Source organism: Phoca vitulina, unplaced genomic scaffold (genome assembly GCF_004348235.1).
Source record: "Phoca vitulina isolate PV1807 unplaced genomic scaffold, GSC_HSeal_1.0 scaffold3, whole genome shotgun sequence".
Classification (NCBI taxonomy): Eukaryota; Metazoa; Chordata; class Mammalia; order Carnivora; family Phocidae; genus Phoca; species Phoca vitulina.
Window position 1 is genome coordinate 49,900,007 of NW_022589706.1, and position 144,179 is coordinate 50,044,185.

Genomic DNA, 144,179 nt, shown 5'->3' on the forward strand with positions numbered 1-144,179 from the left:
AACTCGTTTAACAAGTGTTGATGACATCTGCGGATCTGTGGTTAAAAGGAAGAAATGAAAATTCCCTTTGAGCTGAGTACTTAGAAAAAGAATAGACATAACTTGGATTCGTTGCCTGAGAGGTCCACCCAGGAAATACCACCACAGATTGGTGAATCAGTGTTCTGACTCAGATCCCATCCAGCCCATTCATGTAGTAGAACTCCTCCTTGCTGAAACCATCTGTATCCACCATAGCAGTCTCTGACAAATGACTTAAATATACATTATTTTTTTATATATGAAAATTCTACTACAGCATTACTCATTTGAATTGTGCTTAGTCTAAAAATTCTTACTGGAACTGTATACATACTTTTGTAAAAATGGATTTACGCTATATGTAATTAATTGAATTTAAATAAAATATTGAAGTGCTAAAAATGAATAAAAATAAAAAATATGAAATAAATAAAATAAATTTAAAAATGAACAAAATAAATAAAAAATAAATAAAAATGAAGTGTTAAACCATGTTAATATATTACCTACTTAAAAATACATTTGCATTTAAAAAAATAGATATGCTATCATGCCTGGAAAAAAAAAAAGAAATGGATTTACAGGTGGAGATAAGTTTTAGTGTAAGAAATATCAGTTCTCTTTTGGCAATTGTTTATAGGAAATGGAACTAATTAATTTAGTCAAGAGTTGTTTTACTAAATGAATATGGATTAAGTTTTTGGGTGACATCAAATTCTTATAAAAACAAAAAATCAGGAGGTTACTAAGATATTTTGGATACAAATATCTAGATTCTTGGCACCATCTTTCTTATCTTTAACCATCTATTCACTCCATTCATTCCTTTAATATATATTTGTTGTAAACTTCCTAAGATTTACGTATTGTGCCTAGTAGTGAAAATACAACAAGGAATAAAATAAAATCCTTGCCATCACAGAGCTTACACTTTAATGAGAAAAACAGGCAAACACTCAAGAAAATAGTAAATGCATAATTTGATATGAAATATGTCATAAAAAAATGAAGCAGAGTAATTGGGTAGAGAGTGGTGTGTGTGTTGGGAGGGCAGATGGTGGCTATCTTTAGGGTGGTCAGGAAAGGCCTCTCAGAGGAGGAGGCTGTTGAACAGAGAACTGGATTATAATATTAATTAGCATGAGTCATCTTCCTAAAACACATATTCATGACATTTCTCTATTTAAAAATCTTCAAAAGTTTCAACTGCTTTCAGAATAAAATATAAACTTCTCTGGTTGATATTCAAGGCTCTTTAGAATGTCATCTCTTTTTATTTATGTTGTTCCATGGTAGTTGGTTAAACAAAGGGCATGATATAATCTGAGCTTCGGCTTTCTTATAGGTAAAAATGCAATCTAATGGTGTCATACTTGTAAGGTGTTATATCAGCTGAGGTCATGTATACCAAGTGCTTGGCACAATATTCAGGACATTGTATTATCTTAACGATGTCTTTGTCTAAAGTATGACTTTAGTTGAGCCATTTCTCACAGTTCCATTCCTTGAACGGCAAATGTTTTCCTACATCCATGCTTTTATTCATGCTGTTTGATACTCTCAGGATTGTCATTTCTACCCATTCAATGTTTATTCATGCTTCATGGTCCAACTTAATTGCCACTTCCTTCATGAAGCTTTTCCTATAAAGCATTATTCTCTTTGATCTCTTTTTTCTGGTTTTTAATATTTACTGTCATTAGTACTTTTATAAATTATAAAATTAGTAATTTTAGATTTAATTATCTGCTATGTTGTATTGATTTCTATTTAAATATGTCCTGTGGATGGTAAGATTTGGTAAGCAGGTGGGGAAATGGGCTCCCTTATGTTGATGATAGGAGTTAGAATTGAGGCAGAAACTTTAAAGGGAGCATTTATTTAATTTTACACCTATATCTCCTGTAATCAACAGTTTCACTCCTAGGTATCCACCTAGATTTCTATCCTGGCATAGGTAATCCAACAAGAATATATGAGGATGTTTATTACAAAGTTTGCAATAGCAAAAAGAATGGAAACAAATTATTAATTGGTAGAGGAATGGTTAAATAAACTATGGCATATCAATATTCTGGGATGGTATTTAGGTGTTAAATGAGGTTATAGTAAATATGGTGGATTGACTTACTCATACTTCATTCTAAGGTCCCTTTTTCTGCTGAAGAGATTGGAAAATTGGAAAACTAAAAATACATCTCCCACACTCCTTTGCAGTTAGAATTCTGGCTGCAGTTTAGGTTCTGCCAGCTAGATGCACTCTGGAAAACAGTGTGGAGGTTCCTCAAGAAGTTAAAAATAGGGCTACCCTACGACCCAGCAATTGCACTACTGGGTATTTACTCCAAAGATACAGGTGTAGTGAAACGAAGGGGCACCTGCACCCTAATGTTCATAGCAGCAATGTCCACAATAGCCAAACTGTGGAACGAGCCGAAATGTCCTTCAGCAGATGAATGGATAAAGAAGATGTCGTTTATATATACAATGGAACATTACTCAGCCATCAGAAACGATGAATATCTACCATTTACATTGACATGGATGGAACTGGAGGGTATTATGCTAGGTGAAATAAGTCAATCAGAGAAAGATAATTATATGGTTTCACTCAAGTATGGAACATAAGGAATAGTGCAAAGGACAACAGGGGAAGGGAGGGAAAATGGAAGGGGAAGAAATCAGTGAGGGAGACAAACCATATGAGACTCTTGACTCTGGAAAACAAACTGAGGGTTGCTGGAGGGGAGGTGGGGAGGGGATGGGGTAACTGGGTGATGGGCATTAAGGAGGGCATGAGATGTAATGAGCACTGGGTGTTATATACAACTAATGAATCATTGAACATTATATCAAAAATTAATGATGTAAAAGAAAAAAAAGAAACAGAAGAGAAAAGCATGTCAGAAGCCTTCTAAAGCATCTTGTGGACTTATGGTGGTAAAAGTTCAATTGTGGATTTATGCTGGTAAAAGTTCATGGATATATGATGTTTCCTGTAGCAGCATTTCACTGTCCATTCTTCAGCTTTCTGGAAGCCAAGAAACAATTTTAGGGTAGGCAGAGACCAGACCAGCTTGTGGGTGTCAGGAGGCTGCAGCAATGTCATCAGTACTTGTGCTTTCTCTTCTTTTCCTTCCTTCCTTCCTTCCTTCCTTTCTTCCTTCCTTCCTTCCTTCCTTCCTTCCTTCCTTCCCTCCTTCCTTTTATTTGTATATTACTTAATGAGTTTAATGAGTTGGTATAAGGTAAGCACACATGTATCTGCCATCTCTGTTAAGAAACGGAATTTTGTCTGCCACACCAAAAGCTCCCCCAGTACCCTATCACAGCCTTAACCTCCCACCCTCCCCCAAAAGTAACATCTATCCTGATATTTTCTTTCTTTTTTTTAATTGAAATATAATTAACATACAGTGTTATATTAGTTTCAGGTGTATAATATAGTGATTAAACAATTCTACACATTACTCAGTGCTCACCAAGATAAGTGTACTCTTGATCCCCTTTATCTATTTCACCCTTTCCCCACCTACCTCCCCTCTTGCAACTGCCAGGTTGTTCTCTGAACTTAAGAGTCTTTTTTTGTTTGTTTGCTTTGTTTCTTAAATTCCACATACGAGTGAAATTGTATGGTATTTGTCTTTCTCTGACTGACTTATTTCACTTAGTATAATATTCTCTAGCTCCATCTATGTTGTTGCAAATGGCAAGATCTCATTCTTTTTTGTGGCTAATATTCCATTATATCTTTTTTATCTTATCTTCTTTATCTATTCATCTATGGATGGACACTTGGGTTGCTTCCATATCTTGGCTATTGTAAATAATGCTGCAATAAACACAGGGGTTCATATACCTTTTTGAATTAGTGTTTTTGTATTCTTTAGGTAAATACCCAGTAATGGTCTTACTGGATCATATGATAATTCTATTTTCAAATTTTATATGAACTTCCATACTGGTTTCCACAATCGATGCACCAAATTGCATTCCCACCAGCAGTGCATGAGAGTGCCTTTTTCTCCACATCCTCACCAACACTTGTTATTTCTTTTTTTTTTAAGATTTTATTTATTTATTTGACAGAGAAAAAGATAGTGAGAGCAAGAACACAAGCAGGGGGTAGTGGGAGAAGGAGAAGCAGGCTTCCCTCCGAGCAGGGAGCCCGATGCGGGGCTCGATCCCAGGACCCTGGGATCATGGCCTGAGCCGAAGAAAGACTTTTAACCATCTGAGCCACCCAGGCACCCCAGCACTTATTATTTCTTATGTTTTTGAGTCTAGCCATTCTGACAGGTGTAAGGTAATATTCCATTGTGGTTTTGATTTACATTTCTCTGACGATTAATAAGTTGAACATCTTTTCATGTGTCTGTTGGCCATCTGTCTGTCCTCTCTGGAAAAATATCTATTCAGGTTCTCTGCCCATTTTTAAATTGGATCTTTTGTTTTTTGGTGTTGAGTTGTAGAAGTTCTTTATATATTTTGGATATTAACCCCTTACCAGATATATCATTTACAAATTTCTTCTCCCATTCAGTAGGTTGCCTTTTTGTTTTGTTGATGGTTTCCTTTGCTGGGCAGAAGACCCTCAATAGCCAAAGCAATCTTGAGAAAAAAGAATGGGGCTGGAGGTATCACAATCCCAGATTTCAAGATATACTATAAGCTGTGGCAATCAAGACTGTATGGTGCTGGCACAAAAGTAGACACATAGTTCAATGGAACAGAACAGAGAGCCCAGAAATAAAACCATGATTATATGGTCAATTAATCTACAACAAAGGAGGCAAAAATATACAATGGGGAAAAGACAGTCTCTTCAACAAATGGTGCTGGGAAAATTAGATGGCTACAATGCAAAAGAAAGAATGAAACTGGACCACTTTCTTACACCATAAACAAAAATAAACTCAAAATGGATATAGACTTAAATGTTAGACCTGAGACCTTAAAACTCCTGGAAGAAAACAGGCAGTATTTTTTTTTTTTTACATGAGCCATAGAAATATTTTTCTAGGTATGTCCCTTCAGGCAAGGAACACAAAAGCAAAATTAAACTGAAACCACAATAAAATAAAAAGCTTTTTCACATGAAGGATACCATCAACAAAACAAAACGTTGCTGGTGCTTTCTGATCTCTGGATCTTACTTATTAAATTCAGAAATGCCTGTTACAGTCCCCTCCCCTGGCTTCAGTTCTCTAGTATTATGTGAATTATCCTTGAGGCTTAGCCTGGAACCCTTATCCCCAGCTGTTCTGAAAATTTTTGAAGTTTGCAGTTTTCTGCTTCAAACTCGTTACTGCTTAATAAGACTTTCCTGCTCTGAACCCTGACGGATCCAATTGTAGATCAATACAGAAAGGCTTCAAGAAATATTGAGTGAAGGGGTGCCTTGGGTGGCTCAGATGGTTAAGCATCTGCCTTCAGCTCAGGTCATGATCTGCAGGTCCAGATCCAGCCCCTCATAGGCTCCCAGCTCAGCAGGAAGTCTGCTTCTCCCTCTCCCTCTGCCTCTCCCTGCTGCTTCTGCTCTCTCTCTTTGTATCTTTCTGTATCTAATGAATAAATAAAATCTTCAAATAAAAAAGAAATATTGAGTGAAAATACGAAATGCAGAATAATTCAATATGATATCATTAATACTTAAAAGAAACAGTAAACAATACTTCACATTTTAAGTGGGTGTTAATAGATGTACTTAAATCCATGTGTTTATTTATGAAATGTTAAATAAATATATGAAAAGATCTGGAAGAATTCACAAATAAATGATTACTCCTGAGGAAAAGGATAGAGACCAGAATTGAAAATAGCAAAGTAATTTTAGCTTGATCTATAATGGGTCTATTTTTTTCATAAGGATAATGTGTTAATACATTACTTATGTAATTAAAATTTTTTTCAAATGTACTTGCTGAAGTGAAATAAAAGTTTGTCCTCGATATGATCTGAGTAGAGGAAAAAGGTGGACTTGGCAATAAAAAACAACTTCTCAGGGAGTCAGGGCCAAGTTAATATTGGCTAAAAATAAATTGTATTTGTTGGCTTTGTAGGACTTTCCAGGATGAGATGATAGCTTGATAGCAATAAGCCCCAGATCCATGAGAACACAGGGGATAAAAATCTCACAAAGGTGTAAGCTAATTTTTAAAGAATGGAAGGAGTTTACCAGAAAAAAAAAAAGAGAGAGAGAGAGAGAGACATGCTAGGCAAGGAGTACATCATTTGGAAAGGTCCAGGATTTGTTTCAGAAATCTCTGGTAATGGTGTGATTGGAGAACAAATGAAATTCAAGGGCACAATGGGAAATAAAACAGAGATGTCTCTGGCAGCCAGATCCCAATAGTGCATTTTAGCATCATTCCTTTGGACACAATGATTACCTCCACAGAACCAACCATACCTCTAGGAACACAGAGATGGAAAAGAGCCTTTGAGAAGCTCATAATATAGTAGGATATTCAGATGCATAAATAGAAGTTTTACAACTTGTGGAAAGTGTAACGACCAGGTGTATGCCTGGGAAAATCTGGAGCATCAGTGTGGGGATGCCAGGAAAAGCTTCCTGGTGGGAGGTAACACCTGAGCTGTGTCTTGACTAAGAAAGAAGAGTGAATCAAGCTTTTTATGGATTTGCAAGTCATAATAAAGAGTTTAGGTTTTATTTTCTGAGGGTGTTGAGACCAGGGTGGAGTAGGATGTTAAGCAAGAAAGGGGTGCTCCCAGACTAATTCTCCCTGATTACTAAGACTTTGTCCCTGCTCTGATTGTGGCTTGGTTTGATTCTTCCTAATTCTCTTTCATCAAATGACTTGGGAGGAAAATGTGGGGACAATCTCTCATTACCCTGGCTAGTAATTCCTGCCTTGCTGATTCACTTTTTTGGAGATAAATGTGACTTGAAAAGCATAAACATAGGCTTATAAAACCCGAGAGGGCTATTTAATTGAATTCTCACATAATATGTACTCCTATGTTTAGTGAAAATAAAGTTTTTTTTTACACAACCATGAGTGTCAACTATGACAAATTTTAAACGAAGACAATTAAATTTTTTGAAGGAACAACATAAGAAAACATGATAGGATTATTTTCTTTTCATAATTAAATATAATAATTGTAGAAGACACAGCATATTATAAAAATGTATAATTGTCTTTTCTGGAATCTTTTAGTCACTATAAACTGCAAATCTGAAATGTCCTTTACACATCACTATGAAATGTTTCAAAAATAGCTCCTTCTGGAGCTTTCTCTTACATTAAAATTATGAAAAATGAAAACCAGTATCAAACCTTATTCACCTCAGTCATGAGCAGGCAGTACTTAGCACTCAACAAAACATCTGGCTCAATGGCCAAAAAACTAAGTTGTAATGTCAAGTAAGAGAAATTGCACTTCAGTTGCAGTATCTGGTGATGATTTCTTTTAAGCATAAATGAAGAATAGTTACATTCAGTGGTGTGCTAGTAAGTATTTAACAACTAGGTCTCAGGGCCAGTGGTTCGGAGCTGATTTGTAATATTGGCCAGTTTCTATGGTGTAAATACCAACACCATGGCCAATTTAGAACTACCCACATTACAACACCAAACATTAATTTGGGAAGGGGTGAGAAGTAGCACTCTATTATATTTATTTTTACCACACAGATAAAATAGATGTAAATAACCTCAAGAGCCAAAGTACTGGTAAAATGTAAAATAACCCACAATGAGTTTTGGGTATTTAGTACTCTTAATTTTCAATTGCAGCGTGTTTCACCAATGGCTAACATAGTTCCTGAAATTTTAACATTAAACTTGTACATCAGTGCAGGCTAGTTTCAGCATGCTACTGCTGCACTCTTAAATATTAAAATTTCACAAGTTTGGATGTTTGATTCCATGGAGAATACCTACATAAGGTTCACATAATATACTCCATAGGGAATACTTACATAAAATAAGCAAAGGATACTGATAGAGCTCAGGCAAGCACTGGGAGACCAAGAAATATACAGGTGCAAGCTCTCACTTTCCTTATTCACATACATACATATTTTGTCTCCATATTGAACCACCAAAATCTGTTAGCTTCAAGATCCAGCAGGATCTTGGATCAGGAAATAAACTGATACAGAGTTTGCAAGGAAAGTTTCTGATTTTAAACCTCATATAAACGTCACATGAATCCTTTGGCCTTATGTTAGCCAAGAGTCAAAGCCACATATCCAGGCATTTCCAAAGATGAAGATAGACCTTTCCCAGTCCAGTTGTAAATTCTACACAAAATCCAATAATTAAAATTACAAAGGATATTATTTCAAATATCTCTTACTCTGGATGACTTCAGAACTTTTTTTTTTTTTTAGATGTAGAAGACTGAGGAAATATGAAGAATTCGGTTTGGAAATGCTAATATAAATTGCCTATTAGAACTTCAAGTAGAAATTTCAGAGACATGAAATTGGAGGTCCAAGGAGAAGTCAGAGCTAAAGTTAATACATTTAAGAGTTGTCAGCAAGTAGTTAGTATTAAAAGTACTGGACCGGATAGGATGATCTTGAGTATGAGTGTAAGTAGAGAAGAGGAGAGATCAGAGGACTGAGCCCTGGGGCACACCAATATTCAGAGTTGGGGAAGAGTAGAAGATCTAGCGGCAGAGACTGAGAAGGAATAGCTGATGGCATAGAAAGATTACAAGAGTATTCTTTTTTTTCTGGAATCCAAGCAAAGAAAGTGTTTCATAAATCAGACAAAGGCAAATGCCATATGATTTCACTTATGTGGAATCTAAGAAACAAAACAAAACAAACAGACAAAACAGAAACAGACTCATAAATACAGAAAACAAGCTGGTGTTTGCCAGAGGGGAGAAGAGTGGGGAGACAAGTAAAATAGTTGAAGAGGATTAAGCGGTACAAGCTTCCATTTATAGAATAAATGTCACAGAGATGAAAGGTACAACATAGGGAATATAGTCAATAATATTGTAATAACTTTTTATATGGTGACAGGTAGTAACTTATTGTGGTAAGCATTTCGTAATATATTTATTATGTAAGTGTTTTATATTTATAATATATTTATTATATAAGTGTATATATATATACATACACATATCTCATATATAACTGTCAAATCAATATGTTATACACCTGAAACTAATATAAAATTATATGTCAACTATACCTCAATTAAAAAATAAGAGAAAAAGAAAGTGGGCGTGATCAATAGTACTAAATGCTATTAATAGGTTAAACAAGAGGAGGTATGAGAATTGAGCCTTGGACCTGGCAACCTGGAATGTACTGATGACCTTGAGAAATGTGGTTTTAAAGCAGTGTCTGAGTCAACATCTTGATTGGAGTGAGTTTGAGAAAATGGAAGGAAAAGAGGTGAAACAACACTTTCAACCATATTTGCAGAGAAATATGGCAGGAAGGAGATATAGGGTTTAAAAAAAAAAAACCTTTGTTTTTATCTGGGAAATATTATAGAATTACTGTGTCTATGGAAATAATCCAGTAGAGAGGGTAAGATTGATGATATAAGGGAAGTAGGTGACAGTTATAGAAACAAAGTCCTTGAGAAGATGAATGCAGAGAGGCTATCACAGGTGTAGAGTTTGGCCTTAGATTGGTGTTGATCCAACAGTTGATCCACTGTAACAAAAGGACAGACAGATGACAATAATGGCTAACCCTATCTTGCCTTTACCGTGTGTTTTAAGTGCATTACATTTGTTAACTTCTTCAAAACTCCTCAACACCATGAAATAGATACTATTCTTATCCCCATGTCACATCAAGGAAAACACGGCACAGTGATGTCAAATCATTTGCCTGAGGTCACACATCTAGTAAATGGCAAAGCTAAGATTTGATTACAGGCAGTTTAGCTGCAGAGTTCACTTGCCTCTATTGCCTTTCAAGAGACAAGGGGATTAATGGATTTTTATGGGAATTGCTAGTAGAAACTCTCATCTGAGTCCTTCTTTTTTCTTGGTGAAATAATTAGTGCAATTATCAGATGCGTGTAAGGAGGTGGAACTGTTGGAGTTAAAGAGAGGAGAGAAAGAGTGAAGGAGTTCTTTAGGAGAATGTGAGGGGGTTTTGACTACAGAAGTGCAGAAGCATTTTCAGGGAGTGTTAAGGACCAATTTGAGATTTGGGATCATGATTTTAAAGTGAGACTAGTCAGTGTGCTGTGCCTTTTTCTCCGGCTGCTGTTAGCAAACAGGATCATATACCAAAAAGGTGGAGAGTAGGGTATAACCAACCTGTGGTTTTGCCAGGCTGGCTGGTGAATAGAGAAAGGGGCAAGGGCAGTGGGGGCATATGTCATGGTTGACCATAGTATTTAAACTCAGTAAGGAGAACATAAAGATATTTGTGAGTTTGCAAGAAAAATTCCAGTCAATGGAATAGAGTTTCCAGGAGGCTTTGGACATTAGGCCTATATTTAAGACTAAATAAAAAACATAAATTTAATATAATTCTCTATACTTTACATCAATTTATCTTCTCTTTTCTGGCTCTTTTCAGTGAAAGCATTCCTTAAATGCATTAATATGAACTGTTTTACTAAACAAAATACTGGCTTATGAGTTAAAAGATCTAGTTTTCATCTGCTGATAGGTTAGAGATATTTCTATTATAAATACAATCCTCGGGGCACCTGTGTGGCTTGGTCAGTTTGGAAGCTTAACCAACTCTTGGTTTCAGCTCAGATCATGATTTCATGGTTTGTGGATCAAGCCCCAAGTCCAGGCTCCACACTCAATGGGGAGTCTGCTTGAGATTCTTTCCCTCTCTCTCTGCCCCTCCCCCCACTCAGGCAAACACACGGGCTCTTTCTCTCTCAAATAAAGAAATAAATCTTAAATAAATAAACAAATAGCAAATAAATAAATAAATACAATCCTCGATCAAGGAAGTCATTATTAATAGTTCCTTATTAAAGCCAAAGCTAGTTGGTTAATTTGAAGCTGGATAAAAGATAAAAACTCTAACACTACCCCATCAGTGCTAAGGTAAGCATTCATTCAGTTTCAACTGATCTTCCCCCCAGACAGACTGAGATCTATGGTCTATGGACTGATTTGTGCCTTCTCAAAATTCATATGTTGAAACTCTAATCCCTGATATTACGGTATTTAGAGATGGAGCCCTTACCAGACACCAGATCTGTTGGCACCTTAATCTTGGACTTCCTAACCCCAGAACTGTAAGAAATAAATGTATGTTGTTTAAGCCACTGAGGGTATGATAATTTTTTAACATCCTAAGCTAACTAAGACACCATGCTCATAAGACTGGGGAGGAAAGAAATAAGTTCACAGATATCTGGCTTCTGAATTAAGTATCTATAAGACAAAGAGACAACCAGTAATACCTCTTGTATCTCTTAGTAGTGGTATTATACTAAATAAGCCTATGCCTTTTTTTTTTCTCTACCTTGAGTTGCCTTATAAAAGGATTCCTTCTGTTATCCCAGATAAGTTCCTAACCCAAGGAAAAGGGTAAATATGCATTCATTTCTTTCCAGGACAAGTGCAACAGCTTTCTAATTTGTCTTCATGCTTTTCATTATATACCTCCACTCCCAGCTCCAGCCCATTCTCTTCATCAAAGTTAAAGCAATCTTCTCAAAGTGTGATATTAGATCATCTCACTCACACCTCTGCTTAGAAAACTCAAGGGCCCCCCACTACAGTTAAAATAAAATCCAAGGTCTTTACAAAGTCCTAGTTGACTTGATCCCCAACCACCTCTTCATATACTCCTTTCTACTATCTCTCACTTACCTGCCAGGCTCCAGTCATGTTTGCCTTGTTTCCACCCACACATCCACCTCACTTATTTCTATCTCAAGGACTTTACACTTGCTCCTTTTGGATTTCTCTTTCTCCCGGTGTTTTGTATGTTTTGCCTCTTCATTATTTAGGTACAGTTCAAATGCTACTCTCTTGGAAAAGTTATTTAGACTGTCCAGTCTCAAGTACCCTTCATCTGCCCCACTATTTTCTATCATACTACTTTTTGTTTTCTTCGTTACATTTATCATAACCCAGAATTCTCTTATTTATATGTTTATTACCCATCTTTGTCCACTAAATTCAGCATCTTTGAAAGAAGATAGTATGCTTATACCTGATAGTTCCTGAAACACTCTAGGTGCTCAATAAATATGTGTGACCTGCCTGAGAAAGGAGTGGGGAGAGAAAACACCATCTTGTCACACCTAGCTATGGATTGGCTTGACATCATGCATATCACTTGAGTTATGCTTTATAATAAAGAAAGAATGAAAGAGTAACATCACAAATGATTAAAGGAAGGAGTATTTTTTCTAGTTTATTTTAGCTACTTTTGAAAATTTTAGCTATTTTTTTATTTTAGGAAATTACAAAAGGTAAATAATTTGCAGAGACTACAAAGTCAGTCCTCCCTACATTTATCTGTACATACACTGTAAGGAGACTTATTACAAGAGCTGCCACACAGTTCCCTGCCCTTGAAGACCTCACATTGTTTTTGCTACAAAGGCAAACAAATGACAAAAAGATGACATGAATAAAATGTTATATAAATAATTACAACCTAAAGATTATTTTTAAACTTCTGACTAATTTTGGATCTAAATTCTACCAGGGGAAGTTCATGTGAGGGTCACAACTGAAGAGTGACTTTAAGCAAATAATTTTTCCTCTCTAGTCTTTAATTTCCTTTATTATAAATTGAGAAATGTTCTAGCTCATATCCCTTCTCCACTCCAAGATCATATGATTATACAAGGTACACAAACTATCTCACATATAAATAAAAAATGAATGTATATTATTTCTTTATCTGACATATTCCAGTTTAACAAAGTGTAATTATAATTTATAGAATTAAAAATAATTTATTTGGTAGACCCAGCATATATGTTCTCATACTAACAAAATGTGTATTTTTTTTTAAATTCTGAAAAATAAGTTAAGGTAAATTCTGAATATAATGGTAAGATAAATCAGAACTAGCCTATAACTTGGCTAATTGAATTTAAATTTAAAAAATTCCAAAAAAAAAGAACTAGGCTATTAATAAAAATATTTTGGCCATCTTTTCTTTTTTTCCTTCCTGTTTCTTATATTATTTGAATAGATAAATAAATTAATGGATAGTGTTTTAGATATAATAAAATATTGATAAAGAACTTTATGTATTTGAATGTAAGAAAAAGATTTTTATCAACAATCAAAAGAGAAAGACTTGAAGCAACAGATAAGAATACCCTGCAGTTGTCTTTATGTTCCATTCCAAAGTTACTTTTCTTTCAGAATCCAGTCTTAGAAGTAATCCAATCACCATAAGCAGTCACTCGTGTATAAACACCTGGCTTATTCTTTTTAGCGCATCCATTACCCCAGCTTACTATTCCAACGAGGTGCCAGATATTTCTAGAGTCCAGGTAAGCTAGTGGTCCACCAGAATCATTCTAGAAGAAGATAGGAAAACATGTTTCTCGTGCTGTCAAAGAATTTCATTTTATTGCTTCTCTGGACTTATCGAAAGCCCCTGGGCACCGAAAATAGTCCACCCTCTTTTGGGCTCAGAACTGTGGAACTTGGGTTTATTCAAAACCCAGAGCAACTACAAACCAGAATATATTGCCTACAGCTGCCATATGTTGAATTGGGCAGAGTAGACTCTATGAGTTCAGCCTTGACTATGGAGAAAATGATGTGGCTGTTGCATAATGAAGCCTGAGGAATGGGGGACGTGTGCACATGCTAGACCTCCTGCTGCATCTCTGGATAAGGAAGAAGCACCATTCTACTGTGCTGATTGCCCAAAAAACAGGGCCAAATTTATTTTATTACCAGGTAAGTGTTGTCCTTGGTATGTATTCCTAGACTGAAAACTCCATGAGAATAGGGATTTTGTTCACCAGTGCATTCCCAGCCTCTAGCCTGGTGTCTGATACATAACCAGGATCAATAAATATCCATTATGTGGATCAAAATAAGCTACTCTATGGAAATCATTAACACACACACAAAAATTTGTGTTGATAAAAATTTCCATTTAATTGGTACTTTGGGATAAAATGATTTGTTAATGTGTCTACACATACCTGACAAGCATCAGCTTTTCCTGACATAAATCCAGCACATAGCATTTTATCAGTCACCGTGCCAGATAATGCATGTGGAGCATTGCAAACTTTGTTGTCGATAATCTTCAGAGAGGCTTGCTGAAGTATCACTGGAAGGGGACCTAAAGGCAATAAATTCTGTGTATTATGGGAATCTTAACCTTGATTGCTGAGACAAAGAACATCTATAGAATAAAGTAGATTTTTTTGGTCAGCAAGAGCCAGGCCAGTCCCAGCATAGATTGGTCCCTTTCTGGTGTTTACTGTAGCTGGCTGTCTCACACATAATTTCAACTTTTCCAATTCTTATTCCCAGAGGTATTTTAGAAATTGAAGACAATTTGGCCCCTCCACTTGGTTTTCTTTTTGGTATATTTACTGGCTAATTCCATGAGAGAGTGATTGATTGATTATTTGATTGATTGTTTAAATAATTATTCCCATGAAGCTATTACCTTTTTACAGAAAAACTTACCATTCATATAAAGTGTTCCCCATCCTGTAACTACAACACTGGCATTTTCTGAGAACTTCATTTTGGCTTCAGGAAGACAAATCCTACGAACATACTTTGTAAAAGAGACTTCTTCAGCAAGCTGCACAAGGGCAATATCATTATAAACTCCAGCCCTGCTATAATTTTCATGAAAAATAATGTTTTGGACTTTCTGTGTCATATATGGTTTATTTACTACAGTTCCAAAGTTGACAATCCAATCGTCTGAATTATTTTTCCTGAAAGACACAATTTAATTAAAATACATGCAGTTTTTGAGCAACAACAGTGCTCATAATGGTCATTACCTCATAACTGTAAGGCGTGAGGCTCCCAACCAACACTAGAAAACACCAAATTTTTATTTTTAAAGGTGTCTTTGGCACTGAGATGTTGCAAATAAAATAGTGTTAAGAACTATTATAGCTGTCATATTTCTGCAAAATCCTCCTAGCTAGAGCCACTGATGTCTTCTGCTATTAAAACCCCACCCAGTTTCTGAGCATTTGACTTGGGTAGGAGTCATATGAGCATCCTCAGTGGAGGGGACCCAGAATCACTCTCATTGCCAAACACCCCGGATTCCAAGCACCTGCGGAAGGCTCTGGACATCTTTTTTTTGTTTTTTCTGGACATCTTTATATATAAAAAAATCGTCACTTGTTCTTACCCAATCACCTTGTTATGTTTACCAAGTCAGTGCATTTTGGCTTCTAATATAAATTTTCTGATCATTTCTCCAGTTCTCCACTGAAACTCTTTCTCAATTTAGGACCTAACAACCTGTTTAACTTTTCTCACCTTCCCTCAAAATGTTAGGTGCTGTTTTTGTTTTTGTTTTGTTTTGTTTTTAATTTTCAAAACTTCATGTAGTGGTAACACTCTTCAATCCTTCTCCCATTCTAAAACCTTCAGTGACTCCCCACACTCAATGTGTTTCTTAAACTCTACTCCCTTAGAATCAATTCAGGCTCCATCTCCTGAGATTTATATTTAAAAGGTCTGGTGTGAGGCTTAAGGATCCACACTTTTAACAAGTCCCCTGGGTAGTCCCCTATCTATGGACTACTTTTTGAAAATTGCTTCAAAGACAAATCCTGCAACCAGGCTTTGTAAAAGAGATTTTCTCAGAAAGTAAGCATCTTGTCAATTAGAAATGTGCCCATCAAATTTTCCCGAGTATATTTTCTAATGTTTCTTTTAACAAACCTTCTTCAAATTGCTCTTTTTGTTTGCTGTCTACAGAATACAATGTGTGTTTTTCCACCTAAACACATCTGAAGAAAGTGGTTTTCCAAATTCAAAATACATGTTGTTCTTTCCCATCTACCCACCTCATCAATCAAATCTTTTATCTTTAGGGTCCAGTTGAATCTTACATCTTCATCCCTCAGCTGGATATGTTCTCCTTCTTCATCAAATTTTCACAGAACTTACTGTCTTGTATATGTGGCATCTACTACACTATGCTAACACCTTTAATATATCACATTTAAATTTTTTCAGTTAGGTAGTAAACACCTGGAGGACAAGTTAAATAAGCACATAGTAACTGGAATCAGGCATACCTGGTGTCACATTCAACTTCTGTTAATTTAGGAGCTGTATGAACTTTGCTAAGTTATGTCACTTCTGAACCCTAATTTCCTCATCTTTAAATAGATTAAATTATACCTTCCATACGGAATTATTGTTATGATTAAATAAAATGATATAAATAAAACCCTTAATGTCAGGCCAAAGTAGCTATTTGGAAAATGTGAATTACTTCTATTCACCTTTTCCTCTTTGACAAATTTATTTTTTTTTAAGATTTATTTATTAATTTTAGAGAGAAGGAGAGAGTGAATGTGCACAAACATGGTGGGGGGGGCAGAGGGAGAGGGAGAGAGAAATTTAAGCAGACTCCGTGCTGAGCTCCATCCCACCCTGAGACCACAACCTGAGCAGAAACCAAGAGTAGGATGCTCAACCAGCTGTGCCAGCCAGGTGCTGTTCCTCTTTGACAAATTTAAATGCTTCTGCTGCCCTTCAGTTATGCAGGTAATTATAAATTTCATTTGACCTTGGTGAATGTTCACACATTTAGGTCAATCCCCACAGATGACCCAAAATATGCCTGCACCCAGAATCCTACAGTAAGTCAGACCTTCACACTTACTCAGCAAAGCAGTGAGTTGCAGATAATAGCCATCGGCTGCTGATCAGAGATGCCCCACAATAGTGTTGACCTTTCCATTGCATGCTGGCTTGCCATGGCCATGCCCCCACCAGGGCATTCTTCCCATTCACAATTCGGTTGCCTGGTGTGATACTGTTGGCCAATCTTCCACAACCTGAAGGATTTTTTTTATATAAGAGCAGCTATCTTTGATTATGCTTTATAAGAAATACATCTTAAAACATTACTTGAAACCCTTCAGTGATTGTCCAGCAGCTACTAAGCAATGCTGTGTCTTTCCTGGAATGTACTGTGATCATGGTACCCGACTCCATCTTGGTTTGGGTGACTTACTTATCTTCTTTTTCACTCTCGATCATCTTTCAACTTTTATTTTATCTATTTGTTATAATTCTCATCTCCCCAAGTAGATTGCAAATTCCTTGAAGGTGGAGACTTTACTTCATTATGTCTGTATCTTGCACAGAATATGAAATGTTATCTCTAAAGCCCCATGTGGATAATATATACACCATAAGTGTCCATTGAGTGAATGAATGCATGGATGTATCTTGTGTGCAACATGATACTCTAAAGAAAATTCATTTAAAAGATACAGAGCTATTTTTTATCTTATAATAAATGTATTTGATATAGCCTACTTTTATATTTTCTTATTATCTTAAGTTGTCTTTTTTCCCCTTCAATCTTTTTATTTTAACTTACTCAGTATGATATTTTTCACTCATGATTCCATTCTTTGAGATCAGTTTTCATTTTATCCTTTGGAAAACTCCTTACAAATGTTAAAATTCACAGGCCAGTGTTTTTCAAAAAGAAATTCCAGATATATATCTGGTATATCTAATAATTTTGAAAGACTACTTAATGGATTTCCAAATGATATATTTCAAGACACTTTTTAGACTAATGATAGGGAAATATTTGTGAATGTGTTAAATTTATCATAGTTTCTAAACTTACAGTTGTTGGTAAGCATTTCAACATTAGCCTTGCTGATTTCTGAAATTAAAAAAAAACCATAAAATTAATAAAATATCATCAAGCAATTATCTTCAATCCAGGAACGTACATGCTAACTTTCCTAGCCCAATTACACCCAAGATTTAATTATTCAGACTGGTTCACATATCAGTTATCAGCCCCTCTCCCTCCTACTTATTATATTTTGACCATCTCTCCACATCTCTACCAGGTAGTATAGGAAAGGGGAAAAAGAAATAAAAAACAAAGCTCTCAATTTTGTGATAGTTGCAGTAAAATATTTACTGAGATGAGAAGCTGACATTCTCACTAAAAGAGGGACTGGGCATTAATTATCTTTGGATTTCTTTCCTTATGATAATTCTCATCTCTCTGAAATACTCAGAGTTATCTATAAAGAAAAAAAATTCTAATTAAAATTTTATTTCATTGGGCCTATCTCTTTAGAGTCATCTCATTACTGTGACTGAATTATGAAATTTTGTGAATTTAACTTAAATTCAAGTCTCTTTTCTATTGGGAAAAGACTTTATTCTTTATTTTTATTTTTATTATTATTACTATTTTTTAAAGATTCACCCATTTATTAGAGAGAGAGAGAAACCATGCAAGCAGGGGGAAGGGCAGAGGGAGAGGGGGAGGATCTCAAGCAAACTCCCCGCTGAGCATGAAGCCCCATGCAGAGCTTGATCTCATGACCCTGAGACCATGACCTAAGTGAAACCAAGAGTCAGATGCTTAACCTACTGAGCCACACAGGTGTCCCTGGGAAGAGACTTTAGAGAGAAAGAGAAAGAGTAGGGAACTACAAGAAGACCCACCAACAAGTGCTGACTAAACCCCTAAGACATAGAGGGGCAGCCTTCTTTCCCTACAGCTACCCACAGAGCAATTGTATTGTTCTTTTGAGGAGCTCTACCTCAAACTCACTTCTCATGAGGGGTCCATTGGTGACAGGTATTCTGAGGCAAAGGAGCTATAACTGACAGCTGTCAGCCTTGATAGCCTTCAAGGACACTAGGATCAACTCTCAGTCTGGAAGAACCACAAAACTGGGCTCTGAACTACATGCTTATCACCTAACAGGTCTTTTAACAATCCAAATGAGAGTTTCAAGACCTTTGCAGGATCTTCAAGATCTTTACAGACTTCACTTTCTGTACTGGGTCAAAATCCTGTCATTTTCTTCCCTTGTTTTCTAGGAAATGATTCCAGACAATTTTCTTCTTTGTTAGTATCACTTCCATTCTTCCACAAGAAGCAGTGAGAACTCCGTATCCCCAACTTCCTTCTTACCCAGCAGTCTCCACACTGAATGATCAACTAAGCCCTAAACCTGTTTTCTATAATGAGATCCTCACAAGAGTAGAGGGAAGGGAGGAATAATGCTTCAGTTAGGGTCCTTCACCCCCCTTTTCATACATAAACATGAAGCCTTCCAAGCTCAAGTGCATGCCCACACTTTAGCCCTCCTTCCTATCACTCTTCAAAGATTTTATGGCACTGCCCCTTTCATGCTAACTCATTGGTAGGAGTACCAGATGTTGAGAAGTATATTATTCTCCCAAAGCAAATTCCTGAAACTCCTGGCTAACTTTTTTTCTAGTACTTTTTTTTCCAAGTAGTCCAGAAACCTAAGTAATAGAAAATAATGGAAATAAGTGAAATACCTATGAGTCTCATGGAAGTAGGGACTGCATTCCAGAATGCCATGTTGTCTTTCAGTATCTGATGTAAGATAACTTCAATTTCAGTCTTCATGTTATCCCTCTTTGCTGGAGGAAATTTGAATGTCAGCTGTAACTGTACGCTTGAGCCATTGGGATCAGGACTAGAAACAACAGAAATGTTCTAGTGCTGTTTCTTGACTTTTGTAGAAATTTTGTGAACACATTGAATTTCCTATATTTTATTGTATTTCCTTTACATATATTAAAGAACAATACAGAGATATTGTCTCAGTACATATGAAGTGCAAGAGTCTCTGGATTTTTTGTTTTGTTTTGGAAGTTCAGAATTCCCCAAAATGGATATTGGCAATTACCAAAATACAAGTATCTTCTCCCTTTATCACTCATCCCCTGTGCTCCATGATACCCTCCTCCCTGCATCCCTCCTGACCACCACCATACTCAAGCATACTTCAAAGACCTATTTAGACAAATGTTATCTTAAATGACACTAAAATTCACTTTGCTTCACAGTCATTATAGTGATAGTGATTACTAAAGACACCAAAAGATTATTTTAGGAAAGCTATGGACAGATGGGTATGGATGGGAGAAGAGAAGGCTAGTAAGTTAGAAGCAAAACAATCAGATGGGACTCTGTTTTTCACAAGTTACAATTATCTTTCATCATAGTAGTCAGTTAGGACTGGCTGCTACCAACAACCTTATAATTCCCCTTCAAGTGTGGTGATTACAGATTTGTACAGAACAGTTCCTACTCTGAACAGAAATTTGTTAATTGTAATGACAATTTATGGATCTTTCTTTCTTTCTTTCCTTCTTTTTTTCCCTTCTTTCCTTCTGTCTCTCTTTCTATTTTTTCTATTGTTGTTATTTAAAACCATGGCTGATGTGACATATCATCTACCTCCCTTTCCATAAGATTCTGATTGAATTTGTACTTACAGAATTTTGGTGACCTGAGAGTTGATATATTCTTTATATATACTAGAATTTTGAAAAGCATCGGACATCTGTCAAGAGAAAAAAACAAAGTAGCTATCATATCTGTTTCAATCAAATTCATTATGAAATTATTAAATCTTTGACTTACTTTAGTCTCTATATTTTTGCTCAGATCTGTGCTGGCTTGTGAAGCTCCATTTTCACAACTATCATTGTATGTAATTCCAGAAATATGAAAATCACCTTGGTAATAGAAAATCTTTCCTGTGAAACAAAGAAATACTCAAAGAATTTTAAAATAACAAGTAGCCTCAAGTCCCTCCATATCTTTCTCTCAAAATGAACATTTGACCCAGATTTTTAAGTAATCAGAGGGAGGGAGAAAGGAAGACGAAAGCAATGAAAGGTAGTGAATATCCACTCATTCTGGAAATGGCAACTACCCAGCATTCATGAAGTGATCCTCTTCCTTTCTTCATATAACAGATGTCACTGCCCCATTGAAGCCAGGTATATCCTCAGCATCCATCTCAAAACATTAATCCAGGCAGCTGCTAAAATCCACCTTAGTGTGCACTAGAGATGAAACCTCTTTTTCATATGTAATCTAAATTCTTAGCCTAGTGATTACCTAATTACTCTTTCTAAGCACTTCTGATACAGGAAACATTACAAACATTCCCCTTCACTTTCTGGATGATCTACATCCTCTTATAATTTTTCTTCTGCCTCATTGCCTATCAGCCTGCTTTGTACTTCTTGTAGTAATTCCTTGAGGAATGTCCACTGCCTTTTCACTTCCCTCCAGCACGTGGTGTCTGGTGTTTGGTGAGCATCACAAGGTCTCACATTCCCCATTTCTTCCTGTCCCCAAATATAAACTGCTTCGTCTAATATACTAGGCCACTGTAATTTAAAACAGGACAAGCTTAGAGGTAGTTCTTCCACATCATGCATGTACTTTTAAAAATAGGAATTAGCCATTTGCAATGACGTGGATGGAACTAGAGGGTATTATGCTAAATGAAATAAGTCAATCAGAGAAAGACAATTATATGATCTCACTCTTACGTGGAATTTAAGAAACAAAACAGAGGATCTTAGGGGAAGAGAGTAAAAAATAAAACAAGATGAAACCAGAGAGGGAGACAAACCATAAGAGACTCTTAATCTCAGGAAACAAACTGAGGGTTGCTGGAGGGGAGGGGGGGTGGAAGAATGGGGTAACTGGGTGATGGCCATTAAGGAGGGCAGGTGATGTAATGAGCACTGAGTATTATATAAGATTGATTAATTACAGACCTGTACCTCTGAAACCAATAACACATTACATGTTAATTAAATGAATTAAAATAAAAATTTTTTAAAAATAAAATAAATAAAAATAGGAACTAATATGAAATAGTACCCTGTTTTGGTTAAGCAATTAGCCATTCATATATTTTGAGAACAATTGTGCTTTTGATTCACCTTAAAAAGTACCACAGAGTCTCTAAGGAATGCTAATAATAGACTGAAAAATGTGATCTCTGAGCTAAAATAATTCATTATCCTGGAAGTCAGGAATATCATTTCAATCTAAAATAAAAATTAGTTTCCTATCTTCCATTGGTCTCCTATATTTTTCCTTATGGCAACTGGTATATATGAAAAGCAAATGCTAGGTTCTATCTAATAAGTTACCTAAGGTCATTCTGAAAGAATAATGCATATGAGGTTAGAAGAACTAGTTTAAACGCTGCCACCAATTGGCTATGCCATGTTGGTATATCACTTTAGCTTTCTGCAATTTTTTTCACTAATCACAAAGACTAAATTGCAAAAATAAACTCCAAGATCTTCTTTCTTATCATTTCATGTTTTTGATCTGTGAAGTCTATCATCAAATAGAAGAGCAAACAACTAGAATCTGCTAATTTTGTGTTACATCTAGTATGCTGAACTTGGGTATATATAGGTAGGCAGATTTTTTTTTTTTAGGAAACTATCTTATTTTATTTTTTATGCAGATTTTATTTATTTATTTGAGAGATAGGGAGAGTGTGAGAGAGAGAACACAAGCAAGAGGGAGGGGCAGAGGGACAGGGAGAAGCAGGGACTTGATCCTAGGACCCTGGGATCAGGACCTGAGCTAACGGCAGACCCTTAACCATCTGAACCACCCAGGCATTCCAGGTAGGCAGATTAATTTGTCAAAAGTCATATCTGTCATGTCCATATTTAAAGAAACCATGATGTTTAGATATCTGACTCTAGTTATATTACTGGAAAATTAGATTGATTTGAGGTGCGATTTTTAAGTTTATTTTCCCTTGATTATTTTTATGAACTGAATTGTCCCCTTAGAATTCATATATTGAAGCCCAAACCCCTATGTGACTATATTTAGAGACATGGCCTTTAACAAGGTAATTAAGGTTAAATCAGATCATAAATCAGGTCATAGAATTAAATCAGAAACCAATAGGACTGGTAGCCTTATAGGAAGAGACATAAGAGACTGAGGCTTCCTTCTCTCTCCCGTAAATTATAACCCCCCAACCCCATATGTCACAGAAAAAAAGGCCATGTGAGGCTATAGTGACCCTGCTGGCATGCTGATCTTGGACTTCCAGCCTCCAAAACGGTGAGAAAATAAATATTTGTTGTTTAAGACACCTAGTCTGTGGTATTCTGTTATGGCAGCTTGAGCTGAATAATACAATTATTTAGATAAATTGAATGGGAATCTATCTGTACCCTAAACTGTGGTCTTTAAAATCATAATCAGTTTTACAGACATAGCAGTGATCAGTATTTACATAGTAATCTGTCCACATCCCAAAGTTTATAATAAAATCTATCTTAAGATAGAAATATATTTTATTACCTCATAAAACATTGCTTTAGACCCAAGGATTGCAACACCATCTATGTATTAGAATAACTACAGAGCTTCTAAAAGGCATACATGGGCGGGTCTTACCCCAGTTCCACTGAAACAGAAAACCTAAGGGATGACACTTCTTTAGAAGAGCTCCACAGGTGATTCTGAGAGAAAGCAAGGGTTTAGCACTACTAGATAAACTATCTGAAGGATTTTGCAATTGTTTGTAAATGTCTGTGTAAGCTTTTGGAAATAGTTTTGTTAAATAAAATAGTTAAGAAAGAGCTGAACCAGTCATTCTAGAATAATGATCCTTGTGGAATATTAATCTCTGAGTTAATCCAAGAAGTAGAAACTCAAAAATAATGTCTTAAAAACAATAGATATATTCAGACAGAGAAACTAATTTCATACCACTTGAATGAGAGATTACTCTAGGTGTCATCCAACTCAAGTTGCCCTTAGTATTATTAACAAAGACTGATTTCGTTCCTAAGTCAGAATCCTAGAGCAAACCCATCTTTTCAGGCTGACTCCAGACGACCTTTACAACAGAGTTTTGAGTGCATATTTTTACTTCACAAGGAGCCCAGTTCAAATAACTTAATTTCAGGTAATATAAGCCCATCTAGCCTTGTATTTGAAATTGTACGTGGTTGACCATGTAGAGAAAGTCAAGGGCAAATTCTCATCCCACACATGTCCTGCTTGAGCGAGGACGTCTGCAGTTCTCCCTTTTGTACCACTCCGGTCCATGAATGCATTGTTTATCCAGAAGAAGGGACCTATTAAAATACAAATTATATTTTGGAAGGATAGCTAATTAAGCTACTGGGCTTCTTCATGATGCTTGATTTGGTAAACTTGGAGCAAATTTCCTTAAAGGGAAATTATGTAATGGATGTTATTTTTTAATGAGTAGAATCAAACAGAGGACAGAAGGATCCAGACTACAGAGAGTTCAGGGACAGACATGGCAGGCAAGAGACTGGACTGTAAGCATACATTACCCTTCTGAAGGCAAAGTTTTGAAATTTGAGACCAAGATGGTTAGAGAAAACATAGGACACTTGGGTGGCTCAGTAGGTTAAGTGCCTAACTCTTGGTTTCAGCTCAGGTCATGATCTCATGGGTGGTGAGATGAAGCCCTACTTAAGGCTCTGTGCTCAGCGGGGAGTCTTCTTGAAGATTCTCTCCCTCTGCCCCTCCCCCTACTTGCTCTCTCTCTCAAATAAATAAATCTTTAAAAAAAAAAAAAGATGGTTAGAGAAAACAAAGGAGAGGCCAGGTTGAAGGAAAAGCTGGAATTGTCACAGTATTAGGAAAATCATCCTACACTTCCTTATTGTATAGAGTAATATATTTCAGAGGAATAAAACAGAAAAACTTATGATAAAATAGAATAATACACTTGAATGTTAAGGTCTGGGTTTCTGCTCATCTATGACACTGAGGGCTGTGAATTGTGTAGGACTGTTGAATCACAGACCTGTACCTCTGAAACAAATAATACATTATATGTTAAAAAAAAGAAGAAGAAGATAGTAGGAACGGAAAAATGAAGGGGGGGAATAGGAGGGGGAGATGAACCATGAGAGACTATGGGCTCTGAGAAACAAACTGAGAGTTCTAGATGGGAGGGGGGTGGGGGGATGGGTTAACCTGGTGATGGGTATTAAAGAGAGCACGTAGTAAATGGAGCACTGGGTGTTACATGCAAACAATGAATCATGGAACACTAAATCAAAAACTAATGATGTAATGTATGGGGATTAACATAACATAATAAAATAAAATTTTAAAAAAATATAAAAAAAAAGCCTATAATAATAAGCACTTGACTTTTCTCAATCTTGATTTTTTGCATGTGAAAACAAAGATAGTAGTAAAACCTACCCTCTCTAGCTCAAAGGATTATTGTGAGGATCAAGTGGAATAATGGAAGTCAAATTTCTTTGAAAACACTAAATAGCTACACAAATTTAAGGTTTTATTTTCCTGAAAGGTAAAAATAAATTGGAAAACCAAGCTTTCTGAAAGTAGTGTTAACAAAAATTTTAAAAATAAGATCAAATTTATATAAACATACAGTCACTTCTACTATCTACTATTAGATGAGACATTTGTGTGGATGTAAGACCTCAGTGTGAGACAGGAAACCACCAAAATCCTCTTTGACCTTAGCTGCAGCAACTTCTTGCTAGACATGTCTTCAAAGGCAAGGGAAACAAAAGCAAACATGAACTATTGGGACCTCATCAAGAGAAAAAGCTTTTGCATAGCAAAGGAAACAGTCAACAAAACTAAAAGACAACCTACGGAATGGGAGGAGATATTTGCAAATGTCTTATCAGATAAAGGGCTGATATCCAAAATCTATAAAGAATTTATCAAACTCAACACCCCAAAACCAGAAAATCCAGTCAAGAAATGGGCAGAAGGCATGAACAGACATTTCTCCAAAGAAGACATACAAATGGCCAACAGACACATGAAAAAATGCTCAACATCACTCAGCATCAGAGAAATACAAACCAAAATTACAATAAGATACCACCTCATAGTGGTCAGAATGGCTAAAATTAACAACTCAGGAAACAACAGATGTTGGCAGATGCAGAAAAAGGGGAATCCTCTTACACTGTTGGTGGGAATGCAAACTGGTGCAGCCACTCTGGAAGAAAGTATGCAAGTTCTTCAAAAAGTTAAAAATAGAGCTACCCTACAACCCAGCAATTGTACCATTAGGTATTTATCCAAAGGATACAAACATAGTGATTTGTAGGGACACATGTACCCCAAAGTTTATAGCAGCAATGTGCACAATAGCCAAAATATGGAAAGAGCCCAGATGTCCATCAACCAATGAATGCATAAAGAAGAGGTGGTATATATATGAGGGAATATTACTCAGTCATCAAAAAGAACGAAATCTTGCCATTTGCAATGACATGGATGGAAGTAGAGGGTATTACCTTAAGAGAAATAAGTCAGTCAGAGTAAGACAAATATCAAAGATTGCACTCATATGTGCAATTTAAAAAATAAAACAGATGAATATAGGGGAAGGAAAGAAAAAATAAGACAAAAACAGAGAGAGAGAGACGAAACATGAATCTCTTAACTATAGGAAACAAACTGAGGGTTACTGGAGAGGAGGTGGGTGGGGGGATGGGATAACAGGGTGATAGGCATTAAGGAGGGCACTTGATGTAATGAGCACTGGGTGTTATATGCAACTGATGAATCACTAAATTATCTCTGAAACTAATAATACACTGTATGTTAATTAAATTGAATTAAATTTTTAAGAAAAGATGAGACATTTGTGGATTACCCATTGCTATTTAGCAATTATATCTTAACAACCAGAATTGAGGGGCACCTGGGTGGCTCAGTTGTTAAGCGTCTGCCTTTGGCTCAGGTCATGGTCCCAGGGTCCTGGGATCGAGCCCCGCATCGGGCTCCCTGCTCGGCGGGAGGCCTGCTTCTCCTCTCCTGGTCCCCCGCTTGTGTTCCCTCTCTGGCTGTCTTTCTCTCTCTGTCAAGTAAATAAAATCTTTTAAAAAAATAAACCAACCAGAATTGAGCCTAAGAGTAGGGGTTTCCAAATTTTTAGGTATATTTACTAAAAGATATAACAATTCAACTACTAACCTACTGCATAAGCTCCTTTATTGACAATGCATTTGGGCCTCAAAATACTGAACTTTTCAGTCTTGCCCATCCTCTCATTGTTGGCAATATAAGTTACAGAGTGGCTCAAGGAGGCATTTGATTCAAAAAAATTTATAAACTTTGGTATTAAATAATAGAGAATTGTTATGTTGAAATAACATAGTAAATAGATGAGAAAATTTCCATGAAGAAATTTAATATTCATGTTGTTTCTTATCAATATCTAAAAATAAAAGGAGATTTAGTAGTAGGGATGAAAGTGAAAAATAGACAATACTGACCAACTGCCAGAAAATGAATAAGGAGACCAATAGTTACTCCCAAGATGGTTGTCACTCCAAGAAAAATAAGGATCACCATCCATACTGGCCAAGATCTTCTCTGGGAGGATATGCCATACCTATGAAAGGAAAAAAAAAAATGGATTAAATCAGATGATAGACATTCTAAATGTACCTGGCTCTCCTTCAACTCATTCAACATAATTTATAATTTGTGATTAGGTCCCTATGTTAGCATGAAACATAGAAGCCTTAAACATCTCAAAGAGGATAGACCCTAATGCTCATTCATTAAACAAATCATATTTAAGTGCTGTGTTAGCTTCCGGGAATACAGCAGTGAGCAAGATTCACATGGTTTCTCTGAAGAGAAATCAATTTGCTCTTTTTATTTATCTAAAGCAGGTTACAAAACACTAGTTGTGGTCTAATTGTATTTTTGACTATAGTCATATCATGTACATGGACATATATAGATTTATAAACAAATATATAATATTAACGATTTATAAGTTTTAATTAAATGTGGAAGGAAATATCATGATACCAACTGCAGTTATCCCATGTTATGAGATTATAGGTAGATATTTTTCTTTTTTGTTTACTTTTTCTTAACTATATTTTCTGATGTTTCTACTATAAACATGGATTATTTGTATCACATAAATTAAGAGACAAGTAAGTTTCATCGTCAAAGCCGATCAATTAGATGACAAATAATCAGAAAATATAGTGACTTGGCATCATCCAAATGGAGTGGTCTAGGGTTACAATTAGGTCTTATGGCTACCCTCAGTCTAATCTATATATATAAAATTTGGACACTAGTTATCTATCCTGCATATTTTGAAAGACATGATGTCATGCGATTGCTGATTTCGAGGAAGAGCTATAACAAACACACAAAATTCTGATTTCAGGGGCACCCGGGTGGCTCAGTCAGTTAAGCGGCTGCCTTAGGTTCAGGTCATGATACCAGGGTCCTGGGAACAAGCCCCACATTGGGCTCTCTGCTCAGTGGGGAGCCTGCTTCTCCCACTCCCTCTACCCCTCCTCCCCTGCTCATGCTCATTCTCTCTCTCTCTCTCTCTCAAATAAATAAATAAAATCTTTAAAAAAATCTGATTTCAAATTTAAAAATAGCCTTAGCTGTTTCTTCAATCTTCCATATTCTGCATCATCCTAAACAGAACTTGTAAAACAGAGGAATTTGTAATCAGGGGATATATTTGGCATATTAGATATTCCCTATGAATATGAGAATCTTTTCATTTTGATCCCTCTAAGACCAATTTATTTTTAGGTAGAGAAGTTCCTTTAAAAAACAAATATTACCTTATGACACAACTGTGTAACTCCACCCAGTCTTATTCGCTCTCTGCTCTATTCTCTATTCTTAATCCTACCTCTTCTTTATACCACTTTGATGACTTGTTAATCAGTGTTTCCCAGAACCAAAATTATTTGTCAAAGCTCTTCAAAGAAACTCCTTATTTCAGATGCATTCCATGTATGCTTCCATACTGGAATCCTGCTGTTTAATCTCATCCTCAGAGCAAAAATCTATTCAGGTATTGTGTTTCTCACACTAGGTGAATGACACTTTAAAAGGAGTATGCAATTAAGGTAATTAATAGCTATTTAGAACCTTATGACTATCTGATAATAAGTCTCTTCTAATAACTAGAAATGTTTACTGTGATATTGAGGTCTCAAATTTTTTTGGATTAGCCAGTTGTAACTTATCTGGTAGCTTAGTCTTTCTGAGACATGCAAATTAATTTGAGGGACTTTAACATTATGTAGCCTGAATAGTGACTCTAAAGTAGCTGAAATGGTTTCTATACAAGTAATCAACACATTACAGTTTATAAAATATATTTCACTGAAAGCTCCTTTTAGAAGCTCTGGGAAGTGCTAGAGAATACATTTTGTTGACTATAGCACTGATGGTTTTTTCCCCTTCATTATGGATTTCTTCCTATCATAAACAATTAAGGAGATACTTTTATATCTAAAACATCACAGTGGTTTATATTTTATTCACTCCTTCCTCTAGTAAATGTGATGCATGGACTCGAGGAATTGATTATATTTTTGAATAATAGCTGAAATTATTTAAATAATGTTCTAAATATTTAAAAAGTTCCATTCCTGAAACAATTTACTTTCTCATTTACCAAATTAATTTTGGCCTTTAAAAAAAAAACAAACAGAAATCTGCATTCCAGAATGAACTCATTTAACAAAGAAAACAGGTTAAAAATTAATCTTCAATGAATTTAACCAACTCCATATACTTAATTAAACTATAACTGCCTCATTTTTGTATTGAATCTAATTCAAGTAAGGTCTTATCACTATTCTGGCATAATCAAATATTCCCCTTAATCAAATTACAATAATAATGTCAATAAAAATAATGGTAACTGCATGATTCACAATTTTAAAGCATCAATCTCACTATAATTTATCCCCACAGTCCATACCAGGTATTATTTCCTAGATTAGATTTTCTTATAACCATCTTCTGATATTGCATTAGTAGTTAACCTACAAAGCATTACAATAATTGTAATTTTCATTTATTAGAATTTAATTTACAGACCATTTGAATTAGATGCACCTGAATTCTGTTACACAGTGAAGAGTATTAAAGCTAGATTCCAGTGCAAAATTCCCCAAATTTTATAAAGAAAACCCTTTTTTTTTCCATAGAAGACTTTAAGTCATTAGGGAAAGAGTCGTGAATAAGGAACAGAGAAATTAATGATCAAATGAGTTGAATGGCTTCCACTTTTAACTTTCCCCTGGAATTCTGGAAAAGCAGAGAGCCTACAGAGGGAATTCATTTGAACATCTATGAAGTTTTGAGGACCCTCTGCAGTCTGCCAGCTGCCAATTCAGGACCTGGATTATAAGGACATTATTCCAAAAATCTATAATGGAATTTATATTTTTATTTTCAAGAAAACATTTTCATATTAGAAAATATTATTTCAATTACATTACTAGAGAACAAAAATGGTAGTGTTCTTATAAAAAAAAAAATAAGCAAAATTTTGTTGGAATTGGATTCTTTTTTTCCAACTTCCTGAAACTTTCCCAGAGACTTTTCAGAGCCTTTGGACCTCAGATACAATAGCATGTTTTTTAGCAGTGTACAGAAATAAAAATATAAATTATAGAAAGCAAGCAGTTAACAAAAAGCTAGAAGATATTCTAAGAACTTGCTAGGTTTTGTAGACTTAATTTCCCAAATAAAATCCCATTTACCTGTACATAATATTCTGATTGCTGTGGTGTTGTCAGGGACAATGATGGTGATGATGATGATGATAGTGGTGACAATGATAGAGATAATTAAAATAAGGGCCTTCTGGTGTAGCTTTTAAGGAGATCAGTATTTCCCAGGTTTATGTGCTACATCCAGTGTTGGTTGGTTTGTTTTTATGGGCTGGGTGAAATTTAGAGAACAAATATAATGAAATTTGTCTGACTAGTATTAATGACTACCATATTTCTATGGTTTCAATATAGGAGTCATCAAGGGAATCATAAACTTCCTTGACTTGGCTATTTTAAAAAAAATAATAGCCTACTCCTAGATTGGTCACCTAGAAGGTATACCCAGGAAACAGTTTTGTGGTAAACTGGGATAATCCTAACTTTGTGTTCAACCAGTTCCATTATACTGGCTTCTTCTTCCTCAGTTGACATCAGCTATAGGCAGAAGTTTCTGACAAATGGTTTTTCACAAGGTATCAATTTTGATATAACTAATATTGCCATCATTCTGATGTAAATAAAATTATATTTCATTGTGATTTACATTTAAATTTCCCTAATTACCAGTAAGAATAATTATCATTCCGATTCTGGGTTTCCTCTTCTGAGAATTCTGTTCATATATCTAGCTTATTTTTTTCTATTAGGTTATTTATCTTTTTTTTCTTATGGATATATGTGAGTTTTCTATATATACTGGATATTGCAATTCCATCCTAACAAGAAGTATAAAGCTTAACAGACTATGAAATCAGCAACTCTTTTTTTGGATCCATAACAGAGGGGAGAACACAGAGCAAACAACTGCCCCAAATACTGGAGAGATAGACAAGAGAATACAGTTAATACAGTGAGTCAAGACTCACTGTATTCTTAAGTCTTAACTGAGTCAAGACTCAAGAACAGAAACCATCAGAGCAGAACCAGTGTCAGGAAAGGAAAACCTCAAGTGTTATTGATAAACTGCTGGAGATTTGGTACGGATAACTCTGAGAGTTAAAAACTCCAGAGGGACCCAGTCATAGGGGGAAGCCCAAAGTATTGTGAGATTTACCTCCAGAAATTCAACCAGATTCCCACAGTAAATATTGAAGGAAAAGTCCATTTGGGTTTCTGGCAGGGAGACAGAAAAGGGAACATTTTGAAATATTCCAGAGCACTCTCTTCTCTTAACAAGGCCTGCCCTTGGAGACAACTAGTTAATCAAAGCCTGACATACTGGGGTATTAACAGAACCTAACTGACCTGGGAAAGGGAAATACCCAACCTCAGGTCATTCTTCCATCCTGAGAACAGGGGGTAAAAAAACTGAGAAACACTTGTGAAGTTCATAGTCTAGAGGCATAGACTCACTAAAAGAGTAGACTTAATCATCAGACTATAGAACACTCCTTCTCCCTACACCTTACCACCATGTCACTAAAGGCCTGTTTATAGTAGTTCTGTTTACCTGGTACATCATGCCCAGCTATAAGGGACAATTTGCAAGACATACCAAAGGGCAAAAAACAAAAGAAAAAAAAAACCCCTCAATTTGGAGAGACAGAGCAAGCATCAGAACCAGACATGGCAGGGATGTTGGAATTATTACACCAGGAATTTAAAACAACTATGATTGATATGCTGACAGCTTTAATGGATAAAGTAGACAGCATGCAAGAATAGATGGGAAATGTAAGTAGAGAGATGGAAATCCTACAAAAGAACTAAAATGCTAGAGATTTAAAAAAAAAAAAAACAAACAAAAAACCTCAATAACACTGTAACAGAAATGAAGAGTGTCTTTGAAGGGACATAACAACACTTAATGTGGCTGTACCTAACTATAGTGTCAAACCACATGAGGCAAAAAGCGGTACAACTGCAAGGAGAGACAGATGAGTCTGTCACCATAGTTGGAGACATACATAGAGACACATCTGTATCAGAATTGGACAGATCCAGCAGGTGGAAGATCAGTAAGAACATGGTTGAATTTAACACCATCAATCATCTGAATATAATTGATATCTATAGACTCCTTCATCCAACAATAGAATACAAATTCTTCTCAAGATCACATGGAATATTCATCAAGAGAGACCACATTCTGGACCACAAAATACACTTTGACAAATTTAAAAGAATAGAAATCATACATTGTCAGCTCTCGTGCCACAGTGAAATTAAATTAGAAATAGCAATCACAGAAAGATAACTGGAAATCCCAACTTATGTGGAGGTTAAATAACATGCTTCTAAATAACATCAGTCATTTGAGAGAACTCTCAAGAGAAATTTTAAGATATTTTGAACTAAATGAAAACAAAAATACAACTTATCAAAATTTGGGGGATGCAGTGAATAGAAGGAAATTTATAGCATTGAACGCATATACAGCTGACCCTTTAACAACAAGGGGCTTAGGGGTGTTGACTCCCCTGTGGAGTCGAAAATGTGCATATAACTTGAACCCCCAAAACTTAGCTACTAATAGCCTAATGTTGACTGGAAGCCTTACTGAGAACATAAACCGTTAATACGTATTTGGTATGTTATATATATTACATACCATGTTCCTACAATAAAGTAAGCTAGAGAAAAAAATATTGTTATTAAGAAAATTTTAAGGAAGAGAATATACATTTACACTACTGTAAAAAATCTGTAAGTGGACCTGTGCAATTCAAACCTGTGGTTGTTCAAGGATCAACTGTATTTGATTTTTCTGTCCTATTGTAAATGGTATTATTCTTTAAATTTCATGTTATACATGATGCTGGCATATAGAAATAAAATTGATTTTTGTATATTGACCTTCTTTCCAGAAAACTTATTTGATTTATTTTTTTTAATTTGAACACTCTTTTGAATATTTATCATATACCTACATCATCAAGTCATCTGCAAATAAGAATAGAATTACTACCTCTTTTCCATTGCTTATATTTTTTATTTTGTTTTGGTTGATTGGTTGACTGATTCATTGTTTCAGCCTTGTGTCCTAGAACGCTAGTACATTGCTGAAAAAAAAACGACGATAGCAGGCATCCTTCCTTTGTTCTCAATTTCAGGGAGAGGTTTTCAGTGTTTCACTATTCAATAGGATGTTTGCTGTCACTTTATCAGATTAAGGAAGTTATCTTCTGTTTTTAGTTTGATGTATTTTATAATAAAGGAACTTTGAATTTGATCAAATGCTTTTTTTGGCATAATTGAGATAAATCATACCTCTTTTCTACCTTTATTTTGATCAATGTTGTAAGTCACATTGATTGATATTTAAATATTGAACCAACTCTGTATTTCTGGAATAATCGCAACTTGATTGTAATTTATTATACATTTTATGTATCACTGGGTTTCATATGCTGGTTTGTTTAGGATTTTTGCCTCCGTGCTTTGGAGACAGGATGGCACAATTTTCCTGTCTTTTAATATCATTGTTAAGTTTTGTAATCAAAGTTATGTTGGCCTTATAAAACAAGGTGGGAAGTAACTATCTTATTGCAAATAAATTTTAAAATTTATATGAGGTAAAGAAATTCCTAGAAAAGAATAGAACCTTAAGTTGCCAAAACTGACATAATCACCACTATAAGAATTACTACCTGCCTTTTCAAGTATACTACATTTTGGATTTTGCATAAACTTGAAATAAACTTTCCATCTTACCAACTCACTGAGATTCAGGAATCTTGAAATAGCTAATAGTAGAAATATCATTTGTAACAAATACAAATGTTATATAATATTTACTGTCAACTTATAGTTTTAAAACAAAACTTAAAGATTTGAAAGTATTTATATTAAATATCAATCCTCTCATATGCATCTCTTCTTCCTTTTGATTTGCTTCTAGTATCAGAAATAGAAACTGTGGACTGGTGTCCAGCTTTCCATGGATGAACAGCATTGCTGCTGAAACAGGATAAACCTTTTTCCCATTTTGAACAAGGCCTAAAATTTCAGTACTCATGCCATTTTTCTCTTCTCAGCCCCATAATCACAAAAGTCCTGTCAGTTCTTAAAGGAAGAGCAAGGATGTCATGTTATATTTATTGTCTTGTTGAATCATTCTTTAAATGACTGAGTTATAGAATGTACATTTGTTCCAAGGACACTCCCAGAGACATCATGTCCTAGCTTCAATTCAACCATGAAGTCTCAATGTCAGCCTGGATAAGAATTATTCAAATGCTTTGCAGCAACTGGAATTACCCACCCATGATGGTACTTCCTCCTCCTGGGTATTTTTTGGGTATTTTCCCCAAAAGCTTTATCTTGTTATTTGCATCTATATCCATTTATTTTCAAAGTCCTTCAAAACCATCTTAAGACTTTCTACTGAATCTTCTACAAAAACTCTGGCCCATAGTAATTTTATTATTTTTTGTGATAAAATTTCACATACTGAGGTAGTAACAACTAATTATTAATTACTATTCTATTATTAATTACTATTCTATTTGTGCCATATCTACTTTCCCAAGTAGATTATAAAGTCCTGAAGTATAGGGTTTATGTCTTATACTAATTTTTCATACATTCCAGATTTTTTTTTTTTTTTTTTTGAGAAAGCAAGTGAGAGAGAGCATGGGCAGAGGGGCAGATGGAAGGGGAGAGAGAGAATCTTAAGCAGGCTCCACACGGAACATGGAGCCTGATGGGAAGCTCGATCTCATAACCCGGAGATCATGACCTGAGCTGAAGTGTCTGACACTGAACTGACTGAGCCACGCAGGCATCCCAATTCCAGATGCTGAATAAACACTTACAGGTTGTCTGATTCTTACAACATGGAACAGAAAGCAAGAACTTCTCCTTTCTTTCTATTGCTTGTTCATTCCTACATAGTATTTGGTTCTTCTTAATACCACTTTCTTTTGCAATTGCAGTAATATTTTGGGTTAGCTTAGCTGGTGAACTAACAGAGATCTTTTTTAATTACAGCAAAATTAGAAGCTCAGTTTTACCAATAAAGCCCATATGATCAAGCTGTAGGGAATTGTTTCATATTTATCAAACTCATGAGACATACATCTCTGGCCAAGATGTCATTTAGCTAACAGAATGGGAGCTACCCTATTCCTTGTGTATAAAATCCGTAACTAGGAAACTAGCTACATATTCTCAAGAAAACTGTGTAACCTAGTCAATAGGCCTCTTACTCAATAAGCAATGTATATGTATCAAAATTAAATATTCTAATACTTGACTGCCTACTTCCTGTAAGTCCTCTAGAGTAAAACACCATTTCTTGTGCATTGGTAATTCTTGCTGCTGAAAATACAATTTAATTATATAATCTGTTCCTATGGAGGAAAATTGAGGGAAAATTGACATGCCTTGCCAGCCCTTGTAATATAGTGAACTGAAGCCCAACATTACTAAAAAGATAAGAGACCAAACTGCTGTTCAATGAGTTTTAGTCTTCTTGTAAGACGAATTACTAAGAGAACTTACAAGTGAAACTGTGGCAGTGTTATAACTAGCGTCCATGGAATTTTGATATATCATAAAATGAGAGAAATATAAGAACAGAGATAATACAGTTTATTTTTTTACCCGAGAAAAATTGATATTTAAAATCATTTATCCCTGAGTCTGACATCAATTTTAGGTTAAAAAAAAAAAATCCAGAATAAATTATTGAAATTTTGCCTTGGGCAAATCTAAAAATTGGAAACAATCATTGCTTGAAGCCTATGTGTTGTCAGATTAACTCTATATCCCCCTTAGATTAGAAGATTAGGGCAATGTGATAGAGTTATGCAGAAGTACTGCTATTCTCATCATCATCTTAATAATTATTATTATCATCATTCATATAATAAAAATAATAGCTGCCACTTACCAAATGTATACCAGCAGCCTTATATCATCACTTCCAATGTTTTTATATACACCATTTCATATTAAAATTTTCAACAATTCTAGAAGTACTGTCATTCTCATTTACAAGTGAAGAAATTGAACTTGACAGAGTTTAGGTGTGCCTGGGTGGCTCAGTTGGTTAAGCGTCTGCCTTCGGCTCAGGTCATGATCTCAGGGTCCTGGGATCGAGCCCTGCATCAGGCTCTGCACTCAGTGAGGAGTCTGCTTTACCCTCTCTCTCTGCCCCTCCCTCCCACTCATGTGCTCTCTCTCTATCGCAAGTAAATAAATAAATCTTTAAAAAATAGTCTTGAACTTCACAGAGTTTAAATTACTTGTCAAAGATTACATAGATAGTGAGAGTAAAATCAAGACTAATTTTTTTAAATAAATTGGCCTGGAATTTCCAGTAATGATGGACTAAGCAATTTAGACCAACACTTCTGATAATTATAGTAAGAAAGATGAATGAAACATAGAGTTAAAATTATTTTGAAGAGATCATAGACCTAACAAGACAATGAAGAATTCCAGGGCCAAGATCTAGGTGAACATAAACCCAAAGAAGTTAGCCTCTTATTTGGAGCTACTGTTTTTGAAAAACGGATGCTGGGAATCTTAAAAGCTGAAGAGGGCATCTGACAGTATCAGGGAAACAAGGTCAAAAATGGAAGCCAGGATCTGCTCTGGGTAAGAGTGGTTGGTACCTTCACCATGATTGGAGTTGGACTTTTGAAAGGCAACATCCTAAGTGTAAATATATGCTTTATGCCTAAAATTTGATATCTTTATGGAAAAAAAAAGATATTCCTACTTTAGGGAGATCATAAATCTTAATGTAAAGGGTAAAATAATAATCCTCCAGAAGGTAATTTAGGAAAAGATCTTTATGATCTTGAAGAAAGCAGTCTTTACACAAGTACACAAAAAGTATTAACCATAAAAGAAAAAAAAATGATAAATTAGACCACATTTAGAACTCCTATTTATCAAAAGAGCCATTAAGAATGTGAAAGGCAGCCATAGAATGGAAAATACCTTTGCAGTGCATTTTTCTGACAAAAAAACTTATATGCAGAATAGATAAAGCACTGCCATAAGTCATTTTTTTAAGAAGGCAGACATCCCAATAGAAAAAAAAAACTTAAATAGACACTTCAGAAAAAAATAAGATATATAAATGTCCATAATCATATGAAAAGATGTTCAACTTCATTAGTCATCAAGGAAATGGAAATTAAAACCAGTATATATTGATCATTTTGGCTTAAGTTAAAAAAAAAAGTAATAGGGTTGGTGGGGACAAGGAGCTATTAAGTAACTGCTGATGGAAGTGTAAATTGGTGTAGCCACTTTGGGAAACGGCTTGGCAGTTTCTACTAAAGCAGAATTTGTGCATGCCTTTTAACCCAGCAATTTCATTCCTATTCTAAACCCACCACAAACGGCATATGCATGTGCACCAAAACCATGTACAAGAACATTCCCAGCAACAGCATTCACCATAGCTCCAAAGTGTAAACAACCCAAATGTCCATCAACAACAGAATGGCTACATACTTGTGGTATTTTCATACAATAAAATATTCTACAGTACTTTAAGTAAAAGAACTTCAGAAACATGCAGAAACATAGATGACTCTCACAAGTGAAAGAATCAGACACAAAATAATATGTACTATCCATTTCTGTAATATTCAAACACTTAGATCTAAATTATAAAGTTAGAAGGTCCAGGATAGTGTTTGCCTTTTGGAGGAAAAGGCACATTGCTTAGGGGAAAATTTTTTGGAGGGGGTGGGTGCGATGTAGCTTCTGCATGCTGGCTGTGCACTCTTTCTTGATTAGGTGGTGATTACATGAGTGTTGGCTTCGTGACAATTCATTGATCTATACATTTGTCTTCAGTATTCTTTTCTATGTGTGTTATACTCCACAGCAAATTTCTGGAAAAAGAATAATATGTAAGTTATTAAAAAAAGTAATTATTTTTGTATGAAAGCAAAATAAAAGAGCCTGTCAACAATATGTACTGAAAATTTACTATACTGCACAGCACCTTATAAGGTACTGTGGAGGTAGATATAAAAGATAGAGAAAAGAATTTATCTGCCACCTAAAAAGATTACATGTGATAAAAGAAATCAAATATGTTTTTAACACATGTAAATATTATAATAACTAAATGACTTTTTCCAAGAAAACTGACATGTCCAAGAGATAACATATTCCAATGCACTTTTCAAATGGAGTTTTCATAAAAAGAAAATGAGTATTCATTATTTCCTTATTAACAAAACATAAAATTTAAACACGCTGTTGATGGTCAAACCTCTATTCTCAATCTTTATAGCTGTAAAAATATTTATGTGATAAATTTGATTTTGTTCATACAATTAAACATTTTAAATTTCTCCTTAGTAGTAAGTACTTCCCAAGTATTGTAGAAAGAACTACTCAGATTATAGATACTATACATTTTATTATAGTTTGCAATATATTTTCAGCTTTCTGAAAATGTGAATATTTCACACTACTTCACAAGTTTTGTTTTGTTTTTTTGAAGAGTGCTTTCACAAATGGCAATTGAGTTCTCTTCTTATATAAGTTTTTTCCAACATAGATATCCTAATTGTACTCCCAGAATTATTTCACTTGAAGAGGCAAATTTTCATTCCTGGTTTAAACTCTGATTTCCATCTGGAGTCCTACCTACATATTTCTTTTTGGAAAAAAGTCCGTTTTTAAATGGCACATTGAGTACAATTTATTTAGTCCTGTCCTCATATTTATTTTTAAATATAAGATTACTCTTTGTAGGCACTGTAGCTAATTTAAACAATAAAAATAAGACAAAACTAATAAATTCATATGGTATATGTAACTAATAACAATTACAAAAGAAATTATTCTTCCCCACATGATTCGGATAAGGATTCAACTCAGTTTTTCTGGATATTTTCCTCATTCGGTTCTTATATTCTTGGAGAGCCTCCCACCTTCTTTCTCCTTAACCCAATTCTCACAGACCTTTCACCATAAATTGCCTTGGAAGCCATCATGTTTAATCACCTCTTGCCCTTTATCCCTGTTCGCTTCACTCATCTCAGGAACCTCTAAACTCCCAGCTCAGGCTTGTCCCATTCTCTAATATGAGTCCTTCTCATTCCTTTCTCCAACTCTCTAAAAAGCCTGCTTAGTTGTTCTTTGGAAGTCACAGTATGATTTCTGCAAAATCTTCATGAATCTCTTCTCCAAACATCATCTTCTTGCTCTAACTGGAACCTGACTTTCCTCCAACATAAAGATTTCTTCGCCACCATTTAAAGTGGTGGCTATTCTTTCTCTCCAACCCCTTTTACCACTGTCCATATAAGTGAAGAGGATATTTCCTTGCTCATCGTTGCCAATTCCAAATCATTATCCCTCTTTGCTCCCTGAAATCAAATTGTATGTTACTATAACTCCATGTGGGATGTACTGTGGATTCATATGGAAGGTGTAGTAGGCTGAATGATGGCTACCAACAGATATCAGGTCCTAATCCCTGGAACCCGGAAATGTTATCTTTGCAGTTGTAAGTTAAGGATCTTGACATGCAGAGATCATCCTTGATGATTGAAGTGGGCTCTAAATCCAGCTGCAAGTGTCCTTATAAGAGAGAGATAGAGGGAAATTGGACATGCAGAAGAGGAGAAAGGCATGTGAAGATGGAGACAGAGATTGGAGTAATGTGACCACAAGCCAACGTGTGTGGCAACCACAAGAAACTGGAAAAGGAAGGGAGTCGATACCGCCCTAGAGCCTCTGAAGGAAGGTTAATGTGGCTTTTAGCATTAAGAGTAAGGGACAATGGCCTGAGATAAAGCTAAGAGATAGTTAGGGACTAGATCCTGTTAGACCTGGTAGGCCATGTTAGGATTTCTTCATCCTAAAGCCAAGGTACAGTAATTGGATATTTTAAGCAGGTGAATGATCTAATCAATTTTGTGTTTTAGGGAGATCACCCTGCCTAGAGAAGGGCTGTTGTGTGGAGGGCAGCAAGAGAGGATATAGAGAGCTCAGTTACAAAGTAATTGTAGAAGTCCAGGTAGATTACTTGGTCATGAGGGCACCCTCATGAATGAGATTAATGCCTTTTTATAAAAGAGACCCTGAAGACCTCCCTTGCCCCTTCTACCATGTAATTCCATAATGAGAAGATGGCAGTCTATGAACCAGGAAGCAAGTTCCCACCAAGTACCAAATCTGCTGGCACCTTGATCTTGGGCTTTCCTGGCCTCCAGAGCTGTGAAAAATAAATATCTGTTGTTTATAGGCTACCCAGTCTATGGTATTCTGTTATGGCAGCCCAAAGGGACTACAATGATTGGCTAATGAGCAGAGAAGGAGTTGGTTTCAAAGCCCTAGATTCTTTGCTTCCATTTAGGACATGTTAGAGAGGCCAGTGTATGTCTAAGGAGATATGTCAGCTTCAGAGCTCTCTGTGACATTGATTGAAAACCTTGTTGCAACTTGTCCTCTTCCCAGTACTGCTTACCTCACTGTCTTAGAGGTGTTATTTCAGTGAGCCCTATCCAATAAACACATATACATAAGTCTCTGTCATAAAGTCTATTTTCTGGGGACTTATGAGAGAGAATCTCTAGCTTTTAAAAGAATTTAATTAATTTATACTTATTATGATTACTCATATATCTAAGTTTGTTTCTGCCATTTTTATGGTTTTGCTATGCTTAATTTGCTTTTATTATTTCTTTTTTTATAATGGATTGAGCATATTTCTTTATTTTTCATAATTTCTTAGGTGGCTTAGAAATTACATCCTATTTCAATTTATGTAATAATTACCTGTAAGTTTCTAGTAAAAATTTAAGCATATTTCTCTATCATTCTCTAGATTGAATAGTATCTATAAAAGAATTTTAGCACCCTTTGTTAACTATAATAATCTGAGATTTTAATTTCAGAATTCTTTTTTGTTTGCATGTTATACAAGAAAATTATTGGAAGTTAACCAGGTTTTCCTTTTAATAATCTCTCTTTCTTTGATCCTAGGTAGTTTTTGTAGTGTTCATTAACAACAACAAAAAAAACCTATATATTTTTCTTACCACCTGAATGCCAACTTTGGAGCTCTACTCATACCACAAGTAAATTTTAGAAGCTAAATGTAAATAAAAAGTAAAATGATAAAAATAATAGAAAAGAATGTAGAAAACTTTATACATTTTTTAATGTAAAAGACTTGCTAAGCAAGACACAAATCCTAAAAGTGATAAAGGAAAATAACTTAGTTTGACAACCTAAAAAAGGAAGCTGCAATAATCATTTACAAAGTTAAAAGAGAAATGACAAACTGGGAAAAAAAAAAACTCCTACTGCATATGTAAAGGAAAAAGGATGATTTGGGTGCCTGGGTGGTGTAGTTGGTTAAGTGTGGGGCTCTTGGTTTCAGCTCAGGTGGTGATCTCAGGCTCATGAGATTAAGCCCTGCATCAGGATCCATGTTCAGTGCAGAGTCAGCTTGAGATTCTCTCTCCCTCTCCCTTGGCCCCTCCTGCCTGTGCTCTCTCTTTCTTTCTCAGGGAAAAGGAAGAAAGAAAAGAAAGAAAGAAAGGAAGAAAGAAAGAAAGAAAGAAAGAAAGAAAGAAAGAAAGAAAGAGAGAGAGAGAGAGAGAAAGAAAGAAAGAAAGAAAAGAAAAGAAAAAAGAAAAAGGATTACTTCCATAATATATAAAGGGATTCAACACATCAGTATGAAAAAGGCAAATAACCCAGTTGAAAAAAAACCAGTAAGCACTATAAACAGAAAACTCACAGAAGTACATTGAACAGTAAAACTTTGGGAAATTATTTTGCCTTAATTGAGTTGAAAAAGCTTAGGACATTATTTTTATTCATCAGATGGGGGGATTGAAAATGTTGAGAATGCAAGGAAAGTAGTATTATCATGCATTTTTAGGTTGTTAAAATCTATACAGGATTATTTTATGACATTTATAGCTATCAATCCTATTTAAATGTTTTCAAATATGCATAAAAATGTATTACAAGTATTATGGCAGAGACTAATAGCTACCCAGTAAAATCCTTTTCTCTTTCTAGCTGCGTACTTTCCAGCCACTGTTGTACTTAAGTGTGAATGTGTGACTGATTTACTCTCCAGTGGTATGTGAGCAGACCTGATGTGTACTGCACTTCTAGTGCAGGGCTTTTAAGAAAAGCAAGTGTGGGGCACCTGGGTGGCTCAGTCATTAAGCGTCTGCCTTCGGCTCAGGTCATGATCCCAGGGTCTTGGGATGGAGCCCCGCATCGAGCCCCTCATCAGGCTCCCTGCTGGGCGGGGAGCCTGCTTCTCCCTCTCCCTCTCCCACTCCCCCTGCTTGAGTTCCTGCTCTTGCTATCTCTCTCTCTGTCAAATAAATAAATAAATATCTTTAAAAAAAGAAAAGAAAAGCAAATGTGCCTCCTCCCTGATCACTTTCTTCTTCTGCAGGCTGAATACAAAATGACAAGTGTCCCTAATGGATGGTAGAGCTCCATGATGGAAGCATCCTGGGTCCCTGAAACACTTTTTGGAGAAAACCACTTGATGATCTGGAATACCTGCCTTGGACAATCATGTGAGCAAGACATAAAATTCTATTATGCTTGAGCCATTATGCATTTTTGTTTTGAATGTTATAACAGTTTTGTGTTATCTAGCAAATACAATATGTTCCCTGCAGCATTCTATTAGTTAGAGGAAACCAGAAAGAACTGAAGTATCTATCAATATAGGGGTGGTTAAATAAATTATAGTAAATCTACCTAATGTTTTCAGCAAATATAAGAATGAAATTGCTAAAAGTTGAAATTTTCATGTTGGATATCTAACAATTTCCTTATGGATTATTAACAAATTATTTTTAAAGTGTCATTTTTAATAAGAATGAAAAGCAGATGAAACAATTCTCAAGAAAACACCCAATGAAACTCTATTTTTAAGAGTTATTTTAGGGCGCCTGGGTGGCTCAGTTGGTTAAGCGACTGCCTTCGGCTCAGGTCATGATCCTGGAGTCCCGGGATCGAGTCCCACATCGGGCTCCCTGCTCAGCAGGGGGTCTGCTTCTCCCTCTGACCCTCGTCCCTCTCGTGCTCTCTGTCTCTCATTCTCTCTCTCAAATAAATAAATAAAATCTTAAAAAAAAAAAAAAAGAGTTATTTTAATTCTTACTTACCACCTTTTTTTTGGCACTTACAAAGCAAACATCACATACGTGATCTTCATTGAAGATCAATTGAAGATTAAAAAAGTAGCCACACGATCTTCATCTACTTAAAAACAAAACAAAACAAAACAAAACAAAAACCATACCTTTGTTCAGGAAAGAGATAATAACAAAAAAGGCTTAAAGATACTGTACCATTTGTCTTATTTTTTAAATTATAGCAGTTGCTGGTTCATTTCTACACCTAAGTTACATAAGACAACTACAGAGGCCTTTTTGTCAGGTTTATGATCCAGGAATGCCTTTCTCAAAGACCTGAGAGCCTTATCTCTGAGATGTAAATAGAAGAGATGACACTGCCATCTCCCAATTTCTGTGGGAGGGTAGAAGCCTAACTTCAGTGACACCTTGCTCCTATTTGCAAAACATCTTGTCACAAAGATAGGAAAAGTTTCACTTTTCTCTGGATAAAACCAATTAGCTAACACAGATTTACCCTAATTACCAGGTAAAGTTAAAATGAACCATGTCTGACAAACAGAACTTTCCAACTTCAAACAAAATCCAAGAGAATTCTAGAATCTGCTTCTTAATGTCAAGAATTAACATCAGTAGTAAATAGTGAAGATTACCCTTCTCTCCATTTTCTGCCAATACTGTCTTCCCAATTTACAGGCAGCAGTTTTACTCTCCTCCACACTCTCTTCAGACATGTTTCATCATATATAGATGCCGCTGAAAATGTGAGATTTCAGCGAATAATATATTTCCTATTTAAAATCCTGGAAACTTTTATTTCATTATTCCTATGTTTAGTATGGTTTAGAAACCTAAGAAATAGAAATTAAATTAGAAAAATAATTAAATACCTAAAATATTAAGAGAAGAGGGATCTGCATTTATGGGTGTTACGTGGTCTTTTAGCATCTACTATAAAATAGCTTCTGTGTTTCTCCTCAGTCTGCTTCCTTTTTCAGGAAGAAACCTGAATATCAGTAGTGTCAATTCATTTACACCACCACAAGTGCTAGCACTAATAGAAATATTCTAGTGCTGATAAAGGCATCATTGCTGTGTGTGTTTTCTGCTACAAGTTGTTTCTTTGAAAATGTTTTGTGAATTTCTTGAATGTCACAAAGTTAAATTATTAAGTTATATATGCTTACATAAAAATACATTAAGATAATAGTTCTGTTATTAATATGGTGCTTTATTGTATTCGAATATATGATTGGCCCTACAAAGTTTCTAAGTGGCCAGTAAGTATATAGGAGGACAATGCAGCAAAATGCCGATGTAGAATTTATGCACCAAAGGAGGTGCATAAATACACAACAACTGATGTGTACTTGCATAGTAGACTATATAAGATTGAGGAAAAAATGGGAAGCTACAAACATTTTGGTGCTATACTAACTTCTTTTGTGTGTGAGCTATTTTCTTCCCCACCTCTGGAGGCTGGGTTGCCAACAGGATTGATTTTATTGCCTTGAAGACACTTTACAGGGTTTGTGGCTACTGGGGTTCTACCCTGTATCTTGTCCCCATTCTCTCTTGAATCATGTAGCTACCTGATAGGATGACAATTTATATCAGGAAAAAAAAATAAGTAATGTGTTCAACCAGGTAATGCATGCCTGTTTTAAGAGCAAAATATAAGAATTGATATTAGAACTTCTTTTAAAAAGTATTAGTGAGTCATTCTTTAAAAAAATCAAGTTGAAAGATAACTAATGACAGATCTTCCAAAACCCCTCCAGTATACTACATTGATTTCTGCCAAATCTGCCTGCAAGCCCATGTTCATCAAAGAGTGATCCACCAGCAAATGATTGTTTAAAATGCACATTCCTAGGCACCCTAGCCCAACTGTATGTGGGTTTGGGGATGGGGTCCAAGACAAATTGTTGACAAATATTCCTGGTAAGTTTATAGACACCAAAGTGTGAAAAACATTGTTCTAAGAGTATTCAAATGAGTTATAACAACAACAACAACAAAAACCCAGGAGCTAAAGAAGTTACTGTATTTCCTTCAAAATTGTAAAGGGTTTTAACCCTGAAAGGATGAGCCCAGTGGTTTTTGACCGGTACTGCAAGTAGTAAAAGAAATTATTAGTATACCCTTGGGTACCCAGCTGCCAGATGTTTTACGAATCCAAATAAGGTCTGTAGTTTAACTAATAATATTGGACTAATGTTATTTCCTGTTCTTGGTAGTTGTCCTATGGTTATACAAAATATTTGCCTTAGACATGGTGGGGCTGGTAATGCAAGAGAATACTTTTTACTATTTTTGCAACTTTCTATAAGTCAAAAATTAATTTGAAATAAAATGTTTTTTTTTTTAAGCGACTAAAGCCTTTGCATAATCCTCAGTAAATCTTATTGCAGAAATAATAAAATAAGCCCAGTATTTTGAAGAACTGTGGCTGTATTGTCAATCTTAAAAATGAAATGGCCGGTTATGTTACCAGCAAAAAGAGTTTATTAGGAGTAGTAGAGAAATTGCAATTCAGGATAAGCAAACTATGGCACACGTTAGGCAAGTCTGAAGAAGTAAAGGGAAGGCTTTTCTAGGTTCGTCTCTTCCTACCATACCTAGTTCATAGTATAATGAAGCTATGGTGATAGCGCTCTATCTATCATGATTGTCAAGGCACCTCAGCTGATCCTTCTAAATTCTTTTTAGGCAGTTGAGGGGGGGAAGTAAAGAGCTCTTCTTGAATCTGCTGGGTTTTGGTTGCTTTTTAATTCAAAATAATCTTCATGCCAAGGTGGCCCATCTTGCGACCACCTGCCCTTGGCCCTTATGAATCCAAATATATATTGATTATTATAAATCACAATAACACACCTGGATTTAGAATACATCATTAAAATTAATTTCACATGTTTCTTTTTATTTTTTTTTAAATGTGTCTACTAGAAAATTAAAATACATGTGTGGCTTACAGTATATTTCTCTTAGATAGCACTGATCTAGAGATGACAGTCACTTTTCTTATTTTGGCTTAATTTTTTTTAATTGAACCTTATAGAATGTAATGAGAACTTTGAAATTTATTCTAAGTTTGGTGGAAAGCCATTATGAGGTTTTAAAACAGAAAATGAGGTGATCAAACTTATATTTCAAAAGGCTCCAAATGGCAGCTGTGTGAAGCAAGAAACTAGATGTCAGGGCTGAGTAGGAGCAAGAGACAGAAAGTTAAAAGGCTGTTGTGGTTGTCCAGGCGAGAAAAATGGCTATTGGGACTGCTCAGAGGTAGTAAGAAATTGTTGAAGTCTGGTATATTTGAAAGTAGAGTTGGTAGGATCCACTGATGGATGGAATGGGGTGGGAAGTTTGGGGTCTGAGCAATTGGGTGCATGGTGATGTCCCTGAGATGGTAACACTCAGAAAAAATGTGGAATGGAAGTTGGAAATCAAGACCTCATTTTTAGATGTGCTCCATTAGAGAGGGCTTTTAGGTCTATGGGGAGCTGTTGAATAGGCAATTGCTTATATGAGACTGGAGTTCACTGAAAAGGTTGTAGCTGGAAATATAAATTTTGGCAGTTGAGAAAACTAGAGACCGATTATTGTCACTAAAAGCCCAGACAAGCTGATTATTCCAATTGCTGTCTAAAGAGAGTAAGCTGCAGATACAGGTTTCCAGCTACCAAACGAGTAGGTCACAGGGATGAAAGGTACAACATAGGAAACATAGTCAATGGTATTGTGATAGTGTTGTGTGGTGACAGATGGAAGCTGCATTCATGGTAGGCATAGCTTGATGTATAAACCTGTCCAATCACTATGTCGTACACCTGAAACTAATGTAGCACTGAGTGGCAACTATATTTCAGTAAACAAGCAAAGTAAGCTGCAGACTGAGGTGCCTTGACAACCATGAACAGGAAGCTAATTGTAAATAGCAGAAGCTCAAATGGAATGAAAGATTTTAGGAAGCTACTGTGCTACTATAAATGTTTTCTCGTTTATTTTTCCAGAATGAACTCTATTCCACAGTAGTAAGAACAGTTGAAAATGGGGCGCCTGAGTGGCTCAGTCGTTAAGCATCTGCCTTCCGCTCAGGTCATGATCCCAGGGTCCTGGGATCGAGCCCCACATCGGGCTCTCTGCTCGGCGGGAAGCCTACTTCTCCCTCTCCCACTCCCCCTGCTTGTGTTACCTCTCTCGTTGTGTCTCTCTCTGTCAAATAAATAAAAATAAAATCTTTAAAAAAAAAAAAAACAGTTGAAAATGATTACTGAACTAATGAAGCTAATGTCTCTGGAATTTTGGAGCTTCAGAGAATGAAATAAGTAGCAAATGAAAGTCTTTTCAAAAGGAAGCAGATGATTAATTTACAAACAATTGACAAGTGAGGTTGAGTTTAGGCAAAATTCTAGAGAATGTTATTATACTAGAAAATTTTTAGATGTGGGATATGAGAGAAAGAGAGGAGTCAAGAGCTTTAGGGCTTGAAGAACTGGAAGAATGGCATTGACTGAGGTGAGGAAGATAGTGGGTATCACATGTTTGGAGACAAGAAACATTGTATTTGAAGTGGTTACTAGATAACTTAATGGAGATACAACAGGCAATTGGACATAGGAATTTGGATTTGAGGAGAGAGGTCTAGGCTAGAGATAAAAATCTGGAAATGTCATCATGTAGATGGTATTTAAAACCATGAAACTGGGGGCGCCTGGGTGGCTCAGTCGGTTAAGCATCTGCCTTCAGCTCATGTCATGATCTCAGAGTCCTGGGATTGAGCCTTATGTCGGTCTCCCTGCTCAGCGGGGAGTCTGCTTCTCTCTCTCCGCCACTTCCCTTGCTTGTGCGCGCTCTCTCTCTCTGTCAAATAAATAAATAAAATCTTAAAAACAAAAAACAAACAAAAAAGCAAAACATGAAACTGAATGAGATCATCAAAGAAGAGTTACAAGGTCTTAGCCTTGGAGTCAGCCAACATTAGGGGTCAAGGATAAGGAGGGCAACCAGAAGATGAGACTAGTCTGTGAGTACAAAGTCTGAGAGTAGTAGGAAATCAGAAATATGCAGTGCCCTGAAAAAAAAAAAAAGGTTTAGGAAGGCGGAAGCAGAGATCAACTGTGCCAAATGCTATTGATGAGACATTTAAGATGAGAACTCTACCATTATATTTAGCAACATGGGGACTATTAATGTCCTTGCAAAGAGCAGTTTTGGTGAAATTTTGGAGCCAAAGTTTGATTGAAATGTGCTTAAGGAATAACGGAAGAAGAGGTATAGGAGATAGTAAATATAGACCGATTTCTTCAAAACGTTTTCCTGCAAAGTCTTGGAGCAGCGACTGGTGGAGAAAGTGGAGTCAAGACAATTTTTTGGGTGTATGTGTGCTTGTTGTTTGTTTAAGATCAAGGAAGTAACAAAAAGAAAATGACAAAGTAGGAAAGGGAGGGAAGAGTTGCTGGAACAAATTAAGTAGGTGAGAGAAGATGGGATCTAGTGTATAGGTGGAGGGATTGGCTTTCGATCAGAGCACCTGGGGGAACAGGTAGGAAGGCCAAATGTGCAGGAGCAGCTGCTGACATGAGAATAGAGGTGGTGGAGGGTTTCTTCAGAATGTTTCAATTTTCAGTGAAGGAGGTGAGAAGCGAGATCATCTGTGGAGAATGGGGATGGAGAAGGAGGTGTTAGGGGAATTGAGGAGAAGAAAAGATGTGAAACAGACATCTAAAAGAATGGGAGGGTGAACAGCGAAGGGTCATATGATGCTGGGGAAGCACTGAGTGTACTGGAGGTTTGTGATCCTGAATTTGAAGTTAGACCTGTCAGTGTGGTTTTGTATTTTTCTCCAAACACGTTCAATGGCAGGTGGAGATTTGGGTTTTATCAGGGTTGTGGTAAAAAGCAAGTGTCATAGGTTGGTGAAGCAAGAGAGAAGTACAGAAGTCAAAGGTATGTGCAGGGCAGTAATTATAGTGATTGACTGTGGTATTTATTTAAGCTGTGCCAAAGAGGTATTGATTAATGGAAATGGATCCGTGCTAAGGAACATCTCCTAATTGCATGTCACAGGCCTCTGTCTTCCACTCCACCTTGAGAGTTGTACACTAAAAACTTTATCAGGACAAAAAAATGATAGTCATGGTTATTAAAATTGAGACCAACCAATATTTATGAAGTATATCCTTATACTGAAATCCATTCCACAAGTACAGCATAGAAATTGATACAGCTGTGTCAGGAAACCATAAAGACATTATGTACCAGGAAATAAACAGGCACAAGGATAGGATCATCATACAATCCATGTCTTTTCATCTGTACTTGATTGTGTACCACGTGGGAAAGTGTGGAGAGCAAGATTATTTATCAAGCAATATGAGACACTTGGAGGTACTGTGTTAAAACCCAGAATTATAAAAATTATGGCAGAATACATTCATGAAGGCAATACTGTTATTTTTTTTAAAGATTTTATTTATTTATTTGAGAGAGTGAGAGCCAGAGAGCAGGAGCAGGGTGAAAGACAGAGGGAGAAGTAGACTCCCCACTGAGCAGGGAGCCCAATGTGGGGTTCGATCCCAGAACTCCGGCACCATGACCTGAGCCGAAGGCAGATGCTCAACTGACTGAGCCACCCAGGTGCCCCAATACTGCTGTTTTTTTTTCTACTCAAAGTAATTCCTTTTTAAAAATGTCTCATGTATTTCTATGTTTGCTTAATTTTATTACTACCTTCATTCTTTATTTAATAAATCTTTATTGAGTATACACCATAAATTATATACTTTCCTATGAACTGTGAAGGTTATAAAAATGGATTGATTATGGTCCCTACCTCAGGGGACTAGTTGTTGAAATCAGATCTATTCATACATATCTAAAAGCCATGGGGAGAGAGTGTATGTACAGAGAGATTAAAAAAATGTTAAGAAGCCAGTTGCAAAGAATTTGGTAGTTTCTTAAAAAACTAAACATGTGCTTACCAAATGACCATTAATGCACTCTCAGCTATTAATCCCAGAGGAATGAAGGTTCACAAAAAAACCTACACACCAACACACAAATGTCATAGTAGCTTTATTCATGATAGTAAAAATTGTACACAACTCAAATGCCCTTCAGTGAGTGAATGGTTAAACAAATTGTGGTACATCCCTACCATAGAATATTACTCAGCAATAAAAGAATGAACCACTGAGACACATGACTTGGATTGATGTCAATGAAATTATGTTGAGTGAAAAAGCTAACCTCTAAAGGTTTCATACTGTATGATTCCATTTATATACCATTCTTGAATAGACAAAATTATAAAGATACGGAACAGATTAGTGGTACCAGGAGTTAGAGACTGAGGACAGGGATAGGGAGGAAACCAGGTGGCTGTGGGTAGCTTGAGAGATCCTTGAGATCAAACTATGCTGTATCTTGTCTGTGGTGGTAGTTACACAAGTCCACACATGATAAAATTACATAGAATTAAATACACATATACACATATAATTGCATGTTTTTAAAACCAGTGAAATCTGAATAAAATTGATAGAATGAAGGATTATCTCAATGTCAATTTCCTGGTTGTTATATTATACTATAACTAAGTAAGATGTTTACCATTGTGAGAAACTAGGTAAAGGATACACAGGACCTCTCTGTATTATATTTTACAACTGTATGTAAATCTATGATTTTCTGAAAAAAATTTTTTTAAGTTTGTTTTTTTTTTTTAGATGGTAAGGAATTTCAGAAAAGAGGATGTTATATCCACTTAAGGGAGTCATGGAAGCCTTCCAGGAGGAGTCATCATTAAACAAGAAACCAGCCCATTCTGTTAGTCTAATTATCTCTTCATTTCAAAAATATTTATTCAAACTATTATGATCAAGTACCAATTGTTTAAAACAAGATCATAGTTTAATTACAATAGTTATAATAGCTACCATTTTTTGAGCACCTACTATGTTCTAAGAACTGTGCTAAGCACTTTCAAACAGTATATCATTTTAATCCCTACAATCAATCATTCGAGGTAAATATCATTATCCCTGTCTTGTGAGTATATTGAGGCTTAGAGTGTTTAATTAGCTGGCTTAAGTCACACAGTTAATATAAAATCTGGATTGCTTCTTAAAATCAATGGGTAAACAATAATAAAGCTATGTTTTCTGCAAAATAAAAAATAAAACAATTCTTACTGAAAGCCAATCACACATAAAGCACTTTACTAGATACTCTGGGAAGAGGGATAAAAGATATAGAAGGAACTCCCTATATCTTGTACAATTAATATTATTCCTGTCATGACTTCTTAGCTTTCTCCAATGAGATAGTTAAAATAGACATGTTCAAGAATGCTGAAACTCTTTACATGTTATCTTTCAAAAGAAATAATTTAAAAGTATGATATACTGTATTATCTATTTCTCTGTGCACGTAAAGTTTGAACTGTTCCCATATTTTCACTGTGACTCAACCTCTGTTTCTCAATTTTTTTGTAAAAGAGAGTATCAAAAATATTTCTCTGAGGACTATGATGCCATTGTCAAATTAAACTTCTAAAATTTCTCCTTAATTTAAATCTCTTCAAGTTTATTTGCAGAAGAAATTACTCACATCACATGTTATAAATATTTAGTTTGGAAAATTACCTCCAGAAATCTGGAAAATATTAATCATGATGTCAATTTATATGTATTCATTTTTAAGTGACTTCAGAAAGAGGAATTGTATTCTGTTGGTTTTATAAGACCCTAATACAGAATTTCTACTACGTTTTTTATTACTTGAAGATCCGGACATCAGTTTCCCTAGATCTTCCTACAGCTTACAGGTGCCACCTAGAGGCCCAACTGCAGAATGTACTGAAACAAGGGAATCCATTTGGAATGGAACACTGAGTGATTTCGTTTGAAATGTACTTAAAACTTTGTTTAAAATTCACCACTTGCTTCAATTTTGTTTTTTTCAAAATATCTATTAAATGAAACAAAAATAATCTATGCAAAATATTTCACACTGTAAATTCATGTCAGTTTCCATTTTATTTTAGCCAAGCACCTAAATCTTACCAGTTCATATGCCAATATTATTTGGGTTAGTAAAAGTCAGATTTTTCCTACTAATGTTGGTTTTCAAAGTGGTTATGGTCCAATAGAGAACTTGGATGAGGAGGCAAGGGTAATGGAAAAATTTAGTGAAATCTCACCACGTTAACATATGTACTGGCATGAGTTATAACTAACTTCATAATGGCCTAAATCACTTGCATGCTGTGTCTCTAACTGCTCAGTAGTTATTCACCAAAACTAAAATTATGAAAGTGATTGATATTTGGCTTTTACTCTTCAGTTTTGTCTGCAAGCAGTTAGCAATTCAGTGCTACACGAGACATAGCAGGGAGGCAGCTTCCAGGATAAATTCCTATGATATCTTCCCATCTAAGCCCAAATAAGTCTAATAGGGCAGGGGTCCAAGCATGGGCCAGAAATGCAGTAGCAGGCAAAGATGTGCCCATATCTCAGAATGGAGGTCTGGCCTCCATTTGCATGACTATAAATACACACTAACACCTGGACCTTATTCCCTTCAAGGCTTTGTATTTGAAAAAGCTTTAAACACAAATACAGAAGCACTTGGTGATAATCCTATTTCATTCAATAGTCTGGACTAATTCTCTCTTCACTCTCTTCTATCCAACAACAACAAAAAATCTTAACACATAAGGTATACTGGTTGTTCTCAAATGAATTTTCATGGCCTCAGATTTTAAAAGAATTTGCAATATATTGAGTAATATTATTTTCCCATCGTCCCCTTCTTCATGAACTATCATAATAGCAAGCAAATGGATGATATTTTTATTATTATATATTGATATCTTCAACAGTGCAATATTGAATAAATATTATTTGCTTTAACTTAGAACAAGTACATTATATAGAGTTTGTGTAATTATTGTAGGCCACAGGAAAACAGAATCATCCCCACACTTATCTCTGTAGTTGTTAGCTAGAAATGAAAATAAAACTATATCTTGGTTTCTGTGCATTTCCTTAATTCCCATTCTTTCTCCATCGTTAAGTATTTGGTGTTCTGAGGTCAGTTTGCTTGACCTGTCATAATGAATGTGATCATTTTCCTTATTCCATTAAGGAAAAAAAAACCTCCTAATACTCTGTACATAAAAATGTAGTTCTTTCCTTTTTACATTTCCTTTCACTCTGTCCTGCACCTTGAAAGTGGAGATTTACTAAGAAGAGAGAAACTGGGGAAATGAAAGAAGGAATCACTTCAAATTGTAGATATGCATAAGAAATTTATGTCAACAAGCCAAAATTTTGATGACAAAACTTCTAGAAAACAAATGAATGCAAAGTGGGACAGAATCTATCTGCAGAAGCAGGATGCTCAGTGTGGAGCAGAGTTAGGAAGGAAATATATGCATCAAGCAGACAGTTTAGTTAGATGGGTCAGATCCGAGGGACCTGCGAGACTTCTTCTGTGATTCTGTATCTCTGAGAATGGCCCATACACAAAAATGTGCTCCATTCTACTAGGGTTTTCTCTCTTAGACACCAGTTTTGGAACGGATCCAGTCCCGGAAAGCAGTCACTCTAGTGTAAACACCGGGCTTATTAGGTTGTGCACATTCATCTCCCCAGCTCACTATTCCAGCAAGATACCAGATATCTCTAGCATCTGGACTAACCAGTGGTCCTCCGGAGTCACCCTACAGGAGAAGGGAGAGATTAGTAATTAATAATTCAGTTCATTACAGCAGTATTCTTTATTTTTCTAACGAGTTTAATGAAAGGGGTAGTATTCAAAAGTTTTCAGTGTTCTCAAATGCAGAAGCAATTCCCCATGTCAGGAATTCACATAAGGGAGAAGGTCCACTACGTAGAGTATTGGCTTACATTTATAGGTCAGTACACTGAAATTAAAGGCACCATGTCTTTGGATAACAATACTCTTATCTGGTATATCTGAGAAGATAATTCCTCATATTCCTTATCAGTGTGACACTGCTCCCAAAAGAATGGTGACAAGTCTATTGCTGATAAAAAGCACAGACACTAGAGGCAGACGGAGTCAGACACCTGGGCTTAAATCTCAAGTCTGGCTCTTCCAGCGGGCTGAGACCTTTAATTTACATATTTAATGCTCTTAATAATACCTACCTCCAGTGATAATTTTGAAGATTATGTAAGACAGTAAGTATAAAGTGCTTAGCATGGAGCCTGCCATAAATCAGAACTTAGTAAATACATATTTAAAATCAGAAATTCCAATTATTTAAGCCTTGTTAACTCTAAAGAGCTGTTTCTTTATACAGGCCATAAAAACAAGGTACAGGCTGATTTTTCCTCAAAATCCTGGGGTCTCTAATATTGACCACCCATTAAGTGTTCAGCACTCTATGGAGCTCTTAATTAATTACATGTTATCTCATTAACTCGTGTAATTCTGGCAACAAAATGTGGAGTGAAGTTTCATTTTCTCCATTTTAGCAATAAGGAAACCAAAACTCACAGAAATTAAGTAATTTGCCTGATGGTACATGCTATTCAGGGGCAGAAATGAATTTGAATCCAGAGCAATCTAACTCAGAAGCCCAGATTTCTTCCCCTGCATTATATTAACTTCCTTGTGCATTTTCTTTTGTTCATGTAAAAATATTAAGTAATACTAATAGTAACTGAATTTGTAATAATGTGTCTGTAATTTTTAAATCAATTAACAATAAGTGTTTACCTATACCCTCAAAGTCATAGGAGATGTCAGAAGATGTAAATACATGGGCCTTGCCCTCAGGTAGCATACAAATAAATCATTTTGATAATTGAAGCCCAAGGCTATATGAAAGCAGAGCAGATCAGGATGAAGAAATAGACGATTCCAGAGATCACAAAATTTAAATCTAATAGAAAGGTGCAAATGAGTCTGAAAATAACGTAACTAAGGAAAAAAGCAGTGTACTTAACAACCTTACAAGGTGCATCAGGTGATGTCCACCAACAAGTATCAAAAGATAGTCTGTCCTGCTAAAACTAGTTAGCTTACACATGATGGGTGAATGGGGGAGTTATATCAGTATAAGCTAGAAATTGTGATGGTTTATATGTGTTTTGTCTTCGGCAGGGAAGCCAGAATAATGAGAGTAGAATTATAATCTTCAGAAGAAGAGGAAAAAGCTCTCAACTGAGCTGTTGCACAGGCAGAGGTTTTTGGGGCTCCACTTTTTTTTTTTTAAATTTTATTTACTTATTTGAGAGAGTGAGTGAGAGAGAGCACAAGCTGGGGGAGGGGCAGAGAGAGAGGGAGGAGCAGACTCCCCACTGAATAGGGAGCCTTGGGGTTCTACTTAAAGAAAGTATTTAAAAAGTGCCTGTGCCCTGGACTTCCCCTGCCAGAGAAGCACACCACAGCTTCACTCCATTCATGGATCCTGGCAGGTTGCACTTTCTCCTCTGCTCAGGGTTACCCTTTCATGTTCATTGTCTCAGCCCCAGCAAAATCTCAGCAAGCTGGTACTTCCAGTCTGTCGTTCCTGTGCGTTTTTAACAAACCCTAAGTCAGCCACCAGCCACCCGCCACCCTGGGCATTCTGCCTGCCCACACTCTCCAAGTTATTTTTCAAGATACAATTTTGCTGCTGTTGTTAATTCTCTGGGTACAAAGTTGCAGAGCCTTTGAGGGCTCTGTTGGTCTGTCTCTAGCCCTATTTTTCCATAAATCCTGTTCTTTTTAGTGAGTGGTTTAGTGAGAAACAGGAAGTTTAATCAAGAATGTACATATCATAACAGAAACTTTTGAAACTAGAAGCCAAACCAGGAAGCAAATTTAGTGGTTAAGATATGAAGTAATGAAGGAATAGACTAGGGTGTTAAACAGAAAGAATGGGGACAGAGATACATTTGAAAAACATGGTAAAGGGGAAAAATATCTCCTAAGACTTAATTGATTATATGTGAAGAAGATCTAAAAGTAAAAGAAAACTTCAACAATAATGAAATCCAGTAACATAAAGGAGAAACTTGAAAATGGAAAAACAGATATAGGCATACCTCACTTCATTATGCTTTCTTTATTGCACTTTACAGATACTGTATTTTTTACAAATAGAAGGTTGTGGCAATCCTTTGTCGAGCAACTCTATTGGTGCCATTTTTCCATTTTGTGTCCCTGTGTCACAGTTCAGTAATTCTTGCAATATTTCTAACTTTTTCATCATTATTATATTTACTATGGTGATCTGTGATCAATGATCTTTGATATTACTATTGTAATTGTTTTGGGGTGCTATGAACTGTGCCCATATAAGAGGGGAAACTTAATAAATGTGTGTGTTCTGACTGCTCCACCAACCAGACATTCCCCCATCTCTCTTCCTCTCTTCAGGCCTCCCTACTCCCAAAAACACAACAATATTGAAATTAAGCCAATTAATAACTCTACAATGGCCTCTAAATGTTCAAGTGAAAGGAAAGTTGTGTGTTTCTCACTCTAAACCAAAAGCTAAAAATAATTAAGCTTAATGAGGAAGCATGTCAAAAGCTGAGATAGGCTGAAAGCTAGGCCTCTTGAGTCAAACATCCAAGTTACTAACGCAAAGGAAAAGTTCTTGAAGGAAATTAAAATGGCCACTCCAGTGAATACATGAATGATAAGAAACCAAACAGACTTACTTTTGATATGGAGAGAGTTTTAGTGGTCTGGATAGAAGAAATAAGTCACAACATTTCCTTAAGCCAAAACCTAATCCAGAGCAAGGCTCTAACTCTCTTCAATTCTGTGAAAGCTGCAAGAGCTCGGGAAGCTGCAGAAGGAAAGGTCGAAGCTGACAGAGATTGGTTCATGAGGTTTAAGGAAAGGAGTTGTAACCATAACACCAAAGTGCAAGGTGACAAGGCAGCTGCCGATGTAGAAGTTGCACCAAGTTATCCAGAAGATGTAGCTAAGATAATTCATGAAGATGGCTTCACTAAACAACAGATTTTCTTTTTTTTTTTTTTTTAAAGATTTTCATTTATTTATTTGACAGAGAAAAACCCTGAGGGAGCACAGGCAAGGGGAGCAGCAGAGGGAGAAGGAAAAGGAGAAGCAGGCTCCCTGCTCCCTGCTGAGCAGAGAGCCCGATGTGGGGCTCTATCTCAGGACTCTTGGATCATGACCTGAGCCAAAGGCAGACCCTTAACCAACTGAGCCACCCAGGTACCCCACAACAGATTTTCAATGTAGATGAAACAGCTTTTTATTGGAAGAAGATCCTATCTAAGACTTTCATAGCGAAAGAGGAGAAGTCAATGCTTGGCTTCAAAGCTTCAAGAACAGGCTGACTCTCTTGTTAGGGACTTATGCAGCTGGTGACTTTAAGTTGAAGCCAATGCTCACATACCATTCTGAAAAATCCTAGGAACCTTAAGAATTATGATAGATCTACTCTTCTTGTGTTCTAGAAATAGAACAACAAGGCCCGGATGACAGCACATCTGTTTACAACATGCTTTACAAAATATTTCTAAGTCTACTGTCAAGAACAACTGCTCAGAAAAAATAATTTCTTTCAAAATATTACTGCTCATTGTCAGTACATCTGGTTCTCCAAGAGCTCTGATAGAGATGTACAGAAAGGTTAATGTTGTTTTCATGCCTGCTAACATATGGGTCAAGGAGTAATTTTGATTTTCAAGTCTTATTATTTAAGAAATACATTTTGTAAGGCTATTGCTGCATGGAGAGTGATTCCTCTGATGAATCTGGGCAAAGTAAATTGAAAATCTTCAGGAAAGAAATCACCATTCTAGATGCCTTTAAGAACATTTATGATTCATGGGAAGAGGTCAAAATATCAACATTAAATGGAATTTGGAAGAAGTTGATTTCAACCCTTACAGATGACTTTGGTGTTTGAGACTTCAGTGGATGAAGTCACTGCAGATATGGTGCAAATAGCAAAAGTGGAGCCTGAAGATGGGACTGAATTGCTACAATCTCATGATAAAACTTGAATGGACAAGGAATTGCCTCTTATGGATGAACAAAGAAAGTGGTTTCTTGAGATGGGATCTACTCCCAGTGAAGATTTTGTGAAGATTGTTGAAATTACAAAAAAGGTTTTAGAATATTATATAAACTTAGTTGGTAAGGCAGTGGCAGAGTTTGAGATGACTGACTCCAATTTGAAATAAGTTCTATTGTGGATAAAATGCTATCAAACAGCATCGCATGCTATAGAGAAATCATTCCTGAAAGGAAAATCTATCTATGTGGCAAACTTCATTATTGTCTTATTTTGAGAAATTAACTCAGCCACCCCAACCTTGAACATCCACCACCCTGATCAGTCAGCAGCCATCAACACTGAGGCAATGTCCTCCAGAAGCAAAAAGATTACAACTCACTGAAAGTTCAGATGATGATTAGCAACTTTTAGCAATAAAGTACTTTTAAATTATGGTATGTGCATTGGTTATTTTAAACAATGTTATTGCATACTTAATAGACTATAGTCTAGTGTAAACATAACTTTTATATATACTGAGAAACCAAAAAATTCATTTGACTCGATTTATTGTGGTAGTCTGGAATGGAACCCACAATATCTTCAAAGGATGCCTATAACGTGTCATAGTGCCTGTTGAGTTTGAGATGGCACATACACAGATTTTAGTCTTATACTGAACATTAAAACTTATAAATGAAAATGGTTTTGGAGTAGGTGGAAATGTGAGACTGAATTGGGCAAGAGTTTAATTCTGATTATGTAGTTTTGGAAGTCATTAAAGAGACAGCTGAGTTCAGAGAAAAGATAGTTTCTTTCAGTGAGTATATAGAGAAGAGAGAAAAATTTCACCTAAGATCTGAGTCTTGATGGATAATGAGTCTTAGAGAGGGGGGTAGAAAAAGAAACCAAAACAAGGAACCAGAAATGAGTGATGGGAGAAAGAGGGGGGGAAATCAGCATATTTCAGGATCATAGAACCCAAAGAAGAATCATATTTTAAGAAAGAGGAAATAGCCAAATGGCACTGAGGTGAGAAAGAGTAGCAGATCCAAGGAAAGATTTTTGCATATGATGTTACTGGTGATTTTTGAGATCTTTAAAATATATGGAACTGGTCAAGTGTCAAAAATTGTGGACACTAGACATAAAATGGGAAAAAAAAAACTGGTACCAGAGAGAGGAAAAAAATGGTTTCCAGAGATAGGAAAGCATGGTTTTGTAATCAGAGTTAAATTTAGTTCCTTCTCTTTAATTCCCCAAATGTATAAGGAACATTCACATCTAATGCCATCATAGAAGTGGCATTGGACAGTAAGGGACACATTTGCAGATGAAATTATATGACATCTGGGATTTACTTCAAAAAAGATCTGAAAAAATAGGGTGGGGAAGGAAGAGTTGAGAGGCTTGTGTTAAGATATATAAGGATAAAGTGATGAGTTGATAATTGTTGAAGCTAGGTTATGAGTACATCGGGGTTCATTATACAGCTCTCTCTACTTATGCATACAGTTGAAATTTTCTGTAATAAAAAATTTAGAATACTAAAGAGGCATATAGCTGTATGTTTAATGTGCACTCCTCTCAGACTTTTAGGAAGGAAGTTGCCATAAATAGAAGCTGAGATATTTGAATGGAGATCATAAATGATGATCACAAATGCAAAATCACAAGTTTTAGTAAAGTTAGAGGCAAATGTGATGAAGGAGATTAAGACAACAGAAGATCTAGAATATCTAAACTATGATTCTATGACTGTCAAGAAGCCAAATAAAATATAATTGATTCTTTCTATTCCCAGCAGTTGTTTTTTATGAAGTTGCCACAAACCCAGAATTAGTGAATACTGAATCATTGCCTCCTGGGGGAAATAAAGGGTTTGATTTCCATGAGTCTCTGGTCATATTTTCATCAACTGATCAACACATAACCATATTTTATGTATGTTTCTGTTTAAAGACACATTATTTAAGATATATTATTAATTCATCAATGTTGAACTCATAGCCAATAGCCCTGTAACTCATGCCTGAATGATGTTTACCTAACACACATATTTTCTCAATAAGGCACATCGCTGCCTTCTTGTACTTTACTTCGGCACTACACTTGGGGACTATTTTAAACAGCAAAGCCACCAACAAAAGCACAAAAATGAGGAAAATGTGGCATTAAATAGACCAAAAAAGGGACACAAGTTTATGGTGTGAAAGCTGAAACAAGAAGGCAGTCCATCTCCTTTTTTGACCTCAGGTGGGAACATGCGCATTGGGTGACTCAAATTTTTTGCCACTCTGCGTGTGTTCATGAATGATCACAAAAGTGCCTTGATGATTGATTTGGGGTTCACAAACAAATTTTAGCAAATAGGTGAATTCATAAGTACAGTATCTGCAAATAATGAAGATTATGTGTATATTTTCAAGTGACTCTTGTATTAAATTGGTTTTATTCTAATATTTTATTCACAGGATCAACTTTGAATTTTCTGTAGAATTTTGTAATGGGACCAATCTATATTCTTCCATGTCTTCCTCCAGGAATAATCAAGGCCTCAGAGGAGACAAAGAAACACAATGAGTTAAGTCTAATCTTGAGTGTTTGCCAGGAGTGTGGAGACAGGTCAACTGGGTGAAAGAGTTTAATATAGCAGATTGAACAATGCTGAATTGACTGACCCAGAGGTGAAAGTTGGGAATGGACAATGGTGAAGTTGGTCATGGACTAAGTGAAGAAAACCAATGAAAGCAAAACAACAACAACAAACAAACAAACAAACAAAAACAGGTGCAGTGTGTATGTGAGAGAGAAAAAACATGAAAAACTGAAAAAAAATTCTTAGAAATGAATGATATACCACTGTATGGACCTAGATTGGAAAACATACAGAATAACATGTAATTTCAAAACCAATTTGAAGCTTAGAGGAGTGCACATTAAACATAAGATCTGTCAAATCATGAAATTAAAATTATAGGAGTATTTACAGGTGTACCCAAGGAATCAGTATTGGCTTTGATTCTATCAGCAATGTGGATGAAGACGTAGAGGTTATAGCTGTCATAGCAGGCAAAGTCACGTTGACGGTGCTAGCCTATATACTGGAAAGCAAAAGCAGGGTTCAAAATGATGTCTATGCTCTGGACCAAGATAAAATAGAATTACTTATTTTTTTTTACCCAAACTAAATTTAAAAGATAATAATTAATTAATTTTTTAAAAACCGGACTTTAGAAATAAATATAAAAAATTCTGAAAGGTAGATAGAAGAAGCCAGGAAAGCTAGGAACCTTAGGACTCAAGGAATGACACAACAGTGAGCTCCCTGAATTTACTTTTTTCCTCCACTTATCCAGAACATAGAGCTTAAAAAAATGTCAATCTAGCAACCTGCCAACAGATACAGATGAAAAAGAAGCCTCAAGAAAAGCTTTCTCTCTCCAGTCAAAGAAACGAAAAGGGGGGGCGCCTGGGTGGCTCAGTTGGTTAAGCGACTGCCTTCGGCTCAGGTCATGATCCTGGAGTCCCGGGATCGAGTCCCGCATCGGGCTCCCTGCTCGGCAGGGAGTCTGCTTCTCCCTCTGACCCTCCCCCCTCTCATGTGCTCTCTCTGTCTCATTCTCTCTCTCTCAAATAAATAAATAAAATCTTTAAAAAAAAAAAAAAAAAAAGAAACGAAAAGGGGGCAAACTATGGAGAACAAAAAACTTTTAGATAATATCTGCTCTACTCCAGCCAAACACAGAAAAAACTGTGGCCCCATCCCAACCCCCATCAGCAAAGGCAAAGTAGGGAGCCTAGACTTCTATCTCTACCAGGCTATAAGAAGGCCCACTCCCCAACCAGAGAAGGCTGAGTTGGAAACCAGACTTTCATTTCTGCCAGATGATAATGAAACTCTTCTCTCTCTTTCTTATGGGGACCAGCTGGGAAGCATAGATTACAACTCAGGGGAAATGAGGCCTACCTCTCTCACTCAGTTAGGGTGATGTCAGAGGAGACCTAGTGGAAAGTCAGGGCTTTCCCCACTGCCAACAGTAATGAGGCCACTACCCCATGATGTCTGTGGAGGCCACAAAGGGAACAGTAACAAGGTTCTCCCAGCCAGAGTGATATCAGAGGAAGCTTAATACAGAGCCTAAAATTCCACCTCCATCCAGCAGTAACAAAGCTCTTCTCCCCTACCTGGGTGTTAAAGGAGGATGAGTAGGAAATGAGATAGGATCTACCTACTCCATCCAGTGTTATGTCAGAGGAAGCATGCTAAAACAGAAGAATTTAAATAAGATCCAGAATCTTATAATACTCAAAATGTTCAAGATATACCTGGAAATCACTTATCATACAAAGAACTAGGAAAATCTCAACTTGAATGAGAAAAGACAATCAACAGATACTGACACTGAGATGATACAGATATTGGTATTTTCTGACAAAATTTTAAAGCAGCCATGACAAAAATGTCTTAATGAGCAATTACCACTATGCTTGAAACAAATTAAAAAACAAGACGTTTCAGCAAAGAAATAGCAGATATACAGAAAGATCAAATGAATATATTAGACTGAAAAATGCAATAATCAAAAAACTGATTGGATGGGCTCAATAGGACAAAGATGACAGAAAAGAGAATCAGTGATCTTGAAGATAGAATGATAGAAATTATCCAGTCTGGGGGCGCCTGAGTGGCTCAGTCGTTAAGCGTCTGTCTTCCGCTCAGGTCATGATCCCAGGGTCCTAAGATCAAGCCCTGCATCAGGCTCCCTGCTCCACGGGAAGCCAGCTTCTCCCTTCCCTACTCCCCCTGCCTGTGTTCCCTCTCTCACTGTCTCTCTCTCTCTGTCAAATAAATAAATAAATAAATCTTAAAAAAAAAAAAAAAAAGAAATTATCCAGTCTGAGCAATAGAATCAGGAAGGGGGAGAAAAATAAACAAAAGCTCAGGGACCTCTGAGCCTGTGACAAAAGAACTAACATTCCTATTATTTGACTCCCAGAAGGATACAAAAAAGAAAGTGGGGCTGGGAAAGCATTCAAAGAAATAATGGCTGAAAATTTCCCAAATTTGTCAATGGACATAAATCTGCACATCCAAAAAGCTGAGTAAAGATATTTTATTTATTGATAAAAATTTTTAAAAATTAAATAAAAAGTAAGTAAAAAAGCTGAGTAAACCCCAAACAGGATAACCCAAAGAAATCCATGCCAAGACACATAATCAAACTTCTGATAACTAAAGACAAAGAAAAATCTTGAACACAACAATACAGAAAGGGCAGCTCATCTATAGGGAAAAAACAATTCTAGTAATAGCACATTTCTCACCAGAAATCACAGAAGCCATGATCTAAATGATGAAAGAAAAGAACTGTCAATCCCAAATTCTACATCTGACAAAATTATGCTTCAGGAATGAGTAAGAAATAAAGAATTTTGCACACAGAAAATCTGAGGGAATTTGTCATCAGCAGATCTACACTAAAAAAAAAAGGCTAAAGGAAGTTTCTAAAACAGAAAAGGAATGATAAAAAATATCTTAGAAAACCAGGAAGGAATAAAGAACAAAATTATAAATAAATAAATAAATAAATAAATAAATAAATAAATAAATAAAAATTCCCTTCTACTCTTGAGTTTCTAAGTTATGTTTGGAACTTGAAGCAAAAAGGTTATCTAATGTGGTTCTCAATGTGATGTAGAGGAAATGTTAAAATTTACATCAATATTATCATTATAAATGGGGGAAGGTAAAGAGGCTTAAGGGGAGGTAAGTTTTCTATTCTATGCTCCATCTGAACTAGTAAAATCTCAACACCAGTAGATTGTGATAAGTTATGTATATACAACTTAGAGGAACCACAAAAATTTTTCCACAGAGATAGCCTAGTCAAAAATACTAATAGATAAATCAAAATGGAATTCTTTAAAAAGCTACATAAGTATGATTCTATTTATATAACACTCAAAATTACAAAATTGTAGAGATGGAAAACAGATTCATGATTGGCAGGTGTTAGTAATGGAAGAGTGATACAGGGTTGACATCAGCCATAGCAACTGCTTTCTAGATATGTCTCTAGAGGCAAGGAAAACAAAAGCAAAAATAAACTATTGGGACTTCATCAATTATTCAACAATAAAAAGCTTCTGCACAACGAAGGAAACAATCAACAAAACCACAAGGCAACCTACAGAATGGAAGAAGTTTTTTGCAAATGACATATCTGATAAGGGATTAGTATCCAAAATATATAAAGAACTTATAAAACTCAAGACCCAAAAAATGAATAATCCAATTTAAAAATGTGCAGAGGACATGAATGGACATTTTCCCAAAGAAGACATACAGGCGGCCAACAGACATATGAAAAGATGCTCAACATCACTCATCATCAGGGAAACGCATGTCAAAACCACAGTGAGATATCACCTCACACCTGTCTGAATGAGTAAAATCAACAATACAAGAAACAACAGGTGCTGGCAAGGATGTGGAGAAAGGAGAACCCTCCTACACTGTTGGTGGGAATGCAAGCTTGTGCAGCCACTCTGGAAGACGGTAGGGAGGTTCCTCAAAATGTTAAAAAATAGAACTACCCTATGATCCAGCAATTGCACTATGAGGTATTTACCCAAAGAATACAAAAATACTAATTCAAAGGGATACATGAACCCCAATGTTATAGCAGCATTATCTACAATAGCCAAATCATGGAAACAGCCCAAATGTCCACTGACTGGTGAATAGATAAAGAAGATGTAGTATATATATAATAGACTATTACTCAGCCACAAAAGAGAACAAAATCTGCCATTTGCAATGACATCGATGGAGCTAGAGAGTATTATGCTAAGTGAAATAAGTCAGTCAGAGAAAGACAAATACCATATGATTTCCTCATATGCAGAATTGAAGAAACAAAAAAAGCAAAGGGAAAAAAAAAGAAAGGGAGGCAAACCAAGAAACAGACTTTTAACTATAAAGAACAAACTGATGGTTACCAGAGGGGAGTGGGTGGGGGGATGGGTGAAATAGGTGATGGAGATTAAGGAGTACACTTGTTGTGATGAGCACCGGGTGTTGTATGGAATTGTTGAATCACTGTATTGTACACTGGCAACTAATATTACACTGTATGTTAACTAACTGGAATTTAAATAAAAACTTAAGAAAAAAAAGAAAGTGATAGAGAAGTAGGTGTTACTATGAAGGAGATCTTTGTGGTGATGGAATAGTTCTCAATTGCAGTGATGGTTACACAAATCTGCACATGTAACAAAATGCCATTGACTAGAAGCACACATTGCACCAATGTGAATTTCTTAACTTTTATATTGTACTATGGGAATGTGAGATGTAATGTTTGGGGAAAATGAGGTGAAGAATATGTGAGACTCCTCTGTAAACTTTCTATAAATCTATAATGATTTCAAAATAAAAAGTGAGCAAAAAATTCTGCAGCATACTAACAGGTCAAACCACGTACCTGGCACGCATCTCTTTTTCCTTTCAAGGAGCCAGCACATAACATTCTAGGAGTTATGGCACCATTGTAAGATTGGGGTTCGTTACAGGTTTGAGTGTCTATGAGATCCACTTGTACTTGCCAAAGATGATTTTGACTACCACCTAAAGGGAGAAAATAGTCTTTATATTTGTATATATACATATACTCTATAAACCTCAAGAAAATCATAATTATTGGATGAGATGGCAATATAGGATATGTCTTTTTTTCAGGTACAGTCATATTTTGGGGAAAAAAATTTCCTAACTACTTTAAATGAAAAGGTAGGTACCTATTAGAGAATCTCAAGTTGTTTCCGTGATTTCCATCCCACGGCAAAAGTTAGAATGTAATTTCAGTAGGGAGAATGGTGACCTTATGATTCTCGCATCTTCACAATTGAGTATATTAATGATCCCCAATCTCTTCTGTGGTTAATTCCCTAGTAAAAAGTTCAGCCATATTTACTATTTCAGACCCTTACCAAGCACCATTACTACAATAGTAGGGAGGCACTTGATAGTAAACTAAAGCAATGAAGAAATGTATGTGTCTTCTAAATGACCTAGTTCACAAATAGTGTCTGACTTGCCCAGGTCCATATGACCAACCCACCAACATATTTTGGCATAATGACATTCCATTCTTTAAATGCCTTAGAATACCAAATTGGGTTACTATGGTTTGATTTCTCTTCAGATGCTCACCATCATTTTGCAGTGCTCCAAATCCTGTCACAAACATCTCACTGCCTGGGTGGAACTCATGGGATGCATCAGGGAGACAAATCCTATGTACTGCATTTGTGTAGGGAACAGGGCTAGAAAGCTCTGCAACTGAAATATCATAGTCATGTGATGGGTACTTATATTTTTCATGGACAAATATCCTTCGAAGGCCTTGTTTCATCTTTGGAGGCTTTATTGTTACTCCAAAGGAAACGGTCCATCTGTCTGGGTCCTTATACCTGAGGAAAAAGTACGAAGAATAAATTTCACTTTACCATACTACCAATGTAATGACTTATATTAAACGATTTAGGCTGCTGGTGTCAATATAAGTTTTCTTTTTAAAAAGACAATTTCTATATAAAGAAACAAACTCTTTCTAATCTGAGAATCAGGCTCGGGAGTAACATCAGGTAGAAAAACCACAGTGGCATGTTTTTTAGGAGATACATACCACACTGCATCTAAATTGCTCACCCCAGATCCTAGGGCTTTTTGACATTTCTAGGAATCAGTGACTCCAAGAGACATGTGGAAAGCATATTTTATACAGAATGAAAGGACTAAATGTATTCTATGCACCATGTTCCCTACCCACAAACATACACATTTCTCTGAAAACTGAAAAAGCTACACTTAAATATAACTAAACATTACTATCCTGTATACATAGTCATTTTGCATTGGGTTGAAAGGTCTCTACTCTTTGGAATACAACTAGTCAAGTTACTCAGCTGAATTTGTTACTACCAAATTTCTTCATACTTAATTCTTTCTTGCCATGTGAAATTTCCCCACTGAGATCAAACCTTCCATCCCCTATCCCCATCTCTGATAGATATACAGCAGAGAGATATGGCTCTTTGACATCAAGCTGAAAGTCAAAAAATGACTTTAAAACTTCTTTAAAACTCCTGCTTCCTTTGACAAATTATTATTTATTTATCAATGGATAATTTATCTCCATGTAGTTTGATGCCATTTCCATTTCCAGGCTATTAAACCTCTTATTAAGGTTTATGAGTGTCCCACTCTTTGTGATGTATATTTTATCTTTATATTAAACTCATCTCTTTCCAACTTCATGAGGTATTTCCTTCCTGCCAAGCCCCAATGCACTTTGCTTACAAGTCATTCACAAGCCAGTCATTCACAAGCCAGTCATTCAGGACTTACGTTCTAAAGCAGTGAGCAGCACTCACAAGCCATGTGCTATTAATTAAAGTTGCTCCACAGCGATGGATTCCATCCCACTGCAGACTAGCTTGCCACGGCCATTCACCCTCTTCTACCTGTGTCCCACCGATGATCCTGACACTCTGACTTGTAGTTTTACTCCTTCGTGTCCCACAGCCTGCCAAAGAGAAATGATGCCTTACCTAACAGTTGCTTTTAAGTATCAAATTGTGTCACTATCTCAAAGTTCCTTTGAACTTTGTGCTCCAATAGTATCAAATATTTTCTCTTGTTCTTACTTTTCCTTCAACTATAGCGGTTCACTAATTTAACAACTATTCATCTTGTAAGATTGAAGTCAATCATTACCTCCTCTAGGATGCCTTCTCTAACAATTGCTCTGCCCCCAAACTGGATTAGTTATGGCTCTTTTGATATTTCCATTATCATTGTCATCTTCATCATTATTTTTTAAATTTAATTTAATTTTATTATGTTATGTTAGTCACCATACATTACATCATTAATTTTTGGTGTAGTGATCCACAATTCATCATTTTGGTATAACACCCAGTGCTCCATGCAGTACGTGCCCTCCTTAATACCCATCACCAGGCTAACCCATCGCCCCACCCCCCTCCCCATCTACAACCCTCAGTTTGTTTCTCAGAGTCCATAGTCTTTCATGGTTTGTCTCCCCCTCCGATTCCCCCCCTTCATTTTTCCCTTCCTTCTCCTAATGTCCTCCATGCTATTCCTTATGTTCCACAAATAAGTGAGACCATATGATAATTGACTTTCTCTGCTTGACTTATTTCACTTAGCATAATCTCCTCTAGTCCCATCCACGTTGATGTAAAAGTTGGGATGGCTGAGTAATATTCCATTGTATCTATGGACCACATCTTCTTTATCCATTCATCTGTTGAAGGGCATCATGGCTCTTTCTACAGTTTGGCTATTCCAGACATTGCTGCTATGAACATTGGGGTGCATATGGCCCTTTCTTTTCACTACATCTGTATCTTTGGGGTAAATACCCAGTAGTGCAATTGCTGGGTCATAGGGTAGCTCTATTTTTAATTTTCTGAGGCACCTCCACACTGTTTTCCAAAGTGGCTGTACCAACTTGCATTCCCAATTCCCACCAACAGTGTAAGAGGGTTCCCCTTTCTCTGCAACTTCTCCAACATTTGTTGTTTCTTGCCTTGTCAATTTTTGCCATTCTAACTGGTGTAAGGTGGTATCTCAATGTGGTTTTGATTTGAATTTCCCTGATGGCTAATGATGATGAACATTTTTTCATGTGTCTGTTAGCCATTTGTATGTTTTCTTTGGAGAAGTGTCTGTTCATGTCTTCTGCCCATTTTTTGACTTGATTATTTGTTTTTTGGGTGTTGAGTTTAAGAAGTTCTTTATAGATCTTGGAAATCAGCACTTTGTAGTGTCATTTGCAAGTATCTTCTCCCATTCTGTGGGTTGCCTCTTCATCTTCATCATTATCATATGTCTCTCTATATATGTGTGTATATATACATACATAGCTATATATGTCTGTCTCTATATGCATGTATATATGTTAATATAGTTATCAGTACTAATTATATATATACTAGTTATATATATTATATATACACTATTTAAATATATTATTTATATAAAAACATTGTAACAGGTTTATATATATATACACTAATATAGTGTATATATACTAATTATAATATAGCATATATATACATATATACCTTGATTTTATATATACGTATATTGCATATTTATATATATTATATATATACATACATATATATATAATATATATATATATAGTTTATAACAGGGTTTCTCAACCTTGGCATTATTGACATTTTGAGATCGATAATTCTTTGTTGTAGATGACTGTGCTGTGCATCACAGGATATTTAGAAGAATCCCTGGCCTATACATATTAGATGCCAGTAGCATCCCCCCTGCAATCATGATAAGCAAAATGTCACAGTGGAGCATGACCCTGTGGGGGTCAAAATTGCCCCTGTTTGAGAACTATTGCTTTAGAATTATGTGTTCATGTATTAGTTTCATACATCTAGTCTCATTAGAGTATGAGCTGCTTTAGGCAGGGATTATAGCTCAGCCATTTTATATCCCTTTTGCCTAATACACCACTAGCACACAACAGTTTCACAATAAATATTGGTGGCAAGAATATACACCATTGAGGTAACAGGATTATTCTTTGGTCTCATGTTTAATCAAGTTTGTGAATTAACCAATATTCTAAGCTGGTGAGTAGCATAATTCCTTTCATCTTTTTAAGATAAATATATTATGTACTAATTCCATAATTATCAAATGTATCCTCTAAATCATGGTGGGGTACTCTGCTGTAGAGGAAGGGAAATACTAGGCCTAGAGTCAGTACTTTTAAAATATAGGTGAAGATATTATCTGGGCCTTCAGTAATTTTATTGATATACACCCCAGCACCATAATTGCCTGAAATTTCCATAGCATGGGATTAAAAACATCATGAAGATTTTATTTAGTGTAGAGTAACAGTAAGTTTCTTCCTGTAGCTGAAAAATACCAACATATAGATTACTTTTATATAATCTTTAGAAAATGTTTGTGAGAATGTATTGTAGATATCTGCAGTCAGAACGTTGAGTCTTTTCTCCCTTCTTTAACAACTATACAACTCACTTCCACTACACATCTTCTATAGGCACCTATATATCCATTCCATAGTTCTCCCAATTTTTTTTGTTATTTAGTAATAAAATGTGCCTCAAAGATAAGATAAAGCATCTTGAGCTGTGCACAGACCAATCCAATTTTATTCTGACCCTATAATATCACACAATGTAAGCCTAAGTGATCTAGTGTTAATTTTTTACACTCAGGTAATGCAATTTTAATAAATATATTACACTTACAATTGTTCAGAAAGTTGTCTGTTTCTGTCCTGTTGATTTCTGAAATACACAGAAATGGTGAATAGAACAGGGGCAGCACATCAGAATTTCATAATGCCTCTGAGTACTTCAAATAGGAAAGGCTGGTTAATTCCATTGTAAGACAGAACCTCTAGGTTGTAAAAAATAAAAAAAAATTTTAAAAAGCAACACTGTTAGATTATCATAGAACATGTTCATTGCCTTGGAAAAAGGGAGATATGAACAGTGTTTCTTTAACGTTAGCATGGATAATAGTCACATAAGGAGCATCTTTATACTGTCAATTTCTGTTTCTCTTCCCAGTAATTCTGATTAAGTAGTTTTGTAATGAAACCCAGGAATCTGAGTTTCATACCAGAAAATAAGATGCAGTATTTCCCCCTCTTGGGGAAATAGTATTCTAAATCATAGTATTGATTCCCTAAATGCAATGATATTTTTACTATTATTTCAGGTTTTTTCTTTCACTAAATTCATAGGAATAGTCCCATTTCTATAACAAACCTGAGTGGCAGGTCCATAAATTTGTCCCTCATTTAAAAATATTGTTATCCCTTTCTAATCTTTCCTTCTGCTGAAATTTAGAAAGACAATTTGCCCTCTATTCAACTCTAGCCCATGGCTCCTTAGCTTATTGACTTCTCAGCAGTCAGGCCCTAACCCTGTGCAAACACTAAGCCAATCAACAGATACATAAAACTCTAAGCATTTGGGCACCTGGGTAGCTCAGTCAGTTAAGCATCTGCCTTCAGCTCAGGTCATGATCCCAGGGTCCTGGGATTGAGACTGCATCAGGCTCCCTGGTCAGCGGGGAGCCTGCTTCTCCCTCTCCCTCTGCCTCTCCTCTTGCTTGTGCTCTCTCACTCTTTCTGTCAAATAATTAAACAAAATCTTTGGGGAAAAAAACAAAAAAAATTCTAAGCATTTAATGTCTTGATTCAGTAGATTTCCAAAGACCAAAACTGTTCTCTTTGAATATGGCATAATAGGAGTTCTAAATACAAAAATTTCAATGTTAATTTTTCTTTTAGTATTTAATAGTATTGATATACTAGAAATATATATTCTGGAAATATTTCTTTTTGACCTTCTCCATTCTGGCTCTTTTTGGGGAAAATGGCTCAAATAAGGAAGTGACCATTTTTCTCAGTAAATATTAAATACCATCACCACTGATCTCTCCATTTCAAATAACCTGTTCTTCCCTATCTCAACCTCTTCCTAGAGAAAGTTCTGGTTTTCCATGTTGATGCTACTAACAGGGCCAGCTTAATGGATGTATATCTACATTGGGTCCCGGACTCGGCATGACTTTCCACTTGGTTTAATGCTCACTGTCTTGAAGTTCCTGATATTTTTTTTAATTTCACAACTTGTGCTTTAAAAATGAAGTCTGATAGAATAATGGGGCATGGCATGAGCAGAGGAGATACACACAACATATGTGTCCATGGATTCTTGGCACCCCATTTGCATACATCATTTGTGATACCCTATAGGTATCTTGGAACTCAAGAATTCCAGGGGATCCACAATGTTCAGCAAACTCAAATTACAAGATAAGTGTGTGATGTCTACCACTAAGGAACTAGGGAGCACTGACAGTCCCAGGAGGCCATGCTTTCTGTTTGAAGCAGAGCCTGCTTAGAACACAGAAAGAAGGCAATAGCATTCTACTAGACATAATTATTGGATGACCTTATTATATCCTTTCTTTCTCCCATTTCTTCTTTATAGTAGCCAATAGCTTCTGCTGAAAATAATGGCACAGAAGTACTTTTCAGTTCTTCCTCGCTTAAACTAAAGGTAGAGAGCAATGGTAAAATGTGCACATATCAACAAAGGAAATAAATATTGTCAAGCTAGCTTTGTATAGTGTTTCCATTGATCTGGGAAGAGTCAAATTCATGCATATGTGAGCTATGAAATACAGTTGTATAATTTTCATAATTCCATATACTTAAATACTTTTACATTTACTTTTGAAATTAGTATTTTACAATAAGATGAATAATACAACTCTTTGTAGTAATTTAAAATTTTAATTTTTTCACTTAGAATGGCATTAAGTAGCAAACAAAAATACCATGACAAGTCAAGAGAGACTATAGAAGAAAGAAAAGTCATATTTTAATACTCTTAGCAGTACATTTTTGTTGCTTTTTGAAAAGAGTCCAACATTTTGCACTAGGCGACATAAATTATGTAGCTGGTTCTAATTACTCAAGCCTCCCTTCCTAAGCAAGCAGGGTAGGTGATCAACAGGTCAGGCCTCTAGTTAGGTCTATCAGCTTTTATGTTAGTACCCTATGTTACACTTTCTACTTGTTCCATATCCAATACTGTGTCCACTAGCCACATGTGCCTAGTGAGCTCTTGAAATGTGGCTAGTCTAAAGTGAAATGTGCTATAAATATAAAATATACACTAGATTTCAAAGCCTTAGTACAAAAAAGAAAGAATATAAAATATCAGGAATAATTTTTCTATTGACTACTTGTTGAAATAATAATATTTTGATATATTGGGCTAAATACCAAATTATTTAAATGAATTTCACATGTTTACTTTTACTTTTTTAATGTGGCTACTAGAAAATTTAAGATCATATGATTGGCCTACATGATATTTCTATAGCATTGTTCTATAGCACACAACTTGACTCTTAACCAAACTTTTACTTCCACTGAGGATCTCCTACATTTCTTTTTTTTTTTCTTTTATCTCCTATGTTTCTTACTTTCTAGTAATGAGGACCTATCCCTGCTTATTTCATTCCCCTACACCCAACAACAAAAAAAACTCAGACTTTTTAAATTAGTTGTAAAATAAGTATAAATAAAACAAGTCTAAATAAATTATAAATTTTTCATTGGCAAATGGGCTAAGGGAAGAAGTTATAACAAGGTATATCAATGAAACTTGAAAGCAAATATGTGGATGGCATGAATCTTTTCACACATCATACTATCTGAACATAAAATGGAAGCAAAAAGAAGAATATACAAAGCCACTTTCTCCATTTATAATTGGCTCCTATAGCTGAAGTGTAAAGCCCAATAAAGGAAAAGAAACCAGGCCTGGAGGTAATGACAGACTTGCATAGGAGGCCTAAGTTCAGGGTAGTATTAAAAATAAAATACTTCATTACAACCAATTTATCCCAAAGAAATCCTCCGTTGGTGGCAAGATTCCATAATTAAAGGACATCCAAAACAATTTTTAAAAATCAGTGCCTGGGGGCACCTGGGTGGCTCAGTCATTTGAGCTTCTGACTCTTGATTTCGGCTCAGGTCATGATCTCGGGTCATGAGATCAAGCCCCGCATATGGCTCCATGCTGGGTGTGGAACCTGCTTGAGATTCTCTCTCTCGCTCTGTCCCTCCCCACCTTGCCCCACAAAAAAATCAGTGCCTAAGACCAAAATTAACATGGAGCTGTTCTATGTAAGAGAATTAAACTAAATAAGAGAAATAAACTTACTTTTAATTTCAACTGATTCAGGATCTAATTTAGGGGGTCCTACAGCATCTTGCAGCTTTTCAGGTAGAACATGTTGAATAATTTTGTCACTGGTTTCAGGATCCTCAGTAGAGCGAAATCTAAAAATCAGCAGCATATGAGCCAACACTCCATGTTCCTCTTGACTGTGGACCAAAAAGATAAAAAGAAAAATATGGCTTTAAAAGATATAGTTTGGAATTAGATTTATGGTAATACCACAATCTATTTTTTTCTTGATCATCCATTTGAAACTCATACATAAAACAAATCCATAATGTAATTTAAAAGATCCAAGGGGTTGAAAGATGGCGGAGGAGTAGGGGACCCTATTTCAACTGGTCCCCAGAATTGAGCTGGATACCTACCAGACCACTCCGAGCACCCACGAAACCAGCCTGAGATGTAAGAAGATCTGGATCTCTACAAACAGAATATCGCAGGCGGTTGGTTTTGAGGTATGAAGCAGGGAGCCCTGATTCCGCAGGCAGATATTGGAGGATAAACGGCAGCAGGAGGGAGCCTGGCCGTGGAGATCCTATACCGCCAGTGAGCGATAGCCTTGCTCGCTGGGGACAGGGCAGAGACTCGCAGACCAGTAGGGGTGGGGAAAGGACTTTAGGGCAGCCCCTGGGGTGGAAACCCGGAGCAGCGGGGTCGCGCAAGCAAACTGGAAGCAGCTGGCAGTTTTAGAAGCACAAGGGGCAGAGACGTGCCCCAACATGGAGGCAGGACTGGGAGCTCTGCGGAGGGGCGCACAACCCAGGATGCTGCAGTTTATAGCAGCACGGACAGAAACGGAGCCGGTGTGGCCTGGAGAGCTCACTGAAAAACAGACTGCAGTCTCTCTGCTCTGAGGCAGAGGGTTGGAAATGGTCTCTTCTGCTTTGACTCGCGGAAAGCTGCCAGGGAAAGCCACCAGAGAACAAAACCCCCAAAACTGATTCCCCCTGAGCCTATCCCCCGCCACAGAGGGGAGGGCAACTCCGCCCAAACAGGGTTGCTTGAGTAGCAGCATGGCAGGCCCCTCCTCCAGAAGACAGGCTGGGAAAACAAGAGGCCAGCAACCCCAAGGTCCCTGGAAAACAGGTGCATCTTGCTTGGGTTCTGGTCAATAATTTGGACTCTATACATTCCCTCAAACACCCATCAACAGAATGACTAGGAGGAGGAACCCCTAAAATAGAAAAGACTCAGAGATTATGACTTATGTTGCAGATTTACAAATGGATGAAGTTATAACCAAGATGTTGGAGATGGAATTCAGGCTAGCAAAGGTGAAGACAATGGCTAGAATGGAGAAATCAATTAATGGCAACATAGAGTCTCTAAGGGCAGAAATGAGAGGAATTGGCAGAACTTAAAAATGCTATCAATGAGATCCAATCCAATCTAGATAATCTAACAGCTAGGGTAAGTGAGGCAGAAGAACGAATAAGCGACCTGGAAGACAATATAATAGATAAAAAGGGAAAAGAGGAGCCCAGGGAAAAACAACTCAGAATCCATGAAAATAGAATCAGAGAAATAAGTGACACCATGAAGCGTTCTAATGTCAGAATAATTGGAATCCTGGAGGGAGTGGAGAGAGAGAGAGGACTAGAAGATGTATTTGAGCAAATCGTAGCTGAGAACTTCCCTAATCTGGGGAATGAAACAAACATTCGCGTCCTAGAGGCAGAGAGGACCCCTCCCAAGATCAAGGAAAACAGGCCAACACCCCGGCATGTAATAGTAAAACTTGCAAATCTTAGAACCAAGGAAACCATCTTAAGGGCAGTTAAGGGGAAGAGATTCCTTACGTACAGAGGGAGGAACATCAGAATAACGTCAGACCTATCCACAGAGACCTGGCAAGCCAGAAAGGCCTGGCAAGACATATTCAGGGTACTAAATGAGAAGAACATGCAGCCAAGAATACTTTATCTGGCAAGGCTTTCGTTTAGAATGGATGGAGAAATGCAGAGCTTCCACGACCCGCAAAACTGAAAAAATATGTGACCACTAAGCCGGCCCTGCAAGAAATATTAAGGGGGGTTCTATAAAAGGAGAAAGACCCCAAGAGTGATATACAACAGAAATCTACAGGGACAATCTATAAAAACAACGTCTTCACAGGCAACATGATGACAATTAATTCATATCTTTCAATAATCACTCTCAACGTGAATGGCCTAAATGCTCCCATAAAACGGCACAGGGTTGCAGATTGGATAAAAAGACAGGACCCATCCATATGCTGCCTACAAGAGACTCATTTTGAACCTAAAGATACATCCAGACTGAAAGTGAAGGGATGGAGATTCATCTTCCATGCCAGCGGACCTCAAAAGAAAGCTGGGGTAGCAACTCTTATATCAGACAAATTAGATTTTAAACTAAAGTCTGTAATAAGAGACACAGAAGGACACTATATCATTCTTAAAGGGTCTATCCAACAAGAAGATCTAACAATTATAAATATCTATGCCCCCAACATGGGAGCAGCCATCCACATAAGGCAACTGTTAACCAAAATAAAGAGTCACATTGATAACAATACGTTAATTGTAGGAGACCTCAATACTCCACTCTCAGCAATGGACAGATCATCTAAGCAGAAAATCAATAAGGAAACAAGAGCTTTGAATGATACACCAGACCAGATGGACCTCATAGATATTTATAGAACATTCCACCCTAAAACAACACAATACTCATTCTTCTCGAGCACACATGGAACTTTCTCCAGAATAGACAACATACTGGGTCACAAATCAGGTCTCAAACAATACCAAAAGATTGAAATTATTCCCTGCATATTCTCAGACTACAATGCTTTAAAACTAGAACTCAAGGGCACCTGGGTGGCTCAGATGGTTGGGCATCTGCCTTCGGCTCAGGTCATGATACCAGGGTCCTGGGATCGAGTCCCACATCGGGCTCCCTGTTCAGCGGGGATCCTGTTTCCCCCTCTGCCTGCTGCTCTCCCTGCTTGTGCTTTCTCACTCTAATGAATAAATAAAATCTTTAAAAAATAAAAATAAAAAAAATAAAACTAGAACTCAATCACAAGAAAAAATTTGGAAGAAATTCAAACACTTCGAAGCTAAAGACCACTCTGCTCAAGAATGTTTGGGTCAACCAGGAAATCAAAGAAGAACTTAAACAATTCATGGAAACCAGTGAGAATGAAAACACATCGGTCCAAAACCTATGGGATACTGCAAAGGCGGTCCTAAGGGGGAAATACATAGCCATCCAAGCCTCACTCAAAAAAATAGAAAAATCCCGAATTCACCAACTAACTCTACACCTTAAAGAACTAGAGAAAAAGCAACAAATGATACCTAAGCCACGTAATAGAAGAGAAATAATTAAAATTAGATCAGAAATCAATGAATTAGAAACCAGAAACACAGTAGATCAGATCAACAAAACTAGAAGTTGGTTCTTCGAAAGAATTAATAAGATCGGTAAACCACTGGCCAGACTTAACCAAAAGAAAAGAGAAAGGACCCAAATTAATAAAATTATGAATGAAAGGGGAGAGATCACGACTAACACCAAGGAAATAGAAACAATTATTAGAAATTATTATCAACAACTATATGCCAAGAAGCTGAGCAACCTGGATGAAATGGAGGCCTTCCTGGAAACCTATAAGCTGCCAAGACTGAAACAGGAAGAAATTGACAACCTGAATAGGCCAATAACCAGTAACGAGATTGAAGCAGTGATCAAAAACCTCCCAAAAAACAAGAGTCCAGGGCCTGATGGATTCCCTGGGGAATTCTACCAAACATTCAAAGAAGAAATAATACCTATTCTACTGAAGCTGTTTCAAAAAATAGAAACAGAAGGAAAACTTCCAAACTCATTCTATGAGGCCAGCATTATCTTAATCCCCAAACCAGGCAAAGACCCCATCAAAAAGGAGAATTTCAGACTGATATCCCTGATGAATATGGATTCCAAAATCCTCAACAAAATCCTGGCTAATAGGATCCAACAATACATTAAAAGGATCATCCACCACGACCAGGTGGGATTTATCCCCGGGATGCAAGGGTGGTTCAACATTTGCAAATCAATCAATGTGATAGAACACATTAATAAGAGGAGGGAGAAGAACCATATGGTCCTCTCAATGGATGCAGAAAAGGCATTTGACAAAATACAGCATCCTTTCCTGATTAAAACTCTTCAGAGTATAGGGATAGAGGAAACATTCCTCAAGTTCATAAAATCCATCTATGAGAAACCCACAGCGAATATCATCCTCAATGGGGAAAAGCTGAGAGCCTTTCCCTTAAGATCAGGAACACGTCAAGGGTGCCCACTCTCACCACTGTTGTTCAACATAGTACTAGAAGTCCTAGCAACAGCAATCAGACAACAAAAAGAAATAAAACATATTCAAATTGGCAAAGAAGAAGTCAAACTCTCTCTTTTAGCAGATGACATGACACTTTATGTGGAAAACCCAAGACTCCACCCCCAAATTACTAGAACTCATACAGCAATTCAGTAATGTGGCAGGATACAAAATCAATGCACAGAAATCAGTTGTTTTCTTATACACTAACAACGCAACTGTAGAAAGAGAAATTAGAGAAACGATTCCATTTACAATAGCACCAAAAACCATAAGATACCTCGGAATAAACCTAACCAAAGAGGTAAAGGATCTATACTCTAGGAACTACAGAACACTCATGAAAGAAATTGAAGAAGACACAAAAAGATGGAAAAATATTCCATGCTCATGGATCGGAAGAATAAACATTGTTAAAATGTCTATGCTACCCAGAGCAATCTATACCTTCAACGCCATCCCGATCAAAATTCCAATGACATTTTTCAAAGTGCTGGAACAAACAGTCCTAAAATTTGTATGGAATCAGAAAAGACCCCGAATCGCCAAGGAAATGTTGAAAAAGAAAAACAAAGCTGGGGGCATCACGTTGCCCGATTTCAAGCTTTATTACAAAGCTGTGATCACCAATACAGCATGGTACTGGCACAAAAACAGACATACAGACCAATGGAACAGAGTAGAGAAGCCAGATATGGACCCTCAATTCTATGGTCAAATAATCTTGGACAAAGCAGGAAAAAACATGCAATGGAAAAAAGACAGTCTCTTCAATAAATGGTGCTGGGAAAATTGGACAGCTACATGCAGAAGAATGAAACTTGACCATTCTCTAACACCATTCACAAAGATAAACTCAAAGTGGATGAAAGGCCTCAATGTGAGACAGGAATCCATCAAAATCCTAGAGGAGAACATAGGCAGTAACCTCTTTGACATCAGCCACAGCAACTTCTTTCAAGATACATCTCCAAAAGCTAGTGAAACAAAAGCAAAAATGAACTTTTGGGACTTCATCAAGATAAAAAGCTTCTGCACAGCAAAGGAAACAGTCAACAAAACAAAGAGGCAACCCACAGAATGGGAGAAGATATTTGCAAATGACACTAGTTAAAGGGCTGGTATCCAAGATCTATAAAGAACTTCTCAAACTCAAGACCCAAAAAACAAATAATCAAGTCAAAAAGTGGGCAGAAGATATGAAAAGACACGTCTCTGAAGAAGACATACAAATGGCTAACAGACACATGAAAAAATGTTCATCATTATTAGCCATCAGGGAAATCCAAATCAAAACCACATTGAGATACCACCTTACACCAGTTAGAATGGCAAAAATGGACAGGGAAAGAAACAACAAATGTTGGAGAGGTTGTGGAGAAAGGGGAATCCTCCTACACTGTTGGTGGGAATGCAAGTTGGTATACCCACTTTAGAAAACAGTGTGGAGGTGCCTCAAAAATTTAAAAATAGAGCTACCCTATGACCCAGCAATTGCACTACTGGGTATTTACCCCAAAGACACAGATGTAGTGAAAAGAAGGGCCATATGCACCCCAATGTTCATAGCAGCAATGTCTGCAATAGCCAAACTGTGGAAAGAGCCGAGATGCCTTCAACAGATGAATGGATAAAGAAGATGTGGTCCATATATACAATGGAATATTACTCAGCCATCAGAAAGGATGAATACCCAACTTTTACATCAACATGGATGGAACTGGAGGAGATTATGCTACGTGAAATAAGCAGAGAAAGTCAATTATCATATGGTTTCACTTATTTGTGGAACATAAGGAATAGCATGGAGGACATTAGGAGAAGGAAGGTAAAAATGCGGGGAGGGAATTGGAGGGAAAGATGAACCATGAGACACTATGGATTTCAGAAACAAACAGGGTTTTAGAGGGGAGGGGGGAGGGGGGATTGGTTAGCCCGGTGATGGGTATTAAGGAGGGCACGTACTGCATGGAGCACTGGGTGTTATATGAAAACAATGGATCGTGGATCACCACATCAAAAACTAATGATATATTGTATGGTGACTAACATAACATAATAAAACTAAATAAATAAATAAATAAATAAAGTCAGAATTTTAGAATTGCCAAAAAATAAAAAATAAAAAAAAATAAAATAAGATCTAATTTGGGGCACCTGTGTGGCTCAGTCAGTTAAGCATCTGCAGTCGGCTCAGGTCATGATCCCAGAGTCCTGGGATTGAGCCCCGCATGGGGCTTCCTGCTCAGTGGGAAGCCTGCTTCTCCCTCTCCCTCTGCCTGGTGCTCTGCCTGCTTGTGCTCTCTCTCTCTCTCTCTCAAATAAATAATAAATAAATATTTTTTAAAAGATGTAAAATTATTTTAAAAAATCAAAATAAAAGATCCAGTTTATTTTCTTCTATATTTCTATTGTTTACCACATATAAAACTTCCAACTCAGCCTCCCTGCTAGTAAGCTAGTACAATCATGGTCTCCTTTAACATCAAAATATCTAGTTATTAATATAAAAAGACACTCTATTGTCAACCATTTAATACTATCAAATATAACGTGTGGTCAATATGAAGTCAACTCTGGCTTTGGTTTTTCAGGCTAAATTCCCAGTGACTTAAATCCAGTGATATCTCCTAAGCAACGTCATGCTCTCCTAAACAACTTCGAATCCTAAGGATATTAGAAAGCTTGACCAAATCGTCTTGACTTCATGTGATTATATTTTCAAGATAGAGCATTAATCAGCCTTAATGTTGTTAGAATGAATTACTTCTTGGCATCATCCTTGACTTCTCTTTCTCATTCTCGGTCAGCTACTCTATCCCCTTTTCTTCTCATACAATCAGTTCTCAGAGAATCTTACTCCTCACTATACAATGTATTGACTCCTTATATAAACTGTAAAAGGGAATATAAATTAGAACCTTATTTTTAGAGGTCAGTTTTGTTTATCAGTTATACATTTGATGATCCATTCTCTCTGATACAGCACTCTCTTCAAATATACTCTTGTGTGTGCAAAGAGATTTATACATATGTTTATCATAATCTTGTTTTTAAATCAGAAAAAATATGTAACAACACAAGTGTCCATCAAAAGGGCATTGGCTAAAACAACCCTGACACATACTTGTAGTGAAATACTATACAAAGAATTGTTGAGAAGATGTGTTATTTGTGGGAGTGGAATTACTGGAGAGGGAGTTTTGTTTTCTATTTTATGGAATAGTATGTTATTTGAATTTTATATAATTTTGTATTACTTTTGTAATCTGAAAAAACAAACAGACTTTAATGAGATTATTGTTATATATCTCACCCCCTTTCACTCACTCAGCAACCCTGTAGAACAATTATTTATTCTGTCTTCTTTCTCTTAAACTATTCCTAGGCTGGCTGACTAATAGAAACAAAAACAAACAAAACCCTCTCTCTACCCCAGCTATTCAGTTTATCTCTCACCTTCTTATCACAGCAAACCTTCTTGAAAGATAAATTACATTGCCTCATATTTACTTTCTTTTTTTTTTTTTAAGATTTTATTTATTTATTTGACAGAGAGAGACACAGTGAGAGAGGGAACACAAGCAGGGGGAGTGGGAGAGGGAGAAGCAGGCTTCCTGCGGAGCAGGGAGCCCGACGCGGGGCTCGATCCCAGGACCCTGGGATCATGACCTGAGCCAAAGGCACACGCTTAATGACTGAGCCACCCAGGCGCCCCTCATATTTACTTTCTTGCAGTCTGCTTCCTCCCCTTCCATCCCACTGAGTCTTTTCTCTACACTAAGTGACTTCCTTATTGACATAGCCAATGAATTCCTTCCAGTCATGTTCTTTGGTCTCCCGGGAGTATTTTTTCAATGCTAAAACTTTTTGTCTTTCATGTGAATGGTGCCTTTCTCATGATTTCTTTTTTCCTTCTCCTTCCCTGTCTATTTCCTAGGCTCCTATTTTTTCCCCATCTCCTTAAGTATCATTTTCTTCAGGCTTTCTTCATCATTTTTTTTTTCTTTGCATTATCCTTTTTCTGAGAAATTCCATTTACATCCACCTGTTCCAGTACTTTGAGTTGATAATGAACAAAGGCACATCTTCAACTCAGTTCCTTTTTCCTCCCCTGAGTAAGACCCATATTTCAGGCTCATGTGGTCCCCTAGTATCTCAGCTCAACATCTTTAAGACTGACTTCATCTTTCCTACAAACTTGCATTTCTTCCTATTGATTTCAGAAGAAATACTGGTGAGTAGGAAGATTACTAGGATGAAGACATAAACAAATTGGAAAGTGATTTGGAAGGTAAAACTGGTAGAACTTAGTTATTCATAAAATGTGAGGGGCCCAGGAAATGGAGGAGTGTAGAATGATGTCAAAGTTTCCCATTAGTGTGATTGGGTTTTACATAAGTTAGAGAATTTTCTGTGGAATTTCCATGTGGATATGTGCATAGGCAGCTATATAGTTCTAGGAATCAGAAAAACAGTTTAGACTGGAAATAGAAGTTTGGATTTCAATAACATATGAAGTCATGTGGGTGCATGAAGTCCCCTTGAGAGATTGAAAATTTAAGGGTTGGAGAAGTAGATACAGATTCAAGAGAGAATAGTATTTCAAATGCCAGAGAATAAATGTCAGCTAAGTGATAGACTAAGAAGGAACTCTTGGGGTTTTTGTCATTGAAATAATACTGGAGGGCGCCTGGGTGGCTCAGTTGGTTAAGCGACTGCCTTCGGCTCAGGTCATGATCCTGGAGTCCCTGGATCGAGTCCCGCATCGGGCTCCCTGCTCAGTGAGGAGCCTGCTTCTCCCTCTGACCCTCCCCCCCTCTCATGTGCTCTCTCTCATTCTCTCTCTCTCAAATAAATAAATAAAATCTTTAAAAAAAAAAAAAAAAGAAATAATACTGAAAACAGCTCTCATTCTATTTTTGAAAAATACAAATAATGTGTATTAATAAGACAATATATTATTTAAGATCTTCACATAGCTTAAAATGTTATGTTCTGAACTTCTATTTATTGATGGTTGATTATTAGAATATATAAACTGGAATTTTCTTAGGTAAATATTTGGAGCAGAAAGGTGTAGAGAAGAAAAAAGTAAAGAAAATTGATAAAGAGAAAAACCAAGAGGTTAAGACAAACCTCATCTACTACACTATTTTACATAGGGGACAATTGGCTATTAAACTAAGGGATATGACTTAGGTCCCTATTTATGCTAATTAGTTTCCAAAAACATGATTCGATAATATAGCCATCAATAATACCTCTGTTTCTTGAAATCAATCACCATGCAAATGCTTTCTTATAGATTTAGAGAATGAGTAAAGCAAATTATAACCCGTCACTTAGAACAGTTGTCAAATGAATGTTGGTTTAATTGAATTATATCATCCTCATTAACATTTCAAACAGTATTTATTACTGACCAAGTTCACAAATTTAGTTTTAAATTATATTCAGAAGTCAGCATTTTAGATCTACATACCTGAACCTGATAATGTGAGACTTGACAAATTCTTCCCTCAATGGAGATTTATGAAAAGCATCTTTCACCTGTTCCAAAAATATTCAAAATATGTCAGCAAGAATAATTTTCTGAAACTCAATTTAAAGCTCTATGGAAAATTTAAAAACAAAACAAAGCAAAACAGAAAGCATTAACCAACATTTCACAATGCACTCAACTTGAAGAATCTAGAAGAATCTTTTCTGGTATTCTACTCAGTGATTTTAACTGAACTCTGCCTTAGGAGTTATAGTATCTGGGAGCCATAGTAGTGGAGCCAAGAGTGATATCTGCTGTGCTACACTCAGAAAGATACTAAAAAGAATAAACACACTGTTTTTTTTTAAAGGAAGAGTAAATATTCATACCCTGAGATACAGACTTCTACTGTAGGTAAACAAAGGAAATGAAATAATTCTGCCAACTGATGGTTGGGTCATAGATATGAGTGTGTGACAGTGTCACATGGTTCTTAAAACTGGTGAAAAGGTTGCCAAATATCCTGGCATAATCTGCACCCAGTTCAGAATTCAAAATGCTCTTAGAAAGGCCCATGTGAACTAGGATTTTTAGCCTACCTAATATGTTCTGTTAGGTTTACTTCAATAAGGTAGAAGAATGTATCTTGTGGAGATATTTCTTGCTACTATAATTAAGAATTCTAACCCACTTAAATTTTTAAGTTAGGAGTCAAGGTAAACATGTCAAGTATTTCTTGGTTTCAGTGTGTGAATATTGACCAACCACAGTTACGGCAAGCTAGTGATTGGCTTACAGAACAATGAGCCTTTTTATTCTTTCACATCTTTTGTTGACTCCTCTGTCTTTGTGACCAAGGTCGGTTACTTCAATTATGAGATAGATCAGCACAGTACAAGTGAGTCCTCTAATGACCACATTCACTTGGATTTTTTTATTTACGGGCTTATATTTATTTTTTTTAAAGATTTCATTTATTTATTTGACAGAGAGAGAGACACAGCAAGAGAGGGAACACAAGCAGGGGGGGTGGGAGAGGGAGAGGCAGGCTTCATGCTGAGCAGGGAGCCCGATGCGGGGCTCAATCCCAGGACCCTGGGATGATGACCTGAGCTGAAGGCAGACGCTTAATGACTGAGCCACCCAGATGTCCCTAAGAGCTTATATTTAATCAAATAATTTCAAAATTTTTATTAATTTTGAAGAGTGTTAAAAGTCCCATCTATATTTCTTTTTTTTTTTTTTTTTAAGATTTTATTTATTTATTTGACAGGGAGAGACAGCCCGAGAGAGAACACAACTAGGGTAAGTGGGAGAGAGAGAAGCAGGCTTCCCGCCAAGCAGGGAGCCCGATGCAGGGCTCAATCCCAGGACCCTGGGATCATGACCTGAGCTGAAGGCAGACGCTTAATGACTGAGCCACCCAGGCGCCCCTATATTTCTTCATATGTAAATCATTCTGGATGTTATAAAATTTATTTTAGTGAATGGCATAAAAAACAAGGAGAATTTTTGCATCTTTTCTTGACCGTTTTAGTTCCATTTTCTTTATTTTATTTATAGCTTTAGAAAAGAGCTTATTCAGATATTTCCCTGATTCAGTGTTTACAAGTACAAATTCAACCAGAATTTGACCTCCTCCTTACCAAGGTATTAAAACCCTCAGGCTTCTAGTGTATCAGGTAGTTTCTAGGTTGGTAACTGCCATTATGTTCTTACTTAGGATATAAGAAATGGAAGACAATTTTGAAATTATCTAGTCTAACGCCTTAATTTTCACATAAGGAAATTTGTCCAGAATGAAAATTGGTAGTAGATGGTTCTAAAACTAGGCATCTCAACTTCTAGGTTAGGGTATTTTCCATCACATCATACCACTAACTACCTCACAGACTGTCGGAAAAGTCCAAAAAGAAGTCCAGGCTCTTGCTCTCTTGGCCTATACTGAAAATTTTTCCACTTTTTAAAAACATTTGATTCATCTCTGAGGATGAATGTTGAGGCCTTAAAAATAGAGATGAGTATCCATGTGTCTCCTATAGGCTTATGTACCCAAAACTAGTCCAAGGTCAGATATTTGTGAATATGAAAATACTATTCAAGTATGTGTCTGAATAGTTTTAATCTTGTGGTCTTTTGATCATGGTGTCTTCTATAGGATACAGCAGTCATATTTTGGGTCATTCTCACATTCACAGAATTTCTGGACTCTGCTGATCAAGATTGTAGCACTAACTATGGAAGAGTGAGTGGGAGGGACATGAAGGAAGGGCTAAAGCTCACTTGCTTCAGCCCTGCAAGGCATACCCTCCCAAGTCATGTATTGTCAATTTTGTTTTACATCTTTCTGACAGGACTGCTTCCCATTTTTCAAAGATATACAAGATCAGTTGAATGGTTGTTATGGAAGCTAGGTACCAATAAATGGATATAAAGTGATAGCAAATGTCCTAGAAATGGAAGGGAAAAGTGCTTACCATTGATTCAATTTTCTGGCTCATTTCTGTGAAATTTTTAGAACCCTCTCTTCCAAAGTCACCATACAGTTTGTTACTTGTAAATGACAATGTGCTATAGTAATTGTAGGTCTTCCTTTGATCTGTGAAGAGAGAGGGGAAAAAAAAAACCATTATCTTTTTGTCAGATGTACGTAAAGCATCATTGTTTCCATGTTTGGTGGTTGCTAGAAAGACTGAGACCAGAGGGAATGTCCCTACCCCAGGTCATCATCTCTATCATCTTGCCCTGAGCTCCATGGTTATCTCAGAATAAAAGACAACAACATTTATCATCATAAGATTTAGAGTGTGAAAACCATAAGAAATGCTTGGTGTTCCTGTGGGCTAATTAGTTATCTGTTATCCATTCCTGAATTAGCCACGAGAGGCAGCACGTCATGCCATCTGATCATACAAACAAGAATGGACCTGGAAGCTTCCCAAGAGTAAATGCACTTTTATATTCCAAAAGTAGATTTCTCCCAATTCAGTAAACTACATATCAATTTTGGCCACAAGCACTGTAGTGTAAGAAAAATTTATTTGGGGTAAAGAAGATGAGGGTAGGGATGAAAATGCTTGTGGTTTAGTTAGGGAGCTAGAGCTGCTATCTGGCATAACCTTCCAGGGACACTTATTTTCACCTGGCTCCCTTGTCACTCCATTTATTTTCTCCCACCAACCACAGGGTTTGTCTTGTCCTGCCATTGTGTACACTTTCTGCATCCAGTTTAAGCAACCCATGTTTTTGGCCCACTGAAAATTAATACAGCATTCATCTACCCTTCTATATATGAAGCAAGCACGAACCCTAAGAAGATTCATTCATTCAACAAATATTAATGCCGACTACCTTTTCTATGAAAGACTCCGTGTTGAGTGTTAGGAATATTATGGTGATCAAGACAGTTGTGGGTGGTTATTGTAGGATAATGGAGTATGCTTCACCCAATCTCAATTTCTCTCCTCTTCTCTCTTGCTTCTCATTCTTTCCTTCTTTACTTGAACCCCAGAGGAAAAGGAAACTAACATTGGGCACCTGTGTCCCAAGCATATTCACGTATCTCATTTCATTGACCATAACTCCCATGGGAAGGCAGTACTGTCCACATTTAACAGATAAAGACTACAGTCTCAGAAATGTAAATAAATTGCCCAGCCTCAACATGGCATAACCAGAAAAGACAGAACTGGATTTCAAGTCAAGGTCTGACTCTCAAAGCACAAACTTTCTTTACATACCACTTCTTGAGGTGGGAAAAACCAAACCCACTCACTGAAGCTGTATAAGACGTCTCTCATACATAAGAGTTATGGAAAAAACTACCGGTAAATTTCGGGGCGCCTGGGTGGCTCAGGTCATGATCCCAGGGTCCTGGGATCGAGCCCCGAATCAGGCTCCCTCCTCCACAGAAGGCCTGCTTCTCCCTCTCCGACTCCCCCTGCTTGTGTTCCCTCTCTCACTGTGTCTCTCTCTGTCAAATAAATAAATAAAATCTTAAAAAAAAAAAAAAACTACTGGTAAATTTCAAAAGAACATCCCGGCTGTCCCGAGGATTTGGTTGGATTGACAAGGCTAAGGAAAAGCCAGTGATGCAAAAAGAGATGGAGGGCAGCCTGAAAGTTTAGGACCTCCTGGGAATTAGCACCAAAGTAAGGGGCTAGGGAGGTTTTGCCTTTCTCCCTCTTTCCTTACCTCCCTTTCACTGAATGGCCTTGACCTGAATGGCCAGAGTGACCTGAAATGAAGGCAGGTCCCTGGAAATATACATAATCTCAAGTAAGATTTTTAATTTATTGAAATATTAGACATCAGGTCTAAAATGGGCCTAAGAATCTGCATTTCTAACAAACTCCCATATGTGATACTGCAGGCGGTGGGACCTAACCCCTCATTGAAAAGTTAGTGTCTAGAGAGGAGAACTGACTCTTCTACGTATTAGTCCTATTCTTTTTTAAATTATTAGATTGAGGGTGCTTCGGTGGCTCAGTCAGTTAAGCATCTGCTTTCTGCTCAGGTCATGATCCCAGGGTCCTGGAATCGAGCCCCTCATTGGGCTCCCTGCTTAGCAGGGAGTCTACTTCTGACTCTGCCCCTCCCTTCTGCCCATGCTCTCTCTCTCTCAAACAATTAAAATCTTTAAACAATTATTAAATTAATAAATTTGAAACTGGCATTTGTAGAAGCCAAAAATGGTCAAATACCAACAATTTCATATGCTTCAACCAAATGAACAACTTGTCTGTAGTCAATATTTTACTTTGCTCAATAGACTCAAACAGGTCACTAAGTGTCAAAACATATTTCCCAGTTGCCAGAATTATATGGCATGTGTACTTGTGGGAAAATATTATTGGGGAATATTAACAGAAAAGTAAGAAAAATAAGGATGAACATTAGTTTGCTGATAATTTTCTAAAAAGTTTGTGAATCTGTAACCTACAAGGATGTTGCTTATAATAGAGTCACCTTCTGTCATTCAATTCACAGAGGGACAGAAATGAGCCCCAACGGCCCCTGAACACCAACTGCACACGCAATGCTACGCCGCCCTGGGCTTTATGCCAAAGATGTTTTTTCAAGGTGAGTTGCCTCCATCTTAATCTTTCTGTTTCTGTAACTATTTAATTTAGTTTGGTTATTTAAGTATGCCAACTCCTAAAAGCTCATGTGCTATATCCACTCTGTTCTTCGTTTCTATATCCAAACAGAGGGCGGGTCACACATGTGAGACAGTAACCCATATCACAACAATCACTGTTTATGCAGGTGTGTTGTGTGGGCGGTAGAAGTTGGGTGTTCCATATTACTACACTGATCATTCAAACAATAGGACCCAGGAGCAGGTTACTGGAAAAATCTTGCCAGGTTTTCATTGTATGCATGGGAGCAAGATGGCCTGGGAAGAGGCAAAGGGAGAAGCAGTAAGAAACATTTTCTCTCACTGAGGTAATGAGACCTCTAGCTGTAGTAGGAATTCTTTATGATGTCAGACAAACCGAAGTATGCCCCCATGAAAATATCATAGGTATGATTCACTAATCTTTATCATTCAGTATCCAATAAATATTAATTATTTAATATGTGCCAAGATCCTGCTAAGTTCTGGGAATACAAAAATTAACAAAACAAAGTGCTAGGCATCTGTGGAGAAGAATAATGATGCTTACAATACAATGAACTCAATATATTCATAACAGCACTGTAGAATTATAAAGTTATTTTAGCCATTCTTTTTTTTCTTTTTAATTAAAAACATGCTCCAGACAAATAACCAAAATGTAGATACTCCAAAACTTAAAGACTTGTGTGTGGGTAAACTCTACCAAAAAAAGTCTTTACTTTATATATTTTTTTTTCTCTAAACTATCCAGAAATGATCTACCTTGCTTTAGAAATTGAGATGGGATTTGAGATTGGAATTGAGATTATGTCTGTCAGTGGAGGAAGACCACCAATTTACAGATCACCATGTCTCTTTATAGGAAAGCAACTTGTGCGAATTCCCAATTAAATTAGAATCAAGTAATTAGCTTCTTTGGTTACAGAGTCTTGAACATCAAAGCATTAGCTAGTCACTAAGGGAGATATTAAGCCAATAGGTCATAGTGGAGTCGACTAATTATAACTTGAGGCAGAGTAGAGGGAAACTTCAGAAGGGTTGTTATACCCTGGAAGAACAGTCCTAAAGTACCCTGGGGATCTTTCTAATAACAGAGCAGACCCATGGTTCATCTAACTGCGAGATACCTGATTACCACAGAGTGAACCTCTTTATAATTAATCTTCTCTGCATATCCTATCCTCTTTAATCACATGTACTACATCCCAAGATGAGATTTAAAATAACAGAAATAGGCATTATTAAACAATATATAACTATGAGCATTTTCCAGGTTACTAGTACAGAATAGAGCCAACTTCTCTATGATCCTTGATCATGTAATTAATTTTTGGGCTCTCAGGATGTCAATAAGTTGGAATAATTTTAAATCAAGGTGATTGCTCTATGTCCTCAAACAACACGTTCGACTTTAGCTCTGCTATGATCTTTCCCTATTTAATATTTGATTATCACTTATTAATGAATATAAAAACTAGCATGCTATTCCCAGCAGGAAGCATTGCTACGTCAAAGATAAAAGAAAGACTCGTCCTTGGCTTGTGAGGATTAAGTGAGAGAGACAAGGCAGGTAAAGATTTCTTTGTACCAGCTATGCAAATGAGTTGCAGTCATGAATGAATAAGCCTGAGGCAAATCCAAACCAGAGTGCACATGAGGAAATATGTGGGGCTAAGTCACATGATGCCAGGGCAGCCCATACTTACTGTATCTCACATAATGAACAGTAAGTCCAATGCACACTGCCAGGACAATCAGGGAGATAAAGGTGATGAGGCCAATAACCCAGGGCTGCAAACAAGCTCTCTTCCTGTTCTTCACCACAGCTGGCCTGAGAAAGAAAGCAAATAAATGGGTTATATCACAGGGTGCACCACACCCACTCCTTAGGTAAAGTAGATATTTGTGGGGAATTCAGGACCCTCAGGTGGTAGAGTACTGTTCTGGTTTACAACACATGCTGGCTCTGGTTGCCTGACCTTAGGCAAGTCATTGGACATCTCTCAGCCTGTTTCCTCATCCATAAAGTGAAGATGATAAGGATAGTACCTATCTCATAGGATTGTCATAAGGATTAAATGAATTACTATATATATAAAGTGCCTACAACAGTGCCTGGCATGTAGAAGGTACTTAGGAAGTGTTAGCTATGATTTACTGAGCTGGCTACGTCCGAAATACTGACTTAGGCACAGTCGGAGCTATGACAATGTTTAAAGCCTGGTTTGACCACTCTAAAATCTTAAATGCCTATGAACTATGTTACAGCTTGATCCATACTGTTCCAGAGAGAATTTCTATTTCTACTCAATTTTTCTGATTTATTTCCAAACAAATTTTGAGGATACACATAAGAGATAACCAGAATTCCCTTCTAGAGAACCTGAGTGCTTGCACTCTAAACTTCCCTAACGCTACAGGAAATCCCTTCTGCATAAGATTCTCTCAACCTCTCCCATTTATTCTGCCTTCAAAAACATGTTACTGAAAAATGTTGGTCAGTCGGGTTTTTGTTTAATTAGTACAGTTGCTGTTTCCTTGTGTTATAATAGTTGTTAAGCAAACTCAACAGCTAGAGAAAATAAAATAGTAAGTCAGAGTTGGCTAAGGAGTTTGAATATGAAGCTGTTATTTTAAATTTCTTGAGGTATTTATCAGCTGGTAGAATCGCTGGCAAGTGTGCTGATCTCCAGAGTGCTGTCTGGTATGTGAGGACTGCAAGTGTGGCACTATGCTGGAGGAGGACAGGGAGTTCAATCACAATAAGGAGGATTCTGAATCCAGCTCTTCCCTTAGCAACTTGAACAAATCATTTAAACTCTGGGCTAAGTTCTTCATCTGTCAATAAGGGGCAGGATAGCCATTCGGTCTAAAGCACGTGGTTGATTGTGGGATCCTGAATGAGATCATGAATGCGAAAACTATTGCGAATCCTGAATGAGATCATGAATGCGAAAATGCAAAGCTATTTTTGCAACAAATAATTTGTGCTTACAGGAATCAAGGGGACTCTGTTTCCAGTTATGCAGGACCAAGATGTGATATCATCTTGGGACCTATCACATCATAGCCTGGCTCTGCCTCGGTGTTTTGTTCTGTTAGAACATTGTCACAGAAGTCAATACTGTCATCATTGCTACATGACTCTGCCCGTCCTGAAGGCACTGAGATATAGTGAAAGGCTCTAGAGACTCTACTCGGTCTTCTCCCTTGTTCCTGTGATTTTCCTATGGGACTATAGCCAAGGACACTTCATCTTCCTCTCCCCAGTCTCTTCAGTGTCCCTTGAGTGATATGCCAAACACCTGATCCTACAATGGCAATTACTGCAAGATAAAAAGATTGTTCCATGAGGAGGTTGTTAATTTTTTATGTGCAAATGTGCCTAAGAAACCTAAAAATTGATCCCTGTTCCTTCATCTCTGACTGTGTGCTATTCACCTGTTGCAGAAGAAAGGAGATGTGTATAGCAGACGTAAGCAAAACTTTGGGGGAAATACGGGGAGGGAAGGGCTTTCAGCTAATGTCAAAACATGCCAGATGAAGAATATGAATTTGTAATTGTAGCAAATGTGCTATAATTATCAAAAATATATGATCACTATGTAGAGTTGTGAAATATGGCAGAAGTTCTAATTGTTCTGTAACTCCTAATCAAGACAGAAAAGTAAAACAATGCAGCCATTAAACTGATGGGGTAAATCTAGAAGTATTAACATGGAAATAGTCAATGATATATTTTAGGGAAAAATGTTGCAGAAAAATATGCACTTTATGTCCCAGCTTTTTTAAAAATAACTTTTAAAGATTTTATTTATTTATTTGAGAAAGAAGGAGCGAGCACGAGTGACGGTAGGGGCAGCAGGAGAAGCAGACTCCCCACTGAGCAGGGAGCCCAACACGAGGCTTGATCTCAGAACCCTGAGACCCATGACCTGAGCTGAAGGCTGATGCTTAACTGACTGAGCTACCCAGGTGCTCCCATCAAAAACACTTTGAATAAATAATTAGGAGAGTCTGATTCTGAGTCCTGCCACCAACTTATTTATTGTATAATCTTGTACCAGTAGATTCAATTCTCTCTCTTTTTTTCTCCATGTCAAAACCAGAGATAATAATTTCAGACCGCACCTAACATGATGAGCTATGTAGAGGTAAAAAGAGTAAAGTTTTTTTGTTACTTTGAGTTCACAAGCAGAAAATCATCAGCAAGGACTATTATTATTATCATCATTATTTTAATTATTAATAATAATGGTAATGACCACATTACTGAGATGTTTGTCATTTGAAACATTATTTCTTCCCTTTCTAGTCTGTATGGCATTGCTTTGCAAACTGATTCACCCTGTTTCTTAATTACTTTTTTTGTTGCTCTCTCAGCAAGAAATTAAATACTGAATTACTCCAAATTACGTGTGGTAGAAGTGTGCTCAAAAAATAGGTAAAATGGAGGAATAAATCCATTTTACATATCAATAGACAATTATGTAATTAACCCCTCCTGTACATAAATCCTTGTCATTATTGTGGCCTTTTGAACCTTATCTGAACCTTTTCAGGTAAAATCACCTTCAGACAGACTAGATAAATTCTAATAGCTTCAGTGCTGTCAAATTTCCTTCTTTCTGTGATTTTTCCTTTCAATTTGAGGAGATGTCTGATTAGATGATGAATATAGCAGGTGAATATAGCAGTTAAAATATGGGTACATTTTTATAAGCCTAAAATTGCCAGAAGACAAGTAATATGTCCAGAGTTGTATTATCATTATCACTTCTTAATGTGTCATTTTAAGAACAGTACTAAAAAGGAAAAGCAGCATCAGCAACAAAAAGGCAAGGACAAGAAAAAGGTACTAATGCAAATAAACCTCATGGCAAGCACTGGAGAGTAAGTCAGGGCTCACAGTACTTCAGAGGAAAGTTTATCAGAACAAACCCCCACAGAACACCACCATCGTAGACTGATTAACAGTGGATCTCAAACTCTTTGCTCATTCTCTGTAATGGTAAGCAGCAATGATATTCTTAGTCTACATGTTTCACCAGCTCAGTCCAGCTGAGACGTTTTAAATAAATATGTGCACAATATCTATAAGGCTGGTGGTTCCAAAGCATTATTATCAACTACTTAAACCAGAGGTCAGCAAACTCTTCTGTAAAGTTCCAGATAGAAACTATTTTAGGCTTTCTGGGTCACATATTCTCTGTTGCAACTATTTAGCTGGGCCCTTGTAGCCATAAAGCAGCCATAGAAAATACACAAATGCTCACAGCTGTGTTCCAATAAAACTTTATTTCTGTGCACTGAAATTTGAATTTCATATAATTTTCACATGAATAGTTTTCTTCTTTTGATTTGTTTCCAACCACAAAAGTATAAAATCATTCTTAGCTGAAGCACTGTACAAAAACAGGTGGTGGGCCATAGTTTACTGATGGTTGACTTAAGCAATAGCCTACAAGTCAATGCTAATTGTGTTGGGAACTATAATAATCTTTTCACTTTCTAGTCTCATCTGCATGGCAAATTTAATGTAGTCTGTCTCCAATCCCATTGCCACTGACTTTATTCTGGAATTCTCACTAAAATGCGTCCTGTAGCTTAATAACAGGTTTCTCTTCTGTCCTCCCAATCTCTGAATTATTCTCCATTCCAGTAAGCTGTCTTTCCAGAAGTGATGTAGCCAATGGCTGAGACTAGTAGAAACCCAAGTTGGCCTTAGTTAGTCTGGCATTCCTCTTTTCCCCATGAACTTTCAGGCTCTTTGCCTTTGATATGCTTGCCTCCTATGTGGAGTAACAGAGTTTATGCTTTGCTTGCATCTTAAAAGCTCATCTGTATTTAAGAGCCTGTTCAAAAAGTCCTCTCCACTTCAGTTAGTTCTACCCTGAGCATCACGTTGAAGTACATATTTTGAGCTCCTTAAGGATAGGGACTGGGCCTTATCTCTATATTCTCCGACCACATGCTCAAGATAGGTTCACAGAAGGAATTGAATTGAAGTTGACTAAACCAGATAAAACTGACCATTTGTCAATACTACAGTATGGGTTTCTGTCTCTCTCAAAGCACTTCTGGTTTGCCTTCGTCTTAGAAAAGAACTTGGCATATTACATACAAAGAAAAATAGGTCAGACATTGTGGAGAATAATTACTATTTAAGTAAAACCTGATTTCCATAAAACACTTTATATAATGATCAAGATTTGTGGTTAATATTTCTACATCACCTGTGTTTAAAATACATGATTTTCCAACTGTGATTTGATCTATCCACTGTAAAGTCTTATTATAGTACAGAAAGCGACAAATGCAAATGAGGGGACATTAACTTCAGGAAACACATTATTTGGGGCTATTACGTGTCTATATGTTACAATATCAAAGCAAAAGCATAAAGAAAGATACCACAATGAAGTAACAACCTATATCTTATGACATTGCTAAGCCCCTAAATCAGCGCTTAGGATTTCAAGTATCATTTAATAAGTATTTATTCAACTTTTATTATGTTTTTGGCACCGGCTTATTTCTTTAGCTTATTGAGTTGTGCCTGCTTGTCCTATCCACACAAATACTTCTGGTGCTTTCTTCTCTGTGGAAGACTTATACCAGTAGGCATTGGAGAGATCTTTAATCTTTCTTATACCTTGTCGAGTAAGACTATAAAAATATACAAGGTGGAACTAAAGTTTGTATATGTGTGCATGGATCATATATTTTCATTGCTTTTAAAAAAAAAAAAGAAGAAATATAAACTACTTCTTCTAAAATTGCAAAGAACTTATTTCTGTCTTGTTAACTGTTGCACAAACATATCTCTAAAGTATCTAATAATATCAGCCAGGCCCTTGGACTGAATTATGTGTGCATTCTCAAGAATGATAACTATGAATAGTTCTCATAGAGAAGTTACAATTACAACAAGGTGGGATTCTAATTACCAGAAAAGTGTTTCCATTTTCTCTTTACAGCACTAAGATAAATGGTAAGAAGTTCATTGTTTTTATTATAAATATTTTAGTTTATATTCCACCTTGTTCTAGATTAGCTTAAGGTAACTTATAAGGATATATATAGAGAGATGTAGATATATAGAGTAATATACATATATAAATATATATGAATAATACTAAGACTACGTTAATTCCCATCTAGACATTTCCTTAAGTCAGGCCACAAAATTTGTAGCTTTCCAGCAGCCAACTCAAAAACAAAAATAAAAAAACAAAGCAAACAAGCAAACCCTGTTCAGATACCTTTTTCATGGCAACCATAGGATAAACACTGAGCAATTATTCAGTAACAATACAATTCTTTTCCTCATAAAAAATTACTATGTAATGTAATGACTTATATTCTCCACAATATTCCTAGCATTGAAACAAAAATTAGTTTTATAATACTCTTAGTGTTTCCTTCAATATTGGCAAATGTTATAAATTACTATTTAATAAAAGCAGTTTGATGGTGTGGGGGAAGGGAGCAGTATGAATCATTCATACCAAGCTCTTTGACAATTTTTAAAAATGTCTGACAACACTTCCTTAACTGTTATTGAAATGGCTCTGTAATGGGATTCTCACATTATAAAGGATCTAAAGATTACTGAAATTGTAGGCATAAAAACATATTATTATTTAGTACAGTAGTAAGTACTGTACTTAATACAGTAGTAAGTTTTTAATAAACATTGTGATTAAGCATTGTGACAGAAAACCCTACCACTCATTAACTGTTAACTTAAGCAAAACCATAGCTTAACCATTCCTATATTTAACCAACCATAACACTCGTGATAATATCTTTCCTCCCACCTAGTTTAAAAGGAAGCTGTGAAGATCACATATGCGATCATCAGACTTTGTTAAATACATGTATTATATTACTGGCAAGTATTAGTGGCAACTCAGCAGTAAGGAATGTCTCTGATCTCCACTGTCTGATGACCAAGGTATTTATTAAGTTCCCAGCCAGATTTGGTGCAGCACAGGAAACTACAAACCGAGATTCAGGTTGACACTTTGCCTGACCTCTAGAAATGTGTAATCACAGATAGATGTGGTGCAACAAAATTTAAAGATATTATAAGTAATTAGGTATGGGTTTATAGACTTACAAATTGAGCTATTTTCATCTTTAATCTACTAATATATTTGCTTTCTTTTCCTCAAACTCTTTCTACTTCAAGATAATAAATTGCCATGATCTGAGTAAAGAACTTTAAAAGCAACAGTTTCCCACAGAAATGTTGGCAAGGGATGCCATTGCAGCTAGTCATAGGGAATTGTACACACTTAAAAATGTGTAAGAAAAGTAAGAATTAACAGGGAGTATGTAAGTACGTGGTGGCAGGTGTTATCAGAAGAAAAGTAGTTGAGAGACCTAAGCTTAGAGACACTTTCGAGGCTGCTAATACATAGCATAGACTCTCAGAAACTTTTTGTAATGTTAGATGTCTTCCTACCAAATCTCTCTCATGCCTTTGTTTAGATACCTCTTATGAGAGTTGACATGATAGAGTAGAAATAGCTCTGAACAGTAAGACCAGTGACCTGCATCTTAGTCCTAAAGTTTTGGCCTAAGGATTAAGTCCTTTCATCTACGTCTGAAGTTTCTGAGATGAGAAATCTGAAAGCATATTCAACATCACATAAGTTCCAGCATCCCTTAACCCCAAACTTGTGTGATGTTGAGTGTGCTCTCATTTTCTTCATCTGTTAAAAAACAATGAGGACTTTAACTGATCTAGATGCTCTTCAATTTCCACCAAAGTTAGTGTTCCATGCCTCACATTACTTAAAAATGTTTAATACATTATAATTAAAATTCAGCATTTACTAAACAATTCGCTTTAACATAATTTTTCAAATGTGTCATTTTTCTGGTTGCCACATATCAGATAACTGGAACAAAGTAAGAAACAACAAGTGATTTTAAATAATCCAAGTTTCAGATGAGGAAGTCATAAACTTTATTACTTGCCTCTTAAGCCAGTTTTAAAATCCCTAGACCCATGAAATTTCATTTTATGTAAAACAATGATGGCCCTTAAAATTGGAATGTGTCAGTTGAAGGACACCCTAAGACACTACGGTGTTCTCTAGATTGCTGTTTTCCTGGCAAACACTGTAAGCTATGCACAAAGAATCCCTCCAATAGTCTAGAAATTCCTTTCTATAATAAAACCCTATCTGGATTAATTTATCAATGAAGGGCAGTTGGAAAATGCATGGATTCTGTTAATGTTTAAATTACTCTTCCAGAAGTTAGATTTCTTGATTAATGAATTTCCTGCCCCAGTTGCTAATCTTTTTTTTTTTTTTAAAGATTTTATTTATTTTTTAACAGAGAGGGAGAGACAGTGAGAGAGGGAACACAAGCAGGGGGAGTGGGAGAGGGAGAAGCAGGCTTCCCACGGAGCAAGGAGCCAGACATGGGGCTCGATCCCAGGACCCTGGGATCATGACCTGAGCCAAAGGCAGATGCTTAACGACTGAGCCATCCAGGCGCCCCGCTGACCTTTAATATATGGAAGTATTGAGTCTTAACTTTTGAATGGAACACCGAATTAATACCATAAAATCGTAAGAAAGGTATCATTTTATCCAAAAGAATAAAATTTTTTCAGTTACCAATGCCCATGGCCTTAATTCACATCTATATGCTGATGGCTACCCGATCCACAACTGCAGCTCAGTTCACTTGGCTAATCTTCAGACCCATATATCGACTGCCTACTGTTCATCACAATAGGATATACCTCTCATCATTCAAACTTAACGTGTCTGTAGTAGATAGTTGTAGGTGCCTACCCCAAATATTTTTTTCCTTAATAATACAATCTCCAATATTTGGTTGAGCACATGGCCATCTTGGAAAATAGAATAGTGTCCTTGTCCATAGGAGTCACCATGTGAATCAGTTCCCACTAATGTAGTCTCTATTCCAGGGGTTAGAATCCTGATGGATTTCATAGCTGGAATGCATATGTGGTAGTTGGAGTTCAGACAATCATTTTAGACGATGACTTGGAGGACATATATTCATTGCTGGTGGGACAGCACAATAGCAGAAGCCTAGATTTACTTCTTGAGTCTCCCTACAGGCCTATCTGCCTGCCTCCAGACTTGTTTATGTTAATTCCATTTTTTATAAGCCTCTGTTATCCTAACTTTCTTGGTCCTCATATATACCTAAATCTGATGCTATTACAATATGTGAAACAGATTAGTTGCAATCAAGGTAAATTGCCACTTTTTTGTAATTATCTTTGGGAAAAAATTATCTTTGGGAAACTAATTTTTTATAGTTTCTGTATATGGAAAAGATGATAAAATATTTTTACTTAATATTCTCTAACAGCTGGTTTTAAGATACTCTTGACTATTCTCTATGACTTTAAGCAAATGATTTCCATTTCTTACTTAGTGGATCAAGGTCTGGGCTTTGACATCAAACAGTTTGGATTTAGTTCTGGCTCTGCCTCTCATTCACTAGGTAGCTCTGAAATTACTCTCTCTGATTCTACATTTACCCACCTATAAATGCGGCTAATGATAGGACCTAAGTATAGGGTTCTTCTGAAGGGTAAGTGAAATAACACCTATAAAGCAATTGGCATCGGGCCAGGCACACAGTCAATGTTCAGCAAATGTTGCCTGTTGTCACTGTTTCCTCCTTCATAATGAGAAATTAATTTGTTCTCAAAGTGGGTTGAAAAATCCCTCAAATTGCCTCCTGTGTGCCTAAGGGGATAAGGAGAAGATGGAACAATGAGGCTCCCAAGCTTAGTGCCACTTCACCCATAGCAACTCTTCTCCATGTGTCAAGGGATTACATTAGGCCTTATGTGCAAAACGGAATTCAACTGAGAAAGATGTTATGTTCCAACTCCAGCTCTACCGATCACTTACTCAGAAATTTAGAAATCTCTGTCTTCCTAATCTTTGGTTTCCCTACCTGTAAATTCATGATAATGTTAAAATTATCTACCTTACAGTGTTGTTGGTAAGTACCAAATAAGAAAATAAATGGTGGAATCACCTCTACAGGATATATACTTGTTTTTTCCTGCTATATGTACCCTCTCTGGATTTTGCTAAATGCAACCTGACATGTCAGCTTTTAAAATGAACAATTAATTTTTAAAAGGTCATATATTGCTATATATATTCAAATGTAATAGTGATAATAATAACAATAGTATTTCCTGAGTCATGCAGACACCTGTGTTAATTTAACTCTTCTCCTTGACCGTATTGGATTAGGTTTACCAGTGAACAGGAAGAACAGATTCTGTCTAGTGTTGACTGACTCACCCATTCCTGTAACCTCATGCAAATTACCTAATCTTTGAAGGTTGTATCCCCTATGTAAAGACAGATAGCAATCCTTCCTGTCTACCAGCCTTGGAGGTCTATTGCGAAGACTATCCATTGAATAATAGCATTGTTCCTTGTAAATATAACTTTTATATCTTTTGACACAATGAGATAGTTAAATCATCCTAGCAGTAGAATCACCAAAGTGGATACAGGAGACATGAGGATGGTACACCACTGTAGTTAAGAGCATAGGTTTGGAGTCAGATGGACCTAGATTAATTCTCAGTTTTGCCATGTATTACCTCTGAGCAAATAATGTTATCAACTGAACCTCAATTTCCTCATCTATAAAATGGGTATAATAATATAACCATAGGTTGTTTTAAAAACCAAACACTCATGATGTTTTAGAACAGTGGTTGGCACATAGAACATGTAAAACAAATGATGGCAATTATTATTTTGTTCTACACTGACTCACAGTTTGACTTTAAACAAAGTGCTAAATTCTATATCTGCTTTTGCAGCTTTGAAAAAGAGATATCATCTGACATCTTCAGATGAAAGATTTCAGGATAGAATTGTCATGATATATGGTACTTTGGATTCCCCTAAGCTTAGTTCTATTATCTCAGAATTACTATTCTAAAAATCTCAAATTGCCCAACCATGCAGACCATGTATGTAAGTAGAAGTTTTGGCTTGCAGATTCTGGCATGACTTGGTGTCTCTACACCCATTTTATTTTCTCAACCTCTTAAAACTTTCCTATTCTCTAATCCACTCATTTCAAATGTATTAAATTATGCTTGAAACTGTGAGAGCATTCTTCCTAATTCTCACCCACCATCTTCGATGAAAATATGTCTGAAGGAGTGTGTTTTGAGAAGTTCTTTGTGCAGTTCCTGTAAAACCTAATGCTGACCAAGCCATGAAAGGCAGCCAGAGTACCCATTTCACCACCTTCCATCTTAGAAGACCTGCTCCACGGCTGCCCAACTCACCTCATTCTCAAGTACTAAAGCCACCAGGCATACTTATGAATCTGATATTGAAGCACATGATGTTGCCTCTTTTCTAGAATGTTTCTGTTTATTCCCTCCTTGTATTGAAGCAATGACGGATTTTTGGAGGAAAGCAGACAACAATGAAAAAATACCAATAAGGTCCATCGAGACAGTTACAGTTACTACAGACTGATGAATCCTTCCATGACATGCTGCACTAAGTGAACTCAATTTTCACGCAACAGCAAATGATGTAATCTTTTTTAGAAAACAGTGATGATGCAAATGAGGTGATATACTCTCAGTCACTGATCACCTTTGAGATAGTGTAGAGAAGTTAGGTCACATTCTCACCTTGTTAAAATATAAAGACAGTTTTAAGACAATTAAAAAAAGGCAGTCCATGTATTCTTTAAAATGTTTCTAAAAACCTATCAATGAGAGTAAAATTATACCACCACCCTTCCTCCTTCAGCATGTACGGACATTATTTCACATCAATCTGTATATGATCTGTTTCTTCGCCGAGACACTGTATAGCCATCCATGCCTACACATACAGACGCAATTTCTCCAGGTCTGTATCTGTGTGTGTGTGTGTGTGTGTGTGTGTTTTCCTTTTCTCTGTCAGAATGTAAACTTTCCAAAGACTCTTCCTTTAGCTTCCCACCCATGATAGACAATGTGTTCCAGTAGCAAGACCATAGACGTTAGAGCCAGAAAGGCCAAGATCAGATTCTAGATTCAACACTTACTAACGCTGGACAGCCTGAGCTGCACTGATTTCATCTTTTAAAGGAGCGATCGCAATAAGTGTTTCTTAAGGTATTTCCAAAATTAAATGAGATAGCATTTTACAAAATGTACAATACATAATAGGTGCTCAACAAGTAGTTTTCTTCCACACAGAATTTAATACACAATGAGAACTCACTAAAAGTTGTTACATGGACCAGGACAGATCGTAGCTGATGAAGTGAGGCCTTGTCAAAACCCGGAGCAGGATCCCATAGCAGCTCTGGTCCTAAAGCTCAATATGAGGACCCTTCAGTATCACTACTGACTGACTTCAAGTGGGGGCAGATAGGGGGGATATGCTTGATTGGTTTTATGTTAAGATTTCCCTGTAAACAGAATTTTAATCTAAATCAAGACCCTCCGTGTTAGACATAAACTCCCCAAATCATGTTTTATCCTCCCTTTTGTTTCCCATACCTCCTGAAATTATCTTCTCTTCCTTAATCATCACTACATTGCATAAATGAATGCTCTTCTCCCTTGGAGGGAAAGGTGACTAGGGAGAGATCACCACCCTTTAAGATATAATTATACCAATTTAAATAAAACAAAGGGCTTCTCTTTTAAAAGCTGACCTATTTCATTTCTGCTTTAATTCCTTTCTGTCTCACATGTTCCTTTCTTTTTTATGGCTTTACACTGTATCAGTTCTTCTCAAACTTTAGTGTGACTAAGAATTACCTGTGTAACTTTTAAAAATATGATTCCCATGCCTCAACCAAAAATTCATGAGAATTTCTGGGATGAGAACTAAACTTTTCTATTTTTAATAAGCACCCAGTGAATCTAATGGAGGGGGTCCATGGGCCACACACAGACTGAGATGTAGCTCTGACCCTACTGAGTAAAAATTAAAGTTTTTAAAATTTGAATTTTACTCATTTGATCTTTGTGTATCTAAATTTGTGTAGATATTGTCTACAAATTCAGTCTGCTTATCCTTAATTCTTATCAGTGGTTGCTGGTGACTACAGTTAGCATATATACCCATCACCAATAAATATTTATTTAATAAATATATTCTGCTCTTCCCAAATCTCTTCCCTATAAACTTATTCTTGATAAAGTTTTCTTTAACCTTCTGCTCTGTGTGTGTGTTTTTATAAAATCCATGTGTTACTCTCTTCGTGCTGAAAGAATAGTAAAAAATAAGAGTTTGGGGGGAATGGTAGCATATGAAGAATAATATTTACCTGGTCCAAATTTCTTCTCACCTTTAAATTCTAAAATGGTGGATTTTCATTTAGAACAGGTGAAGTGAGGGAGACGGCTCTTAGAAATTTGGCTAAAGAGGAAGGAATGTGCCATTTGATAAAACCCCCTAGTGTTTCTTATATATCTTCCCAGTTATGAGCAATGTCCTTAAAAAGAAATTGTCTACGTATTTCAATTATACCTCTTTCTTCAAAGCATTCCAGTTGGTGCACTTGGTCCTGCAAATATGCGTAGTAAATTTAATCCCTTTCCCCTCTAGCCCATTCTCTTAACACCTCCTGGGTTGACAAACATAGATATGCTCCACTTTTTATACAGTTTTAGATCAGGAAGGAGTTTTTTGTTTGTTTATTATTTTTTTCCTTGAGAGAGATCTTCCTTCTACTCTTTTCCTTCCTTCTACATCTTTTGCTTCAAATTAGAGAGTACACTCAGAAAAATGGATTCCAATACCCCCACATAATAACTACTCTACACAATTTCTAGACTCACTCATATCTAGCATAGACATAATCTGAAATCCATTTAGTATCTTGAGGTTGATAGAGATTAAATGTTTAAATAAAACCATTCTTGTCTATAGTAGTATTCTTAAAAGATAATGTAGTAAAAAAGGATAGGACAGAAAAAACATCATGGATTATGGAGAAGTACTCACAAAAGACAGAGACCTTTGAGAAGTTTGACTAAATTTGTTACGTTGGTAGCTCTTAGTTGCTTCATTAACATGTACAGAAGAGTATTAAACTTTTCATAACAAGTATATGGAACTTTCTATCAATGACAGAGCCTGAGTGTTTTTCCCTATTAAGATTCCACTGGAATTTTTACATTTTCCAAACTATTTTCTTCTCAAACTAGAAGTTTTAAAAAAATGTTATGCCAGAATATGAATTAGAGAAAATAGAATTTTAATCTGAATATAAAATCATTTTTCAGAGCCCGAACTAGTACATGGAAACCCTATTACTGTTTAGTTTCTAACTTTGAATGAAAACAACCTCAAAATAATTATGACTCGTCTGTTAGAGAAGTGATTGTGGCCAGGTACATCATTGGATTTATTTTTTAAATCAACTATAATAATTTAATCATACTATCTTCTTAAATTATTTCTTACTCTTTCAAAACATCTATAGTTTTAAAATTTTAACTATTTAAACAGAAATGAATGTAATTTTGATCTGCATGACCTCAGATTTATTTTTTCTCAGGTATACCTCTGAAAATAAGAGTATTTTCCCAACAAAACAAAGTCCAAGCTAAAAACACATTCTATTCTTGAAACTAACTAACTAGCTAACCAAAGGACAGCTGTCAAACCTGATGTACCTTTATCTTTTGTTGAACGCATCTGAATGTACATAAAAAAATATTTGGGGATGAAACCTAAGATGACAGGGAACACTAAAATAGAAAGAAGAGAACTGTATTTCTTAACACAATTTCATGTTAAATATCAAAAGTATGTTTCTATGTTAAACAAATAGTAAATTAGAGATCTACACATGCCCTGATGTGGTTCATGCCATTTTTAACTACAAGTAAACTTAAGACAAAAGAAAAGGGAACTCACCGATACATTGCTGACCAGCAGGGAAGAGTCCTGTGGAGACCAATGTCTGGAGTCAAGTGTGTGCATCCAGGCTATATCAGCAATTTCGTGGGCTGGATTAAGGTGAAGAAAGAAGTCTTTAATGATCTAAATAGAACCAGTCTGACAAGTCTTGACTAGTGTAGTGGGAACTGTGTGTGTGACTATTAGGACAAAGTCAAATTTTATACAGAGCAGGAGAACATAATTTATAAGCACTTTTTAGGAGTGGGAACTTAAAAGCTATTGCCTTAAGATTATGCTAGCTCAAAAGTGTTCATGTAAACCAGAAATTTTATAAAAGTCAGATGTTTAAATCTAGAAAGAAATCTTAAAATCATATTGCTTAGCTTCTTCATGTTTTCAGCGAAGAAACAAATTTAAGTTAAATGACGGTCAGAATCTTATAGTTTATGATCCACCAAACCAAGAGTAGTACCTGTATTTTTTAAATTTATCTAACATGCTTTCTACTCTACCCTGCATATAATGAAAGTTTTCCTTTGGGTATTGACTATAAGTCAGCAGCTGAAAATACAATAAAGACTAGAAAAGTATTAATATCTTAAAATTATGTGATATCATTCTTCTAGAAAAGTCAAGTAGTTTATAAATATTAACCCCCAATTGAGACAGTATATTTCTTTCATTATACTGGAGACAAGTATATCAGCCAACACTGAGTCATTACTGTCTTACTTCTGAAGAGTAAGTAATGTATTTAAAAAATGTGTGTTCATACATGTATATGCAGATATCTGTGTATTTGTGTCAGGCATAATCCTCAAATCACCATCCTTAATCCCCATAAACGATATTAGGTGTTTCTCCTCTGGGATCTCATGGTATCATAACCCTTACTGCATTGGAGTAGAATTTTTTGTTTACTTGTATCTCAACTCTACTAGACTGAATTCTTAACAGACAGTAACCCTATTCTTAGTATATATGGGACCACAAAAATATGCATGGAAAGAGAACAAGAAGGAAGGAGGAAGGGGATACATGTGACCAGTTCTAAAAATCACCATAAAGAAGACAGATTGGTACTCCTACTTATTTATTTATTCATTCAATCATTCATTCATTCATTTTTGGAACTGTTGAATATTACCATACTGTTGAATATCCATTTAGCCAATGGCTCATCTAAACAGATGCAGAAGTTGGGACCCATGGTAAGTGTGCGATTAGGCTACCAAGAATTAGAATCACTCTCTGGCAGTAACTAAGAAGCCTGTATGTTGGGACACACTGTTCTTGGGACTAGAGAGAGCATCAAATGTACCCTTTTTATTTTGGCCAATAGATCACTTAAGACTGAAGAATAAATAGCATGTACATTTACTTGAAGTTATTAAACATATAGTATCAGGTTTCTGTCTACTAACGAAAGTACAATTTAGCCAAATATAAAGAGGCAACAATAGTGAAGTAAAAACTTCCAGGTTATGAGATTAAATTGTTCCTATTATACAGCCTTTAAAAAGTGAAAGCCTCACTAATAAAATGTTAATATTGGCTTAATAATGCTATATTCTATTTTATCTCATATTTGATGAAAATATTGATTGTACTCTTGCTTTCAAGGAAAAACAGATCCTTCTTCAGTGTAACTTTGGGCCAAAACCTGGTCAGACTCATTTTAACATAATCTTGTGACTTTTTTCTTTACTAAAATCCAGATTCCAAACTCAAATAAATTCCTTATAGAGTCCGATGGTTGTGTATACTTAAAGTTATGTACACCTAAAGTTGTAGATGCAGAAAATGAGAGGGCTTTCATGATTTTTTAAAATCCTTGTGGGTATATGCTAGAATTATAGAAAACCAGAGATTAAGGATATGCTAATAGAGGATGAGTGAATGTCAACCAAAAGATAATCAATCCTAAGTACATCCTTCCTATGTTAATGGCCTTCATTCAGGCTACTCAAAGAGCATTTGTGTGTGTTATCAAATTTAATGATATTACTTATACTTTAGCAGACATTTGAAGAATAGAGAAAGAAGGAAGAATCAAACATTAGACTAAATTATCCACCAAATGGAGCATTTCATGCATTTAGGTATTTCTTTAACAGTTATTCTTAGAGTTGTAGGATACAAAAACAAAGTCAATCATTTTTAAGTTTATTGATCTCTAAGAGGGAAAAGAAAGGATTTTAGAGCAAAAGTTTGTCTTTCATTCAAATATTTATTTTCTTGATTGCTGTTTTTTCTAAAATCATATATTTTATTTTGTGATCCTTTTGCCCTAAAATGGTGTAAAGAAAATGTATTCAAAAAGTTATCTTCCTCTTCGTGACTGAGATCAGGGCAGTCTGTCTTCCCTGTGTCCTTCTGTGCAATGTGGAAGCAGAGTCAGGAGGAATATATTTGTGGACTTGAGTCTCTTGGAAACCCATGGTAGATACGTTACGTTGCATAACTAGTAAAATAACAAGTTGACCACAGGTATTTTTACTAGCCAACAAACTATTCCACAGTCCTTCCTATACCTAGCAATGTCATAGCAATGAGGCATCTGATGGCCATAAGTATGAGTGTGCTAAAGAAGGAGAGTGCCAGCGTGGCTAGTCATGGATGATTTTTATCATTGTTTAAATATCCCCTAGTTTGAATCAAGTTCTTTTATGCCTGATAATATATGGATGCCTATGCATAATCATATAATTAATTTATGGAAGCCCTCAAAGTTATACCTAGGTTATATAATGCTAAAACAATCCTTTTATTGGTCAGTTTATTGGGTTGTACATTACAGACTGACCAAAGTTAAGCCAGTGAATGAGCGAGTTATCAGAGTAGACATAGCTATTGTCATTTGTGGCTCCATTTCCTCCTATCATGTATTGTTTTGAAGGTACTTGTGCACCTTAATTGGTTCAAGCTGAGAAAACAAAGAGCAGCCATATAATTAACCTTTGGACTCCATCCAGTAGGACGAGATCATATAAGAATGTTGCTGCAGAACCAACAGTCATCACTGACTCTCCTTTCCTCTGTCTTATTTTCTTAGCCAAAATGTGATTTATTTTTCACTAACCTATTGGCACCTGTCTCTGAAACCCTTCCTTTTGCCCCTGGCAGCCTTTTCTATTGAGTGTCATCATGCTGTAGTTGTTTCTCAGCCCATCTCATCCACTACTTTTTCACTGGAGAAGACTACATCAGCTAGCCCAGCCTTGTCTTTTAACCCAGTATTGCACTCAGTAGGTTTCCTGGTATTGCTGCTAGACTGCAGCCACAGGTGGAGGAAGAGGCAAATGAGAATAGATGACTTCTTGCACTTTCAACCGGTTTGGAGAGTTCCATTCCCACTCGGAACATCTGGCCTTTCTCTGCAAAGAGTGCACTCTACTTGAAGCAAAGCAGTTAAACACAAATGCTATAGATGGAACTGTTCACCAAAGAAATTTCTGGTCCTTCCCTTTCCCTTAACTTCATCAGGGAAGAATCCTTATCTCTAACTTGGCTTCCACATGTTTTTTTGAAGGGTTTTTGAGTAAGGGGACTGGGACAAGAAATCTGTCAGGTAGTTAAGTAGGCAAGAAATCTTATTAATCCAATTTTGTTCAAGAGTTGCTTATCCAGATGATTTTTTTAAAGTCACATTAGTTTCACAAAATCCTTTTTTTTTCTTAAATTACTTAAATAGGAGAGAACTTTATATAACTATTTTTATAATAAATTCAAAGAAGCCTGAGAGCATAACTTTGAAGCTAAGGTTGGTGATGGATTTTTTAGGAGATACATTTATGTGATCAAGAATGTATACTTCCACTGGTCTAGCTTGATCCACAGTAGAACTCAAAGTACCAACAGTGTAAGAGGGTTCCCCTTTCTCCACAACCTTTCCAACATTTGTTGTTTCTTGCCTTGTCAATTTTTGCCATTCGAACTGGTGTAAGGTGGTATCCAAACCCTCTTACACTGTTGGTGGGAATGCAAGTTGGTACAGCCACTTTGGAAAACAGTGTGGAGGTACCTCAGAAAATTAAAAATAGAGCTACCCTATGACCCAGCAATTGCACTACTGGGTATTTACCCCAAAGATACAGATGTAGTGAAAAGAAAGGGCCATATGCACCCCAATGTTCATAGCAGCAATGTCTGGAATAGCCAAACTGTAGAAAGAGCCATGATGCCCTTCAACAGATGAATGGATAAAGAAGATGTGGTCCATAGATACAATGGAATATTACTCAGCCATCCCAACTTTTACATCAACGTGGATGGGACTAGAGGAGATTATGCTAAGTGAAATAAGTCAAGTAGAGAAAGTCAATTATCATATGGTTTCACTTATTTGTGGAACATAAGGAATAGCATGGAGGACATTAGGAGAAGGAAGGGAAAAATGAAGGGGGGATCGGAGGGAGAAATGAACCATGAGAGACTATGGACTTTGAGAAACAAACTGAGGGTTTTAGAGGGGAGGGGGGTTGGGGGGATGGGCTAGCCTAGTGATGGGTATTAAGGAGGGCACGTACTGCATGGAGCACTGGGTGTTATACGAAAACAATGAAGCGTGGATCACTACATCAAAAATTAATGATGTATTGTATGGTGACTAACATAACATAATAAAATTAAATTAAAAAAAAAAAAAGAACGAAAAGTACCTAGTTAGAGGTACCCATGTTCCCTAGATGAACTTTCTGAAATACCACTTCTCTCAGAAGACTTTTAAATGAACAGAATAGGAAATAGTCTGAGTTCATAGCCTTGACGAAGGCCTGGGGAGTTAGTATTATATGTTGCTGATTGAGGGAAGATCACATTTACTTTGTTAAACCAAAAAGGCCGTTGACAGAATAAATGCTTTATCAAAACTGAGGAGCTGGGGGGCACATGGGTGGCTCAATTAGTTAGGCAATCAACTCTTGATTTCAGCTCAGGTTATGATCTTGGGGTTGTGAGATCAAGCCCTACGTCAGGCTTCACACTGGGCAAGGAGCGTGCTTGAGATTCTCTCTCCCCACCTGCCTGCCCCACCCCCACCCCGCTCTCTTGCTCTCTCTCTCCCTAAAATAAATAAATAAATAAATAAAGCTTTTAAAAAACTGAGGAGCTGGATGAAATTTTACATTTAAATTTGTTTTTTAATTCCATGAGATTATGCTTTTAGATTAGTGCATTTGACTCCTTAGTAGATCCAGTGTGGTTTGTATTATGTTTTTTTGCTTGGCTACTTGTGTTATGTATCTCAACAGGAGCATAAATGCAAAATAGTTTTTATTTTTACTTCAATCGAAGCTTCCAACCATAATGTGTTGAATCTCCTGTTCGTAAGCCTTCATGAAATCTTGGCACATTGCATAGTTTTCTACTAATTTCAGTTATTAGAATTTTTGTCTAGTTTGTAACTTCAATTGTGAATCTGATGTAAATAAGATCACCTTCTTTTTCCCCCTCAACATAAGGTTAAACTGTGATTCTGGCTGCTTGGAGTAGAGAAGTTGGAGGGTCTGGCTCCTCTCTCCTCACTACTTAATTCTAGTTTTGGGGTCAGAGAGGGCAGATAGGGGTAAGAAATCTTACATAGTCAGCCATGTTTTGGTGTGCAACAGTGTCCCAGGTCTTTCTCTGGTTCAATCCAGTTTTGTCTATGGCTAATAGATTCTACTACAGAGAGCTCTGTGCTGGTGATGTGCTTGGTTTTCTTTGGATGGTGTTCAGCTTTACCCTGGCTCTCTCAGTCATTGAGGAATTCATCAGGGAGAATCAACCATGTCCACTTTGGGCTCTGACACCAGTTCTGACCCTAACTCCTTCTCTAGCTGGAGTTTTCCTTAACTTAGAAGCTATCTTGCCTCTTTCCTTTCCTTCCTGTTGCTCTGCATATAGCTATGGTAACCACTGAGATCACTTTCTGAACCTTCAAGAACCACAGAATACCAGGGTTGGGTAGAGTAGGCTATTTATTCCGTCAGTAACAAATTCTAGACTGCAGTCCCTTCCTACTCCGTTAGTGTTAGTTACTCTAGTGAGCTCCTCTTCAAAAATCTATGACTAAAAGTGAACAGCCATGTTTGGTTCACAAGTGGCTTCCCAACTTCAGGTGGCAAGTGCTTAACTTCTCCAAGAAGACTCTTACCACATGACTGCCATAGCAGCTCCAGGTACACTTGTGTGTTCAGTAGCTTATCATCCATCCAGCTGAGGAAGGAGAGGCCAGTCTTTCCTCTTATACACACACACACACACACACACAAACACACACACACACACGTGATCTTTACACATGATTTTCCCAATGGACTTCCATCATTTGGCTTCAGGAAGAGAAAAAATAATCTCTCATTTTCCCTGGGGAAGAGGAATATCCTTTTCCTATGAACACTGTGCTCTCTGGGAATTTGCTGTCTTCCACACTCTTTTCCCTAGTTTTCTCTCTCTACATATTGACAGCTAGGCACTGGGTGTTATTAGGAGGACAGGTTATTTCACCTCATTGTGTGCCTACCCTTAGTGGGAGACAGTGTCTGGCCCCAATTTTTGGCATCTCTTCAGAGTTTCTCATAGGGAGGGTGTTACTTAGCTTTTCTTTTCTGTTATGAACAGAAAAAGTCCTTCTATTCAATATCCTAAAGACTTTCTTACAAATATATGTAATTATGGTCCCTAATTTCCATAAGATTTTATACTTCCTGGAGTATTTTTTATTTATTTATTTTACTTTTTATAGGCACTATATATATATATATGTAATATATATATATATTAATTTAAATTTTAGGTAGTTAACATACAGTGCAATATTGGTTTCTGGAGTAGAATTCAGTGATTCATCACTTACATACAACACCCAGTGCTCATCACAAGTGCCCTCCTTAATACCCATCACCCATCTAGCCCATCCCCTGCCCACCTCCCTCTATCAACCCTGTTTGTTCTCTATCATTAAGAGTCTCTATGGCTTTTCCCTCTCCTTTTTTTCTCTCCCCCTTCCCATATGCTCATCTGCTTTCTTTCTTAAATTCCACATATAAGTGAGATCATATGGTATTTTTCTTTCTCTGACTGCCTTATTTCACTTAGCGTAATACACTCTGGCTCCATCCATGTCATTGCAAGTGGCAAGATTTCATTCTTTTCCATGGCTGAGTAATATTCTTATATATATATAGAGGTATGTATATATTCCATACACACACACACACACACACACACACACACACACACCACCTCTTCTTTACCCATTCATCCGTCCATGAACATTTGGGCTCTCCCTAGTTTGGCTATTGTTGATAATGCTGCTGTAAACATCAGGGTGCATGTATCCCTTTGAATCTGTGTTTTTGTATCCTTTGGGTAAATAACTAGTAGTGCAATTGCTGGATCATAAGGTAGTTCAGTTTTTAACATTTTGAGGAACCTTCATACTGTTCTCCAGAGTGGTTGCACCAGTTTGCATTCCCACCAACAGTGCAAGAAGATTCCCCTTTCTCTACATCCTTACCAATACCTGTTGTTTCTTGTGTTAATTTTAGCCATCCTGACAGGTGTGAGATGGTATCTCACTGTGGTTTTGATGTGTATTTCTCTGATGATGAGTGCTGTTGAGCATCTTTTCATGTGTCTGTTAGTTATCTGGATGTCTTTTTTGGAAATGTGTCTATTGATGTCTTCTGCCCATTTCTTAACTGGGTTATTTGTTTTTTGGGTGTTGAGTTTGATAAGTTCTTTGTCGATTTTGGATACCAACCCTTTATCAGATATGTCATTTGCAAATATCTTCTCCCATTCCATAGTCTGCCTTTTAGTTTTGTTGATTGTTTCCTTTGCTATGCAGAAGATTTTTATCTTGATGAAGTCCTAACAGTTCATTTTTGCTTTTGTTTCCCTTGCCTGTGGTAATGTTTCTAGTAAGAAGTTGCTATGGCCAAGGTCAAAGAGGTTTCTGTCTGTGTTCTCTTCTAGAATTTTGATCGTTTCTTCTCTCACATTTAAGTTTTCATTCATTTTTTTTTTAGTTTTCATTCATTTTGAATTTATTTTTGTATATGGTGTGAGAAAGTGGTCCAGTTTCATTCTTCTGCATGTGGCTGTCCAGTTTTCCCAACACCATTTGTTGGAGACTGTCTTCTTTCCATCAGATATTCTTTCCTACTTTGTCAGAGATTAGTTGACCATATAGTTGTGAGTCCATTTCTGGGCTCTCTATTCTGTTCCATTGATCCACGTATCTTTTTGTGCCAGTACCATACCGTCTTGATCACTACAGCTTGGTAATATAGCTTGAAATCCAGAATCGTGATGCTTCCAGTTTTGTTTTTCTTTTTCAAAATTGCTTTGGCTATCCAGGATCTTTTGTGGTTCTGTACAAATTTTAGGATTATTTGTTCTAGCTCTGTGCAAAATGCTGGTGGTATTTTGATAGGGATTGCATTAAATGTGCAGATTTCTTTGGGTAGCATAGACATTTTAACAATGTTTTTTCTTTTTTTAAATAATAGCCATCCTGACATGTGTGAGGTGATATCTCATTCCGGTTTTGATTTGTATTTCCCTGATAGTGATATAGAGTTTTGTTTTGTGGTTTTTTTTTTTTTTTTTTGGTCATCTGTATATCTTCTTTGGAGAAATGTCTATTCAAATTCTTAGCCCATTTAAAAAATCAGGTTATTAGTGTTTTTGCTTGAGTTATAGGAGTTCTTTATATATTTTGAAGATTAACCCTATATCAGATAAGTGGTTTACAAATATTGTCTCCTATTTCATAAGTTGCCATTTGACTCTATTGATCATTTCCTTTGCTTTGTAGAAGCTTTTTAGTTTGATATAGTTCCATTTTTTTGTTATTGTTGTTGCTGTTGTTGTTTTGTTTTGTTTTTTTTGCCAAGAATTATGTAACTCAACCTAGGTGACATACTGGAAAGTGTCTAAGCTAGAATTTGAGCCCAATCTGTCTAGTACTAGGTTATAGCCTGGGTTGTTAACTACCATAATTTAGTAGTGCATTTTTAACTTCTAGGTTGGTGGTTTTCCAGCATTAAAGTTTTCTTTTTTTTAAATATTTTATTTATTTATTTGTCAGAAAGAGAGAGAGAGAACACAAGCAGGGGTAGTGGCAGGCAGAGGGAGAAGCAGGCTCCCGCTGAGCAAGGAGCCCGATGTGGGACTCGATCCCAGGTCATGACCTGAGCTGAAGGCAGATGCTTAACGACTGAGCCACCCAGGCATCCCAACATTAAAGTATTCTTGATAAATCATTAAACTAAAGACCTGAAAGACTGCCCTTTTTGAATCTATAAGGCTAACCAGAAGGAGAATATATGTAAATTATCTCAATTGTCTGAGAAGAGGCACTCACTACTCAACATCCGGTCAAAAATACAATGTCATAGTTGGTTTCTTTTTAAAACTTACCTACCTGTATTTTTATGAAATGCCTCATTCTAAAAAAAAAGAGATAGGACTGACTATTTAACAATATTAATGATTTGATGGGTGATAATGTAAAAGACATCTTTTTTTAACCTTTTAAATTTAAATTCAATTAATTAATATATAATGTATTATTTGTTTCAGGGGTAGAAGTCTGTGATTTGTCAGTCTTATATAACACCCAGTGCTCATTACAACACATACCCTCCCCTAAAAGACATCTTCTAATACCAGAAATTACCAAGTTAAATGAGCTTAAGTGGTGCTAAATTAATTGAAATTGAACTGCAGAGGGACATCTGGGTGGCTCAGTTGGTTAAGTGTCTGCCTCCAGCTCAGGTCATGATCCCAGGGTCCTGGGATCCAGTTCTGCATTAGGGCTCCTTGCTCAGTGGGGAACCAGCTTCTCCTTCTGCCACTCCCTCTGTTTATGTGCTTTCTCTCTCTCTCTGACAAATAAATAAATAAAATCTTTAAAAAAAAAAAGAAATTGAACTGCAGAACCTAACAATGATGATTTAAATAAGTTCTACCAAGTTGTGTTTGGCACATATGTCTCTGTTTGGAAGTTACAAAATTATTTTAATTATAATGATGGAAAAGGCTAACTTCTCTTTTAAGGAAATAACTTTGTTTTTATTCATCTTTTATTCCTCAAAACATCTAGCATAACACCTAGAACAGCAGACTCACCCAAAAGCATTTATAGAATGACCAGAAATATTATTGTAAAATATGTTGTTCTGTTTGTTTAAAACTGGACTTAAGTGAACAACTCTTTTGGTTTCCTTCTAACATCACAAACAAGGCTATTATGATCTCTGGAGCCACAATTTCCTGTTACCAACCCAAATCCAATATACTATAGTAATATGTTTTTCTACCTATTGGTGAATCTTTGTTTGGGCCTAATAAAGTTAAAACAAAATACACAAGTGATAATGAGATCCTGCCCTATGTGTGGAATATCTGGAAGTGTGGGATATAAATTATTAAAAATGGAACCCCCAAACAGGCTGTCAGAATGGATGTGCCATTTCTTCATGGTCTGAAAATATTTAAGGGAGAATATCCAATATCAAGAGTCACCTTATAACATTTTTGTGCCTGATATATACCTGAAATGAAAGAGAAAGGAGGGCTAAAGTTGGAAAAGAAAAAGTCTAGACATCAAACAGTCTTTTGTTTAAGTAACTTGAGGTACAGGACTATATATCCATAGAAGGGCATGGAAAGGGTAGGCACAGGCCTTTCTTCATCACTTTCCTTACTCAGTTCCATTACTCAGCCCTGATCAACTGTGTGCGGATGAGGCCTCTCTCTCTCCACCTCAAAGGAGTTCACCAATGATTGGGTGTGTTGGTTACTGAATTATTCAATAGGAAATGAGTCTCATATCATATTCACCTAATCAAGACAATTTCAGAACAAATGCCAATATCACCACCATTACCTCATTCTTTTATTGAGAAAAAAGAAAGGGAAAATAAACCTAAATTTTCTGAATACTGAGATAGTATAGACTTTTAACGATAAGGTAATCAAAATAATTAGCTGATTATGAAAATAAAATTAAATTTGAATACATTTAATTCATATATTTGTTAAAATATCTACTGTATTTAAGTGTTATACTTAGTTCTGAGGTTAGAAGATGGAATGATTAATTGCTTTCCACTAGCAGGAAGTCATAGCAGGAGAGGCAGATGTAGATGCTCCTCAAGTGGTATGGAAACAAAGAGCTAAGGGAAGAGAGACAATGGAGTAATTGATTCTGCTTGGCAGAGATTTTACAGAAGGCCAAGAACTCATGAATAATTAAGATTTCGCCAGGATAACAAAGAAATTTCATTCCAGGAAGAAGCAGCAGCATAAGCAAAAATACTGAGACTTGAATGTAATACACAATACATTTGTAAGATGTTCACCAAAAAACCTCAGTCTGAAAGAAATACAATTTTTTTTCTAATCCACACCCCTAAGTAATCAAACTCTTTGTGCTAGTCCCTTCTTGATGGATCAATGTAATAAGCAACCCAGAAATAAATCCCCATACTGAGTGCTTTTGGGACAATCCCTTTACTTCTAAGAAACCATTCTGTGTGGTTGAACAGGACTAAGTTTTCATTCAAATATAGAAAATTACCACCAGGCCACTCCTTCCTTGTCTTTCCTGTCATTATACTGTATCACATTCTTGGAAGGCATTCCTGAGCCACTTAAAGGACCCTGCTCTGTGCTTTGTAAGACACAGTACTTCACATAATGTTGCATTTCTTAGCCCATTTTTATAATTGTCTGTACATTTGTGTCCCTCATGACAGTGTAGGCTCCTTAAAGACAGGATTGTGTCCTTCTTTTTAACCATAGTATTCTCAAGGCCTGCCCAACTGCCAGACCCATAGTTGGCACTCAATAAAAATCTATTAAATAAATGAATGTCTGCATGCTTGTTGTTTTAGGGGTCTGAGATCCTCTTGTGGGGTACTGCATCAGGCCTGGCCAAGACAAGGATCAGTAGGGCTGGCAACTGAGGATTAGTTCCAGGGTAGGACACGCTAACTGAGGAGGTCTGTGGTAGAAAAACAAGAGGACTGAATTTAAGCCAAAGTCCTTAAAGAGAATGGAGTTTCAAAGTCTAGAAAACAAAATCAAATGGCAGAATCAGAGTCTTAAATGAGAAGAAAGCCTAGGCTGTGCTTCTCAAGCAGGGGACCTTGTGTTCACAGGAGTATTTGTCAGGGTGCCTTGGAGGACAGGAAGCCATAAAACCAACGTGGACCAACTTCCTACAATGTCAGATTTATTCAATGGTGAGTAATTTAAAACATTCTATTTCTACTAAACATGGAGTGAAATGAAAATTTTCACATATTTTAAAAATAAAAATGAGTTTCAAAATAACTAGCTTTCAGTGAACCACTTCATTTGTATGCCCAAGTTCCTAGAGGCATGTGCTTTTCCCCCTGATATTAGGGACTCTGCAGTACAAATTTCTGAGAAGCATAGGTAGGGTAAGAAGCTGAACAAAACCAAACTTTCAAAGAAATACACTGAGCACAATTCAAGAGGAATTTTTTTAAAAGATTTTATTTACTTATCCATTTTAGAGAGAGTGTGTGTGAGTGGGGGTAGAAGCAGAGGGAGAGGGAAAAAGAATCCAATGCAGACTCCAGGCTGAGCAGGGAACCTGATGTAGGGCTCCTCTGGGGGCTCAACGTGGGGCTCAATCCCATGACAGCAAGACCATGACCTGAGTCAAAACCAGGAGTCAGACTCAACTGACTGAGCCCACCCAGGCACCTCTCAAGAAGGATCTTAAACAACTTACAAGAACAATACTGGGCCATCCTTAGCTTAATTTTACTGATTTGCATAAAGGTGAATTCTATGGATTAGAGAAAATGTTAAGTAGGTGAGTAGGTCTTAACTTTTTTTTAACTAAAATCAACTTTTTTTTTTTTACAATTACAAAAAAATGTATAAAACAAGATTTGGCACAAATTGATCATTGTTGAAGCTAGGCAATGGATACTTGAGGCTTCATTATACTATTCCCTTTATTTTTTTTTATTTATGTGAAAGTTTTCATACTAAAAGTTTAAAGAGACAAAAACAATGTGTGCTTTGTTATAAAATAATGTTACATGCAGGTAAGCAAAAGGAAGAAAATGTACAAGAAACGTAATTCCATCACCCAGATACCACCATTTTGTGGTATTACTTTCCAAGACTACTTGTAGATAGCAATAGATAATTTTTTTAAATCTAAAAGAAGTATAATTCCATTGTCCAGACACTATAATATTGTAGGGTTAATTTTCTAATCTACCCATAGATAGAGATTAGATAGATATTTTAAAAAAGTTGTGTTTGACTCTCTAAACACATTCTACCTTACTCTCTATTGAGTCAAGCACTGCACTCTTTGTGCTCTGGTAAATTTGACTGCCACTTCCCTGGTTATTTGCCTTTAATTTGAAGTCGTTCTCCAAAATCTCAAACACTCATGTTATTTTTTATTTCATACATAGGTTAACTTATGTCCTATTTATACTACTTTGTTCTAATAAAATAGTGCTGCTGAATTGGCAATGGTCCTAATTCAGATTACTTTATGAATAGAAAATTAAAATTATTGGAATAAAATAGAACCACAGTGGATATTCACTACAATGTACTCTCCAGTTGCCTAGCACATATCCAAAGACATACTATAGCTCCAAAAATATCCTCGCCACGGATAATCCACATGCCACCAAAAACACCCACCTCCTTCCCAGATGGGAAATTATACCAAGTCATGTCTATTAGACCTTCACAATGTCCTGTGGTAAGTGTTCTTCAAGTCCAAGCTTTCTGTACAATCTCCTTCAGTACAGTTGAGTCAGACTCTAATGTGAGAGTTTCAAAATACCAGTCTTGAGTTAGAGGATGAGTTTCACTATTCTTCAGTCAGGGTCCCAAAAAGAAATAGATGGTACAACTAAATAGGTTAACTTCAAGGAGGAACTGTTTACAAAGGGACTATTTACTAAGTAGTGGGGGTGGGAATTACAAGGTAGAATGCAGGAATGCAGGGTTTTGTAGCAGTTGAACTATTGCCCCTAGGACAGAAGTTACCAAAGGAGGGAGAGAGTCACACAGAGTGATTTGGCTTGAGTAGATCAGTGACCTTCAGTGAAGGACACAGAAGGCAAACTTGCAAGGAGGGAGCCAGGAGATAAATATTATGACCTTATCCTCTCCCCTCCCTATGATTCTCTTTAGACCAGTTAGGCTCACTCATTAAGCTAAGCTCAATTTCCCAAACCAGAGTGCTGCTATTTAATGGAGAATAAGGTGGAATGTATTTGGAGAGTCAAACACAATTTTTTAAAATATCTATCTAATTTCTATCTATGAATAGACTAGAAAATTAATCGTACAATATTATAGTGTCTAGGCAATGGAATTATATTTCTTATGGATTTTATAGTACATGCTTATAATAAGAGATTACTTTCTTCCATTTCTTCTCTCTAAATGAGATATTTTATTATAGTTACTCTGCCTATGGTGTGCATTTATTTTCCCCTCTGAATCCACTGTCCTCCCTCTACCTTTCTCTATCTTACTCTCTGTCTTGGGAGGCTGACCTGTATAGAACACGATTAATGGATTCTTACATCCTCTAGATTCCAGTTGTTCTAAGCCAATGAGGAGGCACAGCAGTAGATCTGTGAGGCATAAGTTGGTTTGGGGGTATGCTGAGGACAAAAGTAGGTCTGACCAATGTGTCAAAATTTTAAAATCTAATAAAATTTTTAAAAATCTAAAAAAAAAATCAGTTGTTCTAATATATCAACCATACCTTCTTGTTTTGCCTTCATTACTTCTCCATCATTAGTTAATGAAGAATTATATTTTCAAACTATAGTTAAATCTACCTGTAATATATATATATGCTTATGCTAAGTGTATGATGTGCATGTGTATGTTTTGGGGGAAAATGGACAGAGATGGGGAATAAGGACTGAGGTAAGTTTGTAAGGAATAAAAATGAAATACAATGAAATTATCTAATTTTTTAAAGGTTGTGCTTTTTTTTTTTTTCAGATAATTCCATGGATAATTATTTGACCATATTACAAAACACACATATTACTGAGAAAAGGGTGGAGGACAGACTTCCAGTTTCAAAATGGCAAACATTTGAGGTAATCTCCCCTCCCACACTAAATTCATAGAAATGCAGGAAAACGTATTTTTATTTTTTTTTAAGGTTTTATTTATTTATTTGACAGAGAGAGAGCACAAGCAGGGGGAGTGGGAGAGGGAGAAGCAGACTCCCTGCTGAGCAGGGAGCCCGACACAGGGCTCGATCCCAGGACCTGGAGATCATGACCCAAGCCAAAGGCAGACGCTCAACTGACTGAGCCACCCAGGTGCCCCTAGAAAATGTATTTTGAAAATTAAAACAACCATTGTAAAAAACAAACAAACATAAGTCATGGGAATAAAAGGCATAGCATAAGGAATATAGTCAATGATGTTGTAATAATGATATAACAGGACATGGTAGCTACACTTGTGGTGAACATAGCATAATGTATAAACTTGTCAAGTCACTAAGTCATATATATACCCGAAATTATTGTAACATTGCGTGTCAACTACAGTCAAAAAATAATAAAATAAAATTTATAACCACCACCAACAGAAAAACAAGAATTTATAGAACTACAAAAAGAGTAATTGACCTTTGAAAAATACAAACAGGTATGAGAGAAGGCACAGATTCCCTTGGGAAAGTTCTGACCTAGGAGGTAAGACCAGCAACACTAATGCTCCATGCCTAGAGATGATGAAATCCAGGAGAAGGAGCTAGACCCAGAAGAAATTGGCAGGATGATTAGTTAGAGTACCACAAAGGGAGAAGCTAGGCAGGACAAACCTTGCATATCTCTTTCCTCCCGCTCTTGCAAGACAAATGGCAGTATCTACCTCCAGGTAGATACTCCAGATGAATATGGGCACTTATTGCAGAGAAATAGGACAATGTCCTTGAGGGCTAGTGGCAGTAAGAGGAATGGGGAACACTCAAACCCAGACCAGTCATTAAGTTACCCTGCCAGGCACTACATCCTTCATTAGATTTAGACAGAAAGGAGTAGAAGACATATTTCAGGGGATAATTGCCTAGACTTTCCCAGAATTGCACAAAGATATGAAACCTCACAAAGGGTCAGCAAGGGCCATGCAAAATAAAAACACAGAGAAGAGATGGTGAAATCTTAGAATATCAAGTTAAAGAAGAGAATCCTGATGCCACTTGGGAGAAAAGATGGATTCCTTACAGGACAATAAAACAGACTTTTCACTGGCATACTGCTTGCAATGAAACACGTGAATAAAATATAAAATATTGAGTGAAAAGCCTTTGAACCTGAAACTCTATACCTAGTCAAATTATCAAATAAACGAAATCATTTTCAGAGAAAACAGTAACTGGGAATTTGATGGCCTCCTTTTCTAGTTCTGAATAAGTTTAGCTTAATGTTAAGTATCAAAATAAGTTTTAAACATATTTCAGATATAATATGCAGCTGATCCTGCCCTTAGGCCCCCTGCCGATTGCCTACTATTGATGAATGCAATTGTTAGTTTCTCTTGAACGAAATCTATTCTTTGGAAGCTACACTCAGTTTGTTCCTTTGTAACACACTTATTTTCTACTCATTGTCCTATGCCTCCCCACTGCCTCACAAAGAATGTAGGTTTTACATTTATGTGGCGCCTTGTGTCTTTGCCCTGATTCCCCTATCTCTAAAGCCCATCCTTCTACAATCTTACATGTCTACCAGACTTGAATCATGGCCTATCCCAATCTGGCTCCTCCAAATACCACTTAAGCCTCGGTTAGGGCAAATTAAGACTTTTAGTAACGTACGAGATTATATGTTATGTTAGAGTTTGAGGCTACAGTGCGTCAATAATGAATCAGAAGAAATAGAAGAGTCCTCTAGCCTCTTTAAATTTAAATCTTAATCCTGCAATTTACTAGTTGTGTGACCCAGGGTCAGTCTTACTAAACAAGCCTAAACCTATTTTCATAAATGAGGAGAAGACCCTTTTTACCTCAGGGTTATTGTGCAAAAAAAATGACGTAATATATTTAAGGACCCCAAACAATAGTAGGCTATCAATAGATGCGAGTTTTCTCCATTTCTTCCCTCTTAACAGCAGGGCAAATTCTGCTGATAAAGAAATGTAAATTCATTTAACCTTGAAAAATAATTTGAGAAGTAAAAATAAAAATTCATTTTTCCAGTCCACGAATAAAGAAAAGTTAAAAATGAGTTGAATGCACCAGGTGATATTTTAATTTACCATGTTGCTATCTGTGAATGCCTATTTAAAGTCAAGTTATCAAATATTTGATTTACTAGCAAGGCTGTATCCACAGAGCTGAAGACAGGTTCTCTTAAATCTGGATTCGGTCTGCTCTCTACCTAAAATTACTATTTCATTCCTGGAAGCTGGGTTTATAATCTTTATTCAAGAATTTGCTCCCAGGAGGGTAAGAGATGAAATTGTATTATATGTGCAGTTGGAACTTCTCCTTGCCTCATCCTGAAGGCAAGACTAAAAGCAAACTATTGAACTTGGTGCAGTGGCATCTGAACTATAATCTAACCCTTTCCTATAAAGTGTTATTTGAAATGGACTTGGGCAAAGCATGTGACTGTTTTAAGTAGTTGGTTGAGCCAGAGTCCATTAGTGGAAAGGATGTGGGTTTTCCCCTGATAAGCATGGACTTCTCCCTCACATGCACTGTGTGTGTGTGTGTGTGTGTGTGTGTGTGCGTGTGTGTGTGTGTGTTGGCTCATGCTATGTAGAATTCTGATGGTTGCTATGCAGGGACTTGGAAGTATAGTTGGGCTATGGGTTCTAAGAGTAGCTACTTGTAATAGTAGCTGTTAGTCAAAGATATAAACTAGTGGCCCACAGTCCCATTGAGGCCCACAGAAATGTTTGGTTTGGCCATGGCAGTATCATTGTAAAAATAAAAGAATCAGGTGCCACACTGCTCAGAAGTAGAGTTTCACTTAAGAATATTAACTTGAGACCTCTTGCAAAATTAGGTCTGGCAAACCTAGGTCTTTGTTCCCACAGGTCAACTCTGTTCCCAGCAGCTTCTCTCTTTCAATGGAGCGTGTGCTGGCCAGTTCACCACCACTCTCATGTTGTCTCTTATTGGGTGACATTTAAGCCAAATGTCATGGCCACTTTTCTTATAGCATTTAGCCTTCACACTTCCCCATTACCAGCCAGACCTCTGTTGACATTCAAATCTGTAATTCCTATGCCTCCCAAAGCTTGCAAAGGTCCTAGCAGGGTCTCAAGCATTTTATGGAGAATTACCAAAACAATGTCACCACTCCGGAGCTGGGCAGGCAATGCCAGTGGAAGGTAGAGGCACAGAGGCAGGCTGATAAACATCAATAGCAGCAAAGGTAGCAAACATTCCGTCAGCCAGCAGGGTGGGAAGGCTGCAGGGAAGAACCTGGCTGTAGCAGAGCTCCCAGCCCCAGGCAAGGCGAGACCCTGCAAACTCTCCAAACAGGTGCCGACATCTGATAATCAGATAGGGTCTTTAAGCATCATTATCTAGACACAAAAATGAAACGTCACCTCAGTTTGTAGTGACAAGCTAATGAAGCTGGAGACGTGGGTTGCACAAGTTCTGGAGGGTCATCTCAGAGTCACCTCTTCACTTTCTCATTTGTTCTCCACTGTCTTACTTGCATGTGAAGGCATGCTTTGGCTTCAAATAGAACAAAAATTAAGCAGTTTTCCTTTGGAAACAGTAAATGGGGGGGAGTGACCTGTTTCTTTAATGGCTATGGAATAGCACTGATTTAGATGTGGGTCGCACCTTCTCATAGGGAGCACATCTTAAACCTTATACTTTCCTCTGTGGTCACAAATGTTTAATTCATGTGAATATTTTCAGTAGATGGATAATAGAATTGTATATAATTCTGTATTTGAAAGAACTGACAATATGTAATGTGTGCTGTCGTATTTGCGTTTGGAAGGATCTGCTGTGCTGCAGTTCAAGCCTGAGAATTTTGACAGAAGTTGAAATACTTGAGATCAGATGTACTGTGGGAGTGGGGTAGGTATCTTCTTTTTGGAAGGAACCTTGTAAAGAAAAGAGTTGAGCTCCAACTGAGCATCATTATCCAAGGAATAACTTTTTAATTCACTTTAGTGAATTTAAGTACCTACACACAATGTCCATTAATTATAAATTTTATATAATCTATATACTATGTTATAAATGAAAGAGAAGTATGTGAAACAAATGAAGAGAAACAAGAATTTTTTTTTCTGGTTTGTTTTTTGTTGGTGGTGGGGGTTTTTTTTTGTTTTGTTTTGTTTGAGAAACAGAGTTTTTATAAGTACAAACTGAGACAGGAAATGGCTGGATAATAGGGGGTCTCCATCTGCAACTTTGCAAAATATTGCCAAATTGTCTCCCAATGTCATTTACCAATTTACACTCCCATGACAGTATGTGAGAGTTCCCGTGTCCATCCATGGTTATTTCTGTCATTATATCTCAAGTACCTACACATAGTAGGGATATGAATGATGTTTGATGAATGAACAGATGAATGAGAACCAGGATTGTTTTTAACCAGGGGGACAGTCCAAAACACAGGTCCAGCACCAGCCCTTCCTAAAGGCGTGTAAGGGCAGATCTGGCATTGCACGAGGGTCTGCTCAGAGAAGCAAAGTACAACACACTACATGGAAAGAATAGTGACAAAGAAACAATCAAATCCCAGATGAGAAAAATGTAACAGAAGATGGATAGGACATGGCAGGAAGGCAGTCTTCCAGTAGGGCAATACACAGACATCCATGCAGCATTGATTATCAGTGAATTTTCAGCTAGTGGGAACTCTAACTCTGAGGGCAAGACCCCAGTTTCTGGAAAGGAGTGTCAGAGAAACTATTGTCTTTATGGAGAGAAAGACAGTGTTAGGTACAAAGGACATTAAGGAGGGTGGGAAATGAGTGGAAACTAGAGAAAACTCCAGAGCTAGAAATCAGAGTCGGCCTGTCAAAATGTACCTATGTCTTATAATTTCCACTCTAGACCCCCAGTGTTCATAGATATCGATGTATTTTGGGCTGTAGTTCAGGGTCCATGGTGTCAGTTCGCAAACAGATTTCCTCCTTTTCTTAATTCCTTTTACCCTGCCCTCCTTCTCCCCACTGGCCATCACCTGGGTTTCGTTCCTCATGCTGTGTGGTCTTACCGGCTCATTATTAAAGACACAGTCATTACTCCTGGTTGCCATCCTTTAATACTAAATCATGACTTCCCGAGTTTAGTTCAGTCTGCTGATGGGATTATTTCAAATTAATCTGCTAGTATTAAAAAATTCAAGGGGTGCCTGGGTGGTTCAGTTGGTTGAGTCCAACTCTGGATTTCGGCTCAGGTCATGATCTGAGGGTTGTGAGATCAAGCCCTGCGTTGGGCTCCGTGCTTAAGAGTCTCTCTCTCCCTTTTCCTCTGTCCCTACCCCACCTTTCTCTCTCTCTCAAAAAAAAAAAAAAAAAAAAAGTTCAAGGAGTGGGCAGTGAAGAACCATACCTAATAGATACATAAGTATCCAATAATGAAGGAAAAATGTTACTTATTTCCAAAAACACTGCTGATCAGTCTGAATCTGAGAGACTTGAACTTCAGCTCTCACATTGCAAAAGGATAAATACTTCAAGGCAAAAGGGAGTATCTACTTTCTATAACGCCTGTATACAGTCCTCCTAGAAAAGAAAGCTGAGACATTTGGGACGGATCTTTCTACTAAATTATGGCCAATGGTAAACGTAAGGAAGAAATAATCAGTAAGGTTTGTAACATGTTTCTCTTTTTTTGCCTCCTGGTCTTGAAATTAATGAAAACTTTTCCTTTGATTAGACCCCTCGGTTCAATATTTATTGTTTGTATTTATTGCTCTACTACTGAAAAATTATATGCATAAGACTTTATGCTACAAGGTACCATAGAAAATGCAAAGATGAAAAATAAACAGAAGCCATTCCTCATAAACTAGCACTTGAAAGTTGGAGTTTCTATAAATTTTGCAAATCAGAGTGGCAGATTTTCTCTATATTAACATCCCTCATCTGGGGAGAAAAAAAGCCTTAGCTTATACCACTCGAGTGCTACAAGTAAGGCATGATTTTCCACTGAAGCAATACTGCATCTTCGGTGGAAACATGAGAGTGCATCATCCAGACTACAACTTGGAGAGTTCAGGAGTCAGATGTCATTTAAGAATCCAGGGCAATTAGGAATAGAAAAATAGAATTGACAGATTCCTATAGAAAAGTTGGGATCTTGCCATGCTTGCTTTTCTTAGAAGGAAATACATTTCCTGTACTTCCGTAAATGTCACTGAGGAAAAAAGGGTTAGCATATAAGTCCCCTCAACCTCGGGGTTCATAGCTAACCTTTAGTTTTCCATTTCTGATATTGAGTTCCTCATCCTGACAACCACATGTACGTTTATAGATTTTTGGTTGAATAATAGAAGATTGAAAGAAAACCCTTCCTCCTATTTTTCTTTAAAGATTTTATTTATTTATTTGAGAGAGAGAGAGCACGAGAGGGGGGCAGGGTCAGAGGGAGAAGCAGACTCCCCGCTGAGCAGGGAGCCCGATGCGGGACTTGATCATGACCTGAGCCGAAGGCAGTTGCTTAACCACTGAGCCACCCAGGCGCCCCCTTCCTCCTATTTTTAAAACTCCTTGATTATTGTCTTTCCAAGCTCTCCTTTCTTTTCTACATCATGTCAAGGCCAAATGCTTTCCACCTGGAGACCCTTGTGAACATCTCATAACTCCAGGGAGAGGTTCCTGCTTATCCGAATCCCAGCACGACAAGGAAGAAGACACAGCCCATAATAACCCAACCCAACTGCAGTTCAAAAGTAGAAAGATAGGTTAAGAGGAAAGACAGTGCTCTGTAGCAGATGCACCTTGCAAGGAGGCAGGAGTGTGGAGCATGCACAAAGCACCACACCCACATAAACAAAGCTCCAAAGTGTTCGCTCATCAGCTAAGGAGTCTCTGCAGCCAACAACTGCCATGACACCTATGTTTATAGCCATAGTAACCGCACCACATCAAAAGGATTATTTCACTGTCACAATTCATGAAGGGCAAGCCTTGTTATGAGAAAATTTAAGCTTGGAGTTTTGTGGGGTTTTTTTCCAGCTTTATTGAGGTATAAAAATCATCTTGCATAACTGAAAAGTGAAGAATGCTTCACAAATTTGTGTGTCATCCTTGGCAGGGCTCATGCTAATCTCTGCATGGATCCAATTTTTGTATATATGCTGCAGAAACAGGCACTAGGCTTGCTTGGATTTTTATTTGGGGTGTTGTATTTTTCCAGTTATTATTTTGACATTCCTTAGATCTGAAAAATCATCAAATCCCAAATTAATAAACTAATATGTTCTTTGAGAAAAATAGATTTTCACATCATTTTAATTGTTCCTTTACACTGAACAGAGTTGATTTTTTTCTTAAAACAGCATGTGCTGTTTTAATTATTGCATAATTATTATTTTTAAATTTCTGGCAATACTAGTTCTCTGTTCTAATTCTCTTCTTCAAATGTTTCTCAGCAATTACCATCTATATATTCTTTCAGATAAAACTTGGAATCATTTCATCAAGACCCTCCCTTAGGAAAAAAAACTCTAATTTATTTCTCTTACCAAAATATATTCCAGATAGTCTTGAGTTAAATATAAATATGCAAACCAGCACCAGAAACAATTAGAAGGAAACAATTGATTGTCTCTTACCTCTAGGCAGAGAACTTTCTAGGCATAAAGAGCAAAGGAAGAAACACAAAATGAAAAGATTGATGGAATAGATCTCACGATTCTTGGACTTCTCAAACCCTTTCCCTGGATTAGTTTTACTAGCTCGGTAATCTTGGACAAGATACTTATCCTTTCTGTGTCCTTTGTGTCCACATCTATGTAGCTGAGAAATGAACTCAGTCATGGTGAGTTTATGGAACACCAACTGCATGGAATATCAGGCAGGCATTTAAAACATACTGAAGCATAGGGATAAAAAAACACTTTTGTAATCTTTAGAAGTAACGTGGTATAATCATAAGAATAGACTTTGGCATTGGACAAACCTGGCTTGTAAATTCAGCTTTTGCCACTTTAGTAGATCTGTGACTTACAATTATGATGATAGCAGTTTAAAGGGTTGTTTTGAGAGTTAAAAATAGTAGAGGCTAAAGTACCAAAATTATAATTTCATTGTCCAAAACAGTAAGCCAATCATCCAAATTCTAATGCAATCCAAAGACCACCACTCCTGTCCCTAACTCAATCAGTTCCTCCCAGATCAATCATGTCTTTAATTTCTCCTCATAACAAGGTTATTAGCATCACAATCTACTCCTAAAAACATGTAAACCAGATAAGAAAGCAACTTACAAAGAAGGAGAATATTTGCAATGCATATGACCAAGTGTTAACACCTTTTAATTAAAAAAGACTTCTAAAAATCAAAATAAAAGATAAGCATGTTCAATAGAAAAAAATAAGTAACTAGCAATTCATAGAAGATATACAAAGGATGGAGAGAAAGATGTTAGTTTCATTTGTAATTTAAAAATGCAAATTTGGGACACCTGGGTGGCTCAGTCCTTTAAGCAGCTGCCTTTCAGGTCAGATCAGGATCTCAGGGTCCTGGGATTGAGCCCCATTATCAGGCTCTCTGCTCAGCGGGGAGTCTGCTTCACCCTATCCCTCTGCCCTTCCCCCCACCTGGTGCTCTCGTGCTTGCTCTCTCTCAAATAAATTAATAAAATCTTTAGAAAAAGATGCAAATTAAATTAAGAATATACTATTGTTTACCAATCAGCATCAGGTATTAAAAAGACTGATAATACTCAGTGTTGCAGTCAGTGAAGGTATATTAGTGAATGTTGGTGAGTTTATAAATTGGTACATTTTTAGAAGGAAATTTGATGATATATTCAAAAATCTATCTTAAAAACTTAAATTGTCTTTAGCCATACCACTTACAGGAATTTGACCTAAAAATATCAGAGAGAAACATAAATATTTATGTATATGAATGTTCATTAAAGCATTATTTTGTAATAAAATGAAAAAATAAACTAAATTTCTGTCACTTGGGTGAATGGTTAGATAAATATGTAATTTCCGACTGACTCTAATACCACTACTAAAAACCATGACCTTGAGAGCCATTTAAAGAAAGAAGAAATTCTTGTAACTAAGCCTTAGATGGAATAGAAAGGATATAAACGATATTTCTTATACTATTCCAATCCTGAAAATAAACCACTTGACTACACACACAAACACACACAGAAAAACAAAAAACAAACACAATAAAGTAATGTACATGAACTTTAGATTTTTTTCACTTCTTTTTGATTATCAATATTGTTTAAAATTTCTGCAATGAGAATTTATTTACAATTTATAGGTTAAGAACAAACAAAGTTTCTTTTTCTTTCAAAAAAATGATTATTTCAGGGGCGCCTGGGTGGCTCAGTCGTTAAGCGTCTGCCTTCGGCTCAGGTCATGATCCCAGGGTCCTGGGATCGAGTCCCTGCTCGGCAGGAAGCCTGCTTCTTCCTCTCCCACTCCCCCTGCTTGTGTTCCTGCTCTCGCTATCTCTCTCTCTGTCAAATAAATAAATAAAATCTTTAAAAAAAAAGTGATTATTTCATATACAAATGATTTTTTCTTCTTTCTATTTTAATTCATTTTAATTTATTTTTTCCACATGTTTACAATCAATCAATAGATTAATAAATGATAATTGTTTTATTTCTAAAAAGACCTGGTGATGAAACAGTCCATTTTTATAGCCTGAGTGCTGGAGTGTATATAAAGACGGAATTTGGGACATGAGCACAATAAAAGGGCTTAATAACGAATCAACAAATGCAAAAATATTATACCAACAATACAGATTAGTGATCTGATTCCAGCTGGGTAAGCTTTTGTTTAGATTCAGGCTCAGGCAAATTCACCACTCTTACTAAAGTAAGCTGATGTACCAAGTCCTATCCTCCACCTGTCCAGAAAAACAGACAGATAAAAAAGGGTATGGAATGGAAAGAGCAAGCCCAATTTATTCACAGTACCAAGTACTATTCAGTGAACTGTCTGATCATTTAAATAATGCTAATTTGAGTTAGAAATTGAGACCCCCTGGAGGGCCTAGGAATAACTTAAGGAAATGTGCAGGCCCTACACAACCGGGATGTGCAAGCATTTCATCTCCTGGACCAAAGAGTGAAATCACTAGTAAAATCAATATATCCATGGTTTTTCTCAATTCTAATAGTCTATGATGTTATATGTTGTTTCATAATAAATGAATTTGCATATACGCAGGAAATTCCTGTCTTCTCATTTCATTCTGAAAAATATTTGACCAAAGTGAAATTAATAGAGAGAAAGATTGTTGATGACTAATTATCATATAAAGACATAGCAAAAGAGCTACCAGATTGTAATTTTAGCTGTGGTTCTTACAGGAAAAATTTACTGCTACCCCAAAATACTGCATGATGTTCTTTATGAGGGAAAACCCCAAAGCAGGCGGCATTCAGCTCAGGCAACAACACTCTCAAATCCCTTTATTTTAGTTCTCAAGTGCTGAGTCAACAGCCTCTTGTTGATAAAATCTTCAAATTTGGTCTATTGGTCCCAGCGTAACAGCATTCAAACATTTTTAACAATGTTCACATTAATAACTGTGGTCACCTGCATGATTTCTCTAGGAGTTTGCATACTAATCCTACCCTCTCTGAAGCAGTTGTGAAACTGATGATGTGTGTAGTTATTTTTTAAAAGCCACAAGAGAATAATTATAATATAAGGAGGGGTGGATGCATATAATTTGGAATTTTCACTCAGAGATACCTATCTAGAAATTCCCTGATGTTGAAACTTTGTCAGAGAAACAAATGCTCCCACATATACAGGAGAGATTCCAATAGCTAGAGAAGAGCGGGTGTAGTCACCTCAAAAAGAAGCAGGGTGGTGCTTAGGTTGCAAAGCCCTGGGGCAGATGCTGAAAATTGGTATTCCTCTTTGGCTTTCCTTCGTTTTTAGCCTTCTAAATGTTGTACAGACTCATTCATAGTAAAGCCTGAAAATCTGAAATTCCTTGGGAATGAAATTGAAAAATTAATAGTTATTATTAAGTTGAGCAAGTTTTAGAACTAGTAATGATGTGGTTTGAAGTGGTGGGGCTCGGAGCCAATGGCCAAGAAAGAATTCTTGAGACATCTTCAGTGCAATAAGGTGGTTTTATTAAAGCACGGGGAGAGGGCCCATGGACAGAAAGAGCTGCATTATAAGTGTGAGGGGTGACTGAGTATATCTCTCAGAGTTGGGGGAAGTAAAAACAAGGGAAGTTTCCAAAAGGACTTTCATATGGTAGAGAAGACTCACAGGATCCTGGAGGCCTAGCTATTATCAAGCTAAGGTTGCTTTTCCCACTAGCAAAGCATTAAACTTAAGACAGTTGGGAGTTTCCTGGAGAAATATTATACTCTGCCTGCCTCAAGTATTTGTCATTGGGCTGCAGGTTATAAGGAAATTTAATTTTATCTACATTTCCTTCTGCCTTTGTTTCCCATATCAGTAACACGGAGAGAAAATTTCTAAAGTGTGAGTCAATCCTCTTTTTTGCTCTGAATGGGATTTAAACTGCGTAACTAACATAAGTGCAATCTAACAGAAGGGAGATTGAAAAAAACTGGCTTTATAGACAAGTAGTAAGCATTTAACTGGATAGAATAGAGCTTCTTCTAGCCAGATGTAACTGTATAATACCCTAACAGGTAGAAAACTCATTTGGAATGGAGTCATCCTTTGAATGATGAGCTTATGCTAAAGGATTCATCCAGACCAGGATTTATCCAGACTTCACCCTTTAAAAACTGATACAGTCTGTAAAGTTCCTCAAATATGATTTGATACTAATCTCTTCCCCTTGGTCCGCAGAGCCCAGCTCTTTGGAGGTTCTACTCCACCCTGCAGACTAAATTAGACTTTTCCTTCTCCTTGCTCCCAGAGTACATCGTAGATTCTTCTATTATAATCATAGTTAATACATACAGTGCTTATTATGTGCTAAGCATTATCCTAGGTTCTTTAGATATATTAATTCATTTAAACTTCAAAGTAACTTTATGAGGAAGGTTCTAATATTATCCCTGTTGAGCACACAAATGTTAGGTAACATTTCTGTTACTTCAAATGTCATTCACCTAGTAAATTAAATAGCTGTTTTTTTTAATTTTTTAATTTTAATTTTAATTTTTTTAAAGATTTTATTTATTTGACAGAGAGAGACACAGCGAGAGAGGGAACACAAGCAGGGGGAGTGGGAGAGGGAGAAGCAGGTTTCCCACAGAGCAGGGAACCCGATGCGGGGCTCCATCCCAGGACCCTGGGATCATGACCTGAGCCGAAGGCAGAAACTTAATGACTGAGCCACCCAGGCACCCCAAAATAGCTGGTTTTGAACCCGGACAAATCTGGCTTAAAAATCCAAGCTTTTAACCATCACTGGATTATAACAGTATTTTTACATACTTAGGTCATTGTGATGTGATTTATAATAAGAAGTGTATATTTGGTCTTCTTCCTGTTCCGGGCACAGAGCTCCTAAAACACTTGGAATTTCCTAAGTGACTGAGAGCCATAAAGGTATCTTCTATTACGTTAATGAAGTGACTTTTGGCAAGCCCTTAGGTCACCTAAGGGTGGAGCTGGTTGTCAGGGGAACCAATCCTGTGATTAGAGGTTTGGACCTTCAGTCCTTCATGGCCTTCACGGAGGGGAGAGGGGCTGAAGATTGAGTCCAGTCACTAATAGCTAGGGATTTAATCAGTCATGCTAAGTAATGAAACCTTTATTAAAACCCAAAAGAGGTTAGAGAGCTTCCAGGTTGCTGAACCAGTACACTTCCATGTCGACTGTGCCTGGCTCCAAACTCCCCAAGGACAGAAGCTACTTTGTTCAGGACCTTGCCCTATGTATCTCTTCTTCTGGCTATTATCCTTTGTAATAAACCACTAATCTAGTGACTAAATTGATTTCCTGAATTCTGTGAGCAGCTCTAGCAAATTAATCAAACCCGAGGAGAGGATCATGGGAATCTCTGATTTATAGCCAGTCGGTCGGAAGCACAGGTAACAACTTAGACTTGTGACTGGCATCTGAAGTGAAAGGCAGTCTTGTGGGACTGAGCCCTTAACCTGGAGAATTGGATACTGTCTCTGAGTAGATAGTGTCAGAATTAAGTTGAATTGTAGGATACCCAGCTGGTGTCTGAGAACTGCTCGGTGGTATGTGGACTCAGGGAAGTTCCACTCTCAGATTCTTTTCTTACAGCCATGGGACAATGGAGAATACATGAAAGATAGTGAAGGACTTTTAAGAAGCCAGGTCTGGGAAGTGACACAAATGGCTTCTGTCCATGTTCTATTTACCACCTCATAAGGCTGCAATCTAGCTGATCTAATACCAAGAGACACTCTGAACTGTAGCCTTCCCATATGCCCAAAAGAAGGAGATAAGATTAGTGAGCATCTAGCCAGTCCTCCTTTCTGGCTAATTATTATCCCTTTATTCATCCTCCCACACATGAAACACAGTCACTTCCATCACTACCTCAAAACCTTTAATCATTAACTGCATCAACTCAAAATCCAGGCTCTCCAGTTGCCATGCAGTCCTGCCCATCTGATCAAGATGTGATGCCCCAGGCTCTGGAGACCTATGAACTAAAAAGACAAGGAAGTGACCTTCACCCAAACACGTATCTAATTACAGTGGTGGAGTGGGGACAAGATAACCACAATCAACACTTCATTTAGGAGAATAAGAAACACAGCAGTTACTAGTTTGAACCAATTTTGAAATCCCACTGAGCAGACACTGCCCTGGGGCAGGGGAAAAGTCTTGATTAGGCTCAATTATGTTTTCTGGGGAGAACTCCCATTATCCAATGTTCTCAACCTCTGGAGGCTCTTCCCTGTCCATTACTTTCCTTGACTACATCTGGTGTGGGTATTGGGCAGTAAGCCCTTTTTAGGGGCTGTATAGATTGAACAGCCTGCCTACTGCTGCAAGGTTGAGGATCTGCAAGTTGGTTTAAATCCTAACATCACAAATGTTTTTTATTGTACTTTCTTAGTTTCATTGGGAAAAACAGTTCTTCAAAAGTTTAATAGTTTTCGATCTGTGTCTAATCAATTCCATATGCCAGTAGCCACACCAATAGTCTTTTTCTAAACATGATTCTGCAGTCTGATTTGTGTTGTGGCTTCACCCTATGATTTCCTTTTTACTTAATGGCAGCTACCTTGAATCATCTATCTTGAGCAAATTGAAGACATACTCATAATCTGATCCTTTCCATGAGTCCCTTCATCCAGCCATCAAGTTGTACTTAACTCCTTCATTCACAGCTTTTAGTAAGTCTATCTCTGATTGTTTAAGGTTTAGACATTAGGACTTTTAAGCTTACAAGGCCCTGAATTTCTGTTCTCTCTCTCTCTCTGTCTTCCTTATCATTTCTACTTTTCAGTTGGCCAATTTTCTCCTGGAATCGTCTCTTTTTTAAACTATACTTTGCCAAATGAGCAAATAGTCCTAAAAAACACTGCTAATATTTGGTTTCCCAACTCTTTCTATAGAGTTTACAAGCCCAATTGGCACATGGTCTGCATTGTAAGGAAAAGCAGGTAACAAATTTACTAAAAATGTTGCTACATGGGCGCCTGGGTGGCTCAGTTGTTAAGCGACTGCCTTCGGCTCAGGTCATGATCCTGGAGTCCCCGGATCAAGTCCCGCATCAGGCTCCCTGCTCAGCAGGGAGTCTGCTTCTCCCTCTGACCCTCCCCCTTCTCATGCTCTCTCTCATTCTCTCTCTACTCTCTCTGACTCTACTCCAAGTGATGACTCAGATTTGGATTCCTTCCTCGGTGAGGCTCTTCCATCACACTTTAACCACTTGAACAGAAAAAGAATTTGAGATAATTGAAAATACATATATTGGACTCCGCCCCCGGTTCCTGGCAAAGAGCTCCGAAAACCCTTGTAATTTCCTAAGTGATAAGAATACTAGGAGCATTTTTTGTTCTAATGAGGCAACTCTGAGTGGACTCCTAGATGGCTTCCGGATGGTGGCTGATCACGGGAAAGACCAAGCCATGATTAGAAGCTTAGAATTTTCAGTTGCATCTCCTCCTGCACCCTCTTGCCATCTTTAGAGAGGGGAGAGGACCTGGAAATGGAGTTAATGATTGGTCGTGCCTATGTGAGGAAGCCTCCATAAAATCCTAATAGTGTGGGGTTCAGAAAGCTTCCATGCTGTCAAAAACCACATGGGGGAGTGATACACCCCAACTCTATGGGGATAGAAACTCCTGTGCTCAGATATTCTCATACCTCACCCTACGTATCTCTTCATCTGACTATTTATACCCTTTATCATATCCTTTAATAAATTGGTAAACATAAGGAAGTGTTTCTCTGAGTTCTGTGAACCGTGCTAGCAAATTAATCAAACCCAGGGAGAAGGTTGTTGGGACCTCTGATCTATAGTGGGTTGGTCAGAAGCACAGGTTATAACCTGGGCTTGCAACCAGTATCTGAAAAGGTGGGCAGGGTGGGGGGGGGGGCAGTCTTATGGGACTGAGCCCTTAGCTTGTGGAATCTAATGCTGTCTCCACATAGATAGAGTCAGAATTGAGTTAAATTGTAAGACAGTTAGCTGGTGTCTCAGAGAATTTGCTTGGTATTGGGAACTCCGCACATTGGTGACCAGAAGTGTCACAAGTGAATTGTTCTATGTGAATAATAAAGGAGATTCATAAAAAAGAAACACACAATAGGGAAGAAATGGATTTTTCCTTACATATGGGTAAAAAAAAAAAAATCCCTGAGGTTTTCCCTTTAGAGAGTATGTACAAGATTGAGGAGATATTTTAGTGGTTAGCACTGGAAGTGGCAAACATCATGCTCACTCATTGTCCATAAACCAGACACTTGGCCCCAGACTAATGACAAGAGAGGCTGTGAAATGTAAGCTTCCTGCGTGCTTAGTAAAATGAAAAAGTATTGTTCAGCATGTAGCCGATAGATCTTTGCCACACTATGATATCAAGGTAGAAAAAGCCCCAGACTTAGAGCAGTTATATTTGAATCCTGACTCCTAGTTCTTACTAAATGTTTGATCTCAGCCAAGTTAATTAATGTCTCATAATCTTTGTTTCCTAATATGTAAACACTATTCATAAAACCTAGTTTTATAAGGTTATAGAGATATGTAATTCAATTCTGTATTTTATTGGTCAGGGTTATTAATACAAGGAACAGAAGCCAACTCTAATTTAGGCAAAAAAGTAATTTATTGAAAGGATTTTATGTAACTAAGAGAATTGCCAGGAAAGCTGAAGAACCATGTTCTGAAACGGGGAAAGTACAAAGGATTTTACACAACAGACCACAACTGAGACCATGGACCTTGGGCCATGAGGGTACTGTTCCCACCATTGGTGAATGTTGGATGCCACCATTTGCACAGCCACCCACCTCTGGGAGTGGATACCATCTGCCACACTAGTTCTGTTTCCACCAGTGCCACGGAACATGTCATTGCTCATGTGCTGTTGCCACAATCACAGTAGATTCTTCACCACTCCTGTTCTTTTGTGTCACTAGCTTCCGATGCAAAGTCAAGTGGGTGCAGCTAATCAGTTGAGCCCAGATCATGTTCCTGTGCCCTAGCTGAGAAGGAAGATGGGATATAGAGTATATGGGCTTTCTGGCTTCTGTCAAAGAAGCATATGGTGAAGAATTCCATAAGTATAAAAAGGGAATTTGCACTTGGGGCAAAGAGAACAGCAAAAGATAAATATCTACTTCAGACACTTATTGAGCTATATCTTGCAATTTCTGGGTTCAAGAGATAAAAGTCAATGAAATAGTTCTTGCCTCTAAAAAGCTGTATATGAAAGTATTTTATGAATTGGAAAGCTCTCAGAAATTGAAGATCCTGATGTTATTGTAATAATTTTAATATCCAGATTATACTAATAGATTCTGGACATATTTTTATAGACTTATGTTGAAGTGTCCATCTAATTTCAATGTTATCTTAATCTATTCAATGATACAAGAGACTCAAAATTTGACTTCATATGTACAATGCTATTTTTAACTAATAGCTTTTGATGATTAGCTGATAACAACTCCAAAGTTAAAAAATACAGTGTATGTGAATGAGTTCTATGATTTCTCTTTATCCAATGAAGCTGTAGTTCCTGATCTAGCAGAAGAATTGCCTTTATTTATATGGAGTCATGTCAACCAACTTAGGGGAAAAAAGGCAAACAAAATAAACAAAATAAAAACTAATGTTGCACCCAAAGAACAAAGAATCCAATCAAGAAATGGGCAGAAGACATGAACAGACATTTTTCCAAAGAAGACATCCAAATGGCCAACAGACACATGAAAAAGTGTTCAATATCGCTCGGCATCAGGGAAATCCAAATCCAAACCTCAATGAGATACCACCTCACACCAGTCAGAATGGCTAAAATTAACAAGTCAGGAAATGACAGATGTTGGCGGGGATGCGGAGAAAGGGGAACCCTCCTACACTGTTGGTGGGAATGCAAGCTGGTGCAGCCACTCTGGAAAACAGTATGGAGGTTCCTCAAAAAGTTGAAAATAGAGCTACCATATGATCCAGCAATTGCACTACTGGGTATTTACCCCAAAGATACAAAAGTAGGGATCCGAAAGGGTATGTGCACCCCGATGTTTATAGCAGCAATGTCCACAATAGCCAAACTGTGGAAAGAGCCAAGATGTCCATCGACAGATGAATGGATAAAGAAGATATGGTATATATATACAATGGAATATTATGCAGCCATCAAAAGGAATGAGATCTTGCCATTTGCAATGACGTGGATGGAACTGGAGGGTATTATGCTGAGCGAAATACGTCAAACAGAGAAAGACATGTATCATATGACCTCACCGATATGAGGAATTCTTAATCTCAGGAAACAAACTGAGGGTTGCTGGAGTGGGGGGTGGGGTGACTGGGTGATAGACACTGGGGAGGGTATGTGCTCTGGTAAGCACTGTGAATTGTGCAAGACTGTTGAATCTCAGATCTGTACCTCTGAAACAAATAATGCAATATATGTTAAGGAAAAAAAAAAGAAGATAGCAGGAGGGGAAGAATGAAGGGGGGGAAATCGGAGGGGTAGACAAACCATGAGAGACGATGGACTCTGAAAAACAAACTGAGGGTTCTAGAGGGGAGGGGGGGTGGGAGGATGGGTTAGCCTGGTGATGGGTATTGAGGAGGGCACGTTCTGCATGGAGCACTGGGTACTATGCACAAACAATGAATCATGGGACACTACATCTAAAACTAATGATGTAATGTATGGGGATTAACATAACAATAAAAAAATTTTTTAAAAAACTAATGTTGCTTGTCTTCTATTGTAAATAGAGACTTGGGAATTTCAGATGTTTCATTAAAGAACATTTTACCTTTTCTACATTGCGATATAAAAGAACTGTGGATCTCTGGGCGCCTGGGTGGCTCAGTTGGTTGAGCGACTGCCTTCGGCTCAGGTCATGATCCTGGAGTCCCTGGATCGAGTCCCACATCGGGCTCCCTGCTCGGCAGGGAGTCTGCTTCTCCCTCTGACCCTCCCCCCTCTCATGTGCTCTCTCTCTCATTCTCTCTCTCTCAAATAAATAAATAAAATCTTAGAAAAAAAAAAAAGAACTGTGGATCTCTGAAGAGTATTTCTCCCTACAGAGAACAAAGGAAATGTCCCTCTCCCAGAGCTAAATTAGTAATTAGCATTCAGTGAGTTGAATGAACTTCTAAAAGAAAGTACTGCAGGTCATTCTTAGTTACCTTGCTTATTGTGGCAATGAACTAGGGGGTTTGTGATTTAGCCTGACCCAGAGGGATGGATCAAAATGGGGGGTTGAACCAAGTCTCACAAATCCTACTTCTTTGGGAAACAAATCATAAGGAGGAGGTTAGCAACAATCAGCAACCAGTAGGCAAACGCTAAGCAAAATAAGCGGGAGCTTATAGGTCCAACATGTACAGGTCTGAAAGGATTAGTTAGTTCATCTGTCTTTGGATTTCAAAATAATCATTTCTGCAAATGTAAAATCATTTCAAAATACAATACGTATTAAAATTCCCATGAAATAGCCAGAAAAAATAAACACCAATTATGGTGAAAATAGAGAGGAAAACAGCGGCAGTATCACCCTTTACAGAGTGACTACAAACCAATTTACAATAATAATCAGTTTCATTAGGTAATATTTCCGAATATATTCCTTCTCAATCCACCTAGTCAAAGAAATAACTAACCGAACTTTGTTCACTAGTTAGAAGATGAAAGAAACAGATGACAGCGGAATTGTGATCATCACTGAGTGATATAATAAGCTTTTTCAGTCTCAAATAGTAATGTCTGTATTTCCTCATCCCCAAAACAAGCACACACACACCTTTTTTTTTTTTTTTTTTTTTTTTTTTTTTTTTTTTTTTAGCTTTTTGAAGTGCTTTAATTGGCAGCCAAAGACATTCTTTAGATTCCCTTAGGTGCAAATTTGGCATTTTTCCCCATGATGAACATTGACTCCATCATCAATTAAGGAGCAATCGGTGATATTAAAACACACTGAATATAGTTAAATATTCTACATGGGAGCATAATAGCCTCTTGATCTTTACATTCAACAGTTAAGAAAATATTATTTCAGCCATTTCCTCTAATAGACTGTGCTGTATATTCAATTGCTTTCTGTTTCTTTTGTGTTTGTTCAAAGGAAACAAGACAATAAGGATACAGAGGACAGGGTAAGTGCAAGATAAATAATTTTGTGAGGCACAGAGCTCCAAAGATAATCTTCTTCCAAGGTTATTGGAATGATTAAAGAAAGATAAAATGATAGCTTTGACTGAAATAATTCTTAATGACAACACATTAAAATCTATTAATGCAATATTAAGCCTCACTTCTACCAATTAACAAGTTAACTGCAAAGGAAATTCCACTTGACAAAAAAATCACCATATTTGTCATGGTAAAAGATGAGGATTATGATGCATATGATACATCATTTCTTTTTCTTTTTTGTTTTTAGATTTTATTTATTTGAGAGAGAGAGCATGAGCAGGGGGAGTGGCAGAGGGAGGGGAGAAGCAGATTCTCTGCTGAGCAGAGAGCCCGATGTGGGGCTGTCCATCCAGGGACTCGGGGATCATGACCTGAGCCAAAGGCAGACGCTTAACAGACTGAGCCAACCAGGTTGCCCCCATTTCCTTTTTTCTACATTTATGTGTACTCATATAAATAGATGCATTGATTAGCATTGATTTTATAGCTTGTCCTGTTATTATCACTTGCCAAACTAAAACCAGAATTAAAATATAACTACTGTGATACTTATTACCTTCTCTAACCCTAGAAATGATTTAAGATCAGGGGATCATGAGAGGCCTAAGAATTAAATGTGTTCATCCTCAGCACTAATTTACATATTCTCTCTCAAAATACTCTCGTCCTCATATCCCAGGTTCTACTGTATTATTATTTTTAGACTATCTGGTTTTACAGAATGGAATTAATCACACTCTCCATTTCATTGCACATTATCAGCATCTGTGTAATGCCTTTTTTTTTTTTACTTTTCAACTTTTACTATTTTTTCCTTTCATCTACCATCTTCATCTGTCTGCCACCCTTGTGTATTTAATACATGCCTTTCCAGTCGGTCGTTTCTGTTTATTTAGACACATGCATATCCTTAAAAATAAATGTAGTTTTCTGGGTGTGTGTATTTGCTCTCCTTAAAGATATTCCCTTATAAATCTCATATTGTTTCTTTTTTTTTTCCACTTGCCATGATATTTGAAGATTCACCTAGCTGTATGTTAATATAGAACACTAATTCTGAGTACTGCATATAACTTAATTATATGTCTATCTCTCATTTTACTTCCCATTCCTTTCCTGATAGACATCCAGGCTTCCTCCGTTCTTATTACCACAAACAGTGCTGTAAAAAGTATTTTTAGTGATAGGTGCAAGAGACCTGGGATATAACTGCTACATCATATAGAGTGCGTAAGTGTGGTTAATTTACCAAGTACTTCCAGGTTGCTCTCTGGCATGATTGCACCAGTTTACTCTCCCTAAAGCTGTATGGGAGGTTTCTTTTTTCCCAACATCCTCACCATGACTTAATATTATCAGACTTTCTAATTAGTGTTCTAATTTGCATTTTTGTAATTAGTAGTAAGGGCAAATAACTTTTCAGTTGCTTATTAGCCATTTGGGTTTTCCTGTTTATTTTTGTATATTCTGTTTTGACAGTAGAATGCAAACTTTATGGATGCTGTTATTTATTTGCATCTTCTTTCCTTTCCTGATTAGTTTGATCAGAAACTTATCTAATTAATCTTTTAAAAGAAAAACCAGCTCCGGATTTTTATAGCAATGCCTAGCTCATACTTGCACAATATATATTGAATGAATGATGAATGAAGGAATACATGACAAATGAATGTCTTGCTGGAGAGTAAACACCTGCACGGCTCAGTGACACATGGGTGTGCAGACTGGTCTGCTGGAAGTTGTGGCTCTGCTGAGATCTACTGGGCTCGGCTCCAGCCTGCAGTTCGGTTGAGGGCTGTGATGAGGGGCAACTATCCTTTAGATTTTAAAAATACTTTGTTTTGGGGCGCCTGGGTGGCTCAGCAGTTAAGCGTCTGCCTTCGGCTCAGGTCATGATCCCAGGGTCCTGGGATCGAGCCCCGCACCGGGCTCCCTGCTCGGCGGGAAGCCTGCTTCTCCCTCTCCCACTCCCCCTGCTTGTGTTCCTGCTCTCGCAAACTCTCTCTGTCAAATAAATAAAAATAAAATCTTTAAAAATACGTGTTCCTGCTCTCGCTAACTCTCTCTGTCAAATAAATAAAAATAAAATCTTTAAAAATACTTTGTTTAATAAGTTCCATGTTTTAAATTGCCTTTCTTTAAAATATAGGAGAGAAATGGTACAGAACATTTACAACCCAGGAAGCCTAACAAAACACCTTGCAAGCTGACTTGTCAGGAAAATATCTTGAATAAGATCATATTTGATTATTTTCTCTTCTTTATTATAACTTAATATCCTCTACTTATAGAGTCTGCTTCCAATGTAAAGAAGACACTCCAGTATGCCAAATTGTTTTACTACAGACTGTCTTAATCTCTCAGGAATATAACAGCTACCCAAGGTGGGTCACAAAAAAAGGAAACAAACAAAGCATGTTTCAGAAATTTGTGTGAAATTCATCATATGTGAAGGCATATTGCCACTCTGCCAGCATCCATAACCATACCAATTGTTAACATTTTGATGCAACTCTGTATCCATTGGTAAATCGACTCTACCCGGAGCCCCTCCCCACTGCCTCTCCACTGCCCCAGTCTGTCCCAAATATATTCATAATCCCCATGGGGAAAACACAGCGAGAGCCTCCCAGAACCTGCTCCAGCACTTTAGCTGGTGTCTGCTCTGATTGGTCAGTGCCCCATGCCCTACTAGATATATTTTAAATATCACCTCCAATGGTAGGAAATAGTGCATATTCACACTACAACTTGAATTGTAAATAAAGTCATGGTAGGGCTTTTTTGGCCTTTGTTCCTCCAGTAAATACACACATATACATATGACACATATGACACACATGCTTACTCTATAAGAGCATTAGGCGTCTGCCTTCGGCTCAGGTCATGATCCCAGGGTCCTGGGATCGAGCCCCGCATCGGGCTCCCTGCTCCGTGGGAAGCCTGCTTCTCCCTCTCCCACTCCCCCTGCTTGTGTTCCCTCTCACTGTCTGTCAAATAAAGTCTTAAAAAAAAAAAAAATCTCTGGGGCAAAGAAAGCAGTCCAGTCTTGTTTTTCCCTAAAGCTATTTGTATTAAAGCTGCCTCCAGCAGTTTCTGTTCCAAACACAATGCAAAGCTTTGCTTCTTCCCTACTTTCCACTCCCAGTTACCTTCTGAATTCATTCCTTTTCTTGATCGAACACTTCCTCCCACAGTGTTGTCAAATATCTTTGTGCGTCCGCCTTCTGAGTCCTTGTATGTCTTACCATAACTTATTCAACCTTACATATAATTAATTAGATAACAAATTCTAGCTTCTAAGTCCTCTTATATTAACACTTTCTCTGTGCTCTTTCCATCTAGATACTAATATTATTCTTTAATCTTTCCAAATTCATAAGTCACTATGTCTTAAATTTTCTCTGTTTTTTTAGTTCAACTTTGTATCTTCCTAATTCCTTCTGGAGATGTTCACTGACCTGGTATTACAGCTTACTAATTTGTTTTTCAAGTGTCTTCACTCTGATAAACAGTATCCACAAAACAGTAAAAAGGTGTAGCTGACACTGTACTTACTGTGTTATTTCATATAGTAGGTTTTTCATATTCAGTATTTCCAATTAGTGCTTCATAACTGATTTTCCTGATGCATGTTTCCAATTTTTTTCCTTTAGTTCCCTAATATTATTTTTTATTCTTTTTAAAAATCCTTGTTGGGTCTGGTCCATTCATTTGATTTCCTCTTTTAAAAGATTTTTCAGTTTGCTTACTTTCTTTTCATAGTACTTTCATTCCTCCTTTGTTATTTTTTTCCTGTGTCTCTTAGGATC

At 36.8% G+C, this 144,179-nt stretch overlaps 2 protein-coding genes and 1 non-coding gene across 3 annotated transcripts; all 3 read right to left on the minus strand.

Moving 5' to 3' along the window:
- Window positions 1-13,334: 13,334 nt before the first annotated feature.
- LOC116629180 (transmembrane protease serine 11B-like) lies at window positions 13,335-44,350 on the minus strand. Its single transcript, XM_032399483.1, has 11 exons — window positions 44,270-44,350; window positions 31,977-32,035; window positions 27,280-27,398; window positions 20,603-20,718; window positions 20,455-20,522; window positions 19,489-19,649; window positions 17,798-17,836; window positions 16,814-16,988; window positions 14,632-14,891; window positions 14,136-14,278; window positions 13,335-13,496 (listed from the first exon to the last, which is right to left on the minus strand). The coding sequence occupies exons 1-11, from the start codon at window positions 44,348-44,350 to the stop codon at window positions 13,335-13,337; spliced, it is 1,383 nt and encodes a 460-aa protein (XP_032255374.1).
- A 9,833-nt stretch (window positions 44,351-54,183) lies between these two features.
- On the minus strand, window positions 54,184-95,014 carry LOC116629186 (transmembrane protease serine 11E-like). The gene is made up of 10 exons (XM_032399496.1): window positions 94,920-95,014; window positions 91,161-91,285; window positions 86,810-86,931; window positions 84,333-84,400; window positions 74,473-74,636; window positions 70,969-71,007; window positions 68,036-68,213; window positions 66,839-67,098; window positions 66,111-66,253; window positions 54,184-54,345 (listed from the first exon to the last, which is right to left on the minus strand). Exons 1-10 carry the CDS (start codon window positions 95,012-95,014, stop codon window positions 54,184-54,186), a joined length of 1,356 nt encoding a protein of 451 aa, XP_032255387.1.
- A 32,601-nt stretch (window positions 95,015-127,615) lies between these two features.
- LOC116630338 lies at window positions 127,616-127,718 on the minus strand. The gene has a single exon (XR_004298937.1). It is a non-coding gene; the product is annotated as a U6 spliceosomal RNA (small nuclear RNA).
- Between the last annotated feature and the right edge of the window lie 16,461 nt (window positions 127,719-144,179).

Excerpts from the sequence above, each read along its gene's own strand:
- LOC116629180 (XM_032399483.1), bottom strand. The coding sequence starts at position 44,350 with ATGTCTGAAGAGAGTGTGGAGGAGAGTAAAACTGCTGCCTGTAAATTG. Across the intron at positions 20,523-20,602 it reads GCAAAAATATAGAGACTAAA|ATGTCCGATGCTTTTCAAAA; the intron begins GTAAGTCAAAGA and ends TTCTCTTGACAG. Across the intron at positions 17,837-19,488 it reads TACTTCCATGAGACTCATAG|AAATCAGCAAGGCTAATGTT; the intron begins GTATTTCACTTA and ends TTTTAATTTCAG.
- LOC116629186 (XM_032399496.1), bottom strand. The coding sequence starts at position 95,014 with ATGGGATTGGAGACAGACTACATTAAATTTGCCATGCAGATGAGACTA. Across the intron at positions 84,401-86,809 it reads GCCAGAAAATTGAATCAATG|GTGAAAGATGCTTTTCATAA; the intron begins GTAAGCACTTTT and ends TTTTTGGAACAG. Across the intron at positions 68,214-70,968 it reads AGACAACTTTCTGAACAATT|GCTGTGGGACACGAAGGAGT; the intron begins GTAAGTGTAATA and ends TCTCTTTGGCAG.